General features: G+C 38.1%; 4 protein-coding genes across 5 annotated transcripts in view; all 4 read right to left on the bottom strand.

Moving 5' to 3' along the window:
• Nucleotides 1–3,181, bottom strand: part of btr12 (bloodthirsty-related gene family, member 12) — an 8,462-nt gene extending 5,281 nt beyond the window's left edge. The window contains exons 1-3 of the mRNA XM_017461651.3: nucleotides 3,026–3,181; nucleotides 1,376–2,004; nucleotides 1,071–1,166 (exon numbers count right to left, since the gene is read on the bottom strand). Coding sequence (XP_017317140.1) covers nucleotides 1,071–1,166; nucleotides 1,376–2,004; nucleotides 3,026–3,032 — 732 coding nt within the window. The 5' untranslated portion in view covers nucleotides 3,033–3,181. The remainder of the gene's footprint in view (nucleotides 1–1,070; nucleotides 1,167–1,375; nucleotides 2,005–3,025) is intronic.
• A 43,351-nt stretch (nucleotides 3,182–46,532) lies between these two features.
• On the bottom strand, nucleotides 46,533–61,765 carry znf219 (zinc finger protein 219). 2 transcript variants are annotated; one of them, XM_017461814.3, is made up of 5 exons: nucleotides 61,577–61,765; nucleotides 53,488–53,562; nucleotides 51,361–53,383; nucleotides 50,902–51,039; nucleotides 46,533–50,706 (listed from the first exon to the last, which is right to left on the bottom strand). In XM_017461814.3, exons 1-5 carry the CDS (start codon nucleotides 61,613–61,615, stop codon nucleotides 49,619–49,621), a joined length of 3,363 nt encoding a protein of 1,120 aa, XP_017317303.2. In that variant the 5' UTR covers nucleotides 61,616–61,765; the 3' UTR covers nucleotides 46,533–49,618. The 2 variants fall into 2 exon arrangements, with proteins under 2 accessions (XP_017317303.2, XP_017317305.2); XM_017461816.3 differs by having other exon boundaries at nucleotides 51,391–53,383.
• Nucleotides 61,766–65,165: 3,400 nt separating this feature from the next.
• arhgef40 (Rho guanine nucleotide exchange factor (GEF) 40) lies at nucleotides 65,166–111,543 on the bottom strand. The gene is made up of 27 exons (XM_017461655.3): nucleotides 111,280–111,543; nucleotides 98,550–98,639; nucleotides 98,101–98,208; nucleotides 94,391–94,676; nucleotides 92,112–93,363; nucleotides 89,128–89,375; nucleotides 88,847–89,044; nucleotides 88,580–88,694; nucleotides 85,722–85,815; nucleotides 85,547–85,633; nucleotides 85,270–85,386; nucleotides 83,175–83,273; nucleotides 82,142–82,293; nucleotides 81,818–81,956; nucleotides 81,608–81,727; nucleotides 81,338–81,529; nucleotides 80,739–81,251; nucleotides 78,808–79,199; nucleotides 76,605–76,854; nucleotides 75,513–75,602; nucleotides 74,881–75,087; nucleotides 73,787–73,966; nucleotides 72,716–72,896; nucleotides 71,553–71,663; nucleotides 70,648–70,757; nucleotides 69,333–69,379; nucleotides 65,166–69,196 (listed from the first exon to the last, which is right to left on the bottom strand). The coding sequence occupies exons 1-26, from the start codon at nucleotides 111,280–111,282 to the stop codon at nucleotides 69,353–69,355; spliced, it is 5,361 nt and encodes a 1,786-aa protein (XP_017317144.1). The 5' UTR covers nucleotides 111,283–111,543; the 3' UTR covers nucleotides 65,166–69,196; nucleotides 69,333–69,352.
• Nucleotides 111,544–124,875: 13,332 nt separating this feature from the next.
• On the bottom strand, nucleotides 124,876–135,350 carry LOC128628625 (fucolectin-like). The gene is made up of 8 exons (XM_017461509.3): nucleotides 135,310–135,350; nucleotides 135,066–135,105; nucleotides 134,795–134,839; nucleotides 133,141–133,423; nucleotides 130,316–130,455; nucleotides 130,128–130,216; nucleotides 128,268–128,351; nucleotides 124,876–126,534 (listed from the first exon to the last, which is right to left on the bottom strand). Exons 1-7 carry the CDS (start codon nucleotides 135,328–135,330, stop codon nucleotides 128,274–128,276), a joined length of 696 nt encoding a protein of 231 aa, XP_017316998.1. The 5' UTR covers nucleotides 135,331–135,350; the 3' UTR covers nucleotides 124,876–126,534; nucleotides 128,268–128,273.
• Between the last annotated feature and the right edge of the window lie 8,829 nt (nucleotides 135,351–144,179).

Below are 144,179 nucleotides of genomic sequence, written 5' to 3'. Positions count from 1 at the left end.
CTCTTAGATCAGTAATACTAACATTGTGTAGATACAACTCAAAGTTTAATAGTGATGAATTTGTGAACCCATTTTGAACGTTTCAAACTAACAGTTTGTTTATGGCTTAGTGACCAACACCTCCAGAGTTGAAGGTTCGTTTCCCACCGTTGACCTGTGTGTGTGGAATTTACATGTTCTCCCCGTGCTGCGAGGGCTTCTCTGGATACTCTGGTTTCCTCCCCCACTCCAAAGACATGTGTTATAGGCTGATTGTTATGTCCAAAAAGTGTCCGTAGTGTATGAATGGATGTGTAAATGTGTATATAATTGTGCCCTGCGATGGACCCTGGACAGGGTACCAATCCTTGTGCCCCATGCTCCCTGGGATAGGTTCCAAGTTCCACGTGACCCAGTAAGGATAAGTGTTACAGAAAATGGATGGATAGATGCAAAACTATTAATGGGAAAGACAGACAATTCCTGTTGTGAAAAATTAGCAGGGTTTTTTTTTTTTTTTTTTTTTTTTTTTTGGAGGGAGAAATTGCATTAAATTTACTAAAATTATGTATCTGTGGGGATTGTGAGTTAGTTTGATTAGAGTTTTTTTCTCCAGCCTAACATATTCTAAAGGAAACCAGTTAATTTCAATCAACAATTGCAATTTATTTACAAATAAATTTTTTGCTTCCAAATATTATATAATATTATATACAAAATATTCTATTTTGATTGTATATTAAAATATATAAAGGATTTGTCAAGTGTTGCTAAATGAATGTAACTAAATAAATGTGATGTAATAAATACACAGATAGAAAGATCACATTTGATCATTTGATGCAATGTGAAAACATTACATCAAATGATATCAGCAGCCAGCATATAGTGATCTGCACAACATAAGGTAAAGAATCCTTGGTTGTAAAAGCAGGGATTAAAAAACAACCCATAACATATAAGGAGTCTCAACCAGAGGGGTGGTGATTCACCGTCACTACAGTCAGCAGATGGTTCTAAAAATTAGAAACTGTGGAGTTATTAATAAGTCTTTGGACTTATTTCATTTCATGGCATTATCTGGGACTCACTTTGATAACTGCAATGGACTGCTTGACCTCTTCTAGTTTCTTTACTCTCTCTTTAATCAGATGTTTCAGCTCAGATCGTCTCATCCCCAGTTGACTCTGTAGAAAATGGAATTGCGATTACTTTTCTAAAGACAAAATCTTTTTGTATGACCCCTGAACTGTAAAAAATGTTTAAGGAGAGCATAAAAAATTCTGAGAATAATATTAGCACAGAATAAATTACAGAGGCATTTGAAAACTTAACACTTAAAACTAATCTTGTGTTGTGAAAGCCAAAAGTATCAGAATCAATTCCACCCACTCACCGATAGCTTCTTATATTCACGCTCCACTGAGATTATATTGTGTGTCTTATGCGCAACCTCAGCACACTCGCGGCACACACACACATGCTCCTTGCGACAGTAGGCATCCAAGAGGCGCTCATGCTTTTTACACACCTTCTCCTGTAGGTGGTGGATGGGTTCCACCAGTTTGTGCTTGGTCATGGCCTTGACTTTTTTGTGATGCCGCAGGTGGGCTTCGCAGAAGGACCCCGGGCAACTTAGACAAGACTTCAGGGCCTTCAGCTTTCTCCCAATGCAGGCATCGCAGGGCACATCACCAGGTTTGGCGAACTCACCGCTGTCCTCGTCTTTTTTTTCAGGTCTTGGCGAGGCCACCCCTTCAGCACCCGCTACTTGAGCAACAGAAAGGCCCTGGAACTGCTCGGCGATCTCAGCAAGAACACGGTTAACACATAACTCAGGCTTTTTGGAGAAGGTCTTCTTGCACATGGGGCACAGAAGCTTGTTGCTGTGATTCCAGTAGCCCTGCAGGCAAGCCATGCAGAAACTATGTCCACATGGTGTTGAGACAGGTTCCACAAACACCTCTAGACAAATGGAACATGAGAACTGCTCTTCTGACAGTGTGCGGCCTTTAGACGCCAGGCCTGGGAGACCGAAAAGTACATTTTATTAATTGTCAAAGCACATGGATACATGTCAAAATATTTGAAATGGTCTTGGGGAAAACCCATCAAATGTTTCTGTGGCTGAATTCTGGCAAACAGCAAAAAGACCAAAAAAAATGCATATTGGCCAAAATAAGGTTTTTCTGCTTATAACATACTTTGCCAACTCAAATTGATTTTCTCACATGGTAAAGCTCAAGCTTTGATCAAGTCATTGGATAGTTGTGTGCCAAATACAAATACAAGCCTAATCAGTTAAGTTTCTATAAATATTTCAATTCTACTTCTTTTTTTTTTTTTTTTTTAAACAAGTGCAGTGCTGAGCCCTACATGGAAAAGCACTGAAGGACAATGACCTATGGTCAGAAAGTTAACAAAATGAGACTTATATTAGATAAAGATATATATCCTTTACTACTTCCTGCTTTTGCTTCAGAAGGAATATCTATTGAAAAAAAATAATAAATCAATAAAAAAAAACAACAACTACAATCATTAAAAAGGCACAAATAAAACAAGCTTGACTGCTGAAACATCATAAGACTCTTATAACTATGAAAGACAGGTCATTTTAGGAATGCAGCAGCTCAGGATAGACGTCAGCATCTAAAGGAAAATAAATTCCTTTCACATTGGCCTTTATTTATCGTGTTCTCAGAAAATGTATGGGAGTAATTTCTTATTCACTGAATATATTAAGTGTGGTAAGATTCTTTCTAGTAGCAGCCCTATCTAACTTATTTAATATAAAGTACAGAAATCAATTCTTAATTAAAACTCACCAACTATAAGGAATGTTATGAAGTTTATTCCACAAAATCCATGTTCATTAAGTTGTTTCATTAAATTATTCATTTCTCTGACACTAGCCAACCACAGCCTACTCTATTCCCTCCATCCAAGAGCACAATTTATACTTAAATACATTTATACTTAAATAATTAAATTAAATAAAAGTAAATAAAAACAGACAGAACATTCAAATGTCTCGATGACTTACTCTGCATGGTGATATGTTGACTCTTCACTTCACTGAATTCTTCACTTCTCTTTTAGTGGCTTTTAGTTGTTCCTATGCATACACAGGCATACACATACTAAACCTGTTTATCCACTTTTCTCCGAGAGGCAAACACATAAATGCAAACTGTTTGAAGAAATTCGTCCGGCCTTTTTCTGGGTGTGGCAAAATTGTGGGTGAGTTGGAGAGGCTGGGTTTGTGTGGCTAAGCTGTGGGTGGTGATTAAACAAACAACACATACACTGACTGCCCACTTTGTGAGGAAAACCTGTACACCTGCACATTTATTCATTTATCCAATCAGACACTCATGTATCAGTATCATGCAGATACAGGTCAGGAACTTCAGAGCTATAGCAGATGTTCACATCAAATATCAGAATGGGGAAAAAATGTGATCTTTGTGTCTTTAACCGTCACATGGTTGTTGGTACCAGATGGGCCAAAAGACCAGGTGATTTTTTCCTAATCTTTAACTATACTCAACCGTCTGGGATCTGGGATTTTCATGCAGAACAGTGACTAGAGTTTATACATAATGGTGCCAAAAACCAGTTCTGTGGGAAGAAATGCCTTGTTGATGTCAGAGGTCAGAAGAGAATAACCAGACTGAACTGAGTTTACAAGAACGCTACAGTAACTCAAATATCTACTCCATAGTGAGCAGAAAGGCATCTCGGCAAGCACAACACGTCAAACCTTGAGGTGGATGGGCTACAACAGAAGAAGACCATATTGGGTTCAACTTCTGTCAGGCACGAACAGGAATTTAAGGCTACAGTGGGCATAGGTTCAACAAAACTGGACATCTGAAGATATTTAACAACATTTTATATAAATGGATACAATTTAAATGGAATTTAAATTGATATGATTGAATTTAAATTGATATGATTGATATGATATTTATCACTTATTTACACAATACTGTATTTAATATTTTTTTAAAAACATACACTTTCTGGGTAGAACCACCTTTGGCAGCAATTGTAGCTTCAAATCATCTCTATACAGTATTTCTCTATCAGCTTTGCACTTCTGGATCTTGATATATTTAACATTAAAAAATGTGGAAAAGTTCATGGGTGGTTAATATTTTTGCAGGGCACTGTAATATAGGGGAAAATAGAATCAAGGATGTATTAATACAGTGTTGAATTTGTGTGATTTACCCACATACTACCTCTAGAGGGAAGATTTCAGCAAGCGGTACTGCTGCTTCAGCAGTGCCGCAATCCAGTAAATTATACTGTTTAATGCTTCACCACAGCACACAGGCTTTCCCTTTCTGTCAACTGAGGTGTCATTATTTAAACAGAACATTGATAATATATGCACCAATCATCCAAGCTCCCTTTTCCTTACATAAATTCTGTGGTGATTGAAATGATTTCCATAAAATGCAACCTCAGCTAAAATGCATTTTGAGGCATTGCATATAATTCGATAGCATCATAGGAATAAAGACTTCTGGTCTGCCAAAAAGCATGACATCATCGTTACTGATTAAAAATAGCCTAAAAACTACACTCAACTACACTATTATTAATAAAGCGGTTTATATTTTCTTGTCTTGTCTGGGTAGTTAATGAAACAAATGAATTGATACAATTCAGTGAACATTAAAATGGGCTTTAATTCTGGCACCATTTGAGTTCATGTGGTTACAGTTTTCATTGTGTAAATTACAGGCACATTTTTAATATGCCGTACTCTGAAACTAATCTTTTTTTTTGCTCTTTGCAGACCCCCACCCCCACCCCTTTCCCGTTGATCTTGCTGTTCGCTTGCATTTACTGACCCTCTCTCAATGTTCTGTACCTCAATCACTGTGTTCTCTCTCTGGTTTATTATTAGAAACATAACTCTCCTCCCCTTCTCCCTTTCATTCCCTCTCTCTCACTCACTCCATCTCACACTTTCTTGCTCTTTCTCACTCCACTCCCACATAATAGTGCTTTGCACTGCTGCTACGGCGCGCACACACACACACACACACACACACACACACACACACACACACTGTTCTCTTTCAGTTGACTGGTTTTGAGCATAACACTTACATCATGAATAAGGGTTTTCCTGATTTGTGAAACTCTTTAGGCTGTCAGCCATTAAACAGTCCAGGGGAAAACCATTACATGATACTCAGTGCAAATTGGCAATACACATTGCTTTAATTACTGCTAATGGTGTTGCTGTTGAATTGTATTATATAAACTATTAATATATTAATAGTTTTAATAGGATTTGAAACTGCTGCAGCTTGTTTTCTATATGTGAAAGTTTTGAGTTTAAAAATGAGCAGCAATGTGTAATATTCAAAAAGCCTAATCTTTTCATTGGTAAAACTAATGAAGTTCCTTGGTTCATGGGTTCCCATAAGCAGGGGTTCTCAAACCTTTTGCTGCACAGGGCATGGTGGATTAGTGGTTAGCATGTTTGCTTCACATCTCTGGGGTTGGGGGTTCAAATCCCACCTCTGCCCTATGTGCATGGAGTTTGCATGTTCTCTCCATGCTTAGGGTGTTTCCTCCAGATACTCTGGTTTGTGTGTGTGTGTGTGTGTACTCTGGTCCCCAGTCCATAATGACATGCATTGCCATGATTGGCATTTCCAAAATTGTGCCTGTGATGGGCTGGCCCACTGTCCAGCGTGTCCCCTGATTTCCCTGGGATAAGCTCCCCTGCAACCCTGTGCAGGATAAGCGGTATGGAAACTGGATGGATTTAAATGTATACAATGCTATTAGGCAATTGATTTAGTGCCAGAAGGTTTTTTGTGTGTTTTTTTTTTTTTACATTTCTGATTATTAAATTTGTCATTAGATTCCAGTTGTCATTATTTACAGAAAAAATAACTTATATAAAGATAACAGTGGATTGTGATTTCCATCACTGTAACAAAATGTGTCCTTAGACCCCACTTTGAGACCAATGGCCCTAGAGTCACTACTGTAACTGGCTATGTCTTATCTCTCTTTTATCATGTACAGGGGTACTCACATGTATGGCGTAGCTGCAGCATTAACTGTTTTTGCCCTCTTGCTAAGTCATTTCAGGTCACACCTGAAATCTAAATTTACTGCCTTTTTGGTGCCAGGTGTCAGAAGAAACATGAATAAAATTCTGTTCCCGGACTAATAAAAAGGAAATGAAACATGATGTGGTAGCACTTACTTCCTCTTCTTGACAAATTTATCTAGGTACACTTTAGCCTGTCAATTATTGAGCCTGTTTTTTTATTGTTGTTGTTTGTTCATTTTTTTGTTTTTGTTCTTTGAAAAATTCTATTTTTATATCTCTATCTGATATAATTTTCTTGTTAGCATTACTGCCACTTTTGCATATTTGCACATAGACTAGCTAGTATTTTCTTGGGTGCTCAGCCAAAGTATTTCCCCTTCTTCAGTATCAAGTAATAAATGACAAGTGCGCCGTGAAGAGGCCACAATAATAATTTAATTGCCCTCAGTTCCCCATTTAATGAAGACTGAATACATTAAATATGCAACAAAAGTTCAATTTCAGAAGCCAGTCTAGTCTGCCTTAAATGTATGGGACCTGTCATTTATTGTGCAGTTGTTGTTTACAAGAAACACAATCAAATAAATACCGTTACATATTCATCTCTACACACTCATCAACCACTACGTTAGGAACACCTGAACAACCTCACATTGATGCAATTATCCAATTTTCAATCCAATGTTGCAGCAGAATAATGAACACAATCATGCAGATACACATCAAGAGCATCAGTTAATGTTCATATCAAACATCAGAATGAGGGGAAAATGTGTTTTGAGGGTTACAGTAACTCAAATAACCATTCTTTACAATCGTGGTGAGTAGAAAAGCATCTTAGAGTGCCAACCACACCAAACCTTGAGGTGGTTGAGGTGGATGGGCTACAACAGCAGAAGATTACATCAGGTTCAACTCCTGTTAGCCAAGAACAGGAATCTGAGGTTACAGGTTCACTCAAACAGGGCAGTTTCAGTTTCAACTCAGTTTCAGAACGATCTTGATAATGAGGTGTTGAGCCAGATGTGTAAATTAAAGGAAAGCAGTGTAGCGTTGTGCAGCGTTATGACACTGTATCCAAGAACTGTGGTTTAGCACCCTAAATTAAGAGCTTCTATGGGTGATTCCACAATTGTAACTAAAAAAAAGTTAGTTTTTTAATCATTTTGAAATTTAATGGCTGAATTTTGATCTATACAAAAACAGGACTGAAAGAAACAGGGTTGAGAGGGTTTTTTAGCACAGAATTAGCACCTACACAAAATGTGGTCAACTAGCATCCATGCTAATGACATGAGGACATTAAAGATATTCTACTGATTTATTTTTTTCATCTATCATTCATTTAACTTTCCATCTGTGAATTTGCAAGTCACTATCACAATATCACTGAAATTAAAGCACAAAAACAATGAAAGAACTTACTTTTCTTCTTCCCATGATCTTTAGGGAATTCATTAGGGGAAACAAAGTTTGTGGAATGCTTCTAATTTTTCATAGAGGTGAGTTATCAGGGTAAATCAGAGTAAATGTTGTGTTTTATGTTTTTAACATAAAATATTATGGATGACTCATCGAAAAGAATGTTTCACGCATGAGATGTTAAATTGTTTCACACATTAGTGCAATAATAATCCATTCAATGGTGGAGTTACCCACATAAAGCAATACTCATTACTGAGATCCTGGTCAGGGTCACATTGGACCTGAATGGGATGCCAGTCCATTGCAGGGCACCAGTCACACACACACACACACACACACACACACACACACACACACACACACACACACACACACACACACACACACACACACACAATCACATACTCTTTCACACTTAGGCAACTTAGAATCACCAGTCCATCTATTGGCATGTTTTTTGGTGATGGGAGGAAACCGGAGAATCTGGATAAAGCCCAACCTGCCACAACAATTCAGTGTTGTTTACAGGAAATTCTCATTATTTTATGTTTGTTTATATTTACTGTCCAGTGGAAGCCTGATGGGTTTTGTCCCTTGATGGTTTTCCCTGGCTTGGTTTGCAGCTAACCACCAAACCACTATTTTGCACTGTAAGTGTGTATTTGCCAATCAAAGACAAGAGCCACATGCTCATTCCTCACTTAAGCCACAGTATCATATTTACTGATTTGGCAGCTCCTTCTTTAACACTCAGAAGTCTGTGGGTCATTCCATCTCAAGTCGTCCAATAATTGTTGGTTGCTTGACCGATTTAATTTTTTTTTTTTTTTTGAGTGATGACCTCTCTGTTGATGTTGCAAAACCACCAATTATTATTAATATATATATATATATATATATATATATATATATATATATATATATATATATATATATATATATAATTATTTTACTTGGTTTAACTACGACAGCCCTCTTTTTGTCATGGCATGCAACAAATTTTAGTTATACAGCTGTTTATGGAAACTTCAGTATATTGGCTCAGGATGGTCCTAGCTCCTTGGAACAAAAACTGATCTCTAGATCACATTACAAGGTACATGGACATATAAACATTTAGTAGTTTCTTCTTCCTTAGACTTAGAGCTCATGTCCAAATTTAATGCCCAATATTGCTCACATTTCCACATTTAGGGTCAATTTATAAAGGGAATAGTCTCAGTGTTATTTATTTTATTTTTTTCGTGAAGTACCTAGGTAAGTATAGTGTGCATGCAGAACATTTTGGTTTGAGACTTCTCTTAATTTTATTTTTTTTACATGGGGGTGGGAAAGTGGAATATCTCTGGTGGGGGACCAGGTACAAACCTGAAATTTTCAGAGAAATAAGTCCTCTATAGTAGCAGTCTGCAATAAAAAAAAGAGCTAGGGCTAGTAGAAATCTGGTGAAAAGTCTACTTTATTCATGCATTTTGAGAAATAAACATTTCATATAAGCATAATAAATAATAAAAAAGAACAGTACCTTATAAAATGTGATACAAGCTGGTAAAAATTGGACCACTTGAGATGGAATTACTCCATGCCTATGCTTGCCCACAAGTTCTGAGTCCTAGGTTTAAGTCAGTAAAATGCCCCTTTTAACAATTAGTGTGTTGTTTTATATCATTTGTTTGAGCACAGACACGTTATATGGTCAAACGTTTGCGAACACCTGACCATAGCACTCATTTTTGCTTCAGTCCAGATTTAGTCCCCCCTTTGCTGTTATAATAACCTTTACTTTGCACTAGAGGAAGGATTTCCACTTGAATTTGTAGTGTGATTGTGGGGATTTGTGTTTATTCAGTCACAAGAGTATTAGTAAGTCAGGTACTGATGTCAGATGAGGAGGCCTGGGGAGTAGGTGGTCAGTGGGTTTAAGGTCAGGGGTCTGTGAAGGACACTCAAGTTCTTCCAATCCAACCTTGGCAAACTTTGTCTTCATGGACCTCGCTTTGTGCACAGTGTCGTGCTGGAACACGTTTGGACCTCTTAGTTCCAGTAAAGGGAAATTGTAATCCTATAGCATACAATGGCATTCTATACAATTGTGTGCTTTCAACTTTGCGACAGCAATTTGAAGAACATATTGTTCTTCATATGAGTGTGATGGTCAGGTGTCCACAAACTTTTGGCCATATAGTTGATGAATGATGTGTTGTTGAATGACCAGACTTATGATTGGTAGGCACTGAATCACAAAACATCTGACTGGTTAAAAGGTCTTGTTTGAAAGCTGAGTAGGCTTACAGCTTACAAACAAATATTGAATAAATAAAAATCCAACATCTTTGCAGAAGGTTGTTTTATAGATAAACTGATACTATGAGTAAATTTGCAATTGCTTTATGTTACCTTTTTTTTTTTTTTTTTTACCCCTCTTAAGCTACAGATATTTGCAATAAGATACATTTTAAAAGTAAGTCTCTACACCAAATAATTCCTACAATATTATGCAATATGTAAGACATTATATTTTATGCTGCAGGTGCAGTCACAGACTTTTAAGGATTAATTAAAGCACAGTTTTTTTTAAACTACATTGTCACTGCATAGGTCCATTTTCTCTAAATGCCTTTTGTATTGTAATCTACCACTTTACATGTATTTTTAGCCTTTTTAACCTGTTGTGGGCTGTGGGAACTTTTATGGTTAGTCATTTGGGAATCTAAGTAGATAGCAATAAGTCTATTACTGAAGCAATAACGTACTAATGGGTTTTCTTTCAAAGGTTCTTTTACACACTGAACATGCCATTTATTCAAATCATGTGCTGTATTGCATAATTCAATTGCTCTTTGTCATCTCCTGAATGTAATCCCACTAATTCCTTATATAAAACATCAAGTGATCTGTCTTTTTCCAAAACTCAACTCCTGCTACTTTATTGACTTTCTGAGCAGGGCCTGTAGTCTATCACTGCACATCAGCATGAAAGAGCCCTTCATTTTTTCCACTCCTAATGGAAACACAAGGTTCCTGTGTGTCCTTTGTTCATACATTGCTTCCTTTGGGTCCCTCTGCTTCTTTGCATCTCTCTGCATCCCTAAGTGATGCTGAGTTCTTTCCCTAGCTCTCTATTACCCCACACACACATTAACCATGAGGACTATCTATAGAGACCGCCTATGGACAGTGAGCCTTTTCCTCTGGAGACTAACTGTCCTAATGAAGCTTCAGTCATGGCTCATCGCCCCAGCAGTTGAATGGAGTGAGGCTCATGGGAGAAAAAACACAGAAACTGAAATCCTCTGGGAACACTCTGTGTAGCAGCTGATTCAAGAACAGCTTGTCTCTACTAAGTGCTACACGTAATTATTACATGAGAAATGTAACAGGTCTGAAATCAGCAGCAAAAAGACATCCCTCCGTATACCCCTGTGCATACTGGGTTGACGCAAATGATTCAACAAACCATAGAGGAAGTGTTGTTAAACAAAAATAAATTAGGTCAGCAGTTTACATCTTCTCATCAATACTGTTTAATGCACACTTTCCCCTGATGCTTTTTCATGTCATCTATAATGTATTATTATGCACAATCACTGTGAATACAAAACCCATTAAAAGAAGAATGCAAGGTGGTTTTCTTAAGCAATCTGCAGCAAATTTTAATTGTGTATAATTCAAAGCAACACATCAGGAATGTTTGAATGTGCTTTCTCTGCCACACAGGATTACATAAAGTATGTCTGAAATGCCTAACACAAAAGAGGACCTGCGCTGCTAAAACACAGTGTGATGTCACAACCATTTTCGTATTCCCTCCCTAGGTAACATGGAAAAATGTGGTTAGCAACTACATAAGCCCTACAGTACAAAGGACAGGTCCCAATCCAAAGCATCCGTATGCCCCTCCCTAGGGCCCTACATCAATGAGAAATCAGTGACTTACTTGCACATTCAATCTACACTCCAAAAGGACTGACATGGGATTCTCAATATTACTGATATGCAATCATCCAGTCAATCATCCATCTTTTGCAGTGTCCCAGTGGGAGGCAGCTACAGATTCCATGGGTGCTTCCCAAAACTCTAATTGATTTCTCCTTGGTTCCTCTGTCCTACCCCTTTCAGCCCCTGAGCCGGAAATCAAGCAAAGTCTGCAGTCTTTAAGGATGTACCAATTCTTAAAATGCATTTAGAGGAATCAAGGAGAGAGCGAGGATATGCAGACGTTTCCTATGTGTGAGTATTTTTTGTTGTAGAGCATTATGTAAGCCTATGGCACAAATGCTCCACCTCTCACAAAAAATCTAATTCTAATAAAGAACCATAATAATAACACAATTTACATAATAATCTTAATTAAGTAAACAATAATACAAATAAAACCTTTGCATAAAAGTAAATTAAAATCATTTGCTTTAAAATCTGAGAAGTCAGATGATCTTGTTTAGACTAAAACATCAACATTTAAGTGTGTGATGTACACATACAATAATATTTTAATTAAGGATAATTTAGTGTGTAATCACTGAACTGTATATTGTGTTATATAGCTAATACAGCAGGGAAACGTCATTAATAAATAAATTTGCTGAAGTTGCTTTAAACTAACCATTCATTAAGCAAAAACATCTCATTTGTTCTTGATTCCTCCTGTCCTAATTTTCATTTCATGTCCCCTTTCTCAACGTCCTCTGTAGGAGGAGTTAAGAAGCGAGGACAAGAAGCAAGGAAACAAAGCAAGGAGGTGCAATTAAAGAAATCAGAAGCACCTCATCTCTTGATTGGGCTCACATCATTAATCAACAGACAGGAAATGATGTAATTTGTCCATTTAAAAAGGTCACCTGAAGAGGGTTTTGAGGTCAGGTTGTGGTGCTGGCACCTTGCCAGTGTTGCTTGACTTGTCCTCCTGTCCTTGTTCTCAGTATCATGCTATTGGTAAAGAATTCCTCCACTCCCATGGTTTTGTACTATTTTGCATCATAAAAGCAACATGGTGGTGCTAATCCTTGTGTTTTTAAGCAAAGCCACGTTGCTTTAATGCAACACATGAGAAAAGTCTAGATTAGGGATGAGGAAAGGGAGGTATGAAAGTGCTAAGACCAGGCGAATTTTAAAATGTTATTTCCAGGTATATTAATATGATAGAGTATTGACATAGCATATATAGTACCCAAGGTATAGAGTGGATTAGATATACAGTACTTCACATTGGATATACAGTACTTAACTTTAACTGTAACTGCTAAGATATAAGTACAGACCATAACTGCATTAAGTATTACAGAATTCTAAAACTGGTGTAGTTGGCATGCCAAGTATGGGAGATCCAAGATTGAGATGCCTTGAAGCAAAGTGAAAGGAGGTCATGCCTAAAATGGGCCATAAAGTGTAACAGTGGGAGAAATGGGAGAGGGCCATAGGAGGAGGGCGAGTGAAATAAAATGAATAACTTATTGCCAAGTACAAACTCAACTATTTTAATGTTAACACTCACTATGTGTAAATGTTAAAATAGTTAGCACTATTTTATCTCCAAACGTCATGATTTACTTGGTAAATGTCACAACTACAACCAGTTGCAGTTAGTTGAGTTTTGTCAGAGGCATCTGGTTTTAAATGTTGTTGAAACTGTACCGTGGCATTTGTGTATAAAACAAGATCCATAAGACTACAGACTCCTTTCATGTAGTGATGCTTTAGGGATATCTCACCATGCGTAATGAGCACTTTTTGAATGTGCTAATTGTGCCTCAGCCCTTTAAATAGAAAAAGAGGTTACATTCCAGTAATAGAGTATTAATTAGTTAGAGCTCTGCTTTTCCAGAGCAGGTCAGTGTTTTATATACTTTATAGACTTTACCTTTTTGTGCCAACAAAAGTGTGTTTGTGCTTGTCCATGGTAAAAATGACAAGAATATGCTTAGAATTATTATAAATAGTTCATGGCTCAAGGGGTTGGTTTAAATTGGGTATATTGTTCAGCTCCAATTGGTTTTTCTGGTCACCATTTCCTCTCTGTCCCAATTCTATTCCTCAATCTGTATTTAGTACCCCTATGTTGGTATGTGAGCTATTGGGAAGAAAGGTCTAAATTAGATCTAGTGCTATTACTTTGCGGTCGTGTATATAACTTGCATCTCTTGCACTTCAAATAAAGCATACTGTTTCATTTGTTCCTCATGGAGTTACTCAATGGTGTTACAGTACTTAATCAAGGTGTATTGTATTAAGGTATCAGTACTGATGGGTTCTCCTACTAATTTAATTTATATAATTTCCCCCCACAGTTGTTTTACTGCTTATTTCTCTGTCACCTCAACTGTTCTTGGCTTTTTGATCAGTTGGGCACGCTGTTGTGCAACCAAAGGTGTATCAATAATTCAGGTTGGCATGGAAACAGCATACCATGGGGATGCAGTGAATATCCCTTCGACTAGCCTGTTTCTCTAAGACTGTGACTGCATAGTGCAACCTCAGGGATAGCTATAGTATTACCTGGGAACACATTACACACTTTCCCTCTAGTTTCTACATCAGAACCAAAAAAGAGATTAAAATCTGAGACTGTGCCCAAATTGTCATCAATGCCACAGGGAACAGGAGAAAAGAAATAAAAAGGAAGTCAAGATTTGGGAGCTGGAAAATGCTAATGTGCTCTTTTGAACGAGACATGTGCTCTTTTGTATCATGCGCTTGCTCTGCGGATGGAGAATATAATTTTGTTTGCCAAATGGCTTCCTTTTCAGTACAGGGACTTCAATTGGTCTGTAATTTTGAGCACTGAATTTGGCCACATTTAAGCACAGTATTTATGTTTCAGGCATATTGGGGGGATACATTTCAAGACCAGGTTTTTGATTTTGGGGTCATTTTGAGACACAGGAATTAAGAGTTTTTGATCATTTTAAGGGTATGTATTTGGAGCTCTGTGCCATTCCTGTGCAACTGTTATTTATGAGTTTAAGGTTTTAGGGGAAAGCAAATGGCTGACTGACTATTTTCATGCTAGATTATGAATTCCACTTCCTGTCTATATTTGTTTCCCCCTATAATCTCTCCCTAACATGCAGAAGAAATCTTGTTGTTTTTCTGCTAACTAAATACTTTTTTTTAAAAATAAATTTCTACCACCACTTTCTTTCTATATATTGTTCCTGTTAATATTTATTTCATTTATTACAGTTGTTGGATTAAAGTTCTACTTCTTTTTCTTCTGGAAACGCCTGAACTGGTTTTGGATGGCTAGAGCTGCTTTCTCCGTCTCGGGTGCCTCCAGATCAATATCGATCTCTTCCTCCTGCTCCGGCTTCCCTGCTGTGGCAGACGCCTTTCCTATAATAAAAATCAGTCAATATGAGTGAATTATAATAAAGAAATCACTGAATCAACAAATCAGGTTTAAATAAACACGGTGACTTTTAACCAAATAATTTCTTAACAAAATAAACAGACTTTATAACACTAAAGTACACATTTGGTACAGATTGTTCAGTACAAAGTAGAGTACTATTTAAACGAGACACTTTTTAAATCCTATTTCCACCCACTCCCAAAGGAATTCTAACCAATCCTTCCCCCTCCTGCAGTTATTATTTTTGTTTGTACCCAACCATAATATTTTTTAAGGAACTCAATTTGTTCTATTGTTAGGTCTGCTCACGCCACAAACTTCATTTCCCATCCTGCACTGTGGCCTACAAACATGGCCGCCATGGACTGCAATTCCCAGATCACGCATACCTGCATCCAATTCACAGCACAATCACAGCCACAGTATAAAGGGACTCTCATTGCACTGAAGTATATGGTCCATTTCTTGTGTTTGTGATGATACCAAGCCTGTTTTTCTCTCTGTTTTCCCCACTCAAAAATGACATCATTCAACCAGTCCCAGACATCATTGCCATTCTACTTATAAAGTGTTTAAAGTAAGGACTTAAACATGCTGGGGCATGATGTTATAGGACAATAATCAACAGCATGGTGATGTGATGTGGTGTGTTTTATTTAAGCATTTATTCCTCTTATACCACAGCAATTTGTCTATGCTAACAGTGTTTTTAACATTTTTTATTAAGGAATTACATCATATTTTTTAATTGTGTACTGTTACATTTAATGTGGTTATTAAAAGTCATTCCCTCACCAGATTCTCTTTCTTCTGTCTCTTGAAGTTAGTAAAACAAAAAAATGCAGGGTGTTGTGTTACCGCAAAGCACAAAGTTCTGTGTCAGAAAACTTCATGTTTTCAGCAGTACCTCTGACTGTTACAAAGCCCTGACACTGAAGACTCCTTTCTTGCAGAAAAGTATTTTTGATACATTCATGTAGACAATCTCCTATTTAAGTCTCTGTGTAAGTTGTCACTTATTAGAACGAGTTTATAAATATAAAACTTGCAGCCATAACTGCTGTCAGATATGCTGTTATAGAAAAATAATCAATACCTTCTTTCCAGTCAGCCTTGAGCAAACAATATTAATGTGGTATAAGAGCAGTTAATACACAACAAACTAAAGGGTCAAGCAGAGAGAGGCAAGTAGATAAGTGGGAGCCATAGAGACATACTCACCTTTGGTGTCTGAGGCGGGTGTTTGGCTGCTGTCTGGGTTCCCTGTGGGCGTAGGCTGGAAGAGAAATAAGAGAGAAATCAAAACCGACACACACAGCTTCTTCTAGGTCTCACAGAGCTCCTTCTAAATTACTAGCTTGACATAACAATGCTTAAAAAGCTCTGAATGAGCAACTTCATTGAGATCATTTCAGGAAACCGTGAAAGTGGTTGACCTTTGAGCACAAGCAGTGAAAAGTCAAACTTTAAATACACTTTAACCTTCGTAGGGAACTTCTCCTGAGCAGATTCAGTTTACCTTTTAGATATTTATCATTTCATCCTTTAGTATAAAGTGATTTGAAAGAAGACCTAATGATTCTTTGACCAGTCCTTTGGTGTTAGAATGCTCATAATATCATGAAGTAAATATCATAAAATTGATTTTTGAAAATGGAATTACTAGTACCCTTCATGAAATTGGAGTACACCGTGGTTGGTCCCTGCAGAACCAAAAGTCCATCAGTTGGAGCTGGACCTGATTCAACTCATTCCAGCTAACCCTAGGACTAACCCTCCTTCTAGTACACTAGAAGGAGGATGCTGGATGAGATGCTGTACAACACAAAACAGGAAACACAATTATTATGCATGAAACACACTGAGTTGTTCCTACCTCCTGGACTTTTGAGTATGCCCGTGTAGGAGGAGCTGGACCAAATAAATAAATATATATAGCTCAGACCCAGAACAGTCTCAGGCAAAAACCAATCGCACACAGTGCTCTCAGACATGTATTGCAATCACAGAACAATCTAACCGCTTCTTTAACTCAGCGTTCTAACCTACAGTGCAGGACACAACATCCAAATCCTTCAAATGCTGGTGGACTCTCCTCTTCAGTTCACCCCACAGGTTTTCTATGGGGTTCAGGTCAGGGGATTGGGATGGCCATGGCAGGACCTTGATTTTGTGGTCAGTAAACCATTTTTGTGTTGATTTTGATGAATGTTTTGGATCATTGTTCTGCTGGAAGATCCAACCACGGCCCATTTAAGCTTTCTGGCAGAGACAGTAAGGTTTTCATTTAATATCTGTTGATATTTGATAGAGTCCACGATGCCATGTATCCTAACAAAATGTCCAGGTCCTCTGGCAGAAAAACAGCCCCAAAATATTAGAGCCACCACCATATTTAACTGTGCGCATGAGGTACATTTCCATATGGCTACCTTTCTGTGTGCACCAGAACCACCATAAACCACCACCATCATCTGACCATAGAACCCGATCCCACTGGAAGTTCCACATGTTAAACATAATTTTGAAAGTTAATGTGCTACACGAAGGTATGTTACACCTTGATTCTGTAACTATAGTGTGTGGTTCCAAATCCTGCCAACTTCTGAATTAACACATTGGCCAAGGGTGCCTATATTTACTATAAGGATTAATTAATATGCAGTGATGACAGATTTTTCTGAATCTGAAGCATGCAGGTATGTAGAAACACAAAACTGAGCAAAATAAAGCCAGGACCACAGCTTATAGCCGAAACACTTTTGCTGAGGACACAAATAAAATGTACTACATGATCATATACTTGCTAATCTTGCTTAATGCACTTAACTAGTTAACATATTGCGTTAGCTACTGCTTTTTAGCATAGTCATTTATATGTCCAGGTAACCAAAACAAGGGTAGCTTGGTAGCACACCGGAGCTTTTTTGTCTGGTGGGCTAGCTAATGCATTCATGATTTCTCCAACTCTGCTGATGTTAATTTTCAGAATGGCTGCACAGTCTAAAAAAAGCTTGCGAAAGCTCCAACACAATGCATTCCCACAATCTTAGGTAATAACTGCATAAAAAAAAAGTAATTACATAAATAATGTGAACAACCGAAAATTTGGATTTGATTCACAGTAGACTAATGGATAAAGCACAGTCTAATTAGAATGATCAAAACAGGAAAATCAGACAAATACATCATAATTTCCCTTTATTTTCATTATTATGATAATATGCATAGTTGCAATAATGCGTGATAAATATGCCGGTTAGCTACACTGCAAGCCCGAGCTGTTCCTCACAAATAAAATTACACCCCTTCACACCTCTCCTAAGCATAAACACAAATACATTAGTAGGGAAGAAGGATGAGGGTTTAGTATATTATCTGAAGTGGAACGAGACCATACGGTGTGTAACAGCGCTGCAGTGTGATGTGATTTAGTTCAATCTGTACGCCAAAGTTTGCTTTGGTGCAGTTTATCTTCTTCCCCGGCAGGAGATCTTCTCCCATTACCATTACATTTTGGGGTCCCCTGCTAATCCAATGCTAAACTACATTCATTACAACATACCCTATATGTTTGATGTGTTTGTGTCTTGAGCCTGCTCCATAATCGTAACATCAAGAGAAGAGGTAATAGAGCTTGAAGCATATTACAAGAGAATGATTCCGTCTCCCTGTAAAGCAGAGCTATTAGCCAGAGTAGACTCAAGAGACCAAACTGCTAATCTACAGTACCTCTCTCACACACAAGTACAGACACACACATAGAGTCACAGATTTATCCAGAACACACACGGATGAGCTTAGGGATTCCATAAGAGCCATGATGGCCAGCCAATTCCTGTGTGACAACTGACCTAATTTTATAATCTCTCTTTCGCTGTCTCGCTCTGTTTCAGTGCCTGTCTGGAGTTTTTCATCCTGCTCACTTTTCCATCTCAGTCTTACCATCTTACTTTCCACTCACCTATCTTCCTGACTTTATCTGCTGATGCTTTCTCTATGAATAATGTATATAGTAAAATGCCACATGGCAAAGTGCATCTTCCTGTCTCTATGTGGCTGTAAGGGTAAGTGCAATCAGTTTGTGTGTGTTTATATACTTTTACATCTTGGCATGGACATTTGAATAGAAATTTCAGACATTTCTGACTTTATGCAGATATTTGGCTGGTCCCCACAAGGAAAATGGCTTTTACTGCAGTATTTATTTAAGAAAACAAAAACTAAGAGCCAAAAGGTTTCCTTTTGGTTACTGAGGTTAAAGTTAAATTTAGATTTTGGTGTAGGCATGGCATTAATAAGCTGGATTAGTCATTATTTTAATGGAAGGTCCTTGCAAGGATGGTACAACAAACATGTGTGTATACATATATGTGTGTGTGTGTGTGTAATCCTGCATAAACCCATTCCCATTACTAATCTCTGAATGAAATAGCCCATGATCAAAACAATCCCTATTAGATCACAACACAAATACCCTAAATGTTTGTGTTTTGCTGTAAAAAAAATTTTTTTTAAAATAAAGCATCTATGAAACACTTATTCTTGTTAAATAAGCTCTGCAGTGAAAAGGGAGCAGATGTGAGGTAGAGTGATGAAAAAAGAGATAAAGAGGTCCCTATAACACTGCCATGTCAGAGCCGCAACATCTTGAGCGATAGTGGTTGTCAAATCAGCCTCTTGCAGCCCTCAGTAAAGACTAAAATGCTGACATGGAAGAACATAGAGCTCTGTCTTTTTCAGAAAACCCACAGACTCTCTCTCACTCCTCTACCTTCCATGCTCTCTGTACTGTCAGCAGAATCGCCCCTGCATTTTTTGCTTTTCCCTTCCTTCTGTATCTTTTCAGCAAGAAAGTGCAAATGACGTTCACGGAGGGTCGAAAGAGTGAGAAGAAAAACAGACATCTGTGTTTGGAGAGAGAGAGAGAGGGGCGGAAAGATGAGATGAATGACAGGAGAAAGAGAGGAAGCTCCAGTAAGGGAGGGAGGGAGGAATGGAGCAAGGTCATGAAGAAAAAGAAGAGCAGTATAAAAAAGAAAAAATAAAGAAGCCCACGCAATTAGCGCATTCACACGTTGCCTCAGGCCCATTCTCTTGCTCCCTCACGCTCTAAAGCTTTTACATCCCATTTTGTTCTCTTTCGCTCTTTTTTATCTATTCCCTCCCTCCCTCCCACCTTCAAGTTTTCCATCTCTGTGATGGTTTCATTATAACGATCTGTCTTGTTTCATGTTCTGAGTACTGCAGCAGATGAACAGGTGAATGGAGGTGAGGGGAGCAGATGGAAAGAAAAATGGATGGAGTGGGAGAAAAAAAAGCAGAAAGAAAGAAAGGGGGGGCATCGGTGAATAGAGAAAGACAGCAAGAGAGAGGGAGAGCGAGAGAGAGAAAGAACATTTGCGAGACAGAGAGACAGAGACAGATTGCAGTATTTAAGTACCTGCCCTGGGGAGCTGCTGTAGGTGATGAGAAGAAGAAGGAGAGAGCGAAAGAGAGAGAGAGAGAGCACGAGAGAGAGAGAGAGAGAGAGAGAGAGAGAGAGAGAGAGAGAGAGAGAGAGAGAGGTGTTACCCAAGTTAAACTTGCCACTGAAGCACACTGTAATTTTCTAACCATAGTTTATGGTTAGGCACTGCAACACCCCTCCAGGCTACTCTTCTTTTTTCAAGCTCCTGTTACACTTTCTGCTTTCAGACACTTGCATCTCTCCTGCAACAGATGGAGCTCAGCTTCCTGATCCATTATGAATGGCTCGTCCCTAAACGGTGACATCAGTATTAATTTCTTATAAACAGAATAATGTAAAATCCTTAGAACCAGCCAATTTGCTACATGTACAAAAGTAAAAAAGTATGTTTTGCACATTGTGCATTCTACCAAAACTATGGCTAATATCCCTACTGGAAAGAACACGGCCATCCTGAAACACATTAAATATGCTTACACTGAAGTATTTGGCAAGATTCTGTTGCTAATGGTTGGTTGGTGCTGTATTCCAGTTATTTCAGTGAGAAGTTAGAGATTGTCTGTCTGTTGCATTGATGTCACACATGTACATTGCTAGAGCAGTTACAATGGAGTTTAATAAGTGAATATTTCAGCAACCTCTACATAACATAAAGGTAAAGATAAAGGTCAGGTTTTGCTTTTAGCTCCAAAAGACAAAAGAGATTTCACTCAGCATTTCCCAGCAGCATTAAATGTCGTCTTAATGAATATCCAGAGTAGATGTAGTGGAGAGAGTAAATGCTCTCAACTCAACATTCCAGAATGAAATGCTGTTATATGACACAGTTACAATGAATTATAGCAAAGACTCAGCTCAGATGGTTAGCATTCTACAAGAAGGTGAATTTTGCAATGTCATTGACAGTGGTAATAATCTCTTAAAATATGACATCCCTACACATTTAGCTTAGTTCAGTGTGGTTATTAATTGTTTGTCCATGTTGGCCAGAAGAAAAGTTGGCTGTCGCTTGTAATTTGTACAAAGTTGCAACCAGCTCAGATTTTTGAAGTTCTTGTCGCTCGCTATTTCACAATCTCTCATACATTTTTCACTACTCCCCACTGGAAATGAATGGGAGCAAAATTTCAGGTGACAAATTTGCATGCAGTGGAATTAAACTGCTAAGGATGAAAGTGCTGCTGCATTGCTCTGTTTAGGTAGAAATTAAACTCCCACTAGTGCCACTATCAACAGTCAGTTGAATTGCATTGTGTGTAAACTGTTAACCAAAGTAAAAATCAGATAGCATGTCTATGAAAAATGTTTAAACTTCCATTAAAAAGTAGTCTTGTCTTGGCTGGCACTGACAATCACATATTAATTCTAAAAAAAATAATCTGCAAATTGTTCTGGATTGATTTTTTTGTTTAGCTTATCATTGCGCCCAAGAACTCACATGATTAAATGCATCGATTAAATCTTTTACAGTACATTCTGATACAATATCAATATCAGAGATTTCAGCCAAGCTTTCAGTTTTCAGGTGTCTCCCATATCGGCATATCAATGAATCATAAATTTAAAATGCTATGGCTAAACTGTAGATGTTGACACCTCTGTAACATGCATTCACACCATAAAATGCATCAGCAGACCCAGCATGTCAGACCAGTATCAGCCATAATACCAATCCCCAGATCAGATCTGTGTTTGCATAGTCCTAACGTTTACCACAGAGAGAGCATAGAAAAAGGGATCAAAATGAACAAATGTTCAGGTAATACTTTAGGTGATTCGTCACGATAAATAGGCTAAAAGTGTCTTGCTCCATAATATTTCATCAATATACATTGACTTTTTTTTGCCTCTAGACATCTTCAACAGCGTCACCTTGTACAGGGAGAAAATTCACCCTGCACAGGGAGAAAATTCAGTTAACCAATAATACGATATCATGTTTCACAATCTGCTCAAGACAGTATGGACTAGTGACTCATATACACCACTGTTTTTCACCATGTTCCAATATCACAGCAGACGGTAGGAACACTCAACCGAGTCAATAATTTAAACTGTTAAAATACTGGGAAGACACTAATCAGCAGCATGCTTACTGTTCTCCTGTAGGTTGCACCAAGATTTTCTTGTGTCTGTAAACCTGTCACTCCAGCAAACTTTTGTGTCACCTTGTTACTGAAAACAAGGTGTTTGAATGCACATTGTCTGAGAGTTACTTTACTGTAAAACACCGCCAAAGTCAAACCTAAAAAAAAATTTAATAAACAAAACATGATTAGTATAAGATTTATATGATAGAAATCTGTTGAGGTGATGGAGAACTTTAATCCATGTTGTTGATAAAGTGTGTATCAGTGAGTGAGCAGTTATAGACACCAAATACATATAGGGATAAAAAATAAATCTAATATATCTAAATAACAAATCTAATAACTGCAAAAAAATAAAAATAAATTCAATAATTCATCCAACGTGTGTTGCATTTACTTTGGATTTCTTGCTAAATAAATACGATACAAGTGTATCATATTCAATACATTGGAAAATGATGAGTAAACATCCCCAAATGTGTGTAAAAATGAACAGTGCCCATTTCTGTCCAGGTTCAAGATTCAAGGATCAAGGTTTATTTAGGGAGTCTTTACCATATGAGGAAAACTAAATACAAAATCAATTTTAAATGATCAAATTATCAAACTAAATCACAGCACTGCACTCTGTAATATTACACTGTAACAAATATTCAGTAATGTAACATTCCGCTTCCATAAATACGGTAGAATGCTTGTACAAAAAAATACTCCTTTTTGTACGCTGATGTTATTATTGTGTGCCACCACATACCATTCTCTTGGAACAAAGACGCAGCCTATTAGTCATCATCAACAAAAAAAATATACCTGTTGACATCAACATTAATTAGTTATGCTAATCCAGTATTCACTGTAATCATTACACTCAGGAAACTAATATTTCAAAATAAATTGCAAAGGTGGGTTGGTTTTTTGCCAAGTTGATGCGTGATGATGAAAAAGTGAAACATCAAATGAATAGACTATTATAAATTTTCCAGTATGGCCGAAGCATACCAGTTTAGGTATTGAAATATCAAGTAGACTTTGAATTATGTCTCAGATTATCTAGTCATAATGGAAATACAATTAAAAATAATGTTTGAGATATTCATTTATTCATCTTCAGTAGCCATGGTAGATCCTTCTTGGGAACACACACACACACACACACAGATTCACACCTTGGAGCAGTTTAGATTCAACCTACTGGAATGTTTTCAGACTATGGGAGGAAACTGGAGAACCCAGAGGAAACCCATGCACACATAGGGTCATGATACGTCAAAGCCATGCTCTTACTGTACTGCAAACTTTATGTATTGCTTTGAGGTTCTTTGTGTGTGGTATATATTTTCATGCGGTGGAAATTATTCCTGTCCTAATATAATTTCACATATTGATATTTATTTTATTAATATTTAATTACATGAAATATGTTGGGGTTATAAGTTTTCAATCCATTTATTCTCTCTGTGAACCTATAAAAGTAAACGTAGGCATTTACACAATCAGCAATTTTCCCGAGCTCTGGCAGCTGCAACGCTGCTTCTTTTTGCATTTTAAATTCCTTTAAAGTTTAAATTCCTCACATTTCAAATAATAATTTCTTGCTCTTCAATGGAAGTATGCTCACCTGCATTTTTTTTCATGTTGAACGGTATTGGCTGTTTTCTGGAAATGTCTGGTTTTATGTGCATGTGCATAATGAGTAAACCATGATTCAGGATTAAAACCTGGGTTGATTGAGAAAGTTGATAACCAGCATCAAGAAACCTGTTAAACTTAATTAACCCAGGTTAGATTTGTTTGGTTTTGTCAACTCAAATCTTACTCTGCAACTCTGAGTTTTCCAGAGTGTATTTTATGGTTCTCTATAACATGACAAGATGTGTTTTTGTCTTATTCAAAAGTCAGAAGTAAAAGAGGCTGGTGAGGGAAAGACTGTTTATAGCTGCTATAAAGTATGTGATAACACTCTAACTTGTCTGCAATGGATGTTCTGCAACATTAAATGTAACTTTAAAAGGGTAAAATGTATGACGTTCCTGAATAAATTAAAAATTGTAATAGTTAGAATAAAACATTTCAGGGCATGCTGGTATAGGAAAATAATCAATCCTTCATTGGGTTGGTAACAGAAACTCTGCTTTCAATGTGGCTGCATCACACCACCCTGACATTGATTATTTTCCTATAACAGCACACCCCAGTATGTTTTATTCCTTACTTAATGACTGGCTGGTTGAAACTGTGAGGTAATAAGAGAAGCACGAACTGCAGTATCCTTAATGACTTTAACTTCTTCCTATGTCAGAGGAGAGAGTGAAAATATTGGCAAACTGGTGTCCAGAGTGTTAATAGCTAACAATTCACCTTATCGTTGCAAGCTTATTTCCTGATGAGGCCACAGTGGTCTGATGCCAGGTGTCCACAAGAGAGCATAATTGGCCCTTCTCTTTCTCTCTGCTGTCAATCAGAGTAACATTAGCCAGTTGTGGGATTTAGCACAGTTAGCACTGTCCTTCTGGCGTATTCATCTGCATTATGACATTGCATGAGCACTTCAATAAGATGCAGTGAATGGCTTAGGTATCTTGCAACCTCATTTTATTATAAATCTCTACACATTCGAACAAACAACAGCGATGTTGGTGTTTTTGTTCAATTTCATGCTTTTGAAGTTGTAATTTAAAAAAAAAAAATTTTTTTTACAAATGATAACTCTTCAACTCACCCTTCATACAACATGCTTCAAATTTTCAAATGTGAGACCGTTGAGAAGCATGTTAGTCTTTGCAAACTGATCTCATGAAGAATTTCTACAAATTTAAATCAGCAAATATTTGTTTTCATGCAAAGTCATAAGAATTGGTGCAAACACTAACCATTACCGTAAACTTAACTTTCCATTTGAGTTCAGCAGTGCAAATTGTTAAAAAATAAAAAAATAAAAATGAGACAGACTGATAGCTGCCATGTAGTTAATATTTGGTTTACTGCAAGAAAAAGAGGAAAAACCTAAACCAAATTCCCTATTGTAGTTACGTACCCTAGGCATAAAACTGCATGTGAAATTGATATGTCCAAACAAATCTAATGAGAAATGTGTACGAAGCTAAATAAGCAAGGGTGATGTGGTTGCAAATACTTTCCTTTAGTGTTAACCATACCTCTAGCTATTCAAACAGAGTAGGACAGAGAGAAATTACAAGAGTAACACTCTATTGTTCTATATGACTGTCCTGAGGAGATCTGATGCTAGAATAAAAACATCCCAAAAGTTTATTTATAGATTTATCACAAAGCAGGCTGCCTGATCTCAAAGTCAAGCATAATAATTTACAGCCTGTAGTAGGAGCCTACAACAGATTAAAAAGATGGCAAACCGCGCATTAACAGCAGTGATCTTTTGCTGCACCTCATGCATATTGTGTAACGGAGTGGATTGGCAGAATTTCTCCGCATTTCACTGCAACACGTTCATGCACTTGAAGGATGAGATGTGACAGAGAGAGAATGCTTAAACCTGCACTTTGAGTAATGCGGCGGTAAAGGTGGACAAGCGCAAAGGTCGCAAAGTACTAAACGCTATGCAGCTGTAGGTTACATTATATCCATACACTTTTATGCAATTATGCCATACATATGCTGTTTTTTGTTTTGTTTTGTTGTTTTTTTGTTTGTTTGTTTTTAAGTTAACACAGTTTCACAGTGGAATCCTGCCTTGTCTTCTCATGCAGGTGTACAGTCACTAAGTCATATCAACAGGATACAGTGGTGGCAATTGCGCATGGGGGAGTCTGAGAACTCCATTCAAGTAAGCATCTCTGTATCTGTCTCATCTACTGAGTCGTACATTCGGTTAGCTTGTTTATCCTGTTATTCCCACTCACCTCGCTCATGCTGGAAAATGTGCGGTGGAGTTCTGCAGAGATGATAGGGTTTTTTAATTCTTCTTATTATTTTCGTCCCTCTTCTTGCGCTCTCTTAAGTGCGCGGATTATTATTTTTATTTTTTATTTTTTTAACCCCGAAGCTGAAGAAACGCGTGAAGTGGGGATGCGGGAAAAATACAGCGGCGCTTGAGTGAATTCGAGCAGGCGGTCGAGTCAGTGGTTTTGTGGCGATGCGGTATAAAGCAGTGCGGCTGTGCGCAACGGAACGGCAGAATCCCCCCTCCTCTCCCCCAGCCCCCCTCCTCGTCCCCCGCCTCCTCTCCCCACTCCCCTCGCCCACTCACACGCGCACTAACTCACGTTATTGGACCGCGCGCAGAACTGAATTATGACGCTGCTGACACACGTTTATTTTAGCAGAGGAAGTGCGGCGACAGTTATATTCCACCGAGCACTGTAATGTAGAGACATGCACGCGAGGGATTTCCCTTGGAAAAAATCCACTATGGTATCATAGTATCCCATACTGAGGTTTTCTGATGACACTCTCTGGGTTTACTATACTACTGTGTAGTTTTACTGTAATACAGTATGGTTTAAGTGGGCTTTAGTTTCACCATGATACAGTATACTGTAGATTTATTACGATGTACTAGGCACACACTGTGATAAAAGAATGTTTTACTACGACACAAAATGCTTTTACTCTTGTACCATTTTACAATGGTTGTGCTCTGGCACAATATTTATATTATCCCTGCTGGAAAAAAACAACAACAACAACAATAGAAACCATTACAGAAATTAATATGTTTTCCACGACAAATACCATTACAAAGCATTAGCTATTCACTAAAACCATTATCTACCATTACCATTATTGGTCTTTAATGGTAAACACTAGAAATAACATGCTACCATTAGAATGGAACAAATTACCAGTAGAGACCCACAGGGGCCATTACAGTTTCTCATTAAAACCAATATAATTCCCATTATAACAATTGAAACCATGACAAATTCTATGAGGCTTTCAACTTTTTTTTTTTTTTTTTTTTTTTTTTTTGCTGTTGTTGTTTTTCAGCAAGGATGACACACTATGCTTTCAATATGACACACTATGCTTCTACTATGAGACACTGTTCTTTTACTATATCACATTATGCTTCTACTATGACACTGTGCTTTTACTATGACACACTATGCTTTTACTATGACACATTATGCTTTTACTGACACACTATGCTTTTACTATGACACTCTGTGCTTTTACTATGACACATTATACTTCTACTATGAGACACTGTGCTTTTACTATGACACATAATACTTCTACTATGACACACTATGCTTTACTATGATGCTTTTATACTATGCTTTTACTATGACACACACTGCTTTACTATGACACTATGTTTTACTATGACACACTATGGTTTAACTATGATACACTGTGGTTTAACTTTGACACACTATGGACACACTATAACCTTACTATGGCACAGTATGGTTTCATCTTGACACATTATCTTATTATAGCATAATATGCTTTAATTGGACACATTAAGCTTTTATTATTAATACACTATGCTTTTACTATGACACAATGGTTTTTACTAGGACACAATAAAGTTTTACTTTGACAAAGTACACTTTTACTATGACACACTATGGTATTCTATTATAGATTATGGTCTTAAAATGACACAGTTTGGCTTTACAATATTAAACTATATATATATATATATATATATATATATATATATATATATATATATATATATATATATATATATATATATATATATATATTTTTTTTTTTTTTTTTTAATTACACTTTGGGTTTACTAGAATATGCCATGTGTTACCCTTTGAATGCACTGTGTTACCCTCTGAATGCACTGTGTTACCCTTTGAATGCACTGTGTTACCCTCTGAATGCACTGTGTTACCCTTTGAATGTACTGTGTTACCCTTTGAATGCACTGTGTTACCCTCTGAATGCACTGTGTGTTACCCTCTGAATGCATTTTGTGATACTACCCAAATATGTCATTTGGAGTCAAAATGTTTAGCACTCAAAAAGGATAATGTAATACATGAGCACAGTGAATATGTTCACAATGAAAATATTCGTACTGTTACCAAAAAAATAAATAAATAAACAATTTTAGAATAACAACAGAGACACTAACACTGCCAGTGCTGTTTAGTAACATGGATATAAAGTTCCATCACTACTATGTCATGACTACATGGTAATGTCTTGATTTAAAAATCTAATTACTAAACCTCTATTGCATTGGATTGAATAAATACTGACTAGAACTATAATCCCTAAGTCTTTAGAGAAGCAAAGGATTATTTTCAACATTGTACCTTTTGCTGTGTGCAAGATCAGTCACTCTTGTGAGAGTGTGCGCCATCTTCTGGAAAGTGAGAACTAGCACATGTGAAATGTTTGTTAAAACAAGTTTTTTTAATGAAAAAAAAAAAAAGAATACTACTTATTATTTAGGTACATGTAGTTACACTGAACATATATACCTGTAGACTTTTTGCCTTTTACCCTAGACTCTATAATTCTACTGTACTACTTTTACTATAGTATACTATACATGTACTATGACACTGTATACTTTTACTATAGTATACTGTACATGTACTATGACAGTCTATGCTTTTACTATGACACACTGTGCTTTTACTGACACATTATGCCTTTACAATGACACACTATGGTTTAACTATGATACTCTGTGCTTTTACTATGACAGACTAGGTGCATCCAAAATCGTATTCTTATGCACTATTCTATGCAGTAAACAGAAAAACAGGGCTAAAAATACAAAGGTGCTTTTTAAAGAAAAACAATCTAATAACAAAAATAAAAGGATAAAGAAAAAAATGTGTATATACAAATGACCATGTAAAGCAAGTCACCCTCTTTAAAAGGATAAAGTACAGGGTATGGAAATATTCCTTCTAAAATTGTTGTTACTAGCATGGTGAAGTAAAAATGGCACTACTAAAATGATGAAGTAAAGCATATGGAAATTCAAATTCTAAAATTGTTACTAGAAAAGCAAAGTGTAATGTCAAATTCAATAGGATATATTCAAAATGTAGAGTACAGACCAAAAGATACTTGATGTTTTGCTGGATGTCTGACCTGAATTTCGTATTACGCCTTATTATTTTTATTATTATTATTTATTTAATGTTTTTGCTGCATCTTTTTTATTACCTCAACATCAAACAGACTTGCATTAAATAATGAAACTGTGCCTAAATCCTGGTTCACCGCCTAGATGTGGGCAAACCAGAATCAAATACAAATACTTTTTTTTGGGGGGGGGGGATTCATTGACCCCCTGCTGTCAGAAATTAATTGATACACAGATTAGAGATCTGCTCCTCAGGTCTCAGGGGTAAATAAAAATTGTAATAATTTTAAATGACTCTGTTACAAAATAAAATGCATGGACTGATGCCGGAAATGGTGTTGCACACTACTCCAAGTATCACAGAGAGACCTACAAGCATGACGGCTGACTACAACTCGCAGAGCTCAGAGCGATCTATTAGCATGACCGCCAAAGACGACAGTACCCAACAGCCATCACAAACTCTCTCATGTTCATGTTCATCTTTTATTCTGACTACACACACCTGTCCTCTATTACACAATCACAGCCAACAGTATTTAAGGACTCACCACCATAATTTCACCACCATACTTGCGAAGTATACCTACAATACCAAGCCTTGTTATTCTGCTTTAGTGTTCATGGTCATGACTACATTTCTGGTTCCTTGGTTTCTTTATGTATTCTTTATGTATTTGACTTTTGCCTTCTTAACTTTATTTGCACATCGCCTGACTTCTGCCTGTACTTTGACTTCGATTCTGGTTCAGATTTTGGATTTGTCTGCCTGTTTCAGAATAAAGACTCTTAACCTGAACTGTCACTGTCTCTGCCGCCTAACATCAATTACCATCTGGTTTGTGTTATTTCCTATTTTAAAAAATACAATAGCTTGTGTGGTGATAATGGACAACATTATAAAAAAAAATATAAATATGTTGTGACAAAGTTGGTATTTGTAAAAATTTACCTTCTCTGTGAACATGTATCACATGTATGCTGTCATACTGTACTAAAGAGTTTTAGCTAAATTGAAGTGCTAAAAAACTGCTCAGTGTTTGAGAAGACAAATGAATCAATATGGGAAAGTTTAGTTTTAGCTGCTAGCAGGATGGGAATGATTAAATCTTAACCAAATCTCTGGCACAAATCTTTAAACTTGGACAAAAGAATCTTTTAGACAGTACAACTAGTACAATTCAATTTGTTAAAAAAAAAATGAAAAGAAAACAAAAACTACACATCATTATTATAGATGTGCCATAGGAAGATCATAATAATATTCACAAATCTATATGGTGCTAAGAAACAAAAGCCAGGTGTTGACAAATGAAACCAAAATTCTGGTAAGTAATGGGTGATAAGTCTTTTTGTCCTTTTTTTTTTTTTAATGGATAGAGGTTTTTAGTATATGAGATGCCAGGCTAATTCATGTTGCAATGGGTTAACTCATTTTATATAAGGCTGTTTAAGTATTCAATTCAATTCAGTTTTATTTGTATAGCGCTGTTAACAATAGACATTGTCCCAAAGTACATTTACAGAAGTATATAAATTCAGGATATAGATCTTAAATGTACGAATTTATCCCTAATGAGTAAGCCAGAGGTGACGGTAGCAAGAAAAAAACTCCCTGAGACACTATGAGGAAGAACCCTTGAGAGGAACCAGACTCCAAAGGGAACCCATCCTCATCTGGGTAACAGTGTATAGTACATTTATAAATAAATCAGTTCTATAAATGTGCTAATACTACGTGGTCAAATAGTGCAACTGTGTAACCAGGAAAATTCATTACAGTTTTTACATGAACACTGTTTTGTTGAATTTCTCCACTGTTCACTGATGGAGACTTGAGTGCATAACTGTTTGTCCTAAAGCTATCATAGCAATTGTAGTCATAGCATAACTGTTCGTATGAATTGTGGTCCAAAGCCATCTTTATGGTTTTTAAGTGGTACCATCCTCAGTAATGTCAATGATCTTTAGGCTGCAGCATGTGGGGCCAACCTCAGCAACAGCATGTAACTTTCAGTTGATGAGAACTCCAACCAGAAGTAGGGCATCAGGATGGATCAGGCAGGTCTGGAGAGCAAAAGGGGTCAGGACCGCTGTTATCTCAGGAGAATCATGTGTAGCTTGACAGAAAGAGGGAGGGAGAGAGAGAGGGAAAGAGAGGGAGAGATTATTAGGTATGCTTATGGTCTTGCAATGGTTAAGGAAAATGTACTTTGTGTGAGTGCAAGCAGGGATTCCAGCAAGACTAGCTATAACAGCATAAGATAGTGAGAGGCAGAGAAAGGGAGAGCCAGAAGGGAACACAGACATGAGGGCACACTGGGACATAAGGCGGCCAGCCACTCCACCATCAACAAACCTGTGTGAACACGTGAAAGTGTGTGTGTGTGTGTGTCTGTGTGTGTGTGTGTGTGTGTGTGTGTGTGTGTGTGTGTGTGTGTGTGTGTGTGTGTGTGTGTGTGTGTGAAAGTATGTGAGCCCTCTAGATCTGCTGCATTACCTAAAGAAAAAATATTCACAAAAGGCATAACTAAACAAATATGTTTTCAGACTGGACTTACACACTGAGACTGTGTCTAAGTCCCTTACACTAATTGGAAGGCTGTTCCATAACTGTGGGGCTTTGTAAGAGAAAGCTCTTCCACCTGCTGTAGCCTTCACTATTCGAGGCACCAACAAATAGCCTGCACCTTTTGATCGAAGTAGGCATGGCAGATCATAAAAGACCAAAAGTTTGCTCAGGCACTGTGGGGTGCAAGACCAATTAGTGCTTTATAGGTCAATAGTAGTATTTTATAATCAGTGAACATTTTTACTGGGAGCCAATGCGGTGTGGATAAGATCAGGGTGATGTGGTCATATTTTCTGGTTTTAGTAAGGACTCTAGCACCTGCATTCCAAACTAACTGGAGCTTGTTTATGTACCTACTGGAACATCCAGACAATAAGGCATTACAAGAATCCAACCTAGAGGTAACAAAAGCATGAACTAAATTTTTTGCATCATGTAGTGACATTATATATCTTATCTTAGCAATATTTCAGAATTAAAAAAATAGGCTATCCTAGTAATATTATCTATGAGCATCAAATGAAAGACTGGAGTTAATAATCACACAAGCAGGTCTTTTACTGCTGCATATGATGAAACAGAAAGGCCATCCAGCCTTACTATGTAATCAGAAAGCTTACTTCTGAGCATCGAATGTCTAAAGTCCCTTACACATTCCTCAATATTATTATGCTGCTGTCTGTCATCTGGCTTTGCTAAAACATACAACTGGGTGTCATCAGCATAACAGTGAAAGATAATAGCATGTTTCTAAATAATTTTACCCAGAGGTAGGTTATATAAAGAAAAGAGAAGTGGGCCTAACACAGACCCTTGCAGAACACCAAACTTTACCTCAGTATGCATAGAGATGTCACCATTTACAACCCCAATCTCGAAAAAGTTGGGACAGTATGGAAAATGCTAATAAAAACAAAGGGAAGTGATTTGTAAATGTACTTTGATTTGTATTTTTTTTAAAAACACACACACACATATAAAGACAATGTATTTGATGTTTTACCTAATCAACTACATAGTTTTTTTAAGATAAAAATTTATTTTGAAATTGATGCATGCAACACATTCCAAAAAAGTTTGGACAAGGGCAATTTAGGACTAATAGCGATGTGATAATAGCAATCGTCTACTCAAAGCATATAAGGAGCCTCCAAAAATGGCCTAGTCATTCAAGTGAAAAGATGGGTCGAAGCTTGCCAATCTGCCAACAGATGCATCAGCGAATAATCTAACACTTTGAGAACAACATTACTTTGTTAAACTTTTGATACTTTGGTAAACCTTTGTCACGCAACACAATTTGCCGCTGCATCCACAGATGCAAGTTAAGGCTTTACTATGCAAAGCAGAAGCCATACAAAAACACTGTCCAGAAAATGCCACTGACTTCTCTGGGCTTGGGCTCATCTGAGATGGACAGCAGCACAGTGGAATCGTGTTTTGTGGTCCGGTCAGGTCCAAATGCCAGTTTCGGTCATGGTATAGGGGTGTGTCAGTGCTCATGGGTAATTTACACATCTGTGATGGTACCATTAATACAGAAAGATATGTACACATTGTGGAGCAGCATATGCTGCCATCTAGATCAGGACAATGCCAAACCACATTCTGCCCAAATTACAAGCACATGGTTGCATAAGCAAAGAGTGAATGTAATTTTCAAATGACTCTTTTTGTTTGGCTTTTAACATTCTCCATACTGTCCCAACTTTTTTTGCCTGCGATGTTTTCTAGTCTATCCAGGAGAATAAAATGATATGTGTTATCAAAAGTTGCACTAAGGTCAAGTAACATGAGCAATGAGACATAGCCCTGATCAGAGGCCAGTAGTAGGTCATTCACCACTTCAATCAGCGTTGTCTCTGTGCTATGATAAGGCCTAAATCCTGACTAATACATTTCATTAATGTTATTCTTATGTAGGTACGAGCATAGCTGCTGTGCTACAACCTTTTCTAAGATCTTGGAGATAAAGGGGAGATTTGATATAGGTCTATAGTTGGACAATTGACAGTGGTCAAAGTCAGGTTTTTAAATCAGAGGTTTGTTAACAGCTAGTTTAAATGTTTTATGTACATAGCCTGTGCTAAGGGAAGAATGTATTATTTTTAGAAGGGGTTTGATTACTTCTGGAATAATCTGTTTGTATTAAACATGTAGGTAACAACCAGGCTCGAGATGAAATCTGCAAAATTACCAAGGAATTTAATGATATTTCAGCTTTTATTTCCTGGTATTTACATCTGGATGTGTTAAACAACATAAACAACCTTTTGTATAAGACCACCCAATTTTTAGGCAAGCAAACAAATAGGAACAGGTAAGTCTTGAAGTAAATTAAAGTTAATAACATTTAATATTTGCTTGGGATTTGCTTGAAATTGAAACTGCATCAACCTTGTGACTCATTGGCATCACCAAATTGTTGTTTTTTTCTTTTGTGATGATTTTCCAGGCTTTTACCACAGCCTGTTTCAGCTGTTGTTTATTTCAGGGGTTTCTCCAGTCAGTCTCCTCTTCATGAGGTCAAATGCTGCTCAGTTGGATTAAGGTTTGGTAAATGACGGCCCGTCTAAAACCTTTCAGTCCCCCCCCCCCCCCCCCCCGATAAAGTGCTTTGTTGAATTGGCAGTGTGTTTTGGATCGTTATCATGCCGCATGATAAAGTTCATCCTTATTAATTTGGATGCATTTCTCTGTACATTGGCAGAGAAAATGTTCCTGTAAACTTCTGAATTCATTCTGCTGCTACCACCATGGGTTAAATCATCAATAAAGATTAGTGAGCCTATTCCAGAAGCAGACATGCAAGCCCAAGCCATGACAGTACCCATGTTTCACAGATGAGCTTGTATGTTTTGGATCATAAGCAGATCTTTTCTTTCTCCACACTTTGGCCTTTGCATCACTTTGGTAGAGGTTAATCTTGGTTCCAGACCCTTAGTGGCTCATCTCTGTATTTCTTTGTGCTGTGAGCATTCTTATATGTGTGTGGTGGTGAGTCAGGTGTGTGGAGTAAGTCTACAGCAGATTGTGAGGACAGCGGAAAAGATCATCGAGGTCTCTCTACCCACCATCGACACCTCATTAAACAACCGCTGCATCTGCAAAGCCATCAGTATTGCGGACAACCCGTCCCACCCTTTTCATGGACTGTTCACCCTCCTGCCATCTGGCAGAAGGTACAGGAGCATCTGTGCCACCACCAGCATACTCCACAACAGTTTCTTCCCTGAGGCAGTCAGATTACTCAATACCTGGCTACCTCCCAACACTCACCTGGGCTAGTCAAACACCTAACCCAAGACCACTGCACACACACTTACCCAGTAAGACTCAGTACTACTGCACACTGCACTTTACATACAGTAGCTGCATCAGTCACTTTATACTATGGAACTTGTTTTTGCTGCCAGTATTGCTGCTATACTACAGTAGTGCTGCTACATTACAAAATAGCTACAGTCCATGTTCTGTGTATCTATTGACTGTATATTTATTGTCCTGTGTATTTACTGTCCTGTGTATTTATTGTTTTGTTCTCTGTATTTATTGTTTTGCACTCGTCTCACATTGTTGTATATTTGCACTTTATATAGTCTTGCGTACTGTTCCGTGTTGCAACATGGTCCTGAAGATACGCCATTTCATTCCAATGTATACCAGGTATATAGAGGAATAGCAATAAAAACCCACTTGATTTTACTTGACTTGACTCATCAGGTGAACTTGAACGTTTGAACTGGGAGTTGGAGTCTGTGGAGGCCATGTTACTTGTTGGAGGTGCATTCTGGGAGTTTCAATGCTGAATTCAGCATTGATATGAAACAGAAATCCATCTTAAATTCATGAATGCATTACACTTAATTTAATTGTATAAATGAGTAAAACAGTAGTGATTTTATTTTATATATTTCCTCATCCCTCCAAAATTTATTTCTGGATACGCCACTGCCAGCGCAACACATGAAGTGCTTCTTAATCATTTTACTCACAAATAAGACTTACATCAAGCACAGCACACAGACATTGAATTTAATCGACATTCAGACCGTAATCAAGTCAGCCAAGGTAGAAACCGGAGTTCACATATATGGCGGTTTACGGTAGCTACTTCTGTATGGCTACACTATAGATCTTCTGTGAATTGTGTGTAGTGTGAAAATGTTGAGCAGTAATTGCACTAAGGGTCATTTCCAAATGAAAGCAAATGAAAGGAGGCTGTGGGCCTTGTGTTTGACATATGTGCCATAGCATATCCTGATTAACTTAATTTTTTGAACTATTAAGTAAGCATGCTTTGAGACAGTTAGGCTCCCACTTGCTAACTTCTTGCTCTGTATGCTACTACCTCTGGTGCTGCCACCTAGTGTGTGAGAAGAGTAAGAGCTTATAATAAATATTAAATGGAAATATTGTGATACATTATATGAGCAGTGAATTAGTTTCGCCAGAATTTTGTATCACGATATTTGAGACAACAATATTCTGTCTAATGTCTACATACATTGCTTACTTTTTGTTACCAACAACTTAACTGGCTCCATGTGATTGCTAGAGCAAAACCTGAAGTCTTTTTGTCTGCTTCTAACAAAGTCATACAAAAGCAGCAATAAATTGATGGAATGAGAGAATATTGCAGAATGATAAAGTGGGACTATGTAGCAGACAAATTAGTGAGAGCCTAATTTGTTTTTATTAAAAGCTTTTGTTTATTAAAAATTACATTTGTATTGTTACATTGTGTTAAGCAGAGTAATTTGTGATGGCATGGTGTCCTGTCCAGAATGTATTCCTACCTTGCTGTTTATCTAGACTAGCAGTTACTGAAAATGAATGAAAATTTGAAGAAAGTCTTCATGTTTTGAAATTTCAGCCAAAAATAGTGTTCCATTAAAACTTTCCTTTTAAGTGCAGAACTATTTCATAAATATTGCATGTGTAATGGAATATTCATGACAGACTCTTTTTTAAGAACTTTATGTTGTTAAAATTGAAGGATTTTCTCTATTCCACATGCTTATGTCTAGCATGCAATATTGAGTTCATTACATATTCATTACATACAAAGTGGATACCTCAGAAGGTCCAAATTCATGCGATGGGACTCCAGTGCTGACTGTGCCATAAGTTTTCAAACATGGATATGATTTTATAAATCATAACAAGATACTGAGTGCTGCATTAAAAACAACTCATACAATTATTAAATCAGCATACATATGCATACAAATGCATACAATCATGCAAATACAGGTCAAGGACTTCAGTTAATGTTCAGATCAAACATCAGAGTGTGATCTCAGTGACTTTGACCATGGCATGGTTGTTGGTGCCAGATGGGCTGGTTTGAGAATTTCAGAAACTACTGATCTCCTGGGATTTTCATGAACAACAGTTTCTAGAGATTGCACAGAATGATGCAAAATAATCCAGTAAGCAGCAGCTCTATGGGTGGAAATGCCTTGTTAATGAGCGAAGTCAGAGGAGAATGACCAGACTAATTGTAGCTGACAGGAAGGCTATGGTAACTCGAATGACCACTCTTTACAACTGTGCTAAACAAAAAAGCATCTCAGAATTAAGGTGGAGAGAAAAAAAAAAAAAAATTAGCACCCTGGTATAACGATCAAATGCAAACCTTAAAACAGACAACTCGACAATTAGAACGTAAATGGCGTCAAATCAAACTGGTGATATTTCAAACAGCATGGAAGGAGAGCCTACTGAAATATAGGAAATCTCTTGGCGATGCTAGAAAAATCTATTTCTCAACCTTAATAGATGACAACAAAAACAATTCTAGATTCCTTTTCAACACAGTAGCAAAATTAACTAGGAATAAAACCACTACAGAGAGAAACACTCAATCATTACATAGCAGTGAAGATTTCATGAAATTTTTCATTGATAAGGTTGAAAATATTAGACGTGAAATACAGGCCATTAAATTAAAACTGGACAGTACTGTAACAAACCCATTACATGACAATGTAGCAATATCAGATCAATGCTTAGAGTGTTTTGCTCCACTTAGAGAGACCGAACTAGCTACATTAATCTCTTCAGCCAATTCATCAACTTGCATACTAGATCCCATACCTACATGTTTGTTTAAACAGATTTGTCCAGGAGTAATTGAACCACTTCTAAATATAATCAATTCTTCCCTAAGCACTGGCTATGTACCTAAATCACTTAAATTAGCAGTTATAAAACCCTTGATTAAAAAACCTGATCTTGACCCATCTCAATTGTCCAGCTATAGACCAATATCAAATCTCCCCTTCATCTCTAAGATTTTAGAAAAGGTTGTAGCAAAGCAGTTATGCTCGTACTTAGATCGGAATAACATTCATGAAATGTATCAGTCAGGATTTAGACCTCATCATAGCACAGAGACAGCGTTAGTTAAAGTAGTAAATGACCTTCTACTGACTTACGATCAGGGTTGTGTCTCGCTGCTTGTGTTACTCGACCTTAGTGCAGCTTTTGATACTATAGACCACACTATTCTACTTGATAGATTAGAAAATGTTGTTGGTATTAAGGGAACAGTCCTCTCCTGGCTCAGGTCTTATCTGACCGATCGTTATCAGTTCGTAGATGTAAATGGTGATTTCTCCATGCGTACTGAGGTTACTTTTGGAGTTCCACAGGGTTCTGTTTTAGGCCCACTGCTCTTTAGTTTATATATGCTACCCCTAGGTCAAATTATTCGTAAACATGGAAATAGCTTCCACTGTTATGCTGATGATACACAGTTGTATGTTTCAGCGAAGCCAGAGGACAGACAGAAGCTTAGTAAAGTTGAGGATTGTGTAAAGGACATTAGACATTGGATGTTAATTAACTTCCTTCTACTTAATTCTGATAAAACAGAAATACTTTTATTAGGCCCACGTGTAGCTAGAAGTAATCTTTCTAATCACATGGTTACTCTGGATGGTCTTTCTGTTTCATCATGTACAGCAGTTAAAGACCTTGGAGTGATTATTGACTCCAGCCTATCATTTGATGCTCATGTAGATAATATTACTAGGATAGCCTTCTTTCATCTCAGAAATATTTCTAAAATAAGAAACATATTGTCACTACATGATGCGGAAATACTAGTTCATGCATTCCTCACCTCTAGATTAGATTACTGTAATGCCATACTGTCTGGATGTTCCAGTAGGAATATAAATAAGCTCCAGTTAGTCCAGAATACAGCTGCTAGAGTCCTAACTAGAACTAGAAGATACGACCATATCACACCGATATTATCAATACTGCATTGGCTCCCAGTAAAATCTCGCATTAATTATAAAATACTTTTATTAACCTATAAAGCACTAAACGGTCTCGCGCCACAATATCTAAGCGACCTTTTGGTTTTATATGATCCGCCACGCCTATTTAGATCAAAAGATGCAGGCTATTTGACGATACCTCGAATATTGAAGGCTACAGCAGGGGGAAGAGCTTTCTCTTACAGAGCCCCACAGTTATGGAACAGTCTTCCTATTAGTGTTCGGGACTCAGACACAGTCTCAGTGTTTAAGTCTAAGCTTAAAACGTATTTGTTTACTCAAGCCTACCCTGACTAGATTCTGTTCTACTACTTCGCAGTCATAATTATCTTTTTTCTCCCTCTCTCCTTTTGCCGAGCCCCACACGAATTTATGGAGATACTAGAGATCCAGATCCTTTCTGCCTCTGGATGGAGCTCAAATCTTCTTTAATTCCAGACTGCTGGGACTACGGCTGCTCCTAACGCCATACAGACTTCATATAAATCCATAATGAACTTTTTCACACTAACTGTTGTTACACAGATGAGGATGGGTTCCTTCTGAGTCGGGTTCCTCTCAAGGTTTCTTCCTCTTAAAACATCTTAGGGAGTTTTTCCTTGCCACCGTCGCCACTCAGTGGCTTGCTCAATTGGCATAAATTCGCACCTTTAATATCTGTATACCATGTTGACATTTCTGTAAAGCTGCTTTGAGACAACGTCTATTGTAAAAAGCGCTATACAAATAAAATTGAATTGAATTGAATTGAATAGAATGCACAACATGTTGAACACTGAGGTTCACAGGCTGCAACAACAGAAGAGCACATTGGATTCCAATACTGTGAGCAAAGATCAGGAATCTGAGGCTACAGTGGGCACAGATTCACCAGACAGATAAAGATAGGAAAAATGTCATGTCTCATGAATCTCAATTTTTGCTGCAGCATGCAAATGGTAGGGTCAGTATTTGGAGTCAACAGCACAAATCCACAGACCCAGCCTACATTTTGTCAAATGTTCAGACTGGCAGTGATAGTGTAATGAATGTTTTCTTGGCACACATTGAGTCATTCAATATCTACTGAGCACTGTTTGAATGTCACAGCCTGAGTATCATTGCTGATCATGTACGTCCTTTTATTGCTGTAATTTTCTCATCTTATAATGGCTACTTATAGCATGATAATGTACCATGATAGAAAGCTTCATTACAAAGCTTTTGTCTCAAACTGGTTCCATGAACATGATAATGAGTTCAGTGTACTTCAGTGGTCTCCCCAATCACCAGATATGAAGCCAATAGAGCACTGTTGGGATGTGGTAGAAGGGGAGATTCTCAGCCTGAATGTGCATCTGACAAATCTGTGATGCAGTGTTCTCAATATGAACCAAAATATCACAGGAATGCATCCGGCACCTTGTAGAATCCATGCTTGAAAGAATTGAAGCTGTTCTGAGAGCAAATGGGGCCCTACACAGTATTAGTTTGGTGTTCCTAATAAAGTGTCTGGTGAGTGGTATAGGTTTACTACTTTACAATTTGATATTTTGTTTGAGAATTCACAGAGAGATAGTTTAAGCTTTTTTTGGTTTGTATTTTGTTGTATATAAATCATTAAATGCTATATAAATAGATACTTCCTATTTAATGTAGACATTATTTAATTTCACAGATTAATTTGGAAGATGGTGCAGCAGGCATTGTTGCTACCTCACCGTTCCAAGATCCCTGTGTCCCGTGGGTTTCCTCCTGATCCCCTGATTTCCTCACACCTCACAAAAATATGGTTGGTTGACTCGTCTGAAATAGATGTGAATGAGTATGTGAATGTGTTTGATTGGATTGGTATCCCATCCAGGGTGTATTCGCACCACCCACCCAGTGTTCTGGACACAACGTGACCCTGACCAGGGTAGAATAGTTAATGAAGATTAATCAATGAATGAGGAAGTTAGAAACAACCTATGCAGACTAATATGTGCTTTAACAATATAAATTAAATGTCAACACATGCAGTAGTTTCCCAGAAAATCCTTTGACCATAGAACTGAGTCCAGTGGTGTATCTGACAAGGTTCTTTGACTTAACAAGACATAGAGTAGGTTAAGTGTGTGTAATGTATATTTTTGAATTATCAGCATAATTTCTAATAATAATAATAATAATAATAATAATAATAATAATATAAGTAGTAGTAGTAGTCAGCAAACCAGGCTGCACAGGAAGGAGCTACTCAAGGAAGCTACTTGAGTTGATACTAAGTTTTTAAATTGTTCTATTTTTGATTAACCTTAAAACCTACTATTATTCACTATCATACTGTATGAACATATCCCGGATATTATTTTTCAGAACATTGTGACACATCCGATTCCATGAACATCCGCAACCAGCTAGCCAGCTAGCATTAACCCTCGGTTGAACGGCGTCTGGCTGCGGCAGGTGGAAGTCTTGAAGAGGGACTTCGGCAGCCTGATCGAGATGGTACGCAGCAGATCACCTGTGACAAAGATCATCGTGTCTGGACCACACCCCACATACAGACATGGACTTAAAAGGTTCAGTAGACTTTCCGCTTTAAATGAATGGTTAATGGTTCTGGGAGTGACTTAGGTTGTTCCGAATCTACCGAGTCGATTCCACTAATTATTATTTACAGACCCCCAGGACCATTCTGAATTCCTTAGTGAATTTGCAGATTTCAGCTTCAATCTGGTTGTTTCTCTAGATAAAGCTTTAATTGTTGGTGACTTTTTGATAACCTGAAAGACCCTCTGAGAACAGCGGATGTGTCTATTCTAGATAGAATAGACCCCTCCCTTCAGTGAGCGGTCAATCAGAATGTAATAGGACCCACTCATAATGGTCGTCACACTCTTGACCTGATACTAACATACGGAATAAATATAGGAAATATAGTCATACTTCCGCAGACTGAAGCTATCTCAGACCATTATCTCATCTCCTTTAAACTGCGTACTGATCATAATATTTGCACCTTGCCACGCTACCATGTCAAACATACATTCGCATCAGCTACTACACAGAGCTTTATCAATAACCTCCCAGAGATATCAGCTATGATTGGATCACCGTTTGATCCCAAATAACTTTATGCTTAGAGTGTCTGAATGTTTAGAGGCAATGTTTCACTACACGCTAGATAAGGTAGCCCCACTTAAAAAAAATAATAATTAGAGAGAAAAAGCTATCACCCTGGTATAACGATCACACATGCTCCTTAAAACAGACTACTCGCCAGTTAGAATGTAAATGGCATCAAACCAAATTGGTAGTATTTCAAACAGCATGGAAGGAGAGCCTCCTGAACTATTGAAAATCTCTTAGTGCTGCTAGATCAGTCTGTCTCTCCACCCTAATTGAAGATAACAAAAATAATTCTAGATTCTTATATTCAATACTGTAGCCAAATTAACTGGGAATAAAACCATCACAGAAACATGCACACAATCATTATATATCAGCAATGATTTCATGAATTCTTTCACTGGCAAAATGTAAAATATTAGACAAAAAATTCAGACTATTAATTTAAAACCAGACAGTTTTATAACTAACCCTGTAGATAATATAGCAATATCAGATCAATGATTAGAACGTTTTAATCCCCTTAGAGAAATCAAACTAATATAATTCATTTCTTCATCAAAATCATCAACTTGAATAGCAGATCACTTACCTACATGTTGCTTCAAACAGATTATTCCAGAAGTACTCAAACCGCTTCTAAATAAAATAAATTATTCCCTTAGCACAGGCTATGTACCTAAATCCTTGAAACAAACAGTTATTAAACCCCTGGTTAAAAAACCTGACCCCGACCACTGTCAATTGTCCAGCTATAGGCCAATATTTAATCTCCCCTTTATCTCCACGATCTTAGAAAAGGTTGAAGCACAGCAGCTATGCTCGTACCTACTTAAGAGTAACATTCATGAAATGTATCAGTCAGGTTTTAGGCCTCATCATAGCACAGAGGCAACTCTGGTTAAAGTAGTAAACGACCTGCTACTGGTCTCTGATCATGGTTGTGTATCCTTGCTCATGTTGCTTGACCTTGCAGCTTTTGATACTATTGATCATACCATTCTCCTTGGTAGACTGGAAAACATGCATGGCATTAAGGGAACGGCCCTCTCCTGGCTCAGGTCGTATCTGACTGACCGTTATCGGTTTATAGATGCAAATGGAGATTTCTCTGTGCATACTGAGGTAAAGTTTGGTGTTCCACAAGGTTCTGTTTTAGGCCCACTGCTTTTTACATTGTATATGCTACCTCTGGGTCAAATTATTTGTAAACATGGAACTAGCTTCCACTGTTATGCTGATGACACACAGTTGTATGTTTCAGCAAAGCCAGGTGACAGACACCAGCTCAGTAATGTTGAGGAATGTGTAAAGGTCATTATACACTGGATGCTTATTAACTTCCTATTACTTAATTCTGACAAGACAGAAGCACTTCCAGTAAGATCACATGCAGTAAACTTTCTGATTACACAGTAACTCTGGATGGCCTTTCTATTTCGTCATGTACAGCAGTAAAAGACCTTGGTGTGATTATCGACTCCAGTCTTTCATTTGACGCTCATGCAGATAATATTACTAGGATAGCCTTCTTTTGTCTCAGAAATATTGCTAAGATGAGATATATAATGTCACTACACGACGCAGAAATGTTAGTCCATGCTTTCGTCATCTCTAGGTTGGATTATTGTAATGCATCACTGTCTGGATGTTCCAGAAGGAGCATAAACAAGCACCACTTAGTATGGAATGCAGCTGCAAGTGTCCTTACTAGAACCAGAAGATATGACCACATCACCCTTATCTTATCCACATTGCAGTGACTCCCAGAAAATTTCGCATTGATTATAAAATACTACTATTAACCTATAAAGCACTTAATGGTCTTGCATCACAGTACCTGAGCTAACTTTTGGTCTTTTATTATCTGCCACACCTACTTCAATCAAAAGGTGCAGGCTATTTGTTGGTACCTCAATAGGCTACAGCGGAGGGAAGAGCTTTCTCCTACAATGCCCCACAGTAATGGAACAGCCTTCCAATTAGTGTTCAGGAGCAGATCTAGAGGGCTCACAGGCACTGAGTGTTGTGGTGAACTGGGATGTTTGGATGCTGTCGCTCCCCCCTATTTTTATGCATTCACCCAGGTTTGTAGATGGTGGGGTGGCTGGCTGCCTTATGTCCCAGAGGGCCCTCATGTCTGTGTTACCTTCTGGCTCTCCCTTTAGTTATGCTGTCATGCCAGAGTCCCTGCTCGCACTCACGCAATGTACATTGTCCTTAACTATAATGGGACATTAACCATACCTAATAATATCTCCCTCTCTTTCCTCCCTCTCTCTCTATCTTTCTGTCGAGCTACACGATACTCCTAAGAAACCAGTGATCCTGGCCCCTTCTGCTCTCCACAGCTGCCTGATCCATCCTGATGCCTAATGCCTACTTCTGGTTGGAGTTCTCATCAGCTGGAAGTTACGTGCTGCTGCTGAAGATGGCCCCACGTGGTGCAGCCTGGAGGTCATTGGGATTGCTGAGGATGGTACCACTAAAACCATAAAGATGGCTTTGGACCTCAATTCATGTGAACAGTTGTGCTATGATGTCTAGGACGACAATTACTATTATAGCCTCAGCACCGCAATTACCACAAACAATTTTGCACTCAAGTCTCCATCAGTGAACAGTGGAGAAGTTCAACAAAACAGACTTCATGTAAAAACTGTAATGAATTTTCCTGGTTACATAAGTGCACTATTTAAACATGTAGTATTAGCACATTTACAGAAGGGACTTATTTATAATTTCACTCGCCGGTTTCACCCAGATGTGGATTGGTTCCGTTTTGAGGCTGGTTCCTCTCAATATTTTGTCCTCATATTGTCTCAGGAAGTTTTTCCTTGCCACCGTCGCTTCTGGCTTGCTCATTATTTTTTATTAATATTATGAATTTATATATTTCTGTAAAGCTGCTTTGGGACAATGTCCATTGTTAAAAGCACTATACAAATAAAACTGAATTGAATTGTTCATTCAAATTAATCACTTTTTTGGGTTCTCCTTGGCTTCTTGGTATGGAGGGAATTTAAAATACTAATATTTACCCTCAAAAATAATTGGTGGTGATAAAACATATTATAAACACATGGATTTTAATTATTCTGTCTGATTCTTTTCCACTAGAGGACAGCACTGTACAATACACCTGTAGCCAACACCTTTCGCCCTTTCTGGAGTTAAACCATGGCAAATTCAAAAACTCAGGTGAACCAGCTGATATTTTACTAGTATTGTAATTACAGTAATATATTTCACATGCCATTTCCAATTAAGTCACCTGAAACAGTTCTGAATCTTCCCACAAATCTAAACAAAATATTATTACATTCATATACTCTCATTTGTAGTTTGTAGACTGATAAGTATAAATCAAAGTCCAGTTAACACAAAGCACAGCTGTTTAATCTTGTGCTTTGGCTTTCCTCTCCTTTAATGTCTCACCTGATAAGTTCAGTCAAAAGGGGTCAGTGGTAACCACGGTAACCATGGTTCCCACAAACCCTTTTGTATAGAAGTCCATGTCTCAAGGCAGCTAAAAGTTGTTTCTCAGTGTCCATGAATATCTGTTTGTATAGTTGAAAATGCCCCCCTTGATTCAGACATATATTTGGACATATATATTTAGACATATATATTTATATATAGTATATTAACATAATAACGAAGTTGTTATATTCTTGTGGGGGCACGGGGGCTTAGTGGTTAGCGTGTTTGCCTCACACCATCAGGGATGAGGGTTCGATTCCTGCTGTGGCCCTGTGTGTGTGAAGTTTGCATGTTCTCCCCATGCTTCCGGGGTTTCCTCCCCCAGTCCAAAGACATGCATTGTAGGCTGATTGGCATGTTCAAAAAATGTCTGTAGTGTATGAATGGGTGGGTGAATGTGTGTATGATTGTGCCCTGCAATGGATTGGCACCCTGTCCAGGGTGTGTGCCCCATGCCCCATGGGATAGTCTCCAGGTTCCCTGTGACCCAGTAAGGATAAGCGGTACAGAAAACGAATGGATGTATGGATGGATTATATTCATGTTTAAATGTCACTATATGCTGTTGGGTAAGATTAAAAATAAAATCATCATAATCATTTTTACAGTGACACACACATATATAGACAACAACATTATTATTTTTCTTATATTTTATTGAATCTTGTCTACTATTTTTTTTTCTCAGTCCACATTTTCATATTAATTACTACTATGTTAGACCAGTTTCCCCTTCACTGCAATAGCAGTCAACTACTTAAGAGTTCAAACACAGACCTTCCCTCCAACTCTCCTCTGCTGCAGATTCCTGTGATTTCTGCATTTTTAGATGTCACTGTGGGCATCATAACATTTATATATTTAAATGTTGATGATTGACACATGAATTTGTAACCATGAATAAGATAGGAATTCACAACATTTTGAATACTATATATTCACTCATTGCATCAGCCATGCTTTCCCCATTAGATTAAATATTAGTCATGGTAGGAACTTAACATGCCAACACAATATGCTCTAACAGTCATATTGCCCTCAGCTACACATCAAGTATCCACACAGTCTATATAGTTAAGATTATTAAGAGAGATGGAGAGTCGGCACTGTGGTTGGAGTTCTCATTAGAAACACATCTCTAACTCTATCTGTACATCAAACACAGTTTTCTTTTTTTGTAATACTAAAAAAAACAAATGAACATTAATTATTATAAGAAGAGCTTGATCTCATCTCATTGGCAAACAAACATCACAAAAATTAAAATAAAATCTAAAAAAAAAAAAAAGGCCACAATGCTAAACAGTATGTCACCTTCCAGTGGTGTTTGTTGGAAAAGAGGAGCAGTTCAGAAAAAACTGTAACTGAATGAAGTGAGTACACAGAATAATGCCAAAATGTCTGATAACGTGTGCTGAGGGAGAGACAGACAGAGAGAGAGACAGAGAGAGAGAGAGAGAGAGAGTGAGAGAGAGAGAGAGAGAGAGAGAGAGAGAGAGAGAGAGAGAGAGAGAGAGAGAGAGAGAGAGAGAGAAGTAGACAGAATGATAAGACCTTAGAAGTGGCAACATTTAAAAGACAGCTGAAAGTGGAAAGCAGATACGGTATGAGTTACTGTAGGTGCATTTGGTGAGAATACAAAGTACTTGAGGAAGTGTGCAGGACGGAAGGCACAGTGGCTTGGAGTGTAATCTTTAACGACCACCACGTCAGGGGTTACCAAACTCATAAGGTGCTCTACACACAAAACAACACATGCACATTTATATAGTAAGGCCAGCAGTAACAATCAGTACCCATCTCTATCAGTCGGTGGCACAAGAGGCAGGAGTAAGGTCATTCAATCACACTATCTGATTTTGGGGTAGTAATGTGTGAGAATGCCATAAACATTAATAGTATAGAAAGCAGGGAGTCAGTCCCTTATAGTTCAAGTCAGTCAAACTGACAACAATGTGATATGTCCTTGACACACTCAATAATTAATAAATAAGTTATCAAATACATTATGGTGCCAACACTTTAGTACTGAAAACTAGATTTTGATTGCATGCCTGATTAGATCAATAGTTGATAAGTTGATTTCATCAACATTTTTTTGATTGATTGATTGATTGACCACTTTATAGTATGATTAGGAACAGAGATTTGAATCTGCAGCATTACTTCAAATGAAAGTGAACAATAACTCTTAAACAAAAAGTTTGGTCTATATTCAAAGGGAAATGAAAATCTACTTTGGGAAAACAATGAACTTTGCACAGTGTTTTTAAGACATTCCAAACCAGTATTCTACCACAACCATTATTATTACTGATATTGATATCACTTTTTATTCTTTAAGAACTCTTCTTAAAATAAAATAAAAACATTTAAAAATGAACTTTTTTCTCTTTTTTATCTTTATAAAAGCTACACATTTTTATTGGGATGTCTATGAAGGTGTTAGTGATGTTATTAATAATGTTTCTTATTGTTTCTTTAAAAAAAGTATTGATCTTAAAGATGCCATAGTTATTTGTTGTTTTTTGTTGTTTTTTTGTTGCATTTGCCCTGATGCTTAGGGACCCAATACTTTCTCATCTCTCTCTTGGGTGATTTACAGGTGAGAGAGAAAAGAAAAGTAGGAATGACTGACTGAGGCTCAGTCTCTTAGTTTAACTCAGTGTTGTAGAAATGTTTCATTCCATGTATGAAAACCAGACCTCAATCCTTCTTAATGTCTCCTCAGTAATCATGATCCAGTTTCATCCAAAAAAAAAAAAAAATCATAGTGGTCATTCTGATGTAAACACTGCAATTTGTTCTCTGTCAGCTGGCCATCTCTTCTCATGTTTCAAGTCAAATGTTCCACTCCTTCAGGCGCAACAAAAAAGCTACAGAAATTGCCGCCATAATGTTCCAGATCTATCTTACCTTTAGAGTTCTTATACATTAATTGGAATATACTGTATGTATGAACTATAATTTCCTGTGTTGTTGGATTCCCCTAAAAATAAATACAGCACCAGGCAGAGACAGAATAAAGTACAAGAAATCTAGAAGACTGCCAGGCCTAGCTGACAGTATATATGGGGCAAATATTATTTGCTTTGATGTGTATTGTTAAAAATGGTCATAATCAGTACCATTTAGTCATCACAGCATACTGTGCATACAGCCTGGTAAATATATGGTAAGAAATTATGCCATCCATTTGGTTAATGGTGCAAGTGTTGTCAAAATGCAAAGTTCAGTTGTAGACTACATCTGGCTTTTATGCTAAGCCAGCCTTTTCTTCATTTAACACAAGCTATTATATTAGTACAAAACAATCTAATTATTATTATTAAGTTTAATGATTCTTTTTTTGCTTTTCCTGTTCTAATGATTACCATTTCCAGATGCTTTTGACATGGGAATGTCTCACAGTAGAAAGAAATATAACTTGGCAATTACCTTAAATGACAAAAATAAAAAAGAAATATATAACATATATTAAAAAAAAAAAAAAAAAAAAAAAAAAAACAGCAGTCAAGAAGGCCTCGGGACTCCTGAAGGCTAAGACTAGCATAGAATACTGGATATATGTCTGTGTGCAAGTCTGTGACTATGTATGAAACTAGGACATGATGTCCTTGTGTTGGAAATAACATGAACAGCCTCATTTTAGTTTTCTGTCTAATTTTGCCAATAGATCCGTGATTCTAGCACTGCGTTCCTTTGGGGCACTTTAAATCATTTACTTCTTCTCAAGCTTTTCCCTGTCCTCTGGCAACTCCTCCTGCATCATGTCAGATAGATCTTTTGTCATGCCCTGTTGATGGAAGTTATCTTCAAGGTTGCTGTTTGTTTCCAGGCCATCTTCTATTTCTTTTGTTTCATGATCATCAATGTTCCCCAGTTTGCCATCTAGTTTAAGCCCATGTTTTGTGGGATCCATCTCTAGGTCCCCATCATCCAAGCTGACCCCATTTTCAGACCTTGACCTGTATTTTATCCAGTCATCCATGGCCATGATTTCATCCCCTTCACTGAGGAACTTCCACAGTGCCAAAGGGTCATGGTTCATTCCATACAGGGTCAGCCTGGGAGAGTGGTTGTCACGTGTTACCACGCCCCCCCTTTTACGGCGGGACTTGCTGGTGTGGTTGACTTGAAGATGCATTGCCATCAGCTCAGAAGAAGAGGTTCGAAATGGACAAAACACACACTGATTTAGAGTATCTCCATCTCCTTTTGTTACCCCTGTTGGACTATCAGAGCTGCTTACTGGTCCTCTGACTTGTTTCACTGCACCTACACTAGACACAGGGCGGCGAGAGAGGTCTAGGGGTCCACATTCTTGGGAAACACTAGAGTTGATGCTGCCCTGATATCCATTAGCTGGCATCATACGACTTGTAACAAGCGGCTTACGTCTGGATATTTTTGGTATTTTTGGAGGAGGTGTCTCACCTCTCCATCCCCCTTCTAGTCCTCCTGGGTACAGTTCCTGCATCATCCCAGACAGAAAACGATACTGACTATCCAAATTTCTTTCCTTTTGAGCTTCTCTAGACTTCAGATGACTCTCTTTCTGTTCTGTGGATCCATGGGCCAAGGTCTGGCTTTGTCTGAATGTGGGGAATGAGCCCTGGTTTGCAGTCGAGGGTCGATGATGCTTCTCTCGTGGAGAACTAGTCAGTGATGAAGGGAGGCTTGAAGATGAGGAGCTAGGAGAGTTTGCCATGGCATTTCTCTCACGATGGTGCCGTTGTAGATGGTATTTAAGAGAGCCAGACTGGGTGCCAGCATAGTCACAGTGGGGACATTTGTATGGTCTCTCACCTAAAAGAGAGCATACATGAAACATACAAAAACTGAATTTGCAGTTTTATTCAATAACAGCAGATGGCACTCTTTGTCATTTCTGACGGTCGGAATTTCTTTGTAAATATTAACGTTTAAGTGATTGCTGCAGTACTATATTGTTGTATAGTGTATGCATTACATGTATGACTCAATTTCCTGTAGCAGCCTCACCTGTGTGCACACGTAGGTGCACTTTAAGATGATGGGAAGAGCGGAAAGATTTACCACAGTAGGGACAATCCTTCATTCCTGTACCTCGCACCCGCTCTCTTGAAGGTCCAAATGATGTTCCTCTCAGACCATTGTCCCCTGGGGTAAAAAGAAAAAGATTTAATGGTATACATTTAAATACAAAAGTAAAACAGAATTTATCAACTATGTTGTTGACTTAGAACCTTTCCTTATATTAATGCTATTGTTGGACCAGAAGGCACAGGAAATATCAGAGACATCAAAAGAAAGCATTTGGGCTCTCATTAAGCTTAAGTACTTGGTGAGTAACAGCATGAACGACCTTCAGAATCATTCAGAGATTAATAGATTATGCAAAACTCACAACATACAACAAAAGCATCTTAATAAAATCTATTAATTGGTTTTTAAAATATATTTTATTAGATTATTTTTTACCAGAGAGATGTGCTATAGAAGAATGGAAACCTGCTGGTACTCCTGATTGGAGTTGTTGAGAGTCTTGTCTTCCTTCATTTCTGTATCCTTGTCCTTCTCCTGCTTGGAATCCGGTGTTTTTTTGTACTCCATCCTCTTCTTTTCGAACACTCCCATGTATACTTCGATACTTCCGTGGCCTTTGAGAATGAACACGGGCATGAGCCACTACCTGCTGAAGATTCTGGAAAAGCTTGCCACAGTCAGGACACTCCCAAGGGGCCCTGGAGGCTTCCAGGTCCTCTTTGAAGCCAAGGCCACCTAAGTAGGCATGCATCTGCTCAACTTCCCCAACAACAGTGCCCTGTGAGGAAGAGTATTGGTGCTGCGCCTGGGATCTCTGCTGCTGCTGCTGGCTCTGCTGCACTGCTGCCAGTCTATGCGCAACCAGTTCCCACATAGCTGCCTGCTCTCGTCCATCCAATACCTCTGCTCCTCCTCTCTCTCCACCGTTACCTATCTCTGCCACCTGCGCCACTGCCTGAAGGCGTTCCATGCAACTAGCACCATTGCTGTCATTTGGCAACCTGAGGTAACCCCATACTGAAGATCTGCTTGATCCTTCACTGAATTCTGACCTCTCCATCCGATTCCCTGTTTTTGCACTCCCACCTGCCACACTGTGTGCCAGGAGCACATTAGAATAGAGAGCCCCTAGAGCATGATTCCCAGTAGGACCTTTGGAATGTTCAGACCCTGAAGGTCCCAGATCTCCTAGACCAGCCTTCAGGCCCAGTTTGTTGAGGTGCACTTTCATATGGTTCTTGAGGAACCAGGGTTCTTTAAAACCACGGCCACAGACCTGGCACTTGTGGTCAAGAGATGCCTTGTGTTTGCGCATATGACCCTTCAGGAACCAGGACTGGGTAAACCGCTGACCACAAGTCTCACAACGGAAGGCTGGAACAGCAGGTGCTTGTGAGGAAGGTGTTTGTGGTTGCAGTGTGTTTGGGCGGGATGGGAAGACAAGCTGTGGCACAGGCTCTTCAGGTGGGTGGCTTTCCTGTAGGTGAACAGCTAGGCGTTCCTCCTTATTGGCTGAGAAGGGGCACAGTGTACACTTGTATGGGTTATGGAGGATCCGCACGTGACGAGCTAGCTCAGCAGCTGTGCGGAATTTACCCTTACATGCATGACAGCGGAAGGCAAGAGCTGACACAGGAGGGATGGGATCTTCTATGAAGGCAGACCCAAATGGAGAAAAGGTTGAAGAGACTGGTGCTTCTTCTGTTAGTGGTGGAGTCAGTGGTGTGGTTTCATCCATTTCAAACTGAGGGATATTGACTGTTTGACAGGGATCCTCTGGTACAGTCTCTTCTATCTGATTCTGGTGAAATGATTTGTATATTGAATTCAGATTGAGCTTCCGTTGTTTTTGGATAACAGTATCACTTAAGTGATTTTTTTCTGGTTTAACACGTGCAGTTTTGTACAGGGTAGTGGGATGGCGGTCCCTGTCCAAACTATGAGCTCGGGAATGCAGGGAGAGAATGCTCTGAAAGCGGAACCTCTTCCCACAAACATGGCAAGGAAACCTGAGGGCAGGGCCACTGGATGAACCTCCTTGGACAGCCACACCTTCATTGCTGAAAAGCTGCAGGTCTAGTTCATCATTGCAGGTGGCACTGTCCCCAGATGAAAGAACCTGCTCCAGTGCTCCAAACCCAGGTGGTGGTGCAAACGGAGTGGCTGGAGGACTGCTCTCTGAAGAGGGAGTACACAGCTGCTCTTCCTCTGGAAACAGTGCAACAACTGTAGTGGGAGATGGTGGACCTGATAGCTCATCAACCTCCTCCTCATCCTGCTGGTTGGCATCATCAAAAGGTGACAGTTGTGTATATGGGTTAGTTAGAGGGCTAGATTGGGCAGAGTGAGGGCTTTGGGGTAAGGTGTGAGGGCTGTCATCTAGTGAGGGCATTGAGGGAGGGGACAGGGGTACCTCAGAGGAGAGGGCAATCATACATTCTCTAGGAGAATCCATACTCTGTGCCAGACAAAGAGTAACAGCGGTCAGAAGTATGAAAAAGGTAGCATGCCCACATGTATAAATATGCTTCTCTTATATACTGTAGAAGAGTGGGTACTCACTAGTAGTGTGTGTATTCCATCATTTGCTTCCTTAAATGAGAGAGGATGCACGTCTGAAATGGTCTCTGACACCACCTACAAAACAGAAACAAGAGTATATGCATATACACTGGGATCACAATTTGTTCTGATTATGAGAAAATTATTTTATTGCCATTTTGCTTAATATTCTATCATAACATGATCTTATTGTGTGTTGTGGCTATTGTTTGCACAAGTATGCATGTCTGAATAGTATGTAAAAGCTAAGGGTACAGCAGGACACAAACTATCCTAAACAGGATGGGCGCGAGATGTTTTGATTTCCCCACACACCCTTCCTGCACACACATACATATATAGTAGCTGTTTAAATAAGAAAGAAATTATAATCTGTTCCCCACTCCCACAACCCAGTCAGAGGTAATTGTGTAACGTCACAATCACACAAATCACACATACACACCAGGACCAGAAATATGCTCTGTATGAGGACATGTCCAGACATAGCATGAAAAAATGCTGAAAGAAAATTGAGCTCATTGATAATTGTGGCAAAAAATCTGCTAAATAGAGGAACATGTGTGGGTGCATCTGTGTTTCTGTATGTGTGAGTCACAGTTTGTGACAGTTTGTGTTTTTCTGTGTTGATGACAGTATGTTTCTATTTTTGCACAGAGAGAGTGGATAAGAATATAGGTAATTCTGTAAATGCGATTAGTTTGTGTGCATACGAGATAAACGTGGCCAGTTGACATTTTTGTTAAATCATGTCTCTGTCACTACAGTATCAATTGCACTCTCTCCTGCCCTCCTTCTCTCCTCTTTAATACACCATCATTGTTAATTCTTTTCTTTCCATCTTTTCACCTCAATAGACTCCCATCCCCCTCTCCTTTTCTCTCTCTTTCACTCCTCCTCCCTCTATTACTCACTAATTTTCTTTCATTCTCTCTCTCTTGCATCGCTGCCAGTTGGCACTATGCCAGGGAATGCTGCTATCAGCTGGTAGATTGGGGCCTCATAACATGGCGAAGGGAGAAGAGAAAGAAGGGAGCGAGACAGACGGAGAAAGGGAGAGAGGGGGGTTGGAGGAGAGACTCACATCTGAATGAGCCATATTTGAGTGGTAATTTTCTCATGAAAAAGGGGGCACGAAGCATTCCCAGCTCTAGAGTAGAGGATGCTGAACCTCTTTGGTCTGATGGTATTATTTTCATATGAATATTGTTTGTGCCAATGCATTGTTCTGCCATGACAGATTATGTTTGTGTCTGACCGGGCCTGTCATTCTAATAAAGCCCCCCCCACAGAATTTGGATAGAAGGAGTGATAAGGTGCTAGACAGAGGGGGAGGGGATTGATGAAGGCAGGAGAGTGATAAAGCAGCACACACAAATAATACACACACACACACACACACACACACACACACACACACACACACACACACACATTTGCAATATGGCAGCAAGTCACCAGATGATACATTCATGTTAAACACCCTTGTCCGGATGGCCACATGATATACTACACTGGAACAATTTAGTTTTTGTCAACTACAACTTGAAAGAAAAAACTAAACTTCAGGTTTAAATTTGAATACAGATATAGATATAGATACAGGCATTAAGCAGATACTGATAGTGTACTGAACTACTATACTAGTATACTGAACCTCCTATGCTTTGTTTTGATCTCAAGTGCTGAACTTAGTCACCACATCCTCCAGACCTCAATCTTTCAAGTAGATATCTTACAGGACACTGCCATTCAAACAAATCAAAGCTTATTATATACCACTGAATGTTCTTTTCAAAGAACAGGCCGAAGTTCTTACTTGCATAACAACTATAATAACAACTAGATAGAGGTAATGCTGTTAGCCTGAGGAGTGGAGGTGTAATTAAACAACAGTAACACGGGCAGAGTTAACAGCATGCCAACTGCGCACTGTCAACCTTCTTCATTCTTATATATAAAAAGATAGACACAGACTAGAAAAAAACACCTGACATTAATATTGCTGACATTAATAAACCTGACATTAATATAATTTCAATCAAGGAATTCCTTAGCTGTGATAAACATTTAAAAATGTTTATGGTGACCTTAAAATCTTGTGTGTGGCTCTCATTTTATTAATGATATATATTTTTAAATAGATACTTGAGTGATCTCTACCATGTGAATAGTCATACTTGACAACTTCAACTTGAAAACAGAAACTATAGATAGTTGATACAGACACAGGAAGGTTAATATAGAAATAGATGCATTCCTAGTTTATTGGATCACACATTTACTGGAATAGCTGTTCTAAAATTGTATACTCCGTAACCATGTAATGTATCTAAAGGATGAACAAGCGGCTATTCATGCAGTGTGTAACAGATGCCCTTGAGAAAATTTATGTGAAAAGGGTGTGTGTACTCGTGTGTCTTTGTGGGTGTGTTGATGTGTGATGTGCCTCAGTGTGTCTGTGTCTCTGCCTGTACCAAAATCTTTAGGTATTGATTATACTATGTTCATTTTGTTGGCCATGTGTGTTTCTTCGTGTGTGCATGCATGTGACTTGGTCTTATGGCATTCGCCTGTGGTCAAAGGGCAAGCTTACACATAGACACAATTCATTTCATTTCCTTTTTTTTTTTTTTTTTTTTGTAAATCTTGGCCTGAACCTAAGTCTTTGCTTACCCCTCACTCTCTTTCTGTTTTTCTTATGCACATGCCTAACATACACATAGCAGTGACTTTGAAATATGCACATCAGTTTTCTTTTTTCTCCCACACAGTTCCTTCACCTCAGTCGCTCCCTCTCCTGCAATCTGTCTCAGGGTGCCCGTGTGTTTTCTTTCAATACTCCTACCTCTCAGTTTGATAGTAGGTGGTTTCATTTCATCTAACAATAAGCATTACAAGAGCACTTACAATGGGACTCTTATCACTCAATTTTTAGGCCAGGGCTCTAGGTCAGCTCTGTAGAAGTTGATGCCATTGTAGATATGCAGTGAAAACACTATTTCTGTCATTTCTTTCACATTCTAGATATGTAGAAACATTTACTGTTTTGCTATATTTCTAACCTACTTCTGAAAAGATCTGCTACCTGTTGCTGCTTCACATAGCCTTGTGTTTTAAAGTAAGTAGACTTGCAGCTGCTAAGAATGACATGTTTATAAGCTTGTGAGCATGAATCTGTGTTAATGGCAATTGTGTTACACTCAATAAAATGCCAGTGTAGCTGGTTTAACTATGGGTACTAAAAACAAAATGTATGGAATCTCACAGTATGTCTAATAGTTCAGAGTTCATTTAAAGCTACACGTGGAACTTTTTGAGTGTGTGGGTTTGGTAAGCCTTGCACCAGAAATGCAAATTATTATTAATCACTATTATTAATTATTATTAAATCACACACCTGTTGTGAACACTAGGTTCACTTATTTTTTCATTTGGAGAGTAGTTCCTATATTCTGAGAGTAGATTCCAAGATTAACCCTGACCCAGCTCATTAGTTAATTACTAAGTGCTCAAATGTGTGGAATTGGGTGGGTTGAAATGAGTAATAATAAGAAACAGCTGGGCATTAATTTGCATTTCCCAAAAACAGTTTATGCCCAAGTCTCAATCTTGCTTCAGTGGAAAAATCTCACCTGGATACTGTAGACTTCTACCTAAGAACTGCTGCGGTAATCGTAAAGACTGCTCTATACTCATCTCAGGGTGTTTCTCCACACTGTGTTCATACCAAACAAACAGCCTTTTCAACACAGTACTGTTTCACTTTACATTTCTACAGGTGTGTACTATAATGATTTAAAATCCCACTGTCTGGTGTCACCCAGAAGAGGATGGGTTTTAAGTCTGGTTCTTATTAAGGTTACATCCCCATGTAACCTCAAGGAGTTTTTCTTTGCCCCTTTTGCCTCTGGTTTGCTTATTAGGGACCTAAATCTCATCCAAGTTTCTGTGAAGCTGCTTTGTGACCATGTGTGTTGTTAAAAGCACTATACAAATACAACTAATGTTAGAACTAAAACTCCTGAACTCCAAGGGATAGTGGATGGTTTCACAACTCCACTCCTCAGGCTAACAGCATAATATTAACTTAACCCTTTTTTTTCATCCAGACACTGTCAGGGACTCAGCACCTAGAAGATTAATTATGTAAGTAAAGTGAAATGCTGAGCCCCAACACCTGCTCTTAAAAAATACAAATGGGAGGTAATGCAACCGGATGGACTCTGATTACATATGCGAATCAGAGAAATTAGGGCAGTGATTTGTGCATGAGAGCATCAAATAGAAAAAAAAATCTATGTTAGGATGTTTAAATATACACAGGGCAAGCTATGTGAACCCTTCCATTGACCCTCCCACTTTAATTCTTTATCTGTTGCTAACTAAAGACAGCCTTTGCTCATTTACTACTCTGACAAAACAACTCAGCTCAAACTGCAAGCCTGTGGCATTTTTGCAATATGTGCAAAGCTCTTTCCATGGACACAGGAGGGATTTAAAAGAGGTAGTGCTTCCTCCTCTGTGGGGGAGTACGAACAGATCTACCTCCAGCTGAGTGTTAATTGCCCAATTAAACCAATCAGAACTTTCATTAGTAAAGTCGACTTTACAGTTCCAACAGATGCAACCCTGGAATGCATCTGGCTACTATTCAAAAGAAAGAAATGCTCAAATGAAGCAGCCGTCACATTTCCACTCAAGGTTGACATGGTTGCATTTTTGCTAAAAGTGTTCCCCTATACCAGATTCTCAATCTTTGTGCAGCCAATGAAATCTTTAGCTTTAAAATAAATTTCACAGACCCCCATTCAACTATTCAAATATTAGGCTCATTATTTAAATGTGTACAATAATATTTTGCCTATTTATAGTAACCGTAGAACTTTTTATTCCTGAAATGTTCACCAATAGAACACATTTGATTGAAGTTGACATTATTCAAAGGCCTACTTGCACTCTCAGAAAAAAGGGTACTAAACTGTGCTTTGCCGTGTTGCTGTTATAGTACCCTTAAAGGTACTTCTTTTGTACTATTATTATTTATCTTTTGTCTCGTTTAACATGTAAGGTGTATGTAGTGTACCTTTAAACTTTTACTCTGAAAAAATAACTGGTCCACATATGTACCTTAAATCATTTTAAAGGTACACTATATCCATGTTTCCAGTTCCTGAAAGATAGATATTAAAGGAAAAGATGCACCCTTGAGGGTACCACCACAGTGACAAGGTACAGTTTAGTACTTTTTTTCTCTGAGAGTGTACTCTGAGTGTACTTTTGAGTGTACTGAGAGTGTACTTTTGAGATAGTGAGGTTTTGGCTAAGTGACCAGTCCAACAGGCTAATGCGTATAAGAATTCAATAATAAATTGATTAACTTGACTAATAATAATGGGTTGTGATTTTGAGTAAACCAAAGTACTAAACTGCACCAGAAAAGGTACATCTTTTTTTAAATGTTTTTTTTTTTTTTTGTATGTACATTTCACCTAGAAACATGGATATAGTGTGCTGTTTAAAAATATTTAAGTTCAAAAATGAACTGTAATTAGCTTGTAGGGTAAAGCTTTAAAGGTACAATACATGCACCTTTCTAGGTAAAAGATACATACAAAAGGTATGAAAGGTGTGAAAGGTCTCTGCTTGAGGGTAGCACCCCAGGGACAAGGTATGGTAAAGATTATTACCCCTTTTCTGAGCTTGTAGGTCCAAGTTGATATTATTTATACGCCTGTGAGTTTTTAAGCTTTTGGATAAGTGACCAGTCAGATCATGTAACTATAAGAACTCAATAAAATGTATAGTAACTTTGATAAAATAAATAAATAAATAAAATGAGTTGTGATTTCCAGCACTAAGAAAGTGAGAAAAAAAAAAAAAACTTTGGTTCCCTCGCTGAGAGCCCACTTTGAGAACCACTTACCTATCCCATAGTTACTACTCTATAAAAACAAAACAAAAATTCTAGAAGATCTTTTAGTGATTCTTCCTTAAAGACACCTCCAGGAATATTGTTTGCAAAGATTTTTTTTTTAAACATGTTCATGAACGGTTCATGAAAGAACCTTTATTTGAATTCCAAGTTCCTCCTCAGTCTTACATTTTCAACCTTATTTGTCACCTCACTTTTAAAAGGTTAGCTGGAAGTCTCAAGGGGGGGAAATAATACCCCCTCATGACTGCCTAGACTGTGTCACCTTCAAAAGGTAATAAGAAAAAAAGAGCTACGGTTTTAGAAGGAAAGCTGGAAAGGCTGCTTTGGGATTGTATTCTACTTTAAGGAGCGGAGGGCGACATTTGATGACACGTCCGCTCACTTATCTTGAGAAGAATTTCCACCACGGCCTTTGGGCGTCAATAAAGCGCAACCATTTTCAGTGGCTTTCTCGCCCTTCCCTCTCGCGGCCATCTCAATTTTTAAGGAGAGAGAGAGAGAGAGAGAGAGAGAGAGAGAACGAACAGGCTCATTAATAAAATAAATAATGGCTCGCGAACAAACGAGTGCGCGCGCGAGCATCGGGTTTAACCAAATCACAAAATAACATAATGGTGCGTGGAGATTTGGGGGTTTGTTGCTCGTTGCACGCGATTGAAGGATGTTTTTTTTTTTGTCTCCATATTTTTTTCTTCCTGATTTTCTTTCGACAAAAGATAATGTGAGGGGAGGGGAGGGGGGAAAGGGACACGCGAGTGCGAAGAAGGAGCAGCTGAAAAGTGCCATCACGGGTTTCATCTTGAATTTCGCTGCCAATGTCGGCTCCAAAGCCGAACCCCGAGCCTCGTAGACCAACAGGCACTTTTAGAACTTTTGTTAGATTTCTGCGTTTTGGAACAGAATGTCGTTGTATGCATCCGTGTTATTTTACCTCAAATAGTAGCATGCATTTCGAAACAGCACTTACGGCTACTTATGTAGCAAAGCGCAGCGGGGGCATGCAGCAGCCGGAGCTCGCAGCCTTGTGTAAGCTACTAGAACGAGGTGAGAATAGCCTAGGACAAGTGGTCCTGCGTGTAATCGCAGGCTGTAGTAACAGTTTCCACTTCAGTTCACAATTGCATCGCGTAAAACATCAACAGTTAGTATTCGGCTCAACATGGAGTCGTGCAGGTCAGCGATTTAGCGACATTATAGGCTATAGGAGGAGTGTTTATGCGACCTCGGTGCACTTCCAAGACTCGGGTTCGACACACAAATGGAAGAAACTGGTGCTAAAGATAAACTGCGCATCATTTATCCGATGCATGTTTTCCGAGCATGAGTATGCGGCGCAAATGGAAATAAATGACGACTTTAACACTTCATGCGTTTGTTTAACCGAGCAAGTTGAATGGTGCACATAACTTAAGAAAAGTTCCTGGTTATTTTCTATCCATCATCCAGACATCAAGTTCAGCAGTACTTCAGGACACTTTTATTCAACTCATAAGTTCCTCTTTGGGACGTTTATTTAAATAAATAAATAAATAAATAAATAAATAAAGCACCCTTCTTGCTATTGCATGCAACACTCGCTCGAGATATTAGACATTAAAGTTTTTGGGGTTTTTTTGATTGAGCGTTTTTTTTTTTTAATAATCATTTGTAAACCCGAGCCCTCGTGCATATAGCCATATAGCTTAACCCAGACTACAGACAAGTACCCCATTCTGGTGGCAAGGGCAAGGCGCACATCCATGACACACTCCACGCTCGACTGAATTGTGTCTCGTGCGGTTACATGTATGATGTGCCCTGTAGGGATGCGCGAGCCGCCAATCACCCCGAGACGCCGCATTCCAAACCGTTTAAAAAAAAAAAAAAAAAAAAAAAAGCGCTAAGTGTATGTAGCACGAGCGCTGGGTGTTTTTCTCCATTAGCCCGGATCAGCACCCAAAAAAAAAAAAAAAAAAGTCGTCGTCGGTTATTTGTTGTTTATGAAGCCCATAGCAATCGCTACGTTTCCGGGGGAAAAAAGGAAATTACACGCGGAACATTGGCAAACACATGATCATATCATAATTTATAAGAGCGCGCGCAGTGTAAATTAGCGAATAGTTTTAAATTTATAAGATATTTTGTGATGAAAGTGAGACTCAATGTACTTACGGGAGAGGCGGCGAGGAGATTAATGACAAGACACGTCATGATTACGTTTCGCTTGAATTAAATACATTACGAGTTGGGGGGGAAATGGAAATCGAGGTAGTTGTATACAAGCTTACGCCGTTCTTCCCCCTCCCTCTCTTTCTCTCTTCTCCTCCCCTCTTCTCTCGCACGTATTTCTCTCTCTCTCTCTCTCTCTCTCTCTCTCTCTCTTTTGCATTTTTTAAAGATCCATTTATTGTGTAGTCGTGAGTGAGTGAGTGAGTGAGTGAATGAGACAGTGTGAGCGCCGATGAAGGAGAGAAGTGGCTGAAGGTTGCAAACGCAATTATAAATGGAAGGGTTTCCATTTTAAAAGTGTTCTCTCGTGCAGGGCGGCCCGTGTTCTCGTGCACATCAAACCATGCGCAGGTTACTGACAGCTGGATTCTGCACTGTGTTTGCGTCCTGTGCATGGTATATTCATTGCAAAAAAAGAGAAAAACTTTTGCTAGATTTCCTCTGCATGTTGCCACATCTGCTCTGAACTTTAAGGTAAAGTAGGCAACACTTGTATGTTCCATCAGTTGCTCCCCCCAAAACATGTCGATAATCAACACAACTCCTTTCACTCTAAAGGTAGCCGGTAGTCCACATGGAGTTGTTTCCGGTGGGAAGTTTTGGGACAGAAAAGTTTTTTGGGAAGCGTCCCTTTAGGCAGGAGGTTTTTAAGACTCTCGCGTCACGTGGTTCTGCGCAGGTGCAGTAGCTTCTCAGTCCGGTCCGCTCAAACCCGTGCCCACTTCTTACAGACAGGCAAGAATTTATTTTTAAACCATGCATTTATTATTCTTTTGAATTATTTATAAACGTTATTATAAATAATAATCTTACTCAAGATTCTTGCGTATTGAATTGAAAGGCACTTATTTCACACCTAGAAAAACAACAACAAAAATAAATAATAATAATAAAAAAACTTTGTTTTTATAATGATGGATAATCTGCTGTCAAAGTTATACAGATTCAAGACTAAAGACACTGCTTTGTTTTCTTACTTTTCATGACATTTAATAAGCTTTAAAATAAGCAATAAAACTAAACGTATAAAAAAAAATCATTTTTTTTAAAGAAATAAAAAAAAGGTCTGGATTTTTATGAAAAAAGTGACAAGAACTCCATTCTTAGCTAATTTTTGCCTTTTTTTCCTTTTAAAATTGATTTTATTTAATTTATATATATATATATATATATATATTTAAAATAAGCATTATATTTTAAGTCTGTGGTGAGAAACTTGGTTGTAAACTCCACTGTCATTCTCAGACAGTTTCCTCTGTGCCATTTTACTCAACCCACCTCGCAACACTTGACATGACGTTCCAAAATGGCCACCTGATTAATAATCCCAATTCCAAACAGGACAAATAGACAAACAGGAAAATGGGCATCGCATGTGGGGACACATATCCATTATCATTTATTATTGTTTAGGTGGTAGGAGATGCCATCTGCCTAATATTATATTAATATGTGCAGGAACAGGGTTTATGTATATTGTTTCTTGCCTATTGTGTGTGTGTGATACAGTAGCATGGCCACCCGCCCCGACAGCTTTGATTGTTTTTTTCCCCTTTTTTTCTCCGCAGCAAAAATGCACCAATTAATATGCAGAGAGTGAGTGAGACAGAGACAAACAGAAAAAAATATACATGCAGGGGAGGAGGGAGGGATGAGGGAGGGCATGGGGAGAAAGAAAAAGGACGGATGGTAAGGGAAGATGAAATGAGAGATGATGAACAAGGCGTGAAAGGGAAAAAGTGATGGAGTGAGGTATGGAAATGGTGAGAGTTGGTCTATGGAAAAGATGTAGAAAAGAGAAAGGGATGGAGAGAGAGAAGGATGGGGTAATGTGAGGGGATCAATATGTACATATTTAGTGGGAGATGGAGGGATCGATAGGGAAGGGGGGAGAGGACGGGGTGAGAAGGGAGTGAAAGAGAGAGATGAGCGGATGGTGAAGGGGTGGAGTGATGTGGCAGTGGGCTGCTGTCTCTTTGTCGCAGTGTCAGGGGTATTGATACTGTAGTATTGCCATGACAATAGCACCACAGCGACGGCCATGACGACTCCGGGGAGCACAATGTGGCCACAAAACTGAGGGCACTGAGGCATCACATATAGCTGAGAGACAGTGAGAGAGATTTCAGGGTGGGGGGGCAGCAGGTGCATGTCTGGAATTTTAGGGACAGATATATAATACTTGTCAGAAGCAGTCATAGTCTAGGCACACATTCCTACACCATATATGATTGATTTCCAGTTCCGCAAATTTGGTTTTATTGCTGAAATGCTAAGGGCATGAATTCTGATTGGGACTATATTTGGGCATGCACTCTCAGAAAACAGTACTAAACGGTATCTTTTCTTGTCACTGGGTTGGTACTCACAATCAAGATACATCTTTTTCACTTTTCATGTGTATCTTTCACCTAGAAACATGGATATAATGATTTAAGGTACAAATGGACAGTACTCATTTTAAAGCTAGAAAGATATACTGCATGCACCTTTCTAGGTAAAAGATATCTACTAACAGATACAAAACGTGTACCACCCCAGCAACAAGGAAAGGTACATTTTACTACCTTTTCTGAGAATATACTTGCTTAACTGTATGCTTTATCCTCATGAAGTTTCACTCATCAGTTTTATGATATACATAGTTCATAGTTTTCAGCACCGTGCTAGCTCTCAAAGATACAAACAGTCTCTTGTCAGCCAGGAAGTCAGTGTGAGTGGCCACCCCTTTCTCCCAGTATGATCTATAGTACCCTCCCCGCACCCCTTCCCTCCTTAATATGATGTAAAAAGCTAATCGCATGCAAATGCCTGTTGTCCCGGTAACGGGGGCCGAAAAATCCCTTTGATGTTTCACCCAGCTCATTCTCTCCACGTTCCCCTTTGTTCTGCCGAATCTCGCTGCTTTGTCAACATAGCCCGTCTATCCCTCACTCTCCATTCCTTTCCCTTTCTATCTTCACCAATCTTTGGCTATCTCTTCTCTACTACATTATCACCCCCTCCTCTCTCTCTCAACCCCACAAACTCTCCTTTTTTCCCTTACCCATTTTTCTCTCCCAAACTTCTTTGTCCATAACCTTTGCTCTCTACAACATTCAGTCCCTCTCTTGCACACACTTCAGATTTCTAGTGAGACAAAAAACTTCCCTGCTCTCAACCATTCCTCCATGTACAGCATCCCCCCCTCTCTCATTCTTTCACTCTTGTTCTCTCTCTCCCCTCTCTGTGCCTCTCTGTCTGAGCCCTCTCACCCCGTCATTACCCATCATCCCATCTACTGTCTTTTGCCCCGTCCTCTCGAAACCCCTTCCTGTTTCTCACTGTGCTCTCCCTCCCTACATTCCTCCCCCCATTTTCGCTCTCTGTCTTTCTCCCTTAAATATCTGATCCCCTCTATTGACCACTCAGCCGCTGCTATTTTCACTGTGTCACTAATCTTTTCCAATATGTATCCCATAATGCCTGGTGCTGCATAATATGTGCTAAATGTCATTATCGCACACTCTAAAATGGCTGTAACAGACAACACTCTTGTTCATGTCCAGTTTTAATTCTTGAAGAAAAAAAATATCACACTGATGAAGTACAAAATACATAGCAACATAGCATGCAATTATTAAATCATTAAAATTAATATGACATTTTGCATTACCAAAAAATTGTAAACGTCAATATAATAAGAGTTATACTGAGAAGCTTACAAAAGGCACCTTGTTTCTTTGGTTAATGCTTGTATTTACAGTGAGAATGATGAATCATGCCAAGGTATTTATAGTTATGAAGAGACCTGCTTTAAAAGCGCTGAACTGAACACATTTCCTACTGTGCAAAGTATATTTGGATTAAGTCTGGCTGTGGGTTTAGCTTCATTCCTCATGTAGCTCGCATGCACACTCATACCACCTCTTATATAAAACAACTTAATAATTCTCTAGATGAAGGTTTTTTTTTTGGAGCTCGACTGTTCCAAAATGGATTATGAGTGCTTGGTTAATGTCAGCTCTAACAAAGCGGGATTCAAACTCTTTATATAGAGTCCTGGAATCCAGTGACTATACAAGATTAAGACTGTAAGGTTGAGTAGAATATAATAGAATATAGAAGGGTGGGGTGCCCCAATTACATAACTCAAAGATTAAAGCAGAAACTCGTAGCATTTCCTCTTATGCAAGCAATCTTTGGATTTGGCTGGTGGAGCTGCCATGACAATCAAAGCCAGCTGGATCATAATGCAACTCATAAACAGACAAAGGAAAAATCGACTCTTTTCACACAGTGGGAGAAACTGAGTGAGAGGTGGTGGGTATGTAAATTCATATGGGAGCTATGCGAATTCATATGGTGCTAAATATGGAACTAGTAACAATAACAATCAGAGCTGTGTGGAGAAATCTGTTTAGCTCTCAAGAGTTATTTTCAACTCCAACACACTCCTTTATTTGAAATACTGAAGGGAAAAAAGGTCAACGTGGCAATTTGGTCATTTACATCATGTTTTTCAGAGCAATATGTGCTGCCCAGCAGTTTTCGCCTGTTAATGAACAGAGTAAAAGTGCTATCGATCCAAAATGTACACAGCATCACCACAAATGAGCAGCTATTCATTGTCCTACAAATAGCATTTTGGCCTTAAAAAATAGGAGACACATTGTTTCCAAGCTGCAGTTGCTCACTAACACCACCTATTGGACAATATCTGATTTCTGGTTTGGATTCGGGTTAAAAATAAATAAATAAAAAAATAAAATAAAAAAAAAGCATATTTAAATTTATTTAAGAGCCTTTTTGTATATCTGAAAGATTATGTAATATGAGGAGAAATTAAAAACAAATGTTAATCTCCTTTGTTTGATCAGAATTATATAGAGCAGGATTAAAGTCAGTAGACTTAACTCCAATTTGTCACATCCATTCATAGTCATGTCACTGTCATGCTGAGGGGTTCTCAAACATTTTGCAGCCAGGGACACCTTTAAATGTTAAATAAATTCTATAGACACCCTCTGAATAACTATTTCATTATTAGGTTAGTTATTTAAATGTGAACCGTAATATTCTGGCTATTTTGTAGAGACATAGCCTTTTTTTTTTTTTTTTTTTTTTTTTTTACAATCACTTTGGCAGTAATTTCAGAACCTTGATGTAATTTTTCAAAACTCCAGACAAAACTCGCAACCGATTATCAAAATGCGCGTTGTGCAAAATGCTAATACTTTTTCCAGCTGCTTGGATACAGTAAACATAACCCTTAGATCATTTGTTCATTGAACTAAACTCACATGTTCAAAATGACTGAACATAACATCAAAGTATTACCATTTCAAAATGCAATTCATACATTATATCTGAGATGACTGTCTATTCATTTCATTACAGTGATCTATCAACTGATACAACTGCTCAAAATGATAAGTAACTGTTGCTTTACTCTTAATGCATAGTTTTCTGGAAACTGAAAACAATATTCATGAAAGTTTCCGGATAACGAGATCCATTGACACGTGGAACATGAACCATTATCTATGGATGTAATATTTCATCATCATTCTTTATCAGACACTGTTTCTATGGTCCCAAGTACCACTTTTCCAGACCATGTTTTCAGACTGACATTACAGAGAAGGAAAATTCTGACTGACCAACAAGAGCGGGCTGTGGTCAATTTGGTTTGGGCCAGAAATGACATTCGCCTTACAGACATTTGACAGCACATCTCGGACAATGACCACATGTACAGCAATGTGGAAGCCATAAGTTTGCAGATGATTGTATGCATTCTGAAAAGGCACCAGGTGTCTCTAAAACAGCTATACCATGTGCCTTTTGAAAGAAATGTGGATACAGTGAAGTAACTGAGGACTGAGTACGTTCAGATATGTTCAATTTCAAGATGACTGCTGTGAAAATTTCCCCCAAAATTCTACATTGTAATCAGTAGTTGTCTTTCCAAAATCTCTTTTTATGGGGTGATGGAGCTGGATGCTGACAAAAACATCAGAAATTCATCTTTTTGGATGAGGCAGGCTTCAACCTGGCCAAGACAAGGAGGAGATACCGGAATTTCATTGGCCAGTAGGCAACCATCCAAGTACCTGGACAACGTGGGGCCAAAATCACCATGTGTGGGGCTATATTGGAAGATTGTGCGGTGGGACGCTGACCTAGTCTTTGATGAGCCAAGAACCTTCCTTGATGAGCTAAATCAGATCTGTAGAGCTGATGGCGTGACCTAGCTTAATGTCATTGTGTGGGTTAATGTCAGGTTCCACCATGTTCAAATGGTGCAAGCATGGTTTCAGGCCCATCCACAATATACCACCCTGTTCTTACCCCCACACTCTTTGTACAAATAACTACGCAGTGAAACTCGATATCTTCGATATGTTCCTATGGTATTTAATGATAAAGTTATTTGAACCAATGATTCGGCAAGTGCAAGGTATTGTTAAAGATATGAATGAACAATGCAATGTTTCGAACATTGGACAGCCTGTGTTACAAGTGATGACCGAATTTTGAAAATTGACATCAAGGTTCTGAAAATGGTGCCAAAGATATTGTAAAAAACTGTAATGGGGTTAGATTAAACTCATTCAATTCAAGCAACCAGTCAAAGAAGCTAATAACTATAGGAATGCAATAATGATAAGGCTAGGTTGTTATTTCTCCCACTGTATCAAGATTTTAAAAATAAAAAAGATCACTGTCACTATGTGTTGTTAATTTGTTTTTAATTGTGGCTTGATTAGGTAATGGAAGTAAAAACTGCATAGGAATTGACGCCATAACCTTATGTGTCATTCAAACACTCCTCAATTATCGTTCCCTTGAAATAAGACTTTTATACATAACAGGATATGCACTAGAGGAAGAAAGTGAATATATTTCAGAGAAAATGGCAGTTATTCAGTGGCTGCAATGACAATCGATTAATTTTTCTATAGAACAAATAGGGCTTTGCTCAACAGTACTTTGCGTGAAACATTTTCCTTTGTTGTTATGGCACATGGCTACAGAAAATGTGATTGGAAAATAGTATCTGTAAATTGTTTTTACAATTTGCAGGCTGTGAATTGGGATTTTATATTATGTTTGAGATTGTACCATTATAGATGTTGAAAAATAATAATAGTCAATCGACATGTAACATCAAATCTACACATAACAGGGTAACATTAGGTTATAATTTTAACATTCTTTCGTTAAAATGGGACACATAAAGCAAGTAATGAGAGAGCAAGAAAGGCAAAAATACACAGTAAAGTATGGTATACTATTGAAGTCATTCTTGGCAAGCAGCAAATCAGTTGGAGGCAGCAGTGCATGAAAGCCTGAAACACATTACCCTGCTACACGCTCCAGTACCTGGCGATTAGTTGCATACGGAGCAACTGTGAGAGACAGAGCCAAGATGGCCCTGTGAAATGTAGCATGGCTTACAAAACTTCAGTATACCATATCATGCCGTAATGTTGCTGAGTCATCTTCCCGTTTCTGTTAGATAAACATTTGTCCAGTTGAATTTCTAATCCTTCAAATTTCCACCGAAAAGTTAAGACTCTGTTTAGAAGGAAGAGGAAGAGAAAAAAATGGTTTAATTACATCATATAAATATATAATGTATTATATACTTATATTATCTTATAACAAATTTCAGATTTAAAAAAAAAAATGTTTGTGGGAGGAAAGGACTAACATTTGTGATTCAGATGATATTCAAACGGCGGTCGATGGTGATGAGCTCTAAACAAAAATAATAGAAATTATTAAATACGTTATTTATTTATTGAGTATGTGTTTGCAGCATCAGAGATGCCATATGAGTGTAAAACATCTAATGTAACAGCCTACAGAGACTAGAAAGCTCTACATATTATGCCTGTTGCTACATACTCACTGACCACTTTATTAAGAACACCTGTATGTACACGTGCTCATGCATGCAATTATCCAACCAACAAATTATTTGCCAGCAGCGCAGTGTATAAAATCATGCAGATACAGTTCAAGAGCTTTAGTTCATGTTCACATCAAACATCAGAATGGGGGAAAATGTGATCTCAGTGACTCTGACAATGGTATGGTTGCTGGTGCCAGTCTGCTGATCTCATATTTTTACACACACAGCTCTAGAGTTTAGGCAATTGTAATTCGAAAAACTACTTCGTACAGCCCTGGTGAGCAGAAAGCATTTCAGTAAGAACAACACGTCAAACCCTGAGGTGGATGCGTTAGAACAGTAGAATACCCCATCAGTTTCTACTCATGTCAGCCAAGAACAAGAATCTGAGGTTACAGTGGGCACAATCTCACCAAAACTGGACAACTGAAAAATGTTACCTAGTCAACATTTCAGCAGTGACATCCAGATGGTGGGTCTGAATTTGGCATCAAAAGCAAGAATCCGTGGACCCAACCTGCCTTGTGTCATCAGTTCAGGATGGTAGTGGTCATGTAATGGTGTGAGGAATTTTTCCTTGGCACACATGGTGCCCCTTAACATCAATTGAGCATTGTTCGAATGCCACAGCCTATCTGAGTATTGTTGCTGACCTTTATGGGTACAATTTTTCCATCCTATAATGGCTACTTACAGCATGATACTGCACCATGTCACAAAGCACAAGTGGTCTCAAACTGGTTTCATGAACATGACAATGAGTTGATTGTATTTCAGTGGTCTCCCTAATCACCAGAGTTGAATCCACTGGAGCACCCTTTGGATGGTAGATCAGCAGATTTGCAGCATGAATGTGCATTTGACAGATCTGATGTATTTATGTGACACAATCATGTCAGCAAGGACCAAAATCTCAAAAAAATGTCTCTAACACAATGTGGAATTCATGCCGCAAAGCTGAGGCTGAGGCTGTTTTGAGTCCTAGCCAGTATTATTACCGGTGTATATGGTGTCCCTAATGAAGGGGTCAGTGAATATTTTAGCATTTTTGAAAAAGGTAAATAAAAAAAGCATTAAACGCGTGTGTGTGTGTGTTGGCTGTAGTTCTCACTTGTGTATGGACAGTTTGTGCTGAATCTTTCTTTGCGTCTCTTGCGATGGAGGGAGAACCTCCTTCTTTCTGACTTCCAACTGAGGAAGAGTCTGAACAGCTACTCTGGACTGGGAGAGAGAAAAAGGCAGGGTAAAGAAAGCTGCTTTCATTTTGGTAGAGGTCTTATGCTGTGTATATAGAAAATTGCTACATAAGCATTATACAATGTCACTGGAGACACCCTGTGGACATAAAGCATATAAGACACCAATTTCAGTATTAGTAATGAAGTATTGCAATATAGAGCTAGTAGTGTGTGTGTATGTATGTGATGGCACGATACTGCTTTCTCTTTTCCGATACAATCAAGGTTTTCAAACCTTGAGTATTTCCTGATAGCATGAACCAATTTGTTTTTATAAAGCTTTAAAATAAGCTATTTTTAATTGACGCAGGACGCATACTCAAACACTACTTCTCTACAGGAAGAAATGCATAGCTGTCATTCATTCATCATTCACTACTTCTTTATGACATATAAATAAGCAAATATTTAAATAAGTATTTATAAAGAAGTAGATAAAAACAATAAAACATTGTAAACGTGCTAAAATAAATAGAATTTTATAATAGTATGTTCGCTAAAATCAGACAGGCTCCTCCGATCTCTGATCCAGCATTTTCTGCTGATATGGATATAGAATTTTATCCATCTCTAATATTGCATCTGTCGTAACATTGTGACTGGCAGAATGTAAATGCACCTCTATTTTGCAATTTTACAATTTGTTTACATAAAGAATACCAAGGTGTTAAACATATTAGAGTAAATTTATTTCTTTAAATTTTTTTTACAATAAGGGTATGCAAAATTAATGGTGTGAATGTGTGAGAATGTGCATTTTTGTGCGTGTATATTATACCCCTGTCATTAAGGCTGAAGCCTGAGTCTAGCTCAGATGTCTGAGTTCCCGTCACATCCAGCAGCAACTTGCTGGACACTCCCATGCACAGAGATTCCTTTAGACACAATTCTTTGAAAACACAAAGACAAAATATTTATTTATGTTTTGATCCGGACCTTGGAGCTTTCTGCACTTGAGACTTCCCAAAAACAGTTTATGCCCAGACCCTTGTAGACGACCTCACCTGGATACTATAGACTTGTATCTAAGAAATGCTTCTATAATCAGAAAGACTGTCCGTTGTTTATAATGAACATCAACATCTTTTCAAACTTCACAAAATTCTTAAATAAGGTTTCAACAGCCTGCATTGTGGTAGTGACTGCCATCTTTAGACAGTTTGTATAGTCCTTTAGTCTGTCCAGATCTCTCACCATCTCATCTTTATACTCTGCTCAAACTGATCAGGTTCCACAGCTTCAGCTTTTATGCTAATACTGCCATCAATTCCATCGCGCTCATCACTGCTAACTAGCCGAGCCGTGAAACCTGCCAGTTATCCCATATGTCAATCATTGTAAATTCTCCCAAGAACAGCCAAAATAAGGCATCAACAAACAAATTACCACCAGAATAGCTATGCATGTTACAAACATTTCATTATACACATATTTTACATGTCTCCGGAGTTTCCCTTGTTTCACTTTTTCACCAATTTTTGAACACGGTGGACAAATTACAGTCTTCTCATAAGAGGCTACATACAGAGTTAATATAATTAAACTGTCTTATATTGATCTCTTAATTACATATAAAACTGGGTCATTAATGACATCCCATAATGATTTAACTACTTCTTAATTACGGGATGTGTGCTCAATTAATTAAATAAAACTTTGTGGTTAACAAATAAATATAATTGATTTAATGATCAATTAAATCTCAAATGAAATTATTTCTTCTATACACAAACAATATTATAACAACCAGTAAAAAATATTTTCATTAAAACTAAAATGAAGACATTTAATGCTGCCTCAATAAGACATTTTTAACACCTTTGTCTATTTATGGCCCTTTTTGAGTTCACGAAGTACACACAAACACTACACAAATAATAGTTAACAAATTCATACATTTTCTTGAAAGGAATGACCAAGGTTGAACAGTAATGTACTCACCTGTGTTATGGATGGCATGAGTCCACAGGAGCTGGGCAATGTCATGCGTCCAGGCTTCTCTGTCCTCTGAAGATGATGCCTGGAGAGTGAGACAGTATTTGGTGCGAGATGTCTGTCTCACCCAAACCTCAAACCTCAGACCCTCCTCTCCAACGCTTTGGGTCAAACCCATCTCTCCTGTCTGAAGCAGAGAGACATGATAAGTGTGTGCATGCACTGAAAAACTGGTATAGCCTTTAAGGTATAGTGTATTTTGCCTTCCATTGGTCTTTTTTTCCTATTATAGCAGCAGAAGGGCCAACATCTACTGTACAACAGCCATAGCATTTATGATTTTTCATCCTTTATGACAGTGATACAGAAGATACCTGAAAATTATGCTTTTCTATTAGTTCAGAAAAAAAAAGTGGTCAGAAAAGAATTCCACACCTGCAAACCCAAAGAGGAATTACGTGTAGTCCCACCAAAGGGGCGCGGGGGGGGGGCATTATTAAAAATGTAGTAGACAGTAAAAAACATGAAATGCTTCCACACGGATGAAGATTTTCACTGATATTGTGCTGCTGCTCAAACTTGAACATGTGTTTGCATTTTTTTTTTACATTTTTTTTATCACCATTAACATTATTTGTAAAGCATCGGATTTGACACTTTGTTTTTTTGCTAAATGATTTTAACTTGTCTAAGTCAGAAACACACTGGTAGATTATTTCATACTAAAAAGATCAAAAGATTGGTCATTTACACAGACTGAAAGCAAGGGTTCTGCATCAGTGCACCTTTCAAATAGGACAATTTGAGTCGAGACAAGAGCAGTGGCCAAAATCATGAAGTAGTCATGAGACTTTTGCCATGCTGTTTTTTTTTTTCACTCACATGAACTAAGCGTTTTATGGTCAATTTATTATTTTTTTCTCTCTGCCTGCTAGAATTTTCTTGATAGCAATATCGACACCACTGTAACAGTTTGCTTTTTTATTCATTTATTATTTATTTTAAACATTGCACGTTTAGCTTTCAGCCGACTCCATGTTTGTGTGTGCATATGTGTGTGTGTGTGTGTTCATGCACCTTTATGCTGTTTTTAAAGGTGTATGCACTGCAGCCTTGGCTAGGAGTTTTGTGTTTGGTGAGAATAACGTAATGCTGGTAGAGAAACACAGTCCTGATGCCTGTCTTCTTTCTCCGTCCGCCTGGACAGACGTATAGCTCGCCCTGACGTACCAAATCCCCACGTTCTGCCACAGGTACCTGAGACAAACATTTCCAGTATATAAATTAGAGACAAAAATTTACAACATTCTATTGTTCTGGGAATTATTAAAAACAGACCTATGAGATTATCCTTGGGCATATATAAAAATGTTATTATAACAATGACCACACACTAGTCATTCAACACCTTTCTCACCAGCCTCCATGGAAGTCTACTGGAGTAGTTAAAGTAAGCGCTGCATATACACTACCACCATTCATTAAATTCTTTGAAATTTCTGGTATAGTCATTGTACAGTATGACATATGCTTCTTTATAGCACAGCGCGGCTGCGTTTTTTAGAAGGAGTCTCCAGTATCAGTGCTTTGTAACAGTCTGAGATAAAGCTGTAACTTTTTGAAAACTTTTTGTTTTCTAATATGGAAAGACTTCAGAACAGCAAGCTGTTTTCCTTATTGTTCATCTGTTTTATTAGCATTGAGAGAGAAAAAAGAGAGGCTGGTGCAGGAACAGGTGTTGTTAGCAGGTGTAAAATATGTGATAACAGTAACTAGCTTATTTGTAAAAGGATTGTAAAAGGAAAAAAAAATTACAACATGCCCTTCTTTAATAAATAAAAGTTGTAATCATTGGCAGATTTCTGTGGTATAAAAAGAATAAAACACTGCCATATGTGCTGTTTTTGGAAAATAATAAACTTCATGGCACTGAAGACCCCATTGTTTATTACTCCTTATGTAACTTGTAACAAAAAAGGATTGGACATCGTTTCGGGGATAGTTAATTTTACTTATATGTGCAAATCTGTCTAAATATAACATTTTCAAAATCAATGAAATGCAATATTTGTGTCACAGTTTTAACACTATGACATCACCACTCTAATCACATTCACTTTAAAGCACAAACCCTATAATCACCCATTCATACTGTGCACTTTAAGTCTCACCGGACAGCCAGTGATGAGGTCGCTTATCCTCAGGTCCTCTCCATGGCGCTGTGCATGTCTGATAATGGAGAGGGCAGAGTCGGGTCCAGGGTTTACACCTCCCAGTTCCTCAAGGATCTCGCAGTAGTGCTGTAGTCTTTGAGTTGGAACAGCAAGGCACTGAGGAAAGGAGATGGTGGGGAGCACAGGAGAGCTGGACAGCTTTACCTGGAAAGAGAGAGAAAGAAGTAAATGCTGTTGAAATGTTGAAAAAAAGTTGAAAATGGCTCTTTAGCAGAAGGTTGAAAATGTCTGCATAACATATATTCTTGGGAATTAACACACAGATTGTAGCTGCATCATCATAACATGCAGTTGTGTGTGAAATAATCTACTGAACATGAGAATAATGTCATGGATGAACAAAAAAAGTGGCCAGATGCTGCCTTTGCATTCTATCTCTGTACTCAATAATTGTATTAGCCACCTAGTGGATACAAATGGTAATGTTTCAGCAAATGCTAAAATGCAGCCAGTGACCGTCCACTCCTTTGAACCCATTACCAGACACGTGGTGGGAGCTTAGCTCCCAATTATATATTAAAGAATAATTAAGACTAACCTCATTCTACCACTTGAGTTCAGGAGCTCACCTTGAAGAAATCGGCAGCTTGGTTGACCAGCAGGGAGTCCAGCTCTGGCTTCATACGGATGTAGTGGGAGTATTGCAGTAATTGATCCCTCTGGGTATTAGTGTTCCAGTTTGAGTGTTTGCGTAAGAGAGACAGTTTCAATTCAATTTCAATTAAGAGATTTTTTATAAATATTACATATACTTTACTCATATTACCAAGGTATTTTTTAAAATAATGACAATTGATTTATGGGATCCTTATCTCCAGCAATAACATCTATTATATCTAGCACAAATGTTTTTCTTGTACCATGCACATTAACTTTGTCAGTCACACCCTGGGATGCACTGATCTGATATTGAGTATTGAGTATCAGGGCCAATACTGAAAAAAATAAATGGTGGCTGGATATTGGAAGGGATTTAACATATTTTGATTATCAATATAATTAGCAAAATTATTTACAAATAAAAAAGTTTATACGTGTATGCATCACCCTTGTTATGAAGCCCCTAAATGACCCTTTCTAGTGCAACCAGACGCAGCTTTATTAGTTGAATATTCTCTGGTAAAGTATCAATTGAAATTTGGTTATGAAAAAAAATATCCCGAACCTTGAACATCCTGCAGCGCACCATTAAATGACTAGAGGAGGCTGTTCACCAAATGTCTGTGTCCAGGTAACTAATTAACTTATAATGACATCTGGTGTCTCCCCCTGCCACCCCCAAGTCCAAAAGGTAAAAGAGAACAGTTTAAGGGAGTTGAATACTTATGCAAGCCACCGTAATTTATACCATGAACATGTATAACAACACAAACCTTGCACATGGGAATATGACACATCTTGTCTTAAAGCAGGCCGCTAGCATGCCCCTGCTGATAGGCATAACCATACTCAGCTTGCTGAGTCGGCTCAGTTAGTAACAGGATTGGACAGTATTGCCTCGCTATCATGGCTCATAGTCAGTGCATCACTAGTTCTGGAACTACCTTTAACAGAGCCTCATTGACCCCTCACCCCTAGCTAGCCATGCATGATAAATGAGATGACATAAGGAAAAGCATTGAAATGCAGAAGTGTGTGCAAGTACAGACACAAAATCTTACATATTTGCTGAAGCAGTCAGTTTGCTGTAGCGTTTGAGAGAGGGCACCCTCAATGGCGGGGAGGAGTAGCTGTGAATGAAAAGTGGCAAGGCTGCTCCAGTTGGAGAAGATTGAGTCAGCCTTTCCTCTCAGACAGAGTGGTGTATCAGTACTATCCAGCAGAGGGAGGTAAGTCTCCTCCACAGCCTTCAATAGAGCTACGTACTGTCTTTCTGAATTGACCAGCCTACACCACTGCAGATACAACTTACTAAGAAAGTGAGAGAGAAAGAGATTGTAAAAGTACTGTTTATATTAGTGACCTAACCACGTAGTTGAGTGCAAATTTTCTCATATACATAATACAAAAAAAGTTCACACTACAAGGGATTAGACTTATTTGTACATGTCTGCTACCTCAATCTGAACTGGAATTCTATTGCAATGCACTACAGACCTGCCAACCCTGGAGAGGAATAGTGCATAATCCAACAGAGGCAGGACGCTGTTAAACACTTAGTCCTTTCAGAAATCATTTATCTAAGATAGAAGAAGTGTGCATACAGTATATAGAGGGTTTTTACTGTAACCATCAGACACTAGGGAGAAAAGCTTCTGCTTGTCTGTTTTAGTTCAAATGTTGACAATGGATAGTTACATGCAACACAGTAGAATTGTTTACTTAATTCCTAGTATAGAAATTTAAAACATGTTGTGCACTGCATTCTGGATCAGTTCCACAGGTCGAATGGAACTCACGAGTAGACTTGCCTCACTTTTCCTCACAGTTCCACAGGTCGAATGGAACTCACGACTAGACTTGCATCACTTTGTAATTATCATTTCCATTGAAATTATTTGCAAAAGAATAGTCTTTATTTCACATTAAGGAACTCAAAACATGCTCCATTCACCTTGACAGAAAGTGAGGTGCCACATCTGTCAAGCGGGGAAATCAGGTTGATCAATGAAATCAATGGGCCTGTTTACACCTGGTCACTTCATGCGTTTTCTTTGATCGGATAGCTATCTGATTTGTTAAAATGGTTCCATTTGCCATGTAATGCGTTTCAGCTAAATGGTTATATATCCGTTCTTCCATTCCCACGCAAAATGCAAATACACATTTCTGCTGAACTGAAATGGCAGCCACCGTTATTTTGCTCTATTTGGGTTTGTGAATGCAGTCGAAAAGAAAACGAAAATGCTTGCTACAACGCTTACGCAACAAAAGGAAGCACTTATTATGTGCAGCATTTTCGCTGTCGGCAGTGCTAAACCCAGCAAGATACCTGGATGAAAGCCAGTAGTCAACACTGGTGGGAAAATATAGTGCTGGCTTCTTTTACGGCACAAGACTGGCTATCCAGTTTCCAAATGGGGCGCCAGACCTTCGATTATCTTTGTATCAGCCTGCAAAGCAATTTAATGAGGAGGCACGCTCATCTTTGCTTCTGGAACGGCTAAAGCGAGTGACATACTTCTATTTGGGAGGAGAAAAGCCTTGATGTACGTGGTTTCAACAACCAGATGCACTTAGACTTGTCGAGTTTCGTCTGGAATGCGTCTCAGACCACCTTCTGATGTGGTATGAGCGATCGGATATAAATCCGTCTCAAAGGTGTTTCGGAAGGCTTTAACACCTGGTCTTTTCACAATCAGATAGCTATCCGATCAGAGAAAACACGTGAAGTGACCAGGTGTAAACAGGCCCAGTAAGTCGCCAGCTGAAAGATTACTAATGTGAGATGGAGGGAAGAAGGTGGGACTTCCAGGGGACAGTAAATATTGGAGTTCAAAGCACCTATGCAAATATTAATCGTTCCAGATTCATATGTTGATTGGCTCATCTGTTGTTTTTTATTGGGGGAAAAAAGAAGAGTCTTTTGGCATACTTTTGAGCGAAAACTCATAGTACCTTACTCTGATGGTAAAATGTGGAGCTCTTATATAAAATGTGTAAAGGTTGGTAGGTCTGGCACTATATAGGTTCTAAAACATCATTATGTCATATCACAGGTACTAAGCATACTGTATATAATGAATAGGAAACCAGCTGGGATTCGGCCATTGAAGACATTGCATGATGAGCACAGACACACAGAAATAGCCTAAATCAGTGGGATATCCATTATAAAGTAGTTCCATAATCATAATCAAAAGCTACACACTGGATTAAAAGTTATCCTTAAAACCACACACATTCTCTAAAGCACATGCATACCTCTGTGCAGTAGTGCCAGGCCTCTCCACTCCTGTCTCTCTATCAGTCCGGCCAAGCAGTACGTGCTGTCTGGTGAGCCCCGTATGATCTGCCACCTCCTTACTGCTGACCTCCACGCCCCGGATCAACACACCCCCTCCTCCTACCCCTCCTCCAACTTTCTCATCCCTCCATCCTGGTACAGCTGTCGCAATCCCTGCCGTTAGGATAGGCTCAGCTATGGCTTTCTTCCCCAGCCAGGACAGCGGAGATGAGCGGCTGCTCATGGCAAGTGGAGCCTCTGCTGGCTTTGGTGATGCTGTAGTTGAACGACGGGGCGCCAGCAAGGCCTGGAGGTCAAAGCTTGGGTGACGTCTGCGAGGTGGTTTCGGAGGGAGGGGAGCTTCAGTGGGCTAAGTGAGGTGGGGGTGGGGGGGTGGGGAGACACAAAGATTATTTGCTATGGACAAAAGGACAATTATACAACTTGAATGCAAACAGAAAAAATCCCCAGTGTAATCATGTGGTGTAAGTAGGACACAGAAGTTGAGTCCACTACAAAAAACTTGAGGAAAACTAATACAATTTTGTCAAATTCTACAGGAAAATGCATTTTTCATAAAAATAGTAAATGCAGTTTACACAAAACCCAAAAAAATCTGGCTTGTCTTTTAATAACTGCATAACATTTTGTATTAAAGTTTGATAAATCATTGCTACATAACACAGCTATGCTCTCTGCCCTGAATACTATCTGTTGAGGTCTCCGCCTTTGGTGAATGGAGATGTCTGTGTTCTCTCTCACTTACGGTCAGTCTATTTATGCCTTCTGTTATACCTCACAAATGCAAACTAGCTCTAGTCTGACCCCATGCCAAACTGCACAATTAAGTGAATGATCTAGGTATACCCTCAGCTCCTGCTATTCACCAATCCCTACCAGGACTCCAGCACCTAGTTAGAACCATCCTGCTTTGAGAAACTCAAGGGAGCTGGCCCTGCCTCAACCATAACTGCTCTTCCAGTTGGTTTTCTCAACCACTGGAGTACGTTTCACCTGTCTTTTTTTCATCTAATATCTTTGTGAACTCTGGCAAAATTCTAACAAAGGTCTGAGCTCACTTTCCTTCTCTGGTGATTCCTGTAACCCAAGACTTTTTTTTTGGTGTTTTCTGTGGGGGTTTTTTGTGTTCCTGTTATGTTTTGATTGGTGATATGGATTGATATTGATTATAATTCTATTTCCTTGTCATGATTTCCCCTTGAGTCAGCGCTGCAATATTGCAGTGTGCGCTGAAAACCGAAGCACATGCGCGTGCGCGAGCGCTTAGTGAACACACGCTTTTCGGTCTTTCCTGACAGTGACTTTGTTTACATTGGACATTTGCTTTTGTTATGGTTATGTTCTTACTCTGCCCCTGTTTTGTCACTGGTTATTTCTCGAGTCTGTGGCATTATTGTTTTCAGCTGCCCGTGTTTAACTCATGAGCACGTTTGTCATTTAAACCCCTCCTGTCTCAGAGCACATTGCGTAGTATTGAGTTTATCTCATACCAAGCGATTGTTCTTTGTTTCTCGTTTCGTTTCATGTTCTCTGACCTCGTTTCTCGACTCTGATTATGGCCGATCATCTGACCTTTTGCATGTTTTTGACCATGCTTTGGATTACTGATTTGGATTTTCTGCCTTTATCTCCTTTAATAAAACTCTTTAACTGCACTTGCATCCGTCCCATCCTCCCTTACGTTCCGGAACGTGACATTCCTTGCTTTACTAACACAAATTCCTGTCTGGCCAGTATTACAATGATAAAATAAAAACAGTTCTTGATAGTGGATTCATAGTTAGAACCCTCCACACTATCACAACCACAAAGCCTCTCATTTCACTGTGATACATTCTCTTAACAATGCAAAAACTGCGCTCAAATACATGCAGAAACTACAACTCACACTTTTCTTGCTTGGGTTTAGCAAGTTCTGCAGGAACTTCCCTCCCCCCGCAGCTCCTGCAGTTCCCTCTTTCTTCTTCTCTTCTCCTATCTTCAGCGTAGAGCAATTCTGTGGACGGAACAGTGAGGCCAGTGAGCCCCAGGACTGCAGCCCTGCTTCACCTCCTCCTCCACACCACCCTCCATCTCCCTCTCCCTCTATCTCCCACAAACTAGAGGTACTGGAGATGGGTGTTTTTGGCACCTGTGCCATGCCCACACTGGGATCCTGACCATGGTTGGTGGGCATGCCACGCTCAGCCTGAAGCATGCGAGTCTTGAATTGTGCTAATGTGCGCTGGTAACGCTCCAGAGTCTGGGCCCACAGGTCCAACAGAGCACCACCACCAAGCTCAAGGGCCAAAGCTCGTGCATCTTGGAAACGGGATGGAGGGATGGGAGGGAGAGAGGACAGAGGAGAGGAAGGCGTGGAATGTGGAGAGGAGGAAGAGACCACATCGCACCACTGGGAGGCCTGTAAATGGAGGCAGTATTAGTATTAAATATGTGCTTGTGTGGGGGTAGAAGTGTATGGTTATGTGATGTATGTGCATGTGGTACCTCAGTAAGAGTGGACAGTAGTCTCTGGGTGTTGTCCAGTTGGGTCCAGCAGTCAGACAGGCAGTGAGACATTCCTCTCACTTTCTCTCTTATCGATGGGAGTCGCTCAAGGACTGCCGTCAGGCCTCCCCACTCCAGCTCAGACCAGCTCTCGACCTCACCCAGCACTACTAGTGTCTCACTGTGAAGTTCCTGTACACACACAATGACATCTATAACTTCATTGTACAACACACACACACACACACACACACACACACACACACTCACCATGGCAGATTCCCTGAAGCTTTTGAACTTCTGCTGTTTGAGTGAGAGGCGGCTTAGTGATTGAGGAGGATCCTTATATTCCTCCAGTTGCTCCTGCACACGGTCTATTTCAGTCTCGCACTAAGGATGAGAAAGATTTGCAATCTATAAAATAATTAATATATCGGTGAATAGAAATCAGTTCCACAAGACTGGAAGGATCTTGAGCACCTTATCCAGTTTGTCCACTAGAGTTGCCAGTCTACTGAGTGCTTCCAGGTCATGACTTCTCTGATTAGAAACACGCACCAGTCGATGGAGTGAATCATCGACACTGTCATAGAGACTGGAGGTTGCGGCCAAAGCAGCACTTAAAATATAAAACATCAGAAGTAGAAATCAAAAGACAAAATTACGAGAAATATCCAGTATCCAAGAGAGTTGGGTCAAAATACTAATTTGCTCTGGAGCGTATAATTTATCCTAAATAGAGATGGAAAACTTCTAATGAGTCACATACTGTTTTTATTCATTTAATTCAGTCTCTATGGCTACCTGCAGTCTGGTGACCTGTGAGCCAATCTGGATGTTCCGTTAGCCAGTCCAGCCAGCCAAGCCCCACCCCGTCTTTGTAACTCTGTCAACCGTTGGTCAGACAGAACACCAGCCATCAGCTGCTTGTGCTTTTCAACACTTAGTGGTACAGACTGGAGTGGAAACAAAACAGGCAATGGTCTCATTTGACAGATCATGAATTGCGCTTGCAGAAGCTGTGGCAGCCCGAGCTGCATCTATGTTTCCTAAGTTTCCTAGTCAAATTGTGAAATGTAAAACTGTAAAAAAAAAAAAAAAAAAAAAAAAAAAAAGCGATGTTTAACAGACTGACAGGCTCTGTTAAAACTTTCTGCTGTGGTCGTGATTGTTGTCCTGAGCTCCATTTTATATAGAAAATGATGACCTTAGGTTCAAAAGTATTCACAAATCTAGAAAATAAAGAAGATGGGTACATAAAACAGGTTTGAAGACTACTAGAGTGTTTTTAAAATTGAAACACTAAACATAATTGGACAACCAGTATAAAAACTAGTATTATTACTCAATAACTGTCTAGAACAGTATATAAGTATGCGGTATGAGACACAACAATAGTTTGGTTAGTTAGTTGTGGTCACCCTGTCACATGGTGCAACACTGGTATTGCACCACACGGAGATGTAGCTTTAATTTCTGAGGACGTGCAAAAACGACACTCCACACAACCACAAGATACAAGTGGCAGCCATCTTGCATATGCGTACACATCGTTAAAAGCAAGCATAAGCCTTCAGAGCTCACCATCTCTATAATACTAAACTGTTCACCATAATTACCACCAATCAGTCTCACTTGGTTGTAATCACTACTCATTAGCCTCTGCACATGCACACCATTTTATGGAGGATTGATTCAGACTGATAAAGAAAATAATAATTGAACAATTTTTTTTTCAAAAGGCTGTAATGTAGAAAATAGGAAAAGAGAGGACAGGGTTTGAATACATTGTGAATGCAATGTATACTAAAATACTAATATTGTATTACTACATTACCTTAATACAGTCAGGCAGTGGTTCTGTGCCCATAGACATTAGTGCATCTTCCAACAGAGAGAGGACACTCTCACAGCGTTCAGTCAAATGTTCCAGGCTCTACATGCAAGGAGAGGAAACCAAGAACAGTATATAAGATACTGCTGCTGGTACACTGGTACACTTGGATAAGTAAGGAATAAAACATGACAAGGCGTGCTTTTATAGGAAAATTATCAATGGCTGGGTGGTATGATGCAGCTCCATGCAAAATGGAGGGCTGTTATCATTCAGAAGTTGATTGGTTAGGTACAAGAGCACATCCAGAAGTGTTTTTATTCTTATACCACCACAATTTGCCAATTCTTTATTCCTGTAAAGAAACTGCAAAACCCTCCATCTGGCTAATGAAAATCTAAAGGAACAGCATTACATCTGACTGTTACAAAGCACTGACACTGGTGACTCCTACTAAAAATGTTAAATAAATATCTCACACTTTATATCAACAACCATATCAGCAACTACACATTTTATCCTGTGGATCGTCCACCGTACAAGCCACTGTGAATTAGTTGTTACTATAGAAATAATAGTATAAATATAATGGAGATAATGTATTAGAATTAGCACGTTAATAATATAAACCTGTGATTTGACTTGTAGCTGGAAATACCTTTTGACCAATCAGTTTTGAGAATTCAACAGTGCAATGGTATATATGGTGTTAAATCATCTACCTAATTTTAGTTCCCCAGGCAAAATGAACCAAGTGCACTGAAATTTTATATGCTTTTTTTTTTTTTTTTTAAAATACAATTGCTGACAAATTAGCAGTTACAGAGGCTGGTAAATTGTTTTTTTCTCAAATTAGTTCATATCCACATCAAATGATTAAATACAGGGTATCCGCAGCTATCAGCCCTTCAGATTTTTAAATACTTTTTAATACCATATTCAAGACATTTCCAAAAAAATGTTAAGACCTGCACATCACTTTATCATATCAGCTATAATGGATTGTTTTCATGCATATACATCCATTTCTGTGTTTAAGTAAACTAAAGCAGGGTATTCTACAGAGGTATATGGGAGACCACAACGAATATCCTTTTTGTATTACCATTTGCTCCAACAGTGAAAGAAAAAATCCAGTATTTCCTTCCCATGACTTTCCAAGACAGGAAAAAAATACAGAGAGATGGATTTCGGTAGTCAGAAGAGAAAAAGATGTGAAATTTACCATCAGCGGCTGTATTAGAAACCCCCTTGTAGCAGTGTTTACTAGTTGTTGTTTTTTTGTAATTTAATGCCAGAGTAATGTAACAAGTAGTGTTATAAATATACATTAATTATTGTAAAGAAGAAAAAAAAAAAATTTTTTTAAAACGTTGCTATTTTGTAATATTACTATTGCACTGAATAATACTTACTACTACCACTACTACTACTACTACTACTACTACTAATAATAATAATAATAATAATAATTATACATTTTTATCTGGGGTACAAATAGTAATATAACAATAGTAATACCTTTCTGACTTAATTCACTTTTATGCGTTAGACCTTGTGGCTTTTATTTTGGCGGAGAACCGCAGGAAGAGATTTCTCATTACCAATCAGGTGAACTGCAGTAGACCGCTGCTCACAACAAATGTTTCAGATTACAATAACATAAAACCAAAGTGAATCTGTCATGTGTTATGTCTAATGCAGGTTATAAGCAACTCAAACTCACAGCACAGACAGAGATGAAGTTGGTGTGGAGCGGCGTTTACTGTGAACCGAGCCGCTCTAAAACATAGATTGCAACACAGTGACATGTGTTTACTATTTCAAAAAGCAACGAGTGAAAATAAAATCTAAATCTGCGTTATGGTGTCGGTTCGGTTGCATTTTTAAGACCTTTTGAAACTAAGGCCTTAGTTTTACATTAAGGCCTTAGTTTTACATTAAGGAATTTAAGACATTTTAAGACTTTTTAAGGACCCGCGGAAACCATGTAAACATTACTTCCCACCTTCATACAATGTCATCTTTTGAACATGCCTAAACAGCTTTATTCTGGTTTCTTTTAACAGTCAATATGTACAAATAGAGGAATTCTCACCAGTCTGAAGGATAACCAGTCATTATGTGAGTGCTCAAAGTCTCCATCCAATTCTTTAGTTAGCTGCTGTCTATCCACATACTGCTGAAGGACTCCAGTTCCTTTTACTGTGTGTACCTGCATGAGTTTAAAAAAAAAAAGACTAATTTAAAATCACATGGTTCCATTATGTTGCTCACTCTTAATGATTGGAAATTAGGATTACTATTTATTTTATGGTTCATTGTGTTTATTTATTTATTATTATTATCATGCAAGGTGGAGTTATGTGAGGCACCTCTATCCCATCCAGCGTATATGAGGCTGATTCTTGCTCTTCGTCTGTAAGAATGAGAACACAGCCAAGGCCTGCAGCTGTCTGAGCCTGAACACACACATGCATGCAAATGTATACACACACATATATATGTACATATACATAATAATTGTATCCTAATAATACAATGTCTCACCTTGAATGAACTCAAGGCAGAAAACCAAAGCTCAGAAGGAGAAGCCTGCCTACTGTCCACCAGCACTGTCAAGCCCTTTTCTCTGGCTGAAGGTCTGAAATAAAAAAAGAAAAAAAAAGTTAAAAAGTAACTTAGTAACTTAATCCAAATTAGGAATGTTAGGAATTCAATTCAATTCATTTTTATTTGTATAGTGCTTTTAACATCATCTCAAAGAAGATTTACAGTAATATATAAATTAAGGATATAGATTTTAAATATATGACTTTATCCCTAATGAGCAAGCCAGAACTGAAGATGGCGAGGAAAAACTCCCTGAGATGATATGAGGAACAAACCTTGAGAGGACACAAAAGGGAACCCATCCTCATCTGGGTGACACCGGATAGTGCAATTATAAATAAATCCTTTCTATAAATGTGCTAATGCTACATGGTCAAATAGTGCAGTTGTGTAACCCGGAAATTTATTTAGAATTTGCTGTGAGATATTACCCCACTCTTCCACCAAGGCATTTGCCATGGTTACATGTACTGCTTGAAAATTCATTACAGTTTTTACATGAAGTCTGTTTTGTTGAACTTCTCCACTGTTCAGTAATGGAGACTTGTCAGCTTGTCAGAGGAATGTCAGCTCAGTGTAGGCAAGGGTCCTGGACTAATGCCCACAAAGGAACTAATTTGGGGATAAGGGGGAACCTACACTTAAGAATACAGGGAGTTAAAATATGGTTATGTTGAGTAAAATGTATTTTGTTTTAACCCTTTCATACATGAATTATGAAATCCTGATCAAGGATATTTTTCTCTGTGTTTTTTAGACATAAAAAAAATATTTTACCTTCATTTTACTTTTACATACATTTTTCAAAAAGTTATTGAAATGTCCACTCCAGTGGACTGCATGTATTCAAACGAATAATTAGTGTCCACTCTAGTGGCTGTTATACACCTATTCTATTGAAATCCTTGCAATATCCACAAAATGGCTTTTGAATGGCTGTCCACTGTAGTGACCACTATGCATGAAAGGGTTAAAGAGCATGAAAACCAGCTTGTTCTTGTGGTCTTGGGCTTGCAATCTCTTGAGGCCTCATAAGTCTCTGTCACAATATTGGACTAGTTATCAATCTTGTATTATGGTCTCACAAGACTGCAGTGTGTTGGATACTAAGGTTCTGGATAATGTACTAAATTACCACTTCCTTTCACTGTGCTGGATCTTCGCCTCCACAGATTAATAACTCTTACAGGAATAGGCTCCAGATCTACCATGACCCTTATCAAGATAAAGTGGGCCCTGAAGATGAATGAATAAGTTAATGAATGAGTGAAACTATTATCGTCTACAAAACCAGCTTTGGATAGTTAGGGAGAAGTTTGTGTTTTGTTGGCAGAATCTAAAGAGCACCAAGAATAAAAGTAAATGTCTAAAATGGCAATTACAATAACATTAAAGCATTCAGCTACAGTGCTGTACATGGTGAGTTTATTTTTTATTTTTTTGCTTTTAAATATACATTACGGTAAGTCCAACAGTGTCATAAATGGTTCTGGCAGGTCTGTATGATATTACTAAAGCACTGTATGTGGTTAGAGCCATATATTTCCATTGCGTAGGCAGGATTTAGGAGTGACTTGCTTGTTGGCTAGAATACATTCATAGCTCCAGTGCAAACATAAAGTGGTAACTATGGTCACCAAACATGTTCTAGCTCATCAGTTACATTTGGGGGAATTTTTTTTCTCCAAAGGTCCTTTTGGTTGTATGTTTGCATTTCTTATATACTCAGCAAAAAAAAAAAAAAACACCATTCAACTGCTTTTTTTCCCAGCAAATTTCTTAACATGTGTAAATATTTATATTAACATAAAAAACATTCACCAACTGAGACATAAACTGAACAAGTTTCATAGACATTTGGCAAACAGAAATGGAATAATGAGTCCCTGAACAAAGCAGGGGGGGGGGGGGGGGGGGGGGTGGGGGTCAATATTAAAAGTAACAGTCAGTATGTGGTGGCCAGCAGCTGCTTTAAGTACTACAGTGCATCTCATCCTCATGGACTGCACCGGATTGGTCAGTTCTTGGTGTGAGATGTTACACCACTCTTCCACCAAGGCATTTGCCAGTTCTCGATCACGTCTTGGGGGGATACATGGTTACATGTAATTTTTCACTGCAAGGACGATCAGCTGTCCTTCCTGTCTCCTTGTAGCACTATCTTGGGTGTCTTACATTACAGACATTGCAGTTTATTGCTCTGGACACATCTGCAGTCCTCATGCCTCCCTGCAGCAGGCCTATGCCATGTTCACGCAGGTGAGCAGGAACCCTAGGAATCTTTCTTCTGGTGTTATTCAGAGTCAATAAAAAGGTCTCTTTAGTGTCCTAAGTTATTGTAACTGTGACCTTAATTGCCTAGCGCCTGTAAACTGTTAGTGTCTTAAGGACTGTTCCACAGGTGCATGTGCAATAATTGTTTATGGTTCACTGAATAAGGATGAAACACATTGTCTAAACCATTGTTTTTGTAAAATCCAAATAAGCTTTACAGATCTTTATTGGAAAATGTTTAGACTCTAAACCCTTTCCAATAAAGATCTGTAAAGCTTGTTTGGATTTTACTAAATGATCTTTAAAATACAGTCTCCTGAAAAAGAGACGTTTCTTTTTTTGCTGAGCATATAATTTTTCATTATTTTACAGCAGATTGGACGCACATAGTATATGGTCTAACCAAAGAAAACATTATGTCAAACATAACTTCACTAGTTTTCATTTACCATCAGCAATATTAGTATTTTGGATCCTTTTCCTGTCCAAGTTATTTGAATGCTATACAGGTTGTTAGTTACCTGGTAATGGTGTAATAACAGGATAACAGCTGCACAATGTCACTGAGACTATGACCCTCCTCAGGTACGTGTGCTTCTGTAATAACCAACCCACGTCCCAGTCTATCCACAGTACCTTCACACAGATAAAGAAAGACAGGAGTTTAAGATGAAAGACAGCAGATTGAATTCTATGTTATACTCTATATATTATATTATATTATATTATAACATATTCTATCACGTATATCATATATTCTACATATGTTATCCAGTTATCCAGTTTACCTGTGACTATGAACTTTCCTGACTGGAGCAGATCTTCGTTTAACTCTCTAAGCAGAGCAGGGGCTTTCGGAGATGGTGCCTTTGACTGGTCAGAAGATGCTGATGGTATAATCTCTTCTGGTGAATGATCAGGTGAAGCTGCTTCTGATTGAGCCTTAGCATCTGGGAAGATTTTTTGTTGGCCATCTGGTTGTTTTTCTGCCAATTAACAGACAAAATGTAATGTACTGCAAGCACAAGTCTACAACACCAACCCTGTGAGCTTTTGGATTCAAACAAACCTCCAGTCCCATCAGTAAATTTTGGCTCTACTTCATGACCATTCGCTAGCTTCTTTACTGTATTTTTACCCTCATCTGAATGGGTATCTTTGAAGAGAGGTGATTTAGCCGGTGAATCAGATGTTTCGGGTAGTTGGCTTGCTTTCTTCTGACCCTTTGTGGAACTTTCAGGGTCTTCTTTGTTTTTAGGGTTGCCACGGCCACCAGATTTACCCTTCCTTTTTCCACCCTTAGCTTTCCTCCTTCTCCTATAAGCAAATGAAAAACAAACAAAACCATTAAATATTTAGATAATACCATACCACTACGTATACACTATATGCCCAAAAGTTTGTGGTCAACTGACCTTCACTCTCATATGTGAGTCTTCCCCCAACTGTTGCCACAAATTGTACAGAATACCTTTGGACACTGTAGCATTACAATTTCCCTTCACTGTAACTAAGAGGCCCAAACATGTTCCAGCATGACAGTGCCCCTGTACAAAAAGGTCTCTGAAGGAATGGTTTGCCAAGGTTGGAGTAATAGAATTTGAGTGGCTTGCACAGAGCCCTGACCTCAACCTCACCGAACACCTTTTAAATGAACTGGAATGCTGACTACAGTCCAGGCTTCATCGCTCAACTTCAGGCTATACACTTGCCATAGTACAGTCATGTGAAGAAATAAGTACACCCCATGGTTTGGAAAAGCAAACATTTTATCGTCTTTGAAACACTACCTATTAATGAAGTTGATATACTTGAACAAAACCACTAAGAAGATTAGATTTTTCAATCATTTATTCAACAGAAATTTCAATAGATGTGATATTCTTCTGTGGAAAAAGTAAGTATACCCTTGGCCTCAGAAGCTAGCATTGCCCAATTTAGGATAATTGTTCACCAGGCCTGGTGGAATTTTTGACCATTATCCCATGCAATTATCTTTCAGATGCAAGATGTTTGAAGGTTTTCTTTGCCTGTTTCAAATCCCCCACAACATTTCAATGGGATTCAAATCTGTGCTTTGACTAGACCATTCCATAACCCCCCATTTCTTCTTTTTGAGCCATTCCTTGGTGGATTTGCTAGTGTGATTAGGATCATTCGGACAGATGGCTTCACATTATCTTCAACCACTCTATGATATGATGCAGAATTCATAGTTGATTCAAGCTGTCCAGTCCCTGAGGCAGCAAAGCAACCCCAATCCATAACATTTCCACCACGATGCTTCACAAGTGGAATGAGGTGCTTCTCATGAAAAGCTGTCTTTGGTCTGCTCCAAACATGTCTGCTGTTACTGTGGCCAAACAACTCTATCTGTGATTCATCTGTCCAGAGCACATTATTCCACAAGGCCTGGCCTTTGTCTATATGCTCTTTGGCAAACTGTAGTCTTGCAAAGGCCTTTGCCTGGAACGCCTCCCATGCAGGTCAAATTTGTGCAATCTCTTTCTGACTGTAGACACATGCACTTTGACACCAACAGTTGCAAGACTTACTAGCAGATCCTGTGATGAAATTTTGGGGTTCTTGGAGACTTCTTTTTGCATCAGACGTTCTGATCTTGGGCCGAATTTGTGGGACGGTCAATCCTGGAAATTGGCAGTCATTTAAAATCTGCGCCACTTGTGGATTACTTTCCTTACAGTGGAACGATGTATTTCAAATCATTTGGAGATCTTTTTAAATCCTTTGCCAAACTCATAGGCATCCACAACCTTTTTTTAAAGGAATTACAGAACTCTTTAGACCTTGGCATGATGACACCACACACTTCAATGACAAAGGGAACACCAGACACAAGATATGAGAGGGGTATAAATAAGACAGGTTCCACCTACACTCCCTAAACAGGTTCTAATCACTGGCACCCAGTCCTGAACACCTGATTCTAATTTCATGGATTTGAAGGAGTGATAAATGTAGGGGTGTACTTACTTTTTCCATGTGGCTGATCTGTTTATTTGTTCATTTAAATTGTGAAAATTACTTTAAAATGTTAATTTTATGTGTCATTTGATGGAGTGTTTCAAAGAGGATCAAATGTTTGCTTGTCCAAATATGACAAAAAAGCCAACAATTTCCATGGGGTGTACTTATTTGTTCACATGACTGTAAATTTTAAAAGTGAAGTAAAGGAAAAAGACACAGCTGACACAGATAATCAGAAAACAGGAAACTAAGTAGCATATACGTGTGTGACTATAATTATTATTTATGAAAAACAATATAAAATTACATAAATAAATAACAGCTAAAATTGAACAAGAATAATATCAATAACAGCAAAAATTTGATAAATGAAACAGGCTGTAGGTGGACCCATAATTGTGGAATATTCAGAGGTGGGTAGTAACTAGTTAAACCTTTAATAGAATTGTCATGTTTTGGCTGATCATGTTTTTTTTTTTGTATCATTTACCTCCAGTAACATTTTTATATTACATTTTAGATTACATATTTATCATGTTCTATAACAAAAGTCTTTATCACTATGATATCAGTACGTACTTTTTGAAAATAATAAAATTTTACAGTAGCCCATTAATTTTCCAAAAAGAATTATAATGGATTATAGAGTATCATCTCATATTGTATGAAATGTGATGTAAAACTGCAACTCAGTCAAAGTGAAGTCTTTTTAAAAATAAACAAATATGCAGTTTGACACTTTTTCTCATACTCAGGTTGGTTATGGAGGAATTTTATCTATCTATCTATCTATCTATCTATCTATCTATCTATCTATCTATCTATCTATCTATCGGTCGATCTCTCTCTCTCTCTCTCTCTATATATATATATATATATATATATATATATATATATATATATACTTACTTATTTTATATACATATATATATATATATATATATATATATATATATATATATATATATATATATATATATATATACATACATACATATATATACACTTTTACTTGTTTACTCAAGTATATTTTGCCTACTCTACCCACCTCTGGTGATGTTATACCTGGGTGCACGAGATCCTCCCACTTTGACGTCCTTTCCCCTGGGGCACACATGTTCCTCCAATTTCCCAACTTGCCTTTCACCAGCAATGTTGTCAGTACCTGGTTGAGAAAGATTTTTTTCTGGTTTCCTATGTTCATTACATTTTCCTTTTTGTCCTTTGGAGTTTCCTGAGTTTTTGGTTGAGTTTTGATCATTGTGGGAAGAGTTTAACTCCCTGTTTTGAGATGAATCTGGTTGTGTGTTTAGCTTTGCTTTCGATCCATTAACCAAATGTCCGCTGCAATCAGACACATTATTCACACCTGCTGTCGCATTACGCAATGTTTCACCTTCAGCCACTGACTTATCATCCTCAAAAACACAGTCTGAGTGGAATCCTTGATCCTGATCTGATTGGTCCGCCCCTATAGTTCCTGTAGTATGAATGTCTATTCTGTTGATATATTTACTTCTAGAGCTCAGCTCACTGCTGCTGGCCCTTCCTCTATGGCACTCTTCCCAGGGTAGTGTGCTTCCAGCTCCTTTCCTCTCCTCACCCACACCAGGCCTTCTCTCCTTGGATGGACCCTCTAAATAAAGGTCCTGGTTATCCATGACTACTGCATCTCCACCACCCTCATCTGAGTCCTGAATGCACTCATGGGATGGCTGTCTCTCTCGCACCAGATCAATGACTCGAGGTGGGGGTCGAGAGTTGACCAAATCCTTGCGAGCACCTCCAATATTCTTCCCGCTGTTGTTGCTGTCCCTCCTACGTAAGCTCCCCGTCCTTCCACTGATCTCAGTCTTCGCGTACCCCCAGGCCTTACCCCGCCGAATTCGAAAGGCCTTGCTTCGCCTACATAACGGCAAAGTTTTGGTTTTGCAGATCCCATGCATCTCCAAATAGCGCTGCTTGGAATCAGTGCCACCATCTGGACCTCCTCGAGGTTCCAGGAGCTCCACATAATCCCCACATCCATCACTGGCTTGTCTGAGGTGCCGCAGCATAGAGTCACTATCAGCCTCATTGCCATCTGGAGGAAGATCGTCCTCTTCATCCCAGGACCAGGCGTCAGGATCTCCAGGGGAAGAACACCATCCCAGACTCCCTGTGTTTGGAGAAAGGTAATCAAGGGCAGGGGGGTGTGTGGAAGGAAGCTCCAGGTCGGTGGGGTTGTGTAGTAGTTTTGGGTAAACAACCTCGTCCCATGGAATACGTACCACTCCATCAGAAGTACTAACCAGACAAGTATCTAAACCACCTCCACCTGAAAAGAAAGAAAAAACAAAAGAAAATGATTGACAAGTGATTGACTTTCTAAAAAGTCAGTCAAATGATTCACTTTATAGAAATAAGAGAAATCAAAACACAAAGCTTTAACCTTTTAGCCTCATGTACCTAACAGTTGCTAATATAAAATTGATGGAGTAACTGCCTGACTGATCCCACACATTCAGAGGCATCACTTAGAGGAAAACGCAATTACTGTACTGTAGCTATCCATATACTCAGGGCTGTTTCTTTGGTGTCCCTAAGTGACATCCGACTTGGGTGCAAGTTGCAGACCAGATGGGGAGCCCATGCAAATTGTAATAACCATGAACTCACTGTCCCTTATCAGCAAAAGATATTACCATAATTGTTACATATAATTGTTAAAACAATCCTGCTTTCTTACAAGGTCATTGGGACTGAAAGTGACTGTTCATACCATCTATACCCATATATTATATATAAACAGTATATACCGTTTATACCCACATGAATACACCAGTTGGTGGTAAATGCTTTGAAATATGAATATCTTGAGAGAAAAAGCAACCATGCACCAGTGATATCGGTGTGCTAGGTGGCTGTATAGAGTAGCAAGGAACTGTGCATTATTTTTTCTACTTCCAGAGCATTTTATACCCATATTCCAAATTCTAGTGACAGTGTTTTGATGGTTTTCACTTTATGTGGTTTTGCGTGGTTTTATACATTAAATATTTTGTGACCTGCAGCCAATCTGTGTATGGGAACACATGCTTTAAGTAATTCCAATATGAACATTAACTTCAGTGTTAATTCACAGCTTTCACAGCTTTAATATACATGGCATACAATAATCAGTTTAAGTAAATTATGCTTTTGATTAAACAAGTAATCGGTAACAGAGAAGAAATGTTTTAGATACAAATGAAAATTAAGAATGAATTAATATTAAGAAATATCATGAAGGCAAAGGTTTAGCATTGCATGTACGTATGTTGTAATCTTATGTAACTATACAAATATCAATCTATCAAGCTCACCTTCTCTCTTGCAACCACGTTCCTTGTTGATGCAGTGCAGCCACTCTGCTGTAAACACCAGAGGGTGCTGAGATTCAGGAACTAAGACCTCCTGGACATTACGGCCACCCAGAGCTAGACACTTGAGGGCCAGGCGGGGACAGCGCGTGGAGAATGGCACCACCTGCAGGTAGAAGTCGTTGCTTCGCAAGAGCCTCCAGTCAAGAGTAGAAAGCTGGACCACCACCTTCTCACCCAAACAAAGGGGCCAACCCGAGTGCAGGAACAAACAGCCCAAATACTGAGACTGAAAAAGAGAGAGTGATGTAACACTATTTTATTATTATTTTTTATCATGAATTCAAAAAGTTTACTCTCCGGATACATACAATCATCTTTTTTTCTATTATTGCTTTCAGTAAAAAGTGAATCTTTTGACACCATGGAAAATAATGTAATCATGTTTGAGAAATATAAGTTGTGAGAAATGTGGTTCTGGACATGCCAGAAACATCAGCACATGTTTAATAAACATTTAGAGATTTAAACTGTTTTTGTGCTTCTTCAGCTTTCTCTCCCCTTTGTTTCATCTTTCCTTCCAGTAAATTTGCTTTGATCCTTTGACCCAACATCATTACCATTAACATTATGAGCTATCATTCACCTTTTCTCCCTGTTTGTTTCCTGTTAAAGACCTTTCTCTTTACTTATTATAAGCAACCTAAGTTCTGCTGGATTTTCAGTTTACTTCAAGTTTAATTATCGAGTGATATGATCCCCTACTCTCCAACTCTCTCAACCATTTCACACACTCATAAGGCCAAATTCTATATTATATTATGGAACACACACAGCTCCACTGTCACTAGCATACACGTAAAAAGTGAAGCATACTTAGTTTACTAAGCTTACTCTTCCCTCTCTCTACTACTGTCCAACTCCACTCTTCTCTTTAGATCTCTATTTTATATCATTTTCTCTTAGTCATTTTGTGAGATATAAAAACATATTCAGAGAAAACTTTCCACGTCTCTAGTCATTTTATTTGAATCCAGCTATTAAGTTTCCTCCACTACACTCTCTATCTGCCACAGTGCCTCAGTCCCACTTTCTCAATGTGTGCCTTAGTATTCTGTTACTTTATCCCTCCCCCTATTTCTCAATAAATCCTCTATAGCCCCAGACTGCTCTCTCTCGCTCTCATTCTCTTTTTGCTCCCTTATTCCCCTTTTTAAATTCTTTCTCACACAAGTAGCAGCCAAGCCCCCTTTCCTTCACCCCACCCCCCTTCTGTCTTAGACACACATATGGTAAGAATTATAGACATGACTCATAGCTCTCGTCCCAGTCAGTTCCTCATAGCGACAATGAAAACAGAGCCAGCAGAAAATGTGTGTCAGAGAATTCTGGTGTATGAATGAATGAGATATATCCATATTGTAATCATACAGTGGTGTGTGTGTTGGTCATTCTATCTCAAGTGGTCCAAGTTGGTTGCTTGACCGAAATTTATTTTTAAAAACATTTATTTATTTATTTATTTTTGCATGATTACCTCTATGTATTGGCTTTGCAAAACCACCTTGTTTAAAAAAAAATCTTGGTTTAACTACAACGGCCATCTTTGTGTCATGGCACACAACAAATTTTGTTTATACAGCTGTTTACAGAAACCTCAATATCTCGCTTCAGGATGGGCCTAGTTCTTTGGAACAATAACTGATCTCTAGAGCACATTACAAGGTACATGTATATTTAAACACATTTTACACATTCACGTTCCTTAGAAGTTAAGTCCAAATGTAATGCTCAAGATGGCTCACAGTTCCACTTCTGGGTCAATTTATAATGGGAAGGGCTTGAGTCTCAGTCTTAATTTTTATTGGGTACCTAGGGGATACTCATTTTTTCTCTCTCCTTATTTTAGACAACATGTCGTCTAAGCTTTTCATGTTACAGAAAAACCAGAAAGTCCCCTGACTTTAAAACTCTCCTGTGGCAGAAAGCATACTATTCCAAAGTGCTGATGTGAAGACTCCTTCCACTATACAGTGCATCCTGAAAGTATTCACAGCGCTTCACTTTCCCCACATTTTGTGATGTTACAGCCTTATTCCAAAATGGATTAAATTCATTATTTTCCTCAAAATTCTACAAACAATACCCCATAATGACAACATGAAGGAAGTTTGTTTGAAATCTTTGCAAATTTATTAAAAATAAAAAACAAAAAAAATCAAATTTACATAAGTATTCACAGCCTTTGCTCAATACTTTGTTGAAGCACCTTTGGCACCAATTATAGCCTCAAGTCTTTTTGAGAATGATGCTACAAGCTTGGCACACCTATTTTTGGGCAGTTTCTCCCATTCTTCTTTGCAGGACCTCTCAAGCTCCATCAGGTTGGATGGGGAGCGTCGGTGCACAGCCATTTTCAGATCTCTCCAGAGATGTTCAATCGGGTTCAAGTCTGGGCTCTGGCTGGGCCACTCAAGGACATTCACAGAGTTGTCCTGTAGCCACTCCTTTGTTATCTTGGCTGAGTGCTTAGGGTCGTTGTCCTGTTGGAAGATGAACCTTTGCCCCAGTCTGAGGTCCAGAGCGCTCTGGTGCAGGTTTTCATCAAGGATGTCTCTGTACAATGCTGCATTCATCTTTCCCTCGATCCTGACTAGTCTCCCAGTTCCTGCTGCTGAAAAACATCCCCACAGCATGATGCTGCCACCACCATGCTTCACTGTAGGGATGGTATTGGACAGGTGATGAGTGGTGCCTGGTTTCCTCCAGACATGACGCTTGCCATTCAGGCCTAACAGTTCAATCTTTGTTTAATCTAGGACTGAGAGTCCTTCAGGTGCCTTTTGGCAAACTCCAGGCGGGCTGTCATGTGCCTTTTACTGAGGAGTGGCTTCCGTCTGGCCACTCTACCATACAGGTCTGATTGATGGAGTTCTGCAGAGATGGTTGTTCTTCTGGAAGGTTCTCCTCTCTCCACAGAGACATGCTGGAGCTCTGTCAGAGTGGCCATCGGTTTTTGGTCACCTCCCTGACTAAGGCGCTTCTCCCCCGATCGCTCCGTTTGGCTGGGCGGCCAGCTCTAGGAAGAGTCCTGCTGGTTCCAGACTTCTTCCATTTACGGACGACGGAGGCCGCTGTGCTCATTGGGACCTTCAATGCTGCAGAAATGTTTCTGTACCCTTCCCCAGATCTGTGCCTCGATACAATCCTGTCTCGGAGGTCTACCGACAATTCCTTGGACTTCATGGCTTGGTTTGTGCTCTGACATGCATTGTTAACTGTGGGACCTTATATAGACAGGTGTGTGCCTTTCCAAATCATGTCCAATCAACTGAATTTACCACAAGTGGACTCCAATCAAGTTGTAGAAACATCTCAGGGATGATCAGTGGATAGAGGATGCCCCTGAGCTCAATTTTGAGTGTCATGGCAAAGGCTGTAAATAGTTATGTGCTTTTTTTGTTGTTTATTTTTAATAAATTTGCAAAGATTTCAAACAAACTTCTTTCATGTTGTCATTATGGGATATTGTTTGTAAAATTTTGAGGAAAATAATGAATTTAATCCATTTTGGAATAAGGCTGTAACATAACAAAATGTGGGAAAAGTGAAGCGCTGTGAATACTTTCTGGATGCATTGTAACTGAATTTGAGCACCCCTGTGCTATCTAAATGAAACAATTTACTATTGTTCAGTGAGTGTGCATACTTACACAAGCATGCTGCTGGAGTCTGTGCAGAAGATGTTTGGCTGGGATGAAGAAATCCAGCAGATACCTTAAACTGTCATGTTGATAGGTGGACTCCAAGACAGAAAAGACCTAAAGACACACACAGACCACTGACTAGGAAGAACAAAAGAAGATAAAATGTAAAACATTGCACAATTTAGAGCAGAGGTATTGGATTAATTACTTGGAGCCCCATCTTGCACATCTGTAGTCTTAACCAACTACTGCAGGTCTATTTGATGTTATAAAAGATTTAAATACTTTAAAAGGTGTTGATACTACTAAGGCTAATGAAAAATTCTATGATTTTTGCAATACTTAATGTTGTTGTTTTTTTTCCCAATACTTTCCCTGTGTGGAAAATGAAATGTAATTTCCTGTGACATTTACAGGATTTCCACAACCATGGAATCCCTGAGAAAAGCACGGACCTGGGATAGAAGGGGGGGTGCAGTGCTCTCAAATGGAGGATAGAGGGAGGAGAGCGCCCCTTGCACACAGTCCTCCACCGCCTCCGAACCCTGGGATAAAGTGACCAAGAAAAAGAAGATAAAAATATTGTGTATATGTTGCATGTTATGTCAGATGACAACAAATGATATTCACATTGAGAAAAAGAGAGACAGAGAGAGAGAGAGAGAGAGAGAGAGAGAATGATGGCAGCTTGTTCATCATACAGACACAATTTCCTGTTTTGTGTTCCAGGGGCTGTCAAAAACTTCCTGGAGACCAAATGGTTGTTGTGTTCTTTCAAGCAGTTACACTTTTTGACCTTTAAACCCTCTCATCAAAACATAAATACACGCACACACACCGCCCACATACAAACTCCAGAAAACACCTGCAAACTCTAGCCATCGTGCAACGTGTGGCTTTTCTCTTATTTCACTACAGCACAGTTGTCACAGCAACTCAAAATGTTTTCTCCCTTTTCCAACGTTCTTCCTGTTTTATTATTTTTAGTTATCCACACTTCCCTCCGCTCCTTGCTCTCTTCTGCTCTAGTCATTTCTTCCTCTTCGTCAAAAAAATCATCTGACAATAATTACAGAGAGATTTTCTGAAAAAGTATGGCATTCTAGCGGAGTCTTGGCGAGCAGGTCAGAAAACGAGCAACAGGAAAAGAGGGGGTGGAAAAAAAAGTGAGGGATGACTAGGGAAAATGGGCCAGGAATAGTGTTTTATGCAAGGCCAAGAATGAGTGGTAAGAGAGGAAAAGAAAAACAAATGCTAAGGAGAAAGAGGTAGGAAAGAACGTAAAAGGAGAGGGACAGAAAGCTAAGGGCAGTATGGCGGCTAAAATGTGGCCTAAATGGTGAGGCACATCACATTATAAACATAGTTTGTTTTGTCTTGTTTCATGTTTTGGTCTGAAAGACTAGAACCATACACCAACTTCTGTCAGAAATTCTGACAGATTAATTCAGTCAGTCCTTTTCAGTTGATTAAATTTATTTGTATTAATGTATATTTATTAGGCAATTTAAACATATGTAAAACTTTGTCCAAGAGTGAAAAGAGTGTGCAAGATTTTTTCTCTGTGTTGATGATATGACAGTGCAGGTGCATCATGTACATTCTGACAGGCGAAATCTGATTTCGGAACTGAACTGATTTAATTTATGTGCATTACGCTGTGGTATATAGCAAAGCAAAATTTGATCAATTCATGAAAACATCACACTTAGCTCACTTAGCTAGCAAAGGTTTAGACATTTTTAGGCAAACTGAGAAGGTTAGAAAGTAGCCTAATTAAAAGGTTTCCATTTTTTTGGTATATTTTTGTAAAATATACATATGTTTTCTTAAAATAGAGATATCACAGTGTATTACTAGACTGTAAAACTGAATTTTGGTCAAAACCTGACTTTTTGTCATTTTTGAGTTTCCAGAACTGAGTCACAATGACTTCCAAAGGGTTCTTGCAGACTTTCTCAAACACGATGACGTCATTATTTTCCAATTGACTATAAGTTAGCATGCTGCTATAGGAAGATAATCAATGTGTGATGCAGCGCTACATGAAGCATAGTTACTGCTACCAACCCAAAGTTGATTATTTTCCTACAGTGACACAGGTTTTATTTCTCTTATACCACAGCAATTACCCACCTGCAACATATTCTATTTATTACAGTAAGACACATCATACTTTCTTTCTGTTTATAGTAGAGATGCACCAATACTAATTTTCCCAGCCGATACCGATAACCGAATATTCAGAGTGATATCAGCAAATGCGGATAGTTTGGTGGTTCTGCTTTTTATACCTTCTTTTAAATTAATAGTAATTAATTCCACAATTCTGAAGGAAATGCAAATAAAAACTTTATTCTCTCCATTTCAACAAGTTGTTTCACAGTAACTGGTCTCATAAACACAAAACACATTACTCTAATTAACATTAACACATGAACTAAATTCTGAAGATTAAAGTAAGATTTCTTAACTTATTGAATGTTATTAATTCATATTAACGTTGACTGAATTCTAAAAAACCTCCTGTTAGTCTCATATTCACTCACCACAAACAAAAGCATTTCTACTTCATCACTGACAACAAACTGGTAATATATAATATAAACTTTTTTTTATATATATTAACTCATATTAACATTAACTGGAGATGAAATATACTACTCTACAAATATATTTTTCTGTGCAATATATACCTTTTTTGTAAACTCATCTTCATTTAAATCTTTCGACGGTGTACTGACGCTTTAATTCAGCATGAGCAGCGCGGCAAAAAAAGAATTTAGACCCGACGCCGAAACTCCCGTTTCACTGCGGCAGCGTCCGGTATAAAAGCACTCATTCATTAACATGCATGCCGAAAAAATACACACTGCTTCTGCTCTGCTGCAGCATGCGGTGTAAAATTTTAGCAGTGCAGAGCTTACAAACTGCAGTTTTGTCGTCATTCCACACAAGAGACATCATCTTTACACACAGCACGAAATCGATGTGTTTTCCCGCCCTCTTTTGATTGACAGAATATAATCGGCCCTGATCATCGGATGTTTTTAAACTATCGGCCAATGGATAAATTGCCTTTATTGGCCAATACTGATTATTGGCCGATACATCGGTGCATCTCTAGTTTATAGTTACATTTAATTTTGAGTAACGAACTGGTTGAACTGGCAGGGAACACATGATGCTTCTCACCTGTGTCTTATTAGAGGCAGTCTACTTATTTGTGTCCATTTGTGCTTTCAAGGACTACCGTAACCCATGAGAGAATGAAACAGAGTGTGATACCGCTTGGCAGAGCTTGGGACACACACACACACACACACACACACACACACACACACACACACACACACACAGACACACACGGCAAGAAGCGTGAACTTGAACCTGATGGAATGAAAGCGGCAAGTCTGGGACAAACCCATTGCTTGTGCTTGTGTTGTGTCTTGTTGAGTTTTGAAAGTGTGCTGAAAAGCGCAGACTGAATAAACATGAGCCGGGAACTCAGCTAAAATTCAGCATGTCCCCCAGAGTCTTCCTCCACACCATCACACACTGGAGTTCTACACATATTATAGCAGCACAAGCCTATTTTTTTCTCTCTCTCTCTTGGAGTAAATAAGATGAAAAAAATGCAACTAAGTTACTTAGAAACTGCAAATCCCTCTGTTGAAAAAACGTTCCCATGTCATAAATTCTAAAAGAAGAGCTTTACTTCTCACTATTACAAACCACTGACACTGGAGACTCCTTACATATATGCTAAATAAATGTCTCCTCACACAAAGAATTACACACATTTTTAATCTGTTAAAAAATGTATGTGGCACATCCACCATGCAAGTTCCTGTGTAGTGAACAAGCAATAACGTATTAGACAATGTCAATCAGTAGTATTGTTAGGTTTAATAGTTTATGAATGTTGGTTATGTACTGAAACTGGACTTCAAGAATGGCAGCAAAATATATAGTATATTATATGTTATACCAATGCTGTGATGTGTCTTGAAATTTGTCTTTGTGCATCAGGAATACACATACAGATAGGAATCTGCAGTCTGACACTTGCTCTATGTTCTCTCTTCACAGTGCTTGATAACCCAACCTCTGCACAAAGGCCTTCTGTATGTGGGCACCCAACTACCAGCACTCTGGCAGACAAAACAAGAACACCAAACTATGTGCTGGACTCAACAGCTTAAAGAAACATCACTATATCACTGGTGTTTCCTTGGATTGTCTTTGGATCACATATTTTCTCCTGGAATCAGATTGTATAGTCTGATGAATCACTCAAGATGAAGAGAAAGGGGAAAGCCTTGAGATGACTAGGGCATGAGACACAATCACAAAATTTTGTTTATTAGATTATTAGTCTAGTATTCAGTAATAGTGACTGATGAAATTGACTGATATCTTATATAAGTATTATGAGGAAATCTGACCTAAATAATACTGTTCTTATAATAATTATAATAATGTTATTATTACTTGATCCAAACAAGCATCCATTAAGTTTAATGATTATTTCTACACTAATACACTACATGATTTTATTTATAACATATTAAATTAAATGCACACTTGGGGAAACCGGGATTTAATATGCTTGAACTTGCCTTGTTTTTATACAATAAATACAAACATAGTGTGTTATAATTATGTCCTAATTTGACCGCGTGAAAGATTTTCTCAGGCCTCCGTCGCACATATTTTACCTACTTCAATTTTATTTTGTGCTAAGAGAGAAAGCAGAAGAGAAAGAATATTCTCTAGAGAGCTATTGTCCTTTTCCTGCAATGTGAATTGTATTTTGCTTGAGCTTTGTGGTTGAAATGGCTCCTTTGTTTGAGTTGTTAGTTTTACTGCCACTGCATTTTTCAAGTTGAATGATGAACAGCCAGCTCGGCACTGAGCGGGACAATATTTTTTTGCAGAGAGTACTCTATTAATAATCTATTAATAAAAATATTATATATAATTAATTGCAGCGAGTACTATAATCAGGTTCAGGGTTAGATATTCACAAAGTTATTGTTATATTACCTCGCTGCCACAATAAATTGTAGTTGAAATTAAATAAATAATATGACTTCAAAGTACAGACTTTCAGGTTTAATTTGAGAGTACTTCTGTCTAAATCTGTTGAACAAATTTCAGCACTGTGTTAACTCTGTTAAATCTCACTATGAAGTCCAAATAACTATCACTGCCAATGAAGAAAGCCAGCATTAGGCTGAAAAAACTAATCTAAACAAATCCATCAGAGAGAAAACAAAAACATTAGGTGTGGCCAAATCAACTATATGGAACTTTTTAAAAGGAAAGAATGCACTAGTGAGCTCACTAACACCAAAAGACCATATAAAACAATTGTCATAGATAACAGAAAAATTATTTCCCTGGTGAAGAAAAACACCTTCACAACAGTTGCTCAGATCAAGCACACCCTTCAGGAGGTCAACCAAGAGAAGACTTCACCAGAGTATATACAGATGGATTACCACAAGATGTAACCATTGGTAAGCCTCAAAAACAGGAAGCCCAACAGCTAGCTCTCAGTCATCCTATACTGTGATTAAACTGTCTGTCTGCTTGTATAGAACAAAGCAATTCTGCTTCATTTCTACCAGAATGTTTTTTTATTACAATAGTCTTAAAGTGACTCAGAACATTGTAGCTAAAGTGTTGACGTGATTCATTATATGTAATTGTTGACATTTTTTTAACACATCAGAAGCTGTATTGACAAGCAATCACCTCTCTAGTTCTCCAAACTGGCACTAAAAGGTCTTAGCAAAAGGTTCTAAAAACCTTTTTGCAAAATGGATGAAGCAAAGTTATGTTAATTAATCTTGGCAGTGTTTGGCTGATGTGGTATCAGACCCATTTCACATGTTAGGCTACAAGACAAAACACAAAAATTCAAATAGATAGATAATATGTACATCTAGACATCTACTTGTACATCTGCCTCGTTGTACATTGCTGAGGGAATTCTACTTTACATTTAGGGTAGGTTTACATGACAACGATGTACTAAAAACAAGTTTTTCCTTTGGGATTTTAAAACATTTTGCACACAGACAACAACTCTGTCAAAACAATCTGCAAAAATGACAAAAATGCTGTATTATGCATGTATTATGCAGGCTTTTGACATGCGGAAGTTTTCATTCCATTCACGCTCGTCAACAACTGATAACGTTTTCCGACCAACTGATTGTCCTCCCAGGTCTTACCCAAATGTGCCTTTTGAATACACTTCGTCGGCGTAGAAGTGGGTTAATAATTTGGCATATGTAACAAGTGCGTCTCCGCTGGTCGTAGTAGTGATGCAGTAAATCTACACTTTGCTAGAGAAGTGTCAATAAAATCAAAATCTTTAGCACCACAAACACAGTCATGTAGCCTGCCATTGTAGTTTTGAATGTCTTGCACGTTGTTTTGAAGTACTCGCACATGGCATTAGAATGAACAGGTAATACGTGTGCGCATGACGTCATTGTTTTCACAAATTTGTGCTTTTGCATGTTTACACAGAGACAAAAACGCACTTTGAGACCCCTTTTCAAAAGTTTGTGTTTTGAAGCCCCAAAAACGCTGTTGTCGTGTAAATGAACAGCCACAACGCATAAAATGTTTTCCGTTTTTATTTGAAAATGTGTAAACGGCCTGTTATTAATACTTATTAACTTAAATAACTTAATAACTAATTATTAAGAAATAAAAATGAGAAATTGGTGAGAGAATTAATGTTTATAGCTGTCATATAGCTGTTTGTAACATATATGATAACGGAAACACAACAACAAATATGGAAGAATTTTGCCGACAATATTCAAAAGCAATTGCAAACTGTATTAGCACTTGCATTTCCTGTGTGTTACGCATTATGATCCTGTCAATTTGAAATAGCAATAGCAGTTACCTCGTTTGCATTTTCATTTCCTCTGTGTGGCATATGGAGCCTGTCAATATTCAAATGGAATGGAAAATCCATTTGTATTTCACATGCCTCGCACAGAAACCTGGCAATCAGTTTTGGGGGTGGGAGTATACTATGGGGCATGTTTGTATTTGGAAGTGACGTCACTCACAGTCGACCGCATTTTAGACTGCCTCGCAGTCACCGGAGATTCACTGTACATTCGAGATTCTCTCTTCAATTACTCAAACAATAAACTCACAGAAATCACAAAATGTGTATGGTCTTACTCTGGAGTGGAATGAGAACCAAGACAATTTTATATATATATATATATATATATATATATATATATATATATATATATATATATAATTATATATATATATATATATATATATATATATATATATATATTATTCCCGTTAAATCCCTCTGAAGCAAATCTCTCAGAAGCGCAGCTCACCCAGCGCTTATAGTAATAAAGTCAGTAAGGGACCGTCTAAAAATGTAATGACCTGGGCAACTGTGTACAATTCTACCAAGATTATAGTCATCTACTTGCATATCTAACGTATTGCCATATTATGATACAGTATGGATACAGGATTTATCCATTTTTTTTATAGCATATAGCTTATTAATAATTATTAATGATATACATTTTTAAATGTGATTACACATATAAACAATTATTATTATATAAACATTATTGTGCCACATAAATCCCAGGGTTTGTCACGTAAAGGAGGTTTATGACAGATACAAGTGCAGATAAGAGCTTTATTATAGATGAGATAGCTTGCGCTTTGGGTTTCAGAGCGCGCTGCGAGCTCCAGCGCTTTGCATGAGGGGAAATCGTGACAGAACCCCCCCCCCCAAAAAAAGTGCTACTCCTGGAGCGCCAGAAAACACTCCCTCCCCTAGGAAGCACCCAGGTGTGGGAAGCTTGATCGTGAGCTTCGGTGGAACCGGATGGCAGAGCGACGTCCTCAGCCGAGCAGTCGTTCTCCATCGACTATGTAGGCTGAACTTGGTTGGCCGTGTCAGCAGACTCTGGTGTGAGCAGAACTTGGTTGGCTGTCTCGTTGCCCTCAGACAGGACCATGGCTTGAGGGGCCGTTTTGTCACCCTCAGACAGGAACATGGCTTGAGAGGCCGTCTCGTTGCCCTCAGACACGAAAATGGATTGGGAGGTCACCTTGTCGCCCTCAGACAGGAACATGGCTTGAAAGGCCGTGTTGTTGCCCTCAGACAGGACCATGACTTGAGATGCCGTCTCATCGACCTCGGACAGGAACATGGCTTGGGAGGTCACCTCATCGCCCTCAGACTGGAGCATTTGTTGAAAGTCCATCTCATCTCCCTTAGTCAGGAACATGGCTTGGGAGGCAGTCTCGTCGCCCTCAGACAGGAACATGGCTTGGAAGGCTGTCTCTTCGACCTCCGACAGGAACATGGTTTGGGAGGCCATCTCTTCAGCCTTCAACTGGAACTTTATGTGGGAGGTCGCCTCGTTGATCTCCAGTGGGAGTTCAGCAGGTGAGACCACCTCATAGGTCTCATGCTGGAACTCTGGAGACGAGGTAGCCACGTTGACCCAAGGCAGGCACTCTGCAGGTGAGACCCTTCTGCACCTCAGGCTGGAGCTCTGGGGCAGAGGTCATCACGTTGACCTCCGATTGAAGCTCGGCAGGTGAGACCACCTTGTGGGTCTCAGGTTGGAGCTCTGGAGTCGAGGTCGCCCGGTTGAACTCCGGCTGGAGCTCTGCAGGGGAAACCACCTCTTGGGTCTCATGCTGGAACTCTGGAAAAGAGGCCTCCAGGTTGAGCTCCGGCTGGAGCTCTGCAGGTGAGACCGCCTATTGGGTCTTGGGCTGTAGCTCTGGAGCTGAGGTTGTTATGTTGACCTCTGGCTGGAGCTCTGCAGGGGAGACCACCTCATGGATATCAGACTGGAGCTTTTGGGAGGAGGTCACCCTGTTTGACTGCAACCATAATAAGTGGTGAACAGCAGGGAAGGTTTAACTGTGAGGGCAGGTTTAACCCCCCTGCCCAAAAAAATAAATAAATAAATAAAATAAAAAAATAAAAATAAAAAAATAAAAAAAAAAGTTCCAGGTCATCCTTGGATCCTAGACTCCCAAATATCATTTCAACAAGTCCCACAAACTGAGTTACATTCTCAAGTTCCCTGTATCCTTTGGCCACGAGAAGCTGCACCCACTGGTGGGCTGGGCCGAAGAGCCGGGACCACATGAACTTGAGCAATTGTTTCTCGTCAGGATTAGGGTCTGCTAGGCTAGCAAAATAGAACTGGCAGTCAACAAGAAAATAGTCAGGGTAACCAAAAAAGTGGTAGCTCAGTGGTTAAAGGCTCTGGGTTACTGATAAGAAGGTCAGGAGTTCAAATCCCAGCACTGCCAAGCCCCCACTGTTGGGCCCTTGGGGATGGCCTGTAACTCTCAACTGCTCAGTTGTTTAAATGAGATAAATGTAAGTCGTTCTGGATAAGGGCATCTGCCAAAAATGCCATAAATATAAATGAAAAAAAAACCCATCATATGGTTCTGGGAGATCTACAACAGTCCACTGGGGAAACTGGATCAAATCCAAAGCTGGGATGGTTTCCTTAGTTTCCCTGGTGTGATGTCAAAAGTAAACCAACATTGAGAAACCAGTTTGGAAAAAATAAGTACACCATATATTGCAGTAATACAGTAGAACCATTATTAACATTAAAGTAAACATTTTCTCTAAGGGATTATCAGTCTCTCACAGTCTATTTTAGAGACGTTTGGGCCCACTCTTCTTTCCAGGATTGTTGGAGTTCATTTATGTTTGAGGGCATTAAGTTATGTACAACTCTCCTAAGATCCCACCACAGCATCACAATTAGGTTGAGGTCTGGACTATGACCATTCCAACACCATTTCTTCCATTCAGCTATTCAGATGCCTATTTGCTGGTGTGCTTGGCATCATTTTCCTGTTGCATGACGCAATTTCAGACCAGCTAAAACTGCTGGACAGATGGTCCCCTGGGGTTATTTAGAAGAAACCTTTATTTGTCACATATACATTACAGCACAATGAAATTCATTTTTCACATATCCCAGCTTGTTCAGAAGCATGGGTTAGAGTGCAGGGTTTGCCATGATATGACACCCCTGGAGCAGATACTGTTAAGGGTCTCGCTCATGGGGCCCAACAGTGGCAGCTTGGCAGTGCTGGATGCAAGGTATAACCTAGAGCCTTAATCGTTGAGCCACCACAGTCCAACCTTGCCAGGCTATTTCTTTTTTGTAGAAGTTGGTAAGGACCACACAATTTTTATTTAGGTCCTAATAAGTAAAATTAGAATTAAAATGAGAATTAAAATAGAATTGATGGAGGGTGCACATGCCTGTATCTCAAATATTGATAGATTTTATACATCAATAATAGACATCTGGAGAGATTTTTAAGAGTTTCTGTAATTTGTTTCATATGAGTATCGATATTTTCATTAGAAATTTTCTTCTAATTTGTTTGAAATTGAGCTGTGCATGGTGTTCTCATGTCTGATTGCACTGCTTGCAAGGAAATATCATATGCAGGGTGGTCAGTATGTGTGTGACCTAGCACTCTGTCCAGTAGGGTGTGTACTGTATGTAATGGGGGTTTCTGCTCTTCCTCTCTTTCCTAACAACTTCCTCTCTTTTTCTCCAGCCTGAAAGTGTACAGCTTCTACCGGAAAAGTCTGGAGACCTCCTCCAAACAGACACAGTACAGAAAAGAGAGAGTGAGGGAGAGTCCAAGCCAAGGTAAGAGAAAAGGCGAAGAAAATAGCAAGGAGCAGTATGATAGAATGCAGATCCAACAGAAAGAGAACTGGATAGTGAAAGTATGTGAAAAAAAAGAGGGATCAACAAGATGCTAAGCTTTTTATAACAGTTGTGTGTTCCCATCAGTTACATCAACCTGAGTATTGTAAACATGAGGTTTAACTTTAGAATGTTATAAGTTGTATCCGGAATATGATAATGCAAAAAAGTTGTTTTGCTGTTGTTCAGCATGATGATCTTGTGGTACATTCTATATTCAAGCTGCAATCAGCATACACATACTTGCTGTCTGTGTGCAGGAGTTTTCCATATCACACCTCTTCCAACTAAAAAAATCTCTCTCTCTCACTCTCCCTTTCTTTTCCTCTCATTTTGTCTCTTGATCTCATTTTCCCATCCTCCCTTCTCTCTTTCTGCATTTCCAATGTGGAAAATGCAGCATCACCCCTACCATAACCATGGCTCTTTACGTCTCCCAAAATAAAGTGGGCCTCTCTCTCCCTCCCTTTTTCTGTCCCTCTCTTTTCCAAACTACTCCACCCAGTCCCACATACCAAATGCTGGCTTCACCATTCTAGAGCTTATTTTGTCTGCATTACCTCAAACCCTGTGCTACCTTTTCCTTCTCCATTTTCAGCTCAGTTTCTCTTTCCTAACTTTTGTGATCATTAAAACTGCACAGGGACTTTGTGTGGAAGGTTAACAGAAGTTTGTCTTATTGTGGTTTGCCTTTAACCAATCTCATCCATACAGGTTAGTTTACTACAGCCAGCATCCAAAGATCATAACAGCTTTCTGATCTTCCCAACCCAACAAACAAATGAGATGGCAGAAGCATCTGTATAACATGCATCATTCTCCGCCTTTGCTTGAGTAGTCTCATGTCCTTCAAAAATGGCATCCAAAAATGATTTGATTAAATGTGCTTACAGTGAATAACATAAGTGATTTGTTTATCAGACATTAGGCGTAACTATAAACAGCAAACAAGTATCATATCTTGAAGTTTAATGAAGAAATTGACAGGGTTGACAAATTACTGTGATAGAAGAGGAATAACGCACTTCAGGGTGTGCTGTTATAGGAAAATAATCAACTTAGAGGTGGCAATGGTAACTTCCCTTCACATTGGGCTCCATCATCATCACTGACATTCTTATCTTAGCACAAATTGTCAAAATCTTTTATTCATTATTTCTAGACTTAGCAAATGATTAATCATCTTAAACCATATTATGGACATTTTGAACAGTGAATTAAAAACTCCAATATATTTACAATTAAAAGGTATTCCAACAAATTGACAGTTTATTAGGTCACTATATTGTTATATCTGATAAACTGGAAGAAATATTATATATGTTTAGAGTTATACTGAGTTGCCAGTTTATTAGGTACAGCCAGGTAATGCATATTGCCCAGGAAACACCATTTGTAAAATCTTAGCAAACTTGCATTAGTGAACATAACTAATAGCCAGATACCATAAAACCAAATGTCTGTGACTAGCCATGAAGGTTTAGAAGCTGTTACTGTGAAAACACAGCAGACTCTCAAACCATTTTACAGTATACAGTAGGTGTATTCATAACTTATCTTATGAGTTGCACATGATGAATTGCCCTAGACCATCATAATTTTATTAAATAAATGCATTTCAAACAGTACTATTCTGCATGTCAGTGGACTACTAAACTCTCCTGGACCTGGGACCACTTCCCTAATAATCCTTTCAACGGTTGACCTCTGAGTACATCAATATCTTTAGGTATACTTGCTTATACTGAAAAACACTGATTGAGTGTCTTTCCTGCCATTCCTTTACACATTTAATTCAAACACTATGTATAATGAATAAGAAATCATTTGTATTTGCACAAATGTGCTGTAATATAAATCCACTACATGGATAAGATAAGATAAACTTTATTGATCCTACACTGGGGAAATTCCTTCGTTGTGAACATGGGAAGCCACAATCTATGAAATATCTGAAAATTATATCGTTGCATTTGTTACTGAAGTGACATCAAAGTTATCACCCTTTAATAAAACTACAGTATAGCTTGCAATTTAAATGCAATTGAATGAATTTCCCCCAGTGCCAGAAGGGGGGATTTCCCTCACCAACAACCACATTCCAACTCTTCAAACACATTTTCTTTAGAGATAAGAACAGGAAGTCTGGATCAGAACAAATTCTTTTTTAATGGAAGTTGTTCATTCTGTAAAAAAGAGGCGTTAAAATGCAAAAAAGAAAGAAAGAAAGAAAGAAAGAAAGAAAGAAAGAAAGAAAGAAAGAAATCAAATACATAGAATGGGTAAAAAACAAAGCAAAATAGGACGTATACATGCAGGGCTCGTAAATATAAAAACAAACAATATTTTCTGAAGATTTTATGAGTGAATTTGTGCCTGGGACACTTACCATGACTGAGCTCCGTGTCTTCGCCTACATGACCGTTATATTTTCCCTCTTCTTCGACATGTGATCCAACATCATCAGTAAATCCGAAATGTACACTCTTTCTAGACACGGCTCGTGTTAGTGTCTGTCAGTTAGAAGGTCTGATAAAAATGCTGAGGACGAGATCATAGCGTGGCATTATGTTTGCATTTGTCTTCTCTCGTTTGAGAGCGCTATGTGAGAGGCGCTATGTGAGAGGCGCTTGTCCGATGTTAGCCCGTCCGGGTTGCCAGATTGGATTTAAATCTCTTTCTTCAATAGCATTTTTAAACCCGCATAACTCAATAGAGCAAAAAAATATTTCGACACACGCTAATGTTTGATTATATCACTTTTTATATGTTGGTTTAAGTATGATAACATGTTATAAGGACTTTGATATGATATAACTATAGGTTATGTTGACAATAGTTTTTCATGAAAATGGGTTACTAGGTTCTATTTTTATTATTTATTATTACAGCTGCTACTACTAACTATATATGACCTAGGCGCATTAGTTGTGCCTACTTTCTGTATTAACCGAAGGTTCAACCCACCACTAATGTTGATTAATAGAAGAGTTTAAATATCCTGATCTGGCAACCCATCAATCAAGCCCCGCCCTCAGCATTTAGAACAGCGGCGCTATAGAGGCGCATCTACAGCTGCTGATCACTCCAACTATTCAACATTTCCCCTCTAGTGTATAAACAACGACACACTGTTCATTCACGTACCAATTTTCCTTTACACACACACACAGACACACACATACACACACACACACACACACACACACACACACACACAATCACACTCTCTCTATGGGGAAATTGAGGTGGGTAAATACCAGAGGTACAAAATATCCTCCAATATGTTCTCCCTGAGAAGAGAGTGAAATAGAACAAACACGTGCACGATGTTTGTTTCATAGACTATAGGCTAGTAGAACTTTATTAAATAAGACTCAATTACTTTTAAGTCTGTTTTTGCATCACATTCCTGTGCAATGAACTGACCGACCCAGGATAACCATTATTCGACCATTATTATTATTATTATTATTTCAACATATTGCATGACGTCATACGCATTAAGGTTAGTGTACACAGTGGCTATAGAAGTCATTATAAAAATGCATTAATGTAACCTAATTTAACAATCTAACCACATTCCTATAATGATCAGCCTTCATATCATGTCAACACATTTGCAGGACATTTCATGTTTCTCAAGAAGAAAATGGTGTAGTGGCGACATCTGCTGTTCACAAGTCTCTGATCAAATTTAAGGGGAAACAGTAGAATCAGTTTTCTTACTTCAGTTACCTTCTGTAAACTATCTCACCCTAGGAACACTGTGCACAAGGAATACACCAACAATACACCCTGTATAGCACTCATTCACACTTATATGGCAATTTAGCATAGCCAATGCACTGAGTATGTTTTTGGGAGGTGGGAGGAAACCAGGGAACCAAGAGGAAACCCACACAGACATGAAAAAACTTGTGAAATTACACATTAAAGGCACCTGAGCTGAGGATTGAACCGGGAACAGTGGAACTGTGAAGCAGTAACATGCTACCAGATGCACCACCTTGTTAGAGATGTCACTCATCACCCAGCACACTCTACAAACTAGTAACAAACTAGCATTAAGACTCCAGACAAAAATAAATGGGCAATGTACTTTTTGAATTCTGAATTAATAGTTCACTTCAATCTGGCATGGACAACATTTAACTATTTCTAAAGCATTTTTTAAAATATATTTTTATCTGTCAAATAGTAAGATGGCAATATTCTGATGGATGTGGAAGGCCACAATGGGACATTTTGTAGTAGGAGTTAGAAATTTTTGCAACGGCTAACATACATTCCCCTCTGAAACTATTGGAAAGGCAAGGCCAATTCATTTGTTTTTGTTGTAGATTGAATGCATTTGTGTTTGAGATAAAATAATAATAATAATAATAATAATAATAATAATAATAATAATAATAATAATATAAGAAGAAGTTTAAAATTTCATGTAATTTATATGTAGGTGTCTTAAATAATATAGAACATAGCACATTTCAAATCAGACCACCCAATTTATAGGCAAGCAAAAATATTGGAACATGTCATGACTGATCTGTGTTTTTTGTTACCTAGGTATGTTACATTTACATTACATTTATTCACTTAGCAGATGCTTTTATCCAAAGCGACTTACAAATGAGAAATACCATACGAGATCTATTAATTGAATTCCAGAAGAAGCAAAGTGCAGAGTAGAGGTATAAGTGCATTTTTGTTTTTTGTTTTATTATGAGTTTGTTAGGTGTTCATTGAAGAGGTGGGTCTTTAGCTGTTTTTTGAAGATGGTGAGAGATTCTGCGGTCCGGATTGAGATTGGAAGTGCATTCCACCACTGAGGAACAGTTAGTGTGAAGGTTTTGGAAAGGGACCTTGCGCCACGCTGAGTTGGAACTGCTAAACGTCGGTAGCTAATCGATCGCAGATTGCGAGAGGGAACGTAGGCCTTCAGGAGAGAGTTGAGGTAGGAGGGTGCTGTTCCTGACAAGGTCTTGTAGGTGAGCATCAAGGCCTTGAACTTAAGGCGGGCAGCTACAGGAAGCCAGTGGAGGGAGATGAAGAGGGGTGTGACATGGGTTCTCTTGGACTGGTTGAAGACGAGGTGCGCTGCAGCATTCTGAATCATCTCAAGGGGTTTGATGGAGCTGGCTGGGAGGCCTGAAAGCAGTGAGTTGCAGTAGTCCAGTTTAGAGATAACAAGAGCCTGGACAAGAATCTGTGTAGCCTGTTTGGTGATGTAGGGTCGGATATTCTTGATGTTGTAAAGGATGAACCTACAGGACCTTGCAGTTGCTGAGATATGGTCTGCAAAGGTCAAGCCATCATCAAGAATCACCCCAAGGTTCCTGGCCGTCCTGGTTGGCATGAGTGTGAGTGAACCGAGCTGTACAGTGAGGTTGTGGTTGATTGAGGGACAGGCTGGGATGACGAGAAGCTCAGATTTTGCCTGGTTAAGTTTAAGATGATTTTCCTTCATCCAGACCGAGATGTCCGAAAGGCAAGCAGAGATGCGTGCAGAGACGGATGGATCGTCAGGCTGGAAGGACAAATGGAGCTGGGTGTCATCAGCATAGCAATGATATGAGAAGCCATGAGACTCAATCACCTGCCCTAGAGATGTGGTGTAGATAGAAAAGAGGAGTGGACCCAGAACTGACCCCTGTGGAACGCCAGTTGTGAGTTGCTGAGTTTCAGAAATACCTCCCCTCCATGATACCTTGAAGGATCTGTCAGAGAGATAGGATTCCACCCAGCGCAGAACCGTTCCAGTGATGCCCAGGATGTTAGGTTTGACTGATTGCTTAAACAATAAAAAGCTCTGAAAATCTACTAATGGAAGTAGCCTTCATTTTCAGTTGTGAAGAGTGCATTTGTTGTTAAAAAAGGATGAACCAACCTGAAGATCACAGAACTATCTATGGGAGAAAAGCAAGCCATTTTGAAGCTGAAAAAGAGTAAAAATCTATCAGAGGCATTGAACAAACATTGGGCATAGCCAATAAAACAATTTGGAATGTACTGAAAAAGAAAGAAACCACTGGTATACTGAGAAACAGACACCAAATCGGTCAACCAAGGAAAAGAATAACATCTGATGATAGAACAATTGTGAAAGCTGTGAAGAAAAACTCAAAAACAACAGTCAGTGACATCAAAACAACCTCCAAAGGGCAGGGGAGGCGGTATCATAATACACCGTTTGAGGAAGACTTTGAGAGCAGAAATACAGAGCCCATATCACAAGATTCAAACCACTCATCAGCTGTAAGAACTGGAAAGCCAGATTAGAATTCAAAGAATTCTAAAGAATTTAAAGAAATGCAGAGATGAACCACAAAATTTCTGGAACCAAGATTAACCTCTACCAAAGATGGAAAGGCAGTGTCATGGCTTGGGCTTGTATGGCTGTTTCTGGACCAGGCTCACTAATCTTTATTGATGATGTAACTAATGATGGTAGCAGTAGAATGAATTCAGATGTTTACAGGAACATTTTGCAATTTACACAGAAATGCATCCAAATTTATCAGGAGGAACTTTATCATTTCATGACCCCCAGGGACAATTCCACCTTTGGCCACCCTGACTGTCTGTGCAGAACTTCTTCTTCTGTTGTCACACTCATTTCCTGTATGACCATACACGTGTTTGTTACTTTCCCTGCTTGATTAGTGCTCTATTTAAGTTCCCTGGTGGGTATTCCATAAACTAGTGTTAACTTACCTTCACAGAATCCTTGAAGTTTATTAACTCAAACCTTGATTGCGCAAAGTATGTCGGTTCCAGAACACCAGTTAGGAGTTACTTCAATTGGTAACTCGGAGGTAATGTGTGTGCAAGGCGAGTACATAAAAACATTGTCAATGGATCGCCAATTTCAGTAGTCGCCATGTAAACCCAAGGTGAAAAAAGCGCGCTGCATACTTCAGCGAAGCAGAGTGTGTGGTTTTAATGCATGCTTATGAGGATTTTAAGCCATTTATACAAAAATACTAACTGCTGCTTCGGACAGAGAGTTGGCTTGGAAAAAAGTAACGGATCAAGTAAAAGCATGCATTTATAAGTTCATAAATATCTGAAAAGTTTCCTTTTGTTATGCTGCTAAATGAAACATTGATCCTATTAGACCCATGCCGTAACATTTAATAGATATGCCTTTACTTTTAGCCCTCCATCAATTTATTAACATTGTACATAGTACTAATAATATAATAGGCTTTATATTTGATCCTTCTGAAAAAAGATTAACCTGGAGCCAACTCAAAATGAAACACCAACCATCTATAACAACTTTTTTCTATGTTCTATATAGCCACAGGAAGAAGACAGAGGCCCATAAAATAAGTGGGGGACCACCAGCACCTTCACTCACTCCGGCTGAGGAGCTGGCACTGTCTCTTAATCAAGGGGGCAGTTCATCAGAGTCGGCTACCTCCCATGATACAAGTGGCTTGGTTAAATGTATGTGTAACATATTAGTACTTAGGACTTGTGTTTTGTTTTTTTTTGTTGTTTTTTTTAAATAATAAAATTTCCAGTGCTTTAAGGAATTTATCCTTAAACAGTTAAGATAACAAACACTGCCACAGTCTAAAAATAAATTTTAATATAACTCTTTATTGACAATGTTTCACTTGTGTATTATATGTTTATTTTATTTTACTGCATATGGTGTGTACTGTAATCTTAATTGTAATGTCCCTACTAGATCGTTATGTCTTTGTATATTGCTTGTATTTGTTTGAGAATGTACATGATTTCATTTTCTTACAGTTGCTGATGGACACATTGTATTAATTGACCCTCCTGCAACAGCACCTTCTGCCACAGTTGACAGTGATTATTGTCTTCAGGTATTGTTTCTGTTTGCTAGACCAAACATCATTAGTAATTTGCATGGTAGGATGAAGATTATGGAAATTCCTGTACAGAGGGTCCATCTACCTCCACACAGAATCTTGGCAGTGTAAAAAAATGTCTGCCGTTGTCCTGATTAAAAATATTTGGTCTGTGTATGTATTACAGACATTTATATCAATTATATTGAATTATCATTCTGTCTCTGGAGGGGAAAGCAGGACCTCACACTCACGGGGCAGTACTGGCCACTCTCTTCCATGGAAAGTAGCTAAGGTTTCTTCCTTAAAACGAACTGTACTAACCAAACCCTAAATTGTACAGACATGAAACTTGCTCCATAGGTAGTGCTCCCTCCCATTATTCAGGGAAATGAGATGTTGCTGTTCGCAAATGTCAACATATTGTTGATAATTATTGAGCATCAGACCAAATATTAATTATTGAGGATTGTCACCAAATTTCTGAAGTTAGGCCAAACATCCTAGGACTAGTTGGCAAAAGTTAGTTTAACATTTTTTGCTATTTGGCAATTTGTGGTCAATCATCAATAATTATTATTTGGTGTGATTCTCAATAATTATCAAAAACATGCTGACATTTGTAAACAGTATGGCTGCCACATGTCAGTCAATTCTAATGAGGTGGTGCTAAATTTACTTAACCTCATAATGTTCCTGTAAAATTAGCTTAAAATGCCTATCCAAGGCATACCCAAAGTAAAATTAAAATCACATTTTGGAGACTCCAAAGGGCCCTTATTAACCATGTACACATACCTAGGATAAAAACACTACTACTCCTGATTTTCTTATAATTTTGGGCATTTATGAAAGGTGACACTAAGAGCCATCATATCACAAGCCCAGCAATCTACAAAATGTATTTTTATTTTTCTATATATATTCATAATTGAAATCTTTGCACACTTTTATGCACTTTTGAGCCACTGTTTACCCAGCTTTATGCAGCTTTAAAACAGATAAATTAAAGTATTTAAACTCACCCATGAAGCAAGATATGATTCTTCTCAGAATTTAATTGGCTATTCGATGGGCCAGTCATCAACACAATCAGTTGCAATAAGCTCAAGCTTTTCACGAAGGAAAGGCGGAAGGCTCTTCTCTTCAGCACAGACTCTCATTGGATTTTAAAGGCTATGGACAGGACATGGAAGCCCCTATTGGTTCAAACGAGGCGTCATTCAAAAGGTCAAAGCCCAGAGGCCATTTGGAAAACTACCGATAAGTGATAGTCACTCGTGTGCTGAAGAGATAAGTGAGAAAACGTGATTTTCCAAGATAATTTGGAAAGTCTGTGGGGATTTACTGATGTAAAATGTGTTTTGGATTAAATATTTTTACATAATTAGATCATTTGGATGCCAGTGTAACAAGACTGTTTTTGTCAGGATGTTATGGATCAGTGGACTATGAGGTTTCAAGTGAGTTGCCGCCGTTTGGTAAGTGTTTGTTTGTATGTTGGCAGTCTGACAGAGATGTTGTTTGTAGCTGCTGTTGTGATTGTATCTTGAAATGGTTTACAACAATTGAATTACAAGATTCTTAGCTTTCCAACGGTATATCGCATGAGTACCTATGTACACACAATAGCTGTGTACATGACAAAGTTTTGCTCATAACACAGCAAAAAAAAATGTCAGCCAGCTATAACTCATGAGTGCTTACATGGATTTGCATGTAACTTGAAAGACATGTACAGGACAAGATTCTGAGGTCATGTGCCACGTTTGGTCATACTAAGGGAGCAGACCTAAGATCAGATAGCTGTTTATGAGGATCTGTAAGTCTGATCAAGCTCAAATTTGGTATGGTACATAAGTGCTAATCTGTAATGGATTCTCATGATGACTTAATTAATGAAAAACAATACTGTCATTGGCCAATCACATATCAGCAGATATTCGAAATGGTTCCCATTAAGCTATTGCCACAAAACTTGAATAGTAAATTCAGGGAGGGACCTCCTATTATCTGATCCAATCGCTCTCAAATTGGCTACCTGGGGGCATGATTCATGTTCATAAGGGTCAGCGGTAAGTTAAAATAGCTGTTTCTCAGGAACGAAAATTCCAATGGACCAGAATTTGGTGTTCACTTTCTGCTAATCTGTAAGTGAATTACTTCAAAAACATGTCTGCCTTCTGTCACTCTGATTTCAGCAGGTAGGTTACACATCTAGCATTGAGCTATCGTCTCAAAATGTGATGTGTGTAAGTATGCTCACGTATGGTCTCTTTATTGATCTATGTATCTTGACAAGAACTGGCCAGTGGAGGTGCTAAATGCAAGGAGTGTTTGGACCCCGCAGACTTTGGCTATATTACAATTATTATTAGCAGTAGAAGTAGTGGTAAGGCCACATTCAGAGACCCACTCATCCCAACACCAGAGGGAGCCCTCTCCTGAATATTGACTCCACTTCACTCACTCCACAGCCACTTCTGATGTGTAGGTTTAAAAGCCATGTGCTTCATTAGATTCACTGCAAAGTTTAACAGTTAACCTGCCTTAGCGAACGTTTGTATGATCATTCTCATTTTGCTTCCTGTTGTGACCATTTGCCTGTGTTTCTGGATTTATGTTTTTGGAATACCTTTCTGTCTTGTTTGCCAGTAGTACACTCTACCCATTACTGAACCCTGCCTGTTTCATTGACCAAGACTGAGCCTTGCATTTTGTATGAGTTTAATAAAAGCTTCTGCAACATGCATTCTAACCTATCTCCCAGTGTGAGTTGGTTACAGTAGTTGTATTATTATTATTATTATTATTATTATTATTATTATTATTATTATTATTATTATTTATTAAGCATTTGGAGCAACTTTGCCTCTAGGACCACTGCTGTCAATCAAATTGTTCTTTAAATATTTGAGATTATTTTAAAAACTTAGTTTTGTGAACTAGTCCTAGCTTTTTTGCTCAACTGTAATAATCTTATTGCAGGACAGTTCTCTGGACCACTTTTCCAAATCAAGTTTGAGTTACCCTCGCAAGGGCACTTCAAAAATTTGAAGTGGGCGTGGCCACTTTTACTCAAATCACTCTTGAACACAATAAGATTTTCACCAAACTTGGAGCACGTATGCATGGGCTCCATTTGAGGACAGATGTTTTAAAAAATTACTGACTGTGACCAGTTGGTGGTGCTATAACAGAACAAAATCTGAAATTGGGAGTAAATGTGGAACCATTGGTCCAATAGACTTGATAAATAAATCTTGAAAGAGTTGTCCTTCTGCAAGGTCCAGTCAGCATATACGAGGACAACTGTGAATCTTGAAAAACATGGCTGAGATTGGTCAAGCAATTTTCAGCAGCTATTAAACAAGCTTAATGGAGGCCAATATTTCTTAAAATTATCTTGGTTTTTCTTTGATTTAGGTGCTTATAGGTTTCCACAATATTAAGCAATATCTTTTAATGTCTTTAGGAACCCTAAAGGGCTTGAACCCTGATAAATGCTGCTTATAGTTATTATTATTATTTCAGTATTAGTAGTGAAATAATTTTCCTACCAGTTTTTTAAAGTTTCAGTTTCCAGTTCTAGTTCCTTTGTCCAATGGACCTGATATACTGATGGCTGGATATTCACAGATAACATCTATGAGGAAAAAATACTATTAGGTATATAAAATCTTCCATACATGTCATTGTGTAAGAGTGTAGCTACAAGGTATGTGTACCTAATAAACTTACAACTGAGTGAAGAACTTTGAATTTTGAAGAACTTTGTCCCTCACGGTAGGGTTCATGAGATCCTCACTGTTGTTAAACTTTAATCTGAGAAATGCCCTCTTAGTAACAGGCACTAAAAAAATAGCAGTGATGATATTTAGCAGCTGTTGTAAAACTTAATTTGACTAAGTTTATAAGTTTTCTGCAGTGTTGTCACATGACAAGATATAATCAAATATTTACATGTGTAGGGGTGTACTCACTTTTGTGAGATAATGTATATTTATATATATATTGCTGTTTTTTTTCTTTGATATATATATATATATATATATATATATATATATATATATATATATATATATATATATATATATATATAATCTACCATACATGTCTTTAACATGAAGAAATTTGAAGAACTTTGCATTAATACTACATGAATTCATCATGCTCACTTTACATAATTCAATCTTGTAAATAGAAACTTTGTGTAAATTAAGTTTAGCATAAGCAGTGAAATCGTGTTTTGATGAGAAATTTAATATTTCTTTGTAAACTATGCATCATAATTTTTCTCAAATCTAGCCTACCACATGTTCCATGTTTTTTTTTTAAACATTGTAATTCTAAAGCAGCATTTTTGAAGCATTTGTAATTAAATGGTAATTTCAAATGTGATTTCAATGATTGTCACACTATATAAAGTGCATGTTGGCCTTTTTAATGAATTTTTTAAGGAAAAATAGTACTTTGAATACATTTTGCATTAGGCTACTCAAAGCACCTGGAGTGCAGATCTTATTTGCTTCTGCAGTGTGTATTTGAAAAAGAACTAAGCTAATTCATGTGCCAGCTGCGCAATGCATAAAATCATGCAGATACAGGTAAGTATTTCAGTAAGCTTCAGTTAATATTCACATCAAACATCAGAATTTCAGTGATGATGGTATGAATGTTGGTGCCAGACGAGCTTGTTTGAGAATTTTAGAGGATGATCTGGGACTTTCACAGACAGCAAGCTCTTGAGTTTACACAGAATGGTGGAGAAAAACAAACACCTTGTTGATGAGAGAGATGGTTTGAGCTGACAGAAAGGCTATGGTAATGATAATTCTTTACAAGTGAGTGAGCAGAAAACCCTCTTGCAACATGCAACACATCAAACCAAATGAGGTGGATAAGCTACAACCGTATTAGGTTCCACTCCTGTCTCTGAGCCAAGAACAGGAATCTGAGGCTAGAGTGGGCGTGGACTCACTGGAACTGGATTTGATGAATCTTGATTTCTGTTGTGACATGTAGATGATAGGGTCAGACATTGGCATCAGCAGCATGAACCTGCCTTATGTCAACAGTCCAGGCTGCTGCTGGTGGTATAATGGTGTGTGGAATGTTTTCTTTCTATTATGCAATGCAGTCATGTCAACATGGACCAAAATCTGAAAGGAATGTTTCCAGCACCTTGTGGTGGAGTCCATGCCATAAGGACTTCAGGTTGTTCTAAGAGCAAATGGGATCCTACCCAGTATTAGTAAGGCGTTCTTATTAATGTGGTCAGTGAGTGTACAAACAGAAGCTAAAATCAGGCACTCAGACTAATTCAAAATACTACTATAGAATCCTGTGTGTGTGTGTGAGTGTGTGTGTTTGTTTCCCTCCTTCCTTCATTGACTACACCCACCTTGCCACAAGTGTTTCTCCTAAAAATGTTTGTAGTAGGACAAAAATAGAAAGAATGGCACAAACATTCTACCTAGAGTACGCCTACCATCAGAAGTCAGTGACTGGGTAAGAGTCCATTAGTCAGTGAAGAGCTAACAAATTCTGAGAATTTAATCAGTATATAGCCTACACTTTATATTCTTGCACAATGAAAAACATTCTGTGTTCCTCAAAATCTGCATACCTGATCTCTAAAAACATTTTTAAATATTCCTTTTGGCTTCACCCCAACCTTGGAATTGTAGGTTGCAGAGTATAAATGATTAAACTTTGGGTTGTTAAGATTCCTATTATTTTGTTTTGAAAATTCAGTTCCATATAGTAGACAAACATCTGCTTCTGTTTGAATCAAATCACCAAATATGAATTTTTTTTCTTTATGTGAGCCAGACTGAGACAGATTCTAAAAAGATTTTATACAAGTGTCAGTCTCTCCAAGCCACACTAGATAACCAAATCCCTTCCTTATAATTTCCACCATAACAGCAATCAAAAGCACTACAGCTGGAAATAACAACACAGAAAGATACTGAGCAATTGATATGATTATCACTCTTTAGCCCTTGTTTAGTTTGTCTATTTATACCCCTCTGTTTCTTTCTTTCTTTGTAAAAGTTTACATTGCATTTCTAGCATCCAAGCCTTGTTTTCTACAACCCAAATTCTAAAAAAATTGGGATGCTGTGTAAAATGTAAATAAAAACATAATACAATGATTTGCAAATCTCATAAACCCATATTTTATTCACAAAAGAAGACAGAAAACATCAAATGTTTAAACTGAGGAAATGTATCATTTTAAGGGAAAAATAAGGTAATTTTGAATATGATGGCAGCAACATGTCTAAAAAAGTTGGGATAGGACCATGTTTACCACTGTGTAGCATCCCCTCATCTTTTAACAACAGTCTGTATAAGTCTGGGAATTGAGCTGACCAGTTGCTGGAGTTTTGGGAGAGGAAGGTTGTCTCATTTGTGTCTGATACAGGATCCTAGCTGCTGAACAGTACTCGGTCTTCTTGTCGTATTTTTCATTTCATGATGCGCCAAATGTTTTCAATTAGTGAAAGGTCTGGACTGCAGGCATTAGTATATCATACATAAAATAATTATTTAAAATAGGACACCAATTTAATTAAGAAAACTTTTCAATCAAATACAGTTCATTTTGACCCACTTTATGCATTTGTGTAGGTATTTTGTTTCATGCATTCTAAGGTTAATATGTTGCTTTAAGTATGATAACCATGTTACAAGGACTTTGATATGATACACTTATATATTGCAGACAGTAGTTTCTAATAAACATACTGGTTATTTTTTTTTTTTAATTATTAAATACAGCTAATAGTAACTACTGACCTAGACGTATTAGCTGAATGTTAACCACACCCATCTCCCTCCTGTAATTTACAGTTGAAATTACTCGATCTGGCAACCCGACATTCAGGTCTCACCATCAGCACTTACTGTAAAACAGATGCTACAGAGGCGCAGCTACAGCTGCTGATCACTCCAACTATTCAACATTTCCCCTCTAGAGTGTATAAACACAACACACTCTTCAACCGCGTACAAATTTTCTTTCTCTCTCTCTCTCACACACACACTAAACTTTTCCTTGGTCTTTATTACATTGATACCAAAAGGTTTCTTTTTTTTAATGTAATTAAATTTATGTAATTTAGTTCCTTTTTATTTTGTGCCAGATCAACAAAATATCCCCCTATATGTTTATCCCTGAAAAGAAAGTGAAACAGAAAACACATGTGCACACTACTTGTATAATAGACTACAGTAAACCTGTATTAAATGACTCATTTATATTTAAGTATGTTTTTACATCACATTCCTGTCCAGTGAAGTAACTGACCAATGCTAACGATTATTTGACAATAATAATAATAATAATAATAATAATAATAATAATAATAATAACAATAATATCATATAAGGATGATTATTATGATTATTGTTACTATTATTGTTATTATTATTACTATTATTATTTCATAGTGCATGACATTTTGTATTTGTAGTGTAAAACATTTGCATTGGCTTACATATTGGTAGACATATGCTAATTTAAAAAAAATATAAGCTTCAGATACCGGTCACGCACAAGGCTGCTACCCACAGTGTTAAGCTAATGCAATGTGAAGTTCCCTTTGAAAGGGAACACAGTCACCCACTACTGATCTGAGAACGCATTGTGCTAAAAGTGTCACATTTTTATTTGATAGTTTTATTTATAATTAAAGAAACCAGAGTGAAAATTCATTATCCTGAGTATCCAGTTACACAAATAGAGAGGTGAGTTTAGATTTGGCTAAATAAGTCATACAATCTAGAAACAAACAAGTAGGACATAATCAGTGGTTGATTTCAGACACAATCATTCCTGATATTTGTAATAATTCAGTTGTTGAGTTGAGCACTGACAATCAAATTAAAAGAAGAAGCCAGTATTTAGTGGTTTGGGTTTTTACAGTGGTGTGATAAGAGGAAATCCTCAGAGAATGCTACAATGTCCTCCCAGGAATCCATGGCTGAAGTGTTTCAGAAACATTCTGGACACTCTGTGTAATGAGAATTTCTTTATTGAGTCTTAGTTACAGATTATTGAATATGTTGCATGTTAAATAAGATTCTGATACTAACAATGTGAAATGTTGATTTAAGGGAATGAACAAGGATGAGCCAAAAATCATGTAAAAGCATAAAAAAAGAACATTTATTAAATAGAAAATCCCATAATTGTCTCGCATAAGTAAACAAACAAACAAACAAATAAATAAATATATTAAAAGCCCATTAATAATTGGTAATGTGCTGTACTGAGAATCATCATTCTACAAACATTGGAAATTCTCAAGCAGGTAAGTGTTTAAGGGAAGGAACAAAGTTTAAAGTGAACACATTTATTCCAGTGAGTAAAACCTCATTCTTACATCTCAGCACTTTCTGTGTTTTAAACATGCTTCCAATTATACCAAATTTCATCAAGACTGTGATGGCTGATTGGTTGGGAGGTGACAAGGATTAGGACTATTGTATTCGTTCAATAAAGCTGATGATATATCTGCACTGAAAACTGTAAAGGTGTACAGATGAATGAGCAGTTCTTACAACCAGGATAATTTGAATGTTTTGTTTTCTATTATGTTAACCTAGAAATTACCTGAATATACTTTGAACCTGAATATACTCTATCTACTCAATAATATTTGTGAGGGAAACTTAACTACCATTACTCTACCAGAAAATCTAGCTATTGTTTTAAACTCAAACCAAGGTACAACTATGCTAAACCCAGAAATCAAGAGGCATGTTTAATACATCAATCACATAGTATATAGTAACAGGGTCCGTACAGATTCATAATGAAATTCCAGGATTTCCAACGACTTTTCAAGTACTGTGTATGGTTTGGTTTTCACGGACTATACAAGAGATGTCATTCAAATATATTTTTTATTTCTTCTTTTTAAATTCCAAAAAATATTATTAATAATAATAATAATAAAACACAGCCAATTTTAATATAGCTCCTTTTCCCAGCCATGGTGGACTAAATTTGTATTTCCCAGGCTCTACACTGCTAAAATCCTGATTTTATAAACGTGACGTCATCTGACCAAACCACCACACATAAGGTAAAGACAACGGGTGCACTGTGATTTTGTGTTATATTTCCATGTAAAATTATCTCTCAGAGAGAAATTTAGAAGCGAATGAATGTGCTGCTCCTCTCTGCCCTTCACTGAACAGAGTAGCCACAGAGAGAGGCGTGTCTCCGGGGGGAAAGCAGGACCTCACGCTGACCGGGCAGTACTGGCCATTCTCTTCTACGGAAAGTAGCTAAGGTTTGTCTAAAAAGTCGTTAGATATGACGCTAGGTGCTTTTTTGAAAACATTGGAGGAGGAGGGGCTGCAGCGGGGAGTCATATTTTGAGTAAAAGGATTGTAAGAGTGTTCTATAGAAAATAAACCCTTTAAAGTTATTCAGTGATTTCGTATTTTTTGATTTTTTATCATTCAAACACTTTTTAAGCACTGTTAGATAAAAAAGGGTTAGATTTTCAAGGGTTTCCAGTACTTAAATGACCAAATCCCAAATTCAAGCACTTCAAGCACCTTGTACGAACCCTGTAGTAGGCCTAATAACAATAATTTTTCATAGATACATTTTTTTTCATAGATACAACAAAAAATTCTAGTACTTCTAACTAATAAATGTATTGCATCAGCTAGCTAGTAGTTCCAAGTGCTACACCTACAACCTCACACATTTTGTTTTTTTTTTGTTGTTGTTGTTGATTTTGTTCTATCACCACTTCTTCTTGTTTAAGACATATTTCTGCCACCTGTAAATCAGAATGACATAATAGATCACACTGCTGTTGCACTCTGAAATCTGACAGGTCAGAAGGTGTGAAAGCTGCAATTCATATCTCAAGTTTATATTAATTTGCTCATTGTAATAAGTTATCCTTTCTATAATAGCAAATCATTCACAGAGATTTGTATTGCAAACGCTCCACATAATCAAAGTCTAATAATAAACAGATTTGTGTTGTAATTTAATAAAAACTTTTACTCTTTGATATGGTGAAGCTATCTTTAAGGAGCTGTTTATTTAATATTTATGGAAAGAGACTCGGGCCACAGATTTCTCCAGATTTTCTGAATTTTTTCATGATATTATGTGCTGTAGATGATGAGATATTCATAGCCTTCACAATTTTACATTGAGGAACATTATTCTGAAATTGTTCCACAAATTGTAGATGATGTTTTTCACAAATTGGTGTACAGAGGCCCATCTTTACTTCTGAGAGACTCTGCCTCTCTAAGATACTCTTTTTATACCCAATCATGTTACTGACCTGTTACCAGTTAACATAATTAGTTGCACAATGTTCCTCCAGCTGTTTCTTTTTAGTAACACTTACTGTTCCAGCCTTTTGTTGCCCCACCAAAAATTTTTTGAGATGTGTTATGCCCATCAAATTAAAAGTTACCTAATTTTTTTGCTTTAAATGGTACATCACCTCAGTTTAAACATGTGATATGTTTTCTATGTTCTATTGCAAATAATGTATGGGTTTATGAGATTTGCAAATCATTGCATTCTGCTATTATTTACATTTTTCACAACATCCCAACTTTTTTGGAATTGGGGTTGTAGTACTCCCTCCCATTACACAGGGAAGTGAGATGTTGCTGTTTACAAATGTCAACATATTTTTGATAATTATTGAGCATTACACCAAATATTAATTATTGAGGATTGTCACCAAATTTTTGAAGTTAGGCCAAACATCCTAGGACTAGTTGGCAAATGTTAGTTTAGCATTTTTTGCTATGTGCCATGTTTGGTCATACAAAGGCAGCAGAGCTAAGATCAGATAGTTGTTTATGAGGAACTGTAAGTCTGATCAAGCTGAAACTTGGTACGGTACATGTATGTGCTAATCTGTAATGGATTCTCATGATGACTTAATTACTGAAAAAAAAAACATGCCTGCCCTTGGCCAATCAGATATCAGCAGATAATTGAAAAGTTTCCCATTAAGCTATTGCCACAAAACTTGAATAGAAAGTTCAGGGAAGGACCTCCAGGTATCTGATGCAATCTTACTCAAATTGGCTACCTGGGGGTGCTGTTCATGTTCATAGGGGTCAGCTTTAAGTTCAAATAGGTGTTTCTCTTCGAATGAAAATTCCAGTTGAGCTGAATTTGGTGTGCGCTTTCTGCTAATCTGTAACTGAATTACTTCAAAAAATGTCTGCCTTCTGCCAGTCGGCTTTCAGCAGGTACGTTACACAACTAGCATTGAGCTATCTTCAGAAAATGTGATATATGTAAGTACGTTCAAGTATGGTCTCTTTATTGTTCTATGAATCTTGACAAGAACTGGCCATTGGGGGTGCTATATGGAGTGTTTGGACCCCACAGATTGCCGCTTATGGCTATATTAGTATTATAAGTAGGATTATAAGTAGAGGTAGTTGTATTTATTATTATTATTATTATTATTATTATTATTATTATTATTATTATTATTTTCGCTGTAGTAGTAGTGATATTTCCTACCGCTCTTTAAGTTTCAGTTTCCACCTCTGGTTCCTTTGTCCAACGGATCTGAAGCATTGATGGCTGGACATTGGCAGATATCATCTATGATGAAAAATTACTATATATATATATATATATATATATATATATATATATATATATATATATATATATATATATATATATATATATATATATATACACACACACACACGCACACACACACACACACACACACACACACACACACACACACACACATATATATATATATATATATATATATACACACACGCACACACATGCATACAGTGCATCCGGAAAGTATTCACAGCACTTCACTTTTCCCACATTTTGTTATGTTACAGTCTTATTCCAAAATAGATTAAATTCATTATTTTCCTCAAAATTCTACAAACAATACCCCATAATGACAACATGAAAGTAGTTTGTTTGAAATCTCTGCAAATTAATTAAAAATAAAAAACAAAAGAAGCACATGTACATAAGTATTCACAGCCTTTGCTCAATACTTTGTTGAAGCACCTTTGGCACCAATTACAGCCTCAAGTCTTTTTGAGAATGATGCTACAAGCTTGGCACACGTATTTTTGGACATTTTCTCCCGTTCTTCTTTGCAGGACCTCTCAAGCTCCATCAGGTTGGATGGGGCGCGGCGGTGCACAGCCATTTTCAGATCTCTCCAGAGATGTTCAATTGGGTTCAAGTCTGGGCTCTGGCTGGGCCACTCAAGGACATTCACAGAGTTGTCCTTTAGCCACTCCTTTGTTATCTTGGCTGAGTGCTTAGGGTCCTTGTCCTGTTGGAAGATGAACCTTCACCCCAGTCTGAGGTCCAGAGCGCTCTGGAGCAGGTTTTCATCAAGGCTGTCTCTGTACATTGCTGCAATCATCTTTCCCTCGATCCTGACTAGTCTCCCAGTTCCTGCCACTGAAAAACATCCCCACAGCACGATGCTGCCACCACCATGCTTCACTGTAGGGATGGTATTGGCCAGGTGATGAGTGATGCCTGGTTTCCTCCAAACATGACGCTTGCCATTCAGGCCAAACAGTTCAATCTTTGTCTTGGTCTGAGAGTCCTTCAGGTGCCTTTTGGCAAACTCCAGGTGGGCTGTTATGTGCCTTTTACTGAGGAGTGGCTTCCGTCTGACCACTCTACCATACAGGTCTGATTGATGGAGTTCTGCAGAGAAAGTTGTTCTTCTGGAAGGTTCTCCTCTCTCCACAGAGACACGCTGGAGCTCTGTCAGAGTGACCATCGGATTTTTGGTCACCTCCCTGACTAAGGCCATTCTCCCCCGATCGCTCCATTTGGCTGGGCGGCCAGCTCTCGGAAGAGTCCTGCTGGTTCCAGACTTCTTCCATTTACGGACGACGGAGGCCGCTGTGCTCATTGGGACCTTCAATGATGCAGAAATGTTTCTGTAACCTTCCCCAGACCTGTGCCTCGATACAATCCTGTCTCGGAGGTCTCCAGACAAGTCCTTGGACTTCATGGCTTGGTTTGTGCTCTGACATGCATTGTTAACTGTGGGACCTTATATAGACAGGTGTGTGCCTTTCCAAATCATGTCCAATCAACTGAATTTACCACAGGTGGACTCTAATCAAGCTGTGGAAACATCTCAGGGATGATGGAAACAGGATGCACCTGAGCTCAATTTTGAGTGTCATGGCAAAGGCTGTGAATACTTATGTACAGTAAATGTGCTTTTTTTGTTTTTTTATTTTTAATAAATTTGCAAAGATTTCAAACAAACTTCTTTCATGTTGTCATTATGGGGTATTGTTTGTAGAATTTTGATGTATGTATGTATGTATGTATGTATCTACCATACATGTCATAAACACAAACCTTTTGAAGAACTTTGTCCCTCACGGTAGGGTTCATGAGATCTTCACTGCTGTTAAACTTCAATCTCAGAAATGCCCTCTTACTATGCACTACAAAAAAATTAGCAGTGTTGATATTTAGCAGCTGTTGTAAAACTTAATTTGACTTTAAATTTATATGAAATTGTGAACTGGATATAAAAGTGTAACCTGGAACCCCATAGACTTCCACTTCACAGACCGTGAGATACTGGCTAACATTGGGAATGATGATGTTCACATAACGACCCCTCATCTTGCAGGTGTAATTTGCAGAGGCACCAGCAGGGATGCTAGAGATAACGACACATCTAGAGAGAGAGAGAGAGAGAGAGAGAGAGAGAGAGAGTGAGAGAAAAAAGTATTTGATCTCCTGCTGATTTTGTACGTTTGCCCACTGACAAAGAAATGATCAGTCTATAATTTTAATGGTAGATTTATTTGAACAGTGAGAGACAGAATAACAACAAGAAAATCCAGAAGAACGCATGTCAAAAATGTTATAAATTGATTTGCATTTTAAGGAGGGAAATAAGTATTTGACCCCTCTGCAAAACATGACTTAGTACTTGGTGGAAAAACCCTTGTTGGCAATCACAGAGGTCAGACGTTTCTTGTAGTTGGCCACCAGGTTTGCACACATCTCAGGAGGGATTTTGTCCCACTCCTCTTTGCAGATCTTCTCCAAGTCATTAAGGTTTCGAGGCTGACGTTTGGCAACTCGAACCTTCAGCTCCCTCCACAGATTTTGTATGGGATTAAGGTCTGGAGACTGGCTAGGCCACTCCAGGACCTTAATGTGCTTCTTCTTGAGCCACTCCTTTGTTGCCTTGGCCGTGTGTTTTGGGTCATTGTCATGCTGGAATACCCATCCACGACCCATTTTCAATGCCCTGGCTGAGGGAAGGAGGTTCTCACCCAAGATTTGACGGTACATGGCCCCGTCCATCGTCCCTTTGATGCAGTGAAGTTGTCCTGTCCCCTTAGCAGAAAAACACCCCCAAAGCATAGTGTTTCCACCTCCATGTTTGACGGTGGGGATGGTGTTCTTGGGGTCATAGGCAGCATTCCTCCTCCTCCAAACACAGCGAGTTGAGTTGATGCCAAAGATCTCCATTTTGGTCTGATCTGACCACAACACTTTCACCCAGTTGTCCTCTGAATCATTCAGATGTTCATTGGCAAACTTCAGCAGGCATGTATATGTGCTTTCTTGAGCAGGGGGACCTTGCGGGCGCTGCAGGATTTCAGTCTTTCACGGCGTAGTGTGTTACCAATTGTTTTCTTGGTGACTATGGTCCCAGCTATCTTGAGATCATTGACAAGATCCTCCCGTGTAGTTCTGGGCTGATTCCTCACTGTTCTCATGATCGTTGCAACTCCACCAGGTGAGATCTTGCATGGAGCCCCAGGCCGAGGGAGATTGACAGTTCTTTTGTGTTTCTTCCATTTGCGAATAATCGCACTAACTGTTGTCACCTTCTCACCAAGCTGCTTGGTACTGGTCTTGTAGCCCATTCCAGACTTGTGTAGGTCTACAATCTTGTCCCTGACATCCTTGGAGAGCTCTTTGGTCTTGGCCATGGTGGAGAGTTTCGAATCTGATTGATTGAGTGCTTCTGTGGACAGGTGTCTTTTATACAGGCAACAAGCTGAGATTAGGAGCACCCCCTTTAAGAGTGTGCTCCTAATCTCAGCTCCTTACCTGTATAAAAGACACCTGGGAGCCAGAAATCTTTCTGATTGAGAGGGGGTCAAATACTTATTTCCCTCATTAAAATGCAAATCAATTTATAACATTTTTGACATGCGTTTTTCTGGATTTTCTTGTTGTTATTCTGTCTCTCACTGTTCAAATAAATCTACCATTAAAATTATAGACTGGTCATTTCTTTGTCAGTGGGCAAATGTACAAAATCAGCAGGGGATCAAATACTTTTTTTCCCTCACTGTATGGAGATGAGGGGAAATGTTTTAAGTTAGTTTTACATATTAAATCCAAGGTTAATAATGTTTAATAAATCTGTCACCACCCTGAACGCCTGTGAGACAAGTTAGTTCCTGTTATCCCTTAGATTATAGCAGCTATAGACAGTCATTAACTTCGCACCCTCTATTGTTTCTCTCCCCTGAATTTAATAAGTAAAATACAGCTTTCTATTCTAAAAACTTTCCTATGAAAGGGAAAAAACTTTCTTAAATAAACCCTTCTGTGCTTCACACTGTGTCACTATTCCTTCTAAGGAATAGAAGGATTCACCATTGACTGGACGAAGATGAGAAAATTTATTATGTAGTTAATTTACTAGGTAGTTACTAAGTACACACACACACACACACACACACACACACACACACACACACAAACATTCACACAGAGAGAGAAAGGGAGAGAGAGTAAGAGAGACATATTGCAGTTTTCTACTACATTCCTAACTATTACAGAAATAATCTGTCCAAATCTGACCATTCAGATTTGAGAATTCAACAGTCCTGTGGTATAAAGCAGTAAAATTCAGTCCTTGTCAATTTACATGTCAGAATTAAACAATTTATACAATTTAAAATGTCCTTGCTAATCAGGTAAAGAACTGCAATAATATATTTTATGTACATTTTCTGTTTCAATTTAAATGTTTGAGTTATACTTCAGTAAAATAAAGTGTACAGTACTTTAAAATCAGCAATACTAATCTTATGAGTGACTATTTAAAAGACTAATTGATGTCATTAAAAATATATCACAATATATTTCTTAAACAGCTTTTTTTAAAAAGACTTTATATGCTTTATAATTATGTACATTACATTATGAACAGTTTTACTGGAATGTTGTAATGCCTTATTAAAGTTGTAAATACATACAAATATTTGTTACCAAACTGCAAAGCCTTATACACAGCAAGCTTTTTGAACTGTTAATAAAACTCTATAAATAACCTTTCACTCTTTTATGCTGATATTCTTTATATAAATGTGTTTTATTTAAATTTCACCTGGGGTTATTGTTGCCGTTGTTGACCAAGGAGTTGCCAATGTGAATCTCAGCACCATTTATCCGATCTGTATAGCCGTCCCCTCTGTTCATGACGATTACATACTTAATATCATACACCGCCAACAAATCCACCCTCCACCATGGGTTATAGTCACAATTTGTGTGTGTACATGAATAGGAATTTAAGATAGATGCTCTGTTCCCATCAATAGCAAAGGAAGCAGGGAAAGAGTTAAGGTATACAGAAGATTGTGTTGCTATTCCTCCTAAGGCCACATTGACTGGAGGGGAAAAGAAACATGTTTATTCATTAGTTTTCTTTATATATATATATATATATATATATATATATATATATATATATATATATATATATATATATATATAGTATTAGTTTATATATTTACACTACCGGTCAAATGTTTAGATAGACTCATTTTTTCCCACATTTTAGAATAATAATAAAGTCATCAAAACTCTCAAATAAAACAAATGGAACTATGGGAATTATGTTGTGATAAAAAAAATCCAACATGAATCAAAATAATTTAATATTTTAGCATCCTCAAAGTAGACACGCGTTTTGCCTAGAATTTTCAGAAATGTATTCTTGGCATTTTCTCAACCAATTTCATGAGGAATCCCCCTGAGATGTTTTTTTAAACAGGATTAAAGGAGTTCCTACCTATGTTGGACACTTATTGGCTGCTTTTCTGAATATTTCGCTCCGAGACATCCATTTGAAAGAATTATTTTTTGTGAATAAAATGTTTGATTTCTAATGAATGAAATTATGTTGACAGAATTATATTTTTGACTACACACCGATTTCAAACATTTAATCATACACCTTCAGATCAAAAGATTTTTAAGATCATGAGAAACATGTCAGTCAAGTGTCTACAAACTTTTGACTGGTAGTGACACACACACACAAACACACACAAACACACACAAACACACACACACACAGACACACACAGACACACACAGACACACACAGACACACACAGACACACACAGACACACACAGACACACACAGACACACACAGACACACACAGACACACACAGACACACACACACACAGTGGGGTACAAATATCTGAGAGCACTGGTGGAAAGTGTTTCTATTTTGCATTATTTTTAAATATATTTAATTCAGCAATTTTAATTATAAATTATATTATTGACCACAACTTCAGTGAAAAGTAGAATCTTTGAAATATGTACATGTATTTCTGAGTTTCTTAATATTTAATATATCCCATTTTGCTTTAATGACTGTGAACTCAAGCTGGCATGGACTCCACAAGTTTGTGCAATACCTTATAATCCATTTTAGATCACATCCATAGCAGTGTCGTATGAACACATACTTCAATAGAAGAGATTAGACATTTGTACAATGCAGGTAACATGGTCAATATCTCAAATGGATGTTACAATTAGGGACCTAGAAATAGTGCAGAATTGTCAATATTAAATATTCAAAATATTAAACATTTTCTTTCTTTGTTGTAAACATTTCAAAATTATAAAACCTGTTTATTTCCAAATTTTCAAGGTGGTCTCAGACATTTAGACTCCGTGTGTACATGTATGTATATGTGTGTATGTATTTATTTATTTCTGTATTTTAATATAGTTCTACCTTCCTGATGGGTCAGCATCCACTGCAATGAGAAAATGCATATCCCTGTGCAAAAACATGCCATCTAAAATTATACATTTGATTATGTGTCTGCTTGGGGAGAGACGTAATAGGAATAACTTTTGATAGGTATTCTCACAAAAATCTATAAAAGGTATTAAATCATTATTACTGTAATGCAACGAACACCAGATAGTGTTTTTTGGTTATTGGTTGTTTGTTCGTTTTAACTATAGTTGAAATCAGTTTGATCCTTCAAATGAGAATTTACCTAAAAATAGAAGCATGGGCCTCTGTGAATTCTCCATTTTCTGTTCAAATAGAAAGATAACAACATTAGATTTACAATAGCACTCACTGAAAAAAAGGAAAGTAGCCAACTGAGAAAGCAATTTGGCATTCACCACTTAAGAATCAGACTTTTACTGTGTACATCAATTTATATGAAGTGCATCATATAGCAAACATATAATGCATTAAGCCAAATAAAGCCCCCGTTTAGAGAGATTTCTTACCTTGCTCGACATGCTCGTCATCTTTTTGACCCTTTAAACTCTGAGCTGTCCACTTGGTGTATCGTATCACTAAATGAATATGTAGTTTATTTAAAAGTCAAATGCACTTTGTGCTTCACAAATGCAAATACGTTTGCCTCAAACGACAGTCTATAACAAAGTTTAAAAAAAAAAAAAAACATGAAGAAAAAAGTTAGCATTTAGGTTTTCTACATACAGAAATACATAATATAGGAATAGCTTTTATCCAGCATGATAATTGATTCATGAATCAGTTTATGTCTGATTCATAAAAACTGTTGTACAAATGTTTGGGCCAAAAGCGAAAATGTCAGGTTAAAACTGATGTGATGATCACCCAGCATTCCCTTTGGTCATGTGACGACACATTAATTGTTGTTTCTCCATTAAGAGATGAATATTGTTAAACTGACTTTCAGAGTTAAGAGGTTTTCATTTCTAGCTATGAGACACAGAATCATTAATGTGACAAAACATTAATAACATCTCCACTTGAACTGTTAAAGTGTGCAGATTCATTGTATTTTACAAGGAAACTGTTCTAAAGAAATTATATTAAACACCAGGATAATATTTGTTAATAATAACACATAAAATTCATGTGCTAATAATATTCATTAACATTGAATTGGCTTAATTCAAATGCATATAATGATTCCATGTGATTGAATTGAGTTACATTAACACAGTTTGTACATCCAACATGATTTGATATTACATTCTAAATGCCCTGAATAAAATCAAAATCTACACTCTCACCTGAGCTGACGATCAAACCCAAGTTGCTGCCATTTTACACCGGACATATTCTCACTGTACTATTGTATCACACACATTTTAATCATGTTAATTTAAATACTATAGTTATAATACCTGTCAGTGCCAACAACCCCACAAGATTTCATAATGTTATAGCTTAACATTAATACTACATGAATTGATCATGCTCACTTTACATAATTCAGTCTTGTAATTAGAAACTGGTTTAAGTTAAGTTTATCATAAGCAGTGAAATCATGTTTTGATGAGTATGTAATATTTTATTTAAACTATATATCATATTTTTTCTTAAATCTAACCTACTACATGTTCCATGTTTTTTTAAACATTGTAATTGTAAAGTGACATTGGTTATGAGTAAGAGAAAGTGTCTTAAATCCAATTTCAGGCTTTTTAGCCTTCTTACAGAATTGTTTAGGAAAAATAGTACTTTGAATACATTTTGCATTAGGCTACTCAAAGCACTTGGAGTGCAGATCTTATTTGCTTCTGCAGGATGTTTTTGAAAAATAACTAAGCTAACTCATGTGTCAGCTTCACAATGCATAAAATCATGCAGATAGAGGTTAGTATTTCAATAAGCTTCAGTGAATATTCACACCAAACATCAGAATCAAAGTGATGATGGTATCAATGTTGGTGCCAGACGAGCTGGTTTGAGAATTTTAGAGGCTGATCTGGAATTTTCACAGACAGCAATCTCTTGAGTTTACACAGAATGGGAGGGAAAAACAAATACCTTTTGATGAGAGAGGTCAGAGGAGAAAGGCCAGACTGGTTTGAGCTGACAGAAAGGTTATGGTAATGATAATTCTTTACAAGTGAGTGAGCAGAAAAGCATCTCGCAACATACAACACATCAAACCAAATGAGGTGGATAAACTACAGTCATATTAGGTTCCACTCCTGTGTGTGAGCCATGAACAGGAATCTGAGGCTATTGTGGGCGTGGACTCATTGGAACTGGATTTGATGAATCTTGAATTCTGTTGTGACATGTAGATGATAGGGTCAGACATTGGCAGTCCAGGCTGCTGCTGGTAGTATAATGGTGTGTGGAATGTTTTCTTTTGCAATGTGATGCGACCATGTCAACATGGACCAAAATCTCAAAAGAATGTTTCCTGTGTGTGTGTGTGTGTGTGTGTGTGAGTGTGTTTGTTTTTTCCCCTCCCTTCTTCATCGACTACACCCCCTTTGCCACAAGTATTTTTCCTAAAAATGTTTGTAGTAAGCCAAAAATAGAAATAATATGGCACAAAAATTCTACCTAGAGTACGCCTACCATCAGAAGTCAGTGACTGGATAAGAGTCCATTAGTCAGTGAACCTCTAACAAATTCGGAGAATTTAATCCGTGTAAATCCTACACTTTATATTCTTGCACATTTAAAAACAATCTGCATTCCTCAAAATCTGCATACCTGATCTCTAAAAACATTTTAAATATTCCTTTTGGCTTCACCACCACCCCCCATTTTTTGGGGTTGCCATAGTTGAATGAGTTAAGTAACACATGTTATTTTTTGTCATAATATGTTATATTTTTTCAGATAATATGTTTTACAGTCTAGACCAGAATGTAACTATAAATGTTTATGTACCTTCTTCAGTGTTGACATGACAGTGCATCTGTTAATACAACAGTCACTCTTTAGCCCTTGTTTAGTTTGTCTATTTATACCCTGCTGTTTCTTTGTAAAAATCTTATTGTGCATTTCTAGCATCCAAGCCTTGTTTTCTCCAACTCCAATTCCAAAAAACTGCGACACTGTGTAAAATGTAAATAAAAACATAATGCAATTATTTGCAAATCTCATAAACCCATATTTTATTCACAAATTAACATAGAAAACATATCAGTTGTTTAAACTAAGAATATGTACCAGTTTAAGGGGAAAATAAGGTAATATTGAATATGATGGCAGCAACACGTCTCAAAAAAGTTGGGACGAGGGCAACAAAAGGCTGGAAAAGTAAGTGCTACTAAAAACAAACCGCTGGAGGTTAATTGGCAACAGGTCAGTAACATGATTGGGTATAAAAAGAGTATCTTAGAGAGGCAGAGGCTCTCAGAAGTAAAGATGGGCAGGGATTCACAAATCTGAGAAAAACAACATATACAAACATATACAATTTGGACATTTTCACTTAGGGGTGTACTCACTTTTGTTGCCAGCGGTTTAGACATAATGGCTGTGTGTTGAGTTATTTTGAGGGGACAGCAAATTTACACTGTTACACAAGTTGTACACTCACTACTTTACATTGTAGCAAAGTGTCATTTCTTCAGTGTTGTCCACATGAAAAGATATAATCAAATATTTACAAAAATGTGAGGGGTGTACTCACTTTTGCGAGATACTGTATGACCTAGACCTATATGATCTAGACATACCATTGGTACGCAAAGGTTCTTTTTTCAATGTAAAGTTTATTTTGTTCCAGATCTTCAAAATATCCTCCAGTATGATCTCCCTGAAAAGAATGTGAAATAGAACACACACGTGCACGATATTTGTATAATAGACTATAGTCTAGTACAGTGATTTTAACCATTGTGCCGCGACACACTGGTGTGCCGTGAGAGATCTTCAGGTGTGCCGTGAGAAATTATCCAATTTCACTTAATTAGTCTTAATTTATTTTTTTTATTAACATTTATTTATTATTATCTGCAAATAATATGCCATTGTTGAGTGTCTGTGCTGTAATATAGTGACTGGCAGAGTAATGTAATATTCGTCCAGGTGGCAACAGGTAGCTAATTGCCTCGTTCCTTCTTAGAGACTTAATGACGAATGCGACAGGTCGTGGTGACAGAGATGGAGAAGTTTTTAAAAAGGAAAAATGCAAACTCCGAACTGGGCCCTGGACAAGATTCTGACCCAGGTGAAGGCACTAGTATGAGTAAAAAAGAAAGCAAAGACAGTGATCTCGAGTCAATACAGCGAAAGATGTCTTTTGTTTGGATTTACTTTCACCGGGGATGAGACAACACCAACTCCATTATGCTTGGTGTGTAACAAGAAGCTGTCCAACAGCGCCATGGTGCCAAGCAAGCTTAAACGCCATCTCCAAACGAAACACCCGTCAGTTCAAAACAAGCCGATGGACAATTTTGTTCGCCTGTGTGAAAACACAGAGAAACAGGCAACTTTTATGAGAAAAAACACAAAGGTTAATGAGAAAGCCCTCAAAGCTAGTTACCTAGTTGCTGAACTTGTAGCTAAATCAAAAAAGTCCCACACTGTGGCAGAGACGTTAATACTACCTGCCTGCAAAGACATTGTCAACAAGATGCTCGGCCCTGACGCGGTTAAAGACATAGCTAAAATCCCGTTCTCAGATGACGCAATTGATAGACGTATAGATGACATGTCTACAGACATCAGAAGTCATGTTTTGGAAAAGATACGCATCAGTAGGAAAATTGCGTTGCAACTTGATGAGTCTACGGATATTGTAGACATTCTCAGGTGTTGGCCAATGTGCATTTTGTGGATGGAGATGCCATTAGAGAAAACTTCCTATTTTGCAAGGCACTGCCAGAAAAAACAACAGGAGAGGAAATTTTTTGGGTCACATCGGAATATCTTGACCAGGGAGGACTTGCGTGGGAAAATTGCACAAGTGTTTGCACTGATGGAGCTGCAGGCATGGTCGGGCGCACCAAAGGCTTCGTTAGCAGAGTGAAGGAAAGAAACCCATATCTTATTGTTAATTTTGAATGTACTGAAAAAGAAAGAATCCACTGGTGTACTGAGCAACAGACACCAAATGGGTCAACCAAGGAAAAGAATAACATCTGATGATAGAACAATTGCGAAAGTTCTGAAGAAAAACTCAAAAACAACAGTCAGTGACATCAACAACAACGTCCACAGGGCAGGGGAGGCAGTATCATAATCCACCGTTCGAGGAAGACTTTGAGAGCAGAAATACAGAGCCCATATCACAAGATTCAAACCACTCATCAGCTGTATGATGATGATGAGATGAGCCACAAAATTTCTGGAACCAAGATTAACCTCTACCAAAGATGGAAAGGCAGTGTCATGACTTGGGATTGTATGACTCCTTCTGGACCAGGCTCACTAATCTTTATTGATGATGTATTGATATTGATATGATACTGATATGGTGAAGCTATCTGTAAGGAGGTGTTTATTTAACATATATGGAAAGAGACTCGGGTTTCAGCACTCTGTAAGATTTCCACTATGGGAGAGTCTTCAGCAAAATGTTTTTATCTCATTAACATCAAGAGAAAGGGAGGAAACAAGTCTTTATAACTGCTATAACATAAGTGATCATAGGTAATGCTTTGTCTTCTGGATCTTCTACAGCATTAAATGTAATTGTTCCCAAATTGTTGTGGTATAAGAAGATATCTATTCAGGACATGCTATAATTGGAAAATATTTAACTTTGGGAGGTAATCATAACTCTGCTTCATGCCTGCCCCCTGCAAACAAGTCTATCATTGATTATTTTCCTATAAGAGCATGCACCCGTTATGTTTTTTCCTTACTCTTTTCCCTGAATATACGACCTGGAAACATTTTAAATGAATTATAGCCGACGGTAAGACCTTCTTTTGAGACATACCCAGTTAACAATATTAGGCTAGCAGAACATTTTCTGACCTTTTTTTTTTTTTTTTTTTTTTTAGCAACATTTGGTTTCACAAAGGTTTAATCTGCATGTTCAGAGAATGTTTTTATATCACATTAGTTCATACTATATTCCTGCAACACTTCTGATTTGTAAAATCATTAACACTAATGTTTTTTGTCTAACTGGAAATATGTGAGCAAATGCTTCAAGGTAATTATATGGTGAAGCATGTTAGAAGCATTATTCTGGCTTATTCTTGGTTAACTTTCTGTTACTTACTTACTTACTGATTTCGCAATTCTATGGCATGGAGAATATTATTATTTAGGAGTCCAAGAACAAAAGGTACTAGAACCCTGTTGTAATTGTCAGGACTTTTAAGGGTCCAAGCACTAAAGGTGCTGGAACCCTATTGTAACTAAGATTTACTTCTCTTCTCTTCTTCTTCTTCTTCCTTAAAACAAACTTTACTAACCAAACCCTAAATTGTACAGAGATGAAACTTGCTCCATAGGTAGTGCTCCCTCCCATTACCATTACTGTTTACAAATGTCAACATATTGTTGATAATTATTGAGCATCACACCAAATATTAATTATTGAGGATTGTCAACAAATTTCTGAAGTTAGGCCAAATATCCTAGGACTAGTTGGCAAAAGTTAGTTTAGCATTTTTTGCTATTTGGAAATTTGTGGTCAATCATCAATAATTATTATTTGGTTTGATGCTCAATAATTATCAAAAACATGCTGACATTTGTAAACAGTATGGCTGCCACATGTCAGTCGATTCTAATGAGGTGGTGCTAAATTGTGCCCCATGCTTCCTGGGATCGACTCTAACTTCCCTGAGACCCAGTATTATAAGCAGTACAGAAAATGGATAGATAGATACAGATGCCTGCAAATGACTACAGCTGGTATCTATTAGCTGGAAAACATAGTTGGACCACAGCATGAAACCTTTGTTAGTCCAAGTTCAAATTTGATTAACAATGCCACAAATATTGATATTTTACATGTTTTTTGAAGGGTATGTCCAATGCGTTTTACCAAAAGCACATTTTGGAGACTCCAAAGGGCCCTTGGTAACCATGTACACATACCTAGGATAAAAACGCCACTACTCCTGATTTTACATATAATTTTGGGCACTAATGAAAGGTGACACTAAGAGCTATCATATCACATGTCCAGCAATCTACAAAATGTATTTTTATATTTCTATGTATATTCATAATTGAAACCTTTGCGCACTGTTACGGCTCAGTCTAAGTTAGGCCGCACAGAGTAACCAGCTCGGGATTCAATGGAATTTGACCTTTAAATAAGGGCAGACAGGAATAACACCAACAAGGTTGTTCAAAAAGGTTGTGGTATATTGTAAAACACAAAATTATATACATATAACTGTACAAGGAACCAAACCAGGCATAACTTCAGGGTGGGCCAAGGCCAAAATAATGGACCAAAGAATTCTATTGTTAGATAGCTAGCTTACCTAAAAGGAAAATAACAAAGAAAATACAAGTAGACGTTAAACATTAGACGTTGGATGTTAACTAACTTCCTTTTACTTAATTCTGATAAAACAGAAATACTATTATTAGGATCACGTGTAGATAGAAATAATCTTTCTGATCACATGGTTACTCTGGATGGACTTTCTGTTTCAACATGTACAGCAGTTAAAGACCTTGGAGTGATTATTGACTCCAGCCTATCATTTGATGCTCATGTAGATAAGATTACTAGGATAGCCTTCTTTCATCTCAGAAATATTTCTAAGATAAGAAACATATTGTCACTACATGATGCGGAAATACTAGTTCATGCATTCGTCACCTCTAGATTAGATTACTGTAATGCCTTACTGTCTGGATGTTCCAGTAGCAATATAAACAAACTCAAGTTAGTCCAGAATGCATCTGGTAGAGTCCTAAATAGAACTAGAAGATACGACCATATCACACCAATATTATCAATACTGCATTGGCTCCCAGTGGAATTCCGCATTAATTATAAAATACTTTTATTAACCTATAAAGCACTAAACGGTCTCACACCACAATATGTAAGCGACCTTTTGGTTTTCTATGATCTGCCACGCCTACTTAGATCAAAAGATGCAGGCTATTTGACGGTACCTCGAATAGTGAAGGCTACAGCAGGGGGGGGAGCTTTCGCTTATAGAGCCCCACTGTTATGGAACAGTCTTCCTATTAGTGTTCGGGACTCAGACACAGTCTCAGTGTTTAAGTCTAGGCTTAAAACATATTTGTTTACTCAAGCCTACCCTGACTAGACTTTCTATTATACTAATTCCCAGTCCTAATAATCTTTTCTCTCCCTCTCTCCTTCTGCCGAGGCACCCAGCTTTATGCAGCTTTACAACAGATAAATTAAAGTATTGATACTCAAGACAATGCTGTTGTGATTGTATCTTGAAATGGTTTACAACAATTGAATAAAAAGAGTCTTAGCTTTCCAATGGTATATCGCATGAGTACATATGTACACACAGTAGCTGTGTACATGACAAAGTTTTGCTCACAACACAGCAAAAGAAAATGTCAGCCAGCTATAACTCATGAGTGCTTACATGGATTTGCACGTAACTTGAAAGACATGTACAGGACAAGATTCTGAGGTCATGTGCCAAGTTTGGTCATACAAAGGGAGCAGACCTAAGATCAGATAGCTCTTTTATGAGGATCTGTAAGTCTGATCAAGCTCAAATTTGGTATGGTACATATATGTGCTAAACTGTAATGGATTCTCATGATGACTGAATTAATGAAAAACATGCCTGTCATTGGCCAATCAGATATCAGCAGATATTTGAAACGGTTCCCACACAAAACTTGAATAGTAAGTTCAGGGAGGGACCTCCTATTATCTGATCCAATCGCTCTCAAATTGGCTACCTGGGGGCATGATTCATGTTCATAAGGGTCAGCGGTAAGTTAAAATAGCTGTTTCTCAGGAACGAAAATTCCAATGGACCAGAATTTGGTGTGCGCTTTCTGCTAATCTGTAAGTGAATTACTTCAAAAACATGTCTGCCTTCTGTAGGTTCCCAAACTTTTCCAGGGCAAGGCCCCCCCAAATGACATTAACATTTGACCGAGGCCCCCCTTTTGCAAGATGTCTTTAAAACACATTAAAAATACAGACTTCTGAAGATATCCCCCTTTTTTAAATAAATAATTACATCTTACATCTTTACAGTACATTAGGAATTGATTGTGTGTGTGTGGTTGTCTGAGAGTGAGAATTTACTTTTCACACCAAATTGTTGAGGCCCTCCGGGCGCCCCCCACTTTGAAAACCACTGGGTTACACAACTAGTATTGAGCTATCGTCACAAAATGTGATATGTGTAAGTATGCTCACGTATGGTCTCTTTATTGTTCTATGTATCTTGATAAGAATTGGCCAGTGGAGGTG

The sequence above is a fragment of the Ictalurus punctatus genome, chromosome 29 (assembly GCF_001660625.3).
Source record: "Ictalurus punctatus breed USDA103 chromosome 29, Coco_2.0, whole genome shotgun sequence".
Lineage (NCBI taxonomy): Eukaryota > Metazoa > Chordata > Actinopteri > Siluriformes > Ictaluridae > Ictalurus > Ictalurus punctatus.
Note: the sequence above shows the minus strand (reverse complement) of the source record. Positions and strands in the feature narration are given on the sequence as shown.

Coding starts and splice junctions, on each gene's coding strand:
- znf219 (XM_017461814.3), bottom strand. CDS start 61,615: ATGACGTGTCTTGTCATTAATCTCCTCGCCGCCTCTCCC. Junction 53,384..53,487: donor ATGGAATACACACACTACTA/GTGAGTACCCAC, acceptor TGTCTGGCACAG/AGTATGGATTCTCCTAGAGA. Junction 51,040..51,360: donor TTCTATAGCACATCTCTCTG/GTAAAAAATAAT, acceptor TTTTTACCCCAG/GGGACAATGGTCTGAGAGGA.
- arhgef40 (XM_017461655.3), bottom strand. Junction 85,634..85,721: donor CTGCCTTGAGTTCATTCAAG/GTGAGACATTGT, acceptor GTGTGTGTTCAG/GCTCAGACAGCTGCAGGCCT. Junction 72,897..73,786: donor CCTTTAAAAACAGCATAAAG/GTGCATGAACAC, acceptor TCTCTGCTTCAG/ACAGGAGAGATGGGTTTGAC.
- LOC128628625 (XM_017461509.3), bottom strand. CDS start 135,330: ATGACGAGCATGTCGAGCAAG. Junction 134,840..135,065: donor GCCCATGCTTCTATTTTTAG/GTAAATTCTCAT, acceptor GTTTTTGCACAG/GGATATGCATTTTCTCATTG. Junction 130,217..130,315: donor GGAAGTCTATGGGGTTCCAG/GTTACACTTTTA, acceptor ATTTTTTTGTAG/TGCATAGTAAGAGGGCATTT.